Source organism: Cervus canadensis, chromosome 4 (genome assembly GCF_019320065.1).
Source record: "Cervus canadensis isolate Bull #8, Minnesota chromosome 4, ASM1932006v1, whole genome shotgun sequence".
Classification (NCBI taxonomy): domain Eukaryota; kingdom Metazoa; phylum Chordata; class Mammalia; order Artiodactyla; family Cervidae; genus Cervus; species Cervus canadensis.
In genome coordinates, this window is record NC_057389.1 from 47,090,132 (window position 1) to 47,233,015 (window position 142,884).

Genomic DNA, 142,884 nt, shown 5'->3' on the forward strand with positions numbered 1-142,884 from the left:
AACTGGTAGCTCTATTTTCAGTTTCCTGAGGAATCGCGGTACTGTTCTCCATGTGGCTCTTTGCATTCAAGGACACTGTAGGTGTCCCTTTTCCCCACATCCTGTTCAGCATGTATCCTTAGTAGATGTTTTAAAGATAATTGCTGTGACTGGTGGGAGGTGATACCTTGTTGCAATTTTGAGTCCCTTGTCTCTAATCATTAGCCATGTTAACCATCTTTTCCTGTGCTTTTTCTCTTTTAAATAATAGTGAAACTAATATTTACCTCTTGAAATTGGCCTCCAGAGAGTCGTCCTGATTTGAATTCTTTTTTGATTACCTCCCCCAGGATATTTCTTGAGAGCTGGGGCTGCAGGCCTTGTGAATATTCAGTGCCGAGTTGCCGTTACAGGCAGTGTCCACACCGAGGCAGCACTTAGGTTCGCAGCTGTGTCCCAGCACACCCCAAGGCAGCCGTCCGCAATTCTGTGGAGCTTCTCTGGATGACCCTTGGGGGCCTGACTCAGTGTTCCCACACCTTCCTGTGAGGCAGGGACTGTGCAGACATCCACATTTCTGGCTCTCTCTCCCAGAGGTTCTGAGTGGAAGGGACTGGGGGAGGCTGGGAATGTGCATTTTGTAAAGTTCCCCAGGGGCCTCTGAGGGAGCGGCTTCTGCCTCTCTGCTCCCCATCTCTGCCCCGCCCCGGCAAACTCGAGCTCAACCAAGCTGGGAGGACTAGGAAGTCATTCATTTCACCCAAAGTTTTCACTACTTGGGCAGTAGGAGGAATCAATTAGAATTCATTAATTAGAACCCATAGGAGCCACCTATCTAAACCAGGGTTCCTTGAGTGGGGCGCCTCAGTGTGCTGGAGAGGCTGTTAAAATGCAGATGCTCGGGCCACACACGCATCTGCCATAGAGGAATCCTTGGGGGCACAGCCAGGGCATCTGCATTTGAATCAAGCTCTCCAGAGTGGCCAACCTTCCATGCCTCTAAGTGATGAGAGAAACTGAGAATCCAAGCGTGAGAATGACTTGTCTTCAATCACATCACACGCTGATGGCAGAACTCTCTCTAGACAGAGGCTCCTCGCGGTACAGAACTCCAGCACTTCTCAACTGTCCAGCATGCCTGCAAGCTCTCTGTCATCTGATACACCCCACCTGGCTGTCCTGGGACAGGCCCCTACTGTCTAGAAAGGCTGTGGTTTATTGTCTGTGGGATTGGTCTTTGATTTGACAAAGTCACTGTGTGTACAGGGGTGGCCACACTGGCCATCGTGTGAACACCCTTCTCTCCACCATTCCTGTGGGCCTTGAAAAAAGGTCAGACAGACAGATGTGACCAAGGTGTACAAACAGAACCCCACTTTATTAGCAGTTAGTTCAAGATTGTACATTAATGGAGGAAGGTTCCCACGTTCAACACAACCCAAAACGGCTGGTTTGAGAGCCCTGATCAGCTGAGTGGGGAAGCACCCTCCTCCCCACCCACAAAGGAAGGAAACCTCTGACTGTTCCCCTAACCTGCCCCCCACCCTCTCAGTCAGCCCGCTCCTCTCTCCCCAGGAAATGACATGAATTTCATGCACAGATTACAAAAGGAGCCCTCTTGCTGATAATAAAAGCTAGCACAGTCATAGAAAACCCTCAACGCCCTCATTCTCCTCAAGGGCCACAGAGAGGCAGGGAGGGATGAACTTATTAGGATAAAACGCAGCCAGAGTCTTCCCTGGGCCCTCGACATTGACTGCACACGAGGCCCACGGCTCTCCCTGGTGGAAGCTGAAAAAGCCTCTGGCAGTCTGAGCTGGCGAAGGGAAGCCGTGGGGACAGGCAGCCTCAGCCAGGTAGGCAAGCCGGAAGCCCAGCACTGCCTCAAGGGCAGGGGGACCTCCATCCCCACCTCAACGAGAGCGGACTTCCTTCCTTCCTTCCTTCGATGTCTGAAAACCCACGCTGTAGCCCCATCTGCTTATTCTAGATGGGAAGTTAAGTCCTGGGAGGAAAACTGTCACCTAGCTCCTTAGTGCACACAGCTTGGACAAAACTTCACATCTCCTGCCTCGAGCCCAGTGCTTTCTCCTCAACCGTGGCCTGGGCAAGCTGCCCCCACCCCCTTCTTTGGTGCGTCCTTGTGGCTCTGCCCCCGTGCACACAGACCATGGGCCGCCAGGAAGTGAAAACCCAGAGATGCAAAACAGAGAGAGATACTATTTGGTGCCCTGTGGTCCAGTCCCAGGATCAGGAGAGCACAGGACCTTCTGAGTCCAAGATGCCTCATTTCCAACAGGCCCAGCCTCCGCGCGTGAGGCCTCTTCCTTCTAGACTCCCCCAGCCCAGTTGTGAAGCTGCCTCCCCCGCCCTCTCCAGGAGCTCTGGCCTGCCCCTCCGTTGATTTGGCACTTGGTACAGGTGACAGCGGAGGGACTGAAGTTTTTAAGTCAGCAACAAGAGGTAACACTCCCCATAGCCTAAATTGCCCTTGCCGATACAGGGGTTAGAGGAACTAGACACCGTGGAGAAACAGATCAGCTTGTGGGACGTCGAGGCTCAGAAGTAACGTCATTTAAAAAACCAAAGTGAGCAGAACGAAAACTTCACTGGCTTGAAAGAGACTTTAGAAAATACACTTCCAAGATGCAACCTGTGTACCTTAACTAGGCCCTGATTCTAAAACCAGGCATAAATTATTCGGGGGAACTTTAAATAGGGACTGATGTTGCTGGGAAATGACTGTTGTCTTGGGTGTGATGGCGGGCCAACTGAAGGAAAATGACCTACCTCTTAGGAGATGCAGGCTCAAGTATATGGGGTGGAGTCTTAATGATAAAACTAGTTCAGAAAAAATGTACAGACAAAAAGATAAAAACAATGTGGCAAGATGTTCACTGTAAGTCTGAACAGTGGGTAGTAGGAGTTGGTATAAAATATCTGGTACAACATTTACTTGCTCTTTCTAACATACCTGTGGGGACAGCTCCATGCTGGGACCAACTGGTCTCTGCAGGTCAGCCCAGCAGTTTCCTCCTGCTGGGAACAGACCACTGCTCCCTCGCTGGGCCCCAGAGGCACTGGCTGCTCCTACTGAGAGGTGCAGAAGAGACACATCCTTACACCTCAGACTCTTTCTCCAAGAGCAAGACTCCTGCCGTGGGTGGCTCTAGAACCCCGGGTGACACAGCGCACCTGCTCCCAGCCTGGGGCACAGGTGTGTGGAGGAGACGGCAGAAGTGGGGCAGAGTTTCTGCTCTTGTTTTCAGGCCAGAGGACGCCGCACCACTGACCCTGGTTTTCTCCCCCCTCAGGGGGATCTGTGTACTCAGTAGCCAAAGAGCCCCTAGGGGACTTCTCTCCCCTCCCCAGTACCTCCAGGTCCTGGCAGGGGGTCCTCGAGACAGATTCCTTTAGTGGGAAGGGAAAAAGTAGCAGTGACAAGACAGACTTACAACATGTGACAGGTCAAGTCCCCAGGATTTCCTCTGCTACCCCAGGGTCTCAAATCTGCCTGTTTCCTCCTCAGGCTGGAGGACAAGGGGAGCGGACCCACCTGCCCCTTGAGGACAGACCTCAGACGGTGGGAGCTGTGAGGTCCTCATCACAGAACATGAGCCCTGCACTAGAAGGGCGGGAAGGAAGGCTGGGCTCTGCGCTGCGGAAGCCGCTACCAGCTCTGGGAGTCTGGTTCCTGGTGCCAGTCCTCACGAGCATGCACGCAGGCATGCCGCCCAGTCCTCAGACACCCCGCTCCTAAGGCCCCATGAAAAGCATAATGGGAACACCTCTCTTGGGGGATGGTAGAACCACATGCAGCCGGCCCTGCAGAACATTCCACTTCTCCATTCCACAGAGACCCTGGGGACCAAGACCCAGGTTCCCAGGCTGGGGAAGGGCCTTCCGAGGTGGGGCGAGCATGACAGGGATGCAGATCTGGGACTGAGAAGGCACCTGGCTGGGAAGGAGTGGTTTGTCCCCGTATCCTGGAATGACCAAGGGCGTGACCGAGGGAGGGACAGCAACCTGGCAGAGTAGGGTCCCAAGGATGGGCTCAGAGGCAGTGTGGCACTGGAAGAAGAGCTCTGGGCATGGAAGCGGGAGCCTCAAGTTCGCTTCTTGGCCCTGCTCCCAGTCAATTCTGTGACGTCAGCCCAGGAGGCCACCTCCCCTTTCTGGAGCTGTGTCCACACCCGTTGAAGGACCCCGCAGCCCCAACATCCTAAAGTCTTCTGAACAAGACCAGGCTCTCTAGAAAGGATTTCCAAGGTGTCAGTTCAAAGCCGAACTGGCAGTGGGAGGGACTGGGGAAGAGGCACCCCAGCCTTAGTCACTTCACATTGTTAAGAGGGGGGGTAGGAGCAGGCCCCCACCAGAAACTAGTCCAGAGATCCCCTTGTCTGCAGAGGGGCCTGGAGACAGCTCGGGGGGGTCCTGGGGGCCCCCAAGCTCCCAGGGCAGCTCCCAACCTAGCACCATGTGAGGGGAAGGGGACAGGCCAGCATTTAGCCCCGGGGTCTCCTACCTCAGCCTGGCTGTTTCCTTTGATCAGAAGTCCCCTGGGATCACTGCACTTCATGAAGCCGGACTTCCTGGAGACAGTAGGTCTTCCCTCTGCATCTCACCACCCCTGTTCTCCTGGAGTAGCTGCAGGGCAGCCATGGCACTTGACCTCTCCAAGGGCACATTCATTCTGTGTCCTTGAGGCCCCCACACATGAAGATACATACCGCCCCCTCCATCCCATGCTCTAGCACTGAGATAGGACACCCTTTGGGACTGGGGCTTGCCACCATTCTGTACGACTGAATTAAAAACAAACCCAACCAAAAAAATATAATATATATATATATATATATATACACAGTTATATATATATATGTAACACAGTGCAACCCCAGCACCCAGGGTATAAACTCTGGCACCAAGAAAAAAAAATATTAAAATACTTTAGCTTCTTAGTACTTGGGAGGTTAAGGGGGGCTCTAGGTACCCTCGGCCCCAGGGAGCCGGCAGTCTCACCAACTCTGTCCAGCATCTGCCTGGGGCCAAGGCAGGGGCCTGGGGACAACAGATGTACACGGGAGCATGTATACGGCTGGCCCCACGACCGCCTCAGTCTCTTACCACAGGAAACACCACGCATGTCATATCCCCGGGGGAGAGAGGGGGCAGGGCTGAGGACTGGGTCTCTGGGTCCAAATGGCATGGCAGTGCCCCCAGGGCCCTGAAGGTGGCCTTGAGAACCGGGTGGGTACTGTATGAACCAGCGGTTCTTTCCCCAAAGCGGGAAGGTGAGATGCAAAGGTAATGAGCCGCAATGGGTGTGGAGGTCCAGCATTCTCTCAAGGTGGCCACCCTCACATCCCGCCTGTGGCTGCCTCTGGGTTTCCAGCTGACCCCTCTGAAGAGCCTGGCTTGAAACATCAGTGAAACGTCCAATTTCTCTCTCTGGTTTGCCAAAGGTCCCAGCTGGACCCTTGTCCTTGTTGTCAGGAGGACAGAGACGATGTGGCAGCTAACACTGAGTGGACACCCTATGGGGCAGGAGTGAAGGATGGAGCGCGCGGTGGGTAGAACACAGTGAGGGACAGAGAACAGAGTCTTGCGGACTCCCTCCTACCAGCATGTGGTCCTCCACCAACAGGAAGTGGCCTCCCCATAAAGACTGAGCAGAACGGACCTCAGGTGGCAAGGGAGGTCCGAGAGGCCACCGACCGCGTGCTGGATGCTCTGAGGCACGTGGGCACCTGCCTGGGCTCTCCTCCTGGCTGGCCCGGGTCGCGGCAGAGTATTGCTTGTGAGTGCTTGGCCGGCCGGGCCCCGCTCCCCACTCTGCAGGTCAGTCTGGCTCAGCGTGTGGCGGGACGTCCCTGCCGTCACATTCAGTCCGGCGGCGGGGCCGCGGCTACCTGGTGTTCTGCAGCTCCTCCCGGAGCCAGGTCGGCAGTGTCTGGCCCATCTTGTACAGCAGCTTGGAAAGCTCGACGTTGTGGTCCCGGTAATAGTCCTTCAGGAAGGCGCGGGACTGTAATGGGAAGGGAAGCTCAGACGTTAGTCATGTGCTGGTTTGAGTGACCCCCGCCCCCTCCTCTAGAAAACTAGCACCCCGCTGCCATCATCTCCCACTCCCATTATTTATTCACAATCTTCTTCAAAATGGTAACCTTCAAAAGAAAACATATAGGAGAAGCACCAAACTATAGTATACAAGGTGAAAACTCATGATTGGGAGAAAAGAGAGAGAATTAATCAAGAATATTTTGTTGAGGATTTTTGCATCCATGTTCATCAGTGATATTGGCTGATAATTTTCTTTTTTCTGTGGTGGTATCCTTATCTGGTTTTGGTATCAGGGTGGGTGACGGTGGCCTCACAGAATGAGTTTGGGAGTGTTCCTTCCTCTGCAATTTTTTGGAAGAGTTTAAGAAGGTTAAGTGTTAACTCTTCTCTAAATGTTTGATAGGATTTATCTGTAAAGCCCTCTGGCCCTGGACTTTGGTTTGTTGGGAGTTTTTTAATCACATTTTCAATGTCAATTTAAGTACTTGTGATTGGTGTGTTCATATTTTCTATTTCTTCCTGGTTGCGTCTTGGCAGGTTGTGCCTGGCAGATTGCTACCATTTCGTCTAGGTTGTCCATTTTGCATTCCTGTGGTGTCAGTTGTAGCTTTTTCTTTTTCCTTTCTAATTTTATTGATTTATACCCTTTCCCCTTTTTATCTTGATGAGTCTGGCTAATGGTTTATCAACTTTGTTTATATTTTCAAAGACCCAGCTTTTAGTTTCATTGATCTTTTCTGTTTTCTTCATCACTATTGTGTTTATTGCTGCTCTGATCTTTATCCTCAACAAAATACTAGCAATCCTAATCCAACAATACAGTAAAAGGATCATACACCATGATCAAGTGGGATTTATTTCAGGGATACAAGGATTTTTCAGTATCTTCAAGTCAATTAGTGTGATACACCCCATCAAAAAATTGAAGAATAAAAACCATATGATCATCTCAATTGATGCAGAGAAAGCTTTTGACAAAACTCAACACCAATTTATGATTAAAAACTGTCCAGAAAGTGGGCACAGAGAAAACCTACCTCAACATAACAAAGGCCATATATGACAAACCTACAGCTAACATCATTCTCAATGGTGAAAAGCTGAAAGCATTTCCTCTAAAATCAGGAACAAGACAAGGATGTCCACTCTCGCCACTTTTATTCAACATAGCTTTGGGAGTCCTAGCCATGGCAATCAGAGGGAAAAAAAAAAAAGAAATAAAGGGAATCCACATTGGAAAAGAAGTAAAACCATCACTGTTTGCAGATGACACACTATACAAAGAAAATCCTAAAGATGTTACCAGAAAACTACTAGAGCTCATCAATGAATTTAGTAAAGTTGCAGGACACAAAATTAATACACAGACATCTATTGCATTTCCATAAACTAACAACAAAATATCAGAAATAAACAATCCTATTTAACAATGCACTGAAAAGAATAAAATACCTAGATGTAAGGCCAGATACTATAAAACTCTTAAGAGGAAAACATGGGCAGAACATTCTTTGACATAAATCACAGCAAGATCTTGTTTGATCTACCTCCTAGAGTAAAGAAAATGAAAACAAAAATAAATAAATGGGACCATAAGCAAAACTAAAAAAGACAACCCTCAGAATGGGAGAAAATCTTTGCAAATGAAGGAACCAACAAGGGATTAACCTCCAAAATATACAGACAGCTCATATAGCTCAATATCAAAAAGCAAACAATCCAATCAAAACATAGGAGGAAGACATAAGCAAAGACTGCTTAAAGAGCACATTAAAAGATATTCCATATTACTAATTATTAGAGAAAAGCAAATCAAAACTACAGTGGGGTATCACCTCATGCCAGTCAGAATGGCCATCATCAAACAATCTACAATTAATACTGGAGCAGATGTGGAGAAAAGGAAACCCTCCTACACTGTAGATTGGAAGGTAAATTGGTGCAACCACTGTGGAAAACAGTATGGAAGTGCCTTAGAAAACTAAAAATAGACCTACCATGTGATCCAGGAATCCCAGTCCTAGGCATATACCGGAGGAAACCATAATGAGATGAAAAAAAAAAAAAAAAAAAAAACTGCACCCCAGGATTCATTGCAGCACTTCTGAACTTACTTACAAAACAGAAACAGACTCAGAGACTTTGAAAACAAGCTTATGGTTACCAGAGGGGGAGAAGAATAAACTGGGAGTTTGGGATTGATACATACACACTGCTATATTTAAAATAGATAACCAACAAGACCTACTGCATAGCACAGGGAATTATGCTTAATATTTTGTAATAACCTAAATGGGAAAAGAATTTGAAAAAGAATAGGTATATGCATATGTATAAATGAGTCACTTTACAATATACCTAAAACTAACACAACAGTGTTTATCAACTATACTCCGATATAAAATAAAAATTTAGAAAAAAAGGAAACAGAACACTCCTTAATACCATATATGAAAATAAACTCAAAACGATATAAAGACCTAAACGTCAGACATGATACCACAAAACCCCAAAAAGAGTAACATAGGCAAAACATTCTGGCATAAATGATAACAATGTTTTCTTAGGTCAGTCTCCCAAGGAAAAGAAATAAAAGCAAAAATAAAGAAGTGGAACCTAACTAAACTTAAAAAGCTTCTGCACAGCAAAGGAAACCACTGACAAAAGGAACAGAGAAAATATGTGCAAACAACACAACCAAGGAGTTAATTTCCAAAATATACAAACAGTTCATGCAACTCAGTATAAAAAAAAAAAAACAACTCAATTGAAAGAGCAGACCTAAACAGTTCTCTGAAGAGAACATACAGATGATCAACAGGCACATGAAGAAACATTCAACATGGCTAATTAGAGAAATGGAAATCAAAACTACAATGGGATCACTTCACAAGGATGAGAACGGCCAACGTCAAAGACCTACAAAAAATAAATGCTGGAGAGAATGTGGAGAAAAGGGGTTCCTCCTATACTGTTGGTGGCGATGTAAAAATTGGCACAACCACTGTGGAGAACAAAAGAGAGGTTCCTTTTTAAAAACTAGTCATTGCAGCATTATTTATAATAGCTAGGATATGGAAGCAACCTAGATGTCCATTGACAGTTGAATGGATAAAGAAGTTGTGGTACATATATATAATGGAATATTAGCCATAAAAAGGAATAGCATCTGAGTCAGTTCTAGTGAGGTGGATGAACCTAAAGTCTGTTATATAGAGTGCAGTCAGAGAAGAACAAATATTGTATTAACACATATATATGGAATCCAGAAGGATGGTACTGATTAACCTATTTGCAGGGCAGGAATAGAGAGACAGTCATAGAGATCAAACTTGTCACAGCTGGGGAAGAAGAAGGTGGGACAAATAGAGAGTAGCATTAAAACATATATATTACCACATGTAAAACAGATAGCTAGTGCGAAGTTGCTGAATAACACAGGACCCCAACGTGGTGCTCTGTGACAACCGAGAGGGATGGGATGTTGTGAGGAGTGGGAGGGAGGTTCAAGACGGAGGGGACATATGTATACCTATGACTGATTCGTGTTGGTATATGGCAGACACCGACACGATTCTATAAAGTGATTTTCCTCCAATTAAAAATAAAACCAGATCTACAATATGATCCAGCAATCCAACTCCTAGGCATACATCCAGAAAAAACTCATTGGGGCGCATGCATCTTTTCTCACACATGCATTGGAAAGATATGTGCACCCCAATGTTCATAGCAGTACTGTTTACAATAGCCAAGATGTGGAAGCAACCTGTGTGACTATCAACAGATGAATGGATAAAGAAGATGTGGTACAATACATACACTAGAAAATTAAAAAGAATGAACTATTGCCATTTGCAGCAATGTGGATGGACCTACAGAATATCATACTAAGTGAAGTCAGACAGAAAAAGACAAATACTGTATGATATCACTTTATATGTGGTATCTAAAAAGTAAATCTATTTACAAAACAAACAGACTCAAAAAACAAACTTACTTGTTACCAAAAGGAAAGGGAGTGGGGAGGGACAAATTAGGAGTATGGGTTAACAGATACACAATGCTATATATAAAATAGATAAGTAACAAGGATTTACTGCATAACATAGGGAACAATATTCAATATCTTGTAATAACCTATAAAGGAAGACAATCTGAAAAACATACATATATATAAACACTGAATCACTTTGCTATGTACCTGAAACTAATACAATATTGTAAATCAACTATACTTGGATTTTTAAAAAATGAGCAAGGGGTAATGAAAACACTGGGAAACATAACCACAGTCACAATGTGTGCCCTTTCCCATTTATCCTATAAAGGATGTCCTCTCCTACAAGAATGCCTCATCCTTCCATGCCATAGGTCCAAATGCTACCCCATCCTTCCAGGCCCAACCCGAGAGTCAGCCCCCACCTCGTCTGAGAAGCCTTTACCCGTCCAGCTTCACATGGCACATCCTTGTTCTGAAGTCCCATCACACATGTGCATACCTAACTACACAAAGCACTTCTTGCCTTGTATTCTACTTACTGGCACGTGTGACTCATTTCCCTCCTAGACTAGGAGCTCCCTGAAGGCAAAGAACATGTCTGATTCATTCTCAAAGCCCCATAGCATTCAGCCCTTGGGAAAGGAAATAAATCCTAGCCCACGTTTCCTCCTAAGAACACTATCCAAGAAATGTCAAGGCAATGCTTGAGCGCTGGGTGTCAGATAAAGAGAAGCTTCTCTCCAGTACGGAACCCCCATCATTTATTCCCCTGCCACAGGCAGCATGTCTGCTACTTACATCCAAGTCCATCTCTGGGTACTTCCGGCCCTTGCTTTTGCCTAGACACTTGGTTTTTCCTCCTTCGAGCAGCTGGCACCAGAATCCTTTCTTTGGATCAAACCTGTGGAGGTGGGGAAAGCCTTCATCCTTCCTTAGCCTGGAAATCCTCCTGAAACTCTCCAACTCAGGGGTGAGAACCCAGTAGGAGAAGAACGTTTAGTGGGGGTTCTTTTGCTTTTTAATAAATTCAATCTTTATCAAGAAATGCTCTATCTACAATTGTGTTTAAGCATGTGTATCACTGGAAAGTTGCTGTTGTTTAGTAAACTCCAGAGCTGACAAAGCAAGACTGCCTTCAGAATCTGAAGACATGCTGGGCCTTCCAGGGTATTTTGGGGAGAGAAGGTGCTGTTACCGGGAGGGGAGGCATAATGACGTCAGAATTCAGTCCCAGATCAGCAACTATCTGGAGATTCTTGGGCATAAGGACAGCAGGAGAACAGAGCTTCCTTCTGGCAGTAGAGCGAGATGGGGGTTTCTGAATGGGTCACAGGGTAGGCATGGTGATGCTGAGGGCAGCTGTCATTTACTGAGATTAGTACATGCTGGGCGCACTGAGCCAAGAGCTCTACAAGATAGTGACCCTCGGGAGGTAGGAATTATTATTACCTGTACCCCCAACCTACAGAGGAGGAAAGTGAGGCTTGAAGGAACTAAGACACAAGTTCAAGGTCCCAAAGTTAAAGAAGTAATGGGTCTGGAATCCTCACCCAGGCATCTCTGCTGCCACAGCCATGCCCTTCGCTGCTGCTCCTCTCTACCCTCAGAGCAAAGGACTGACTTCCCTTTTTTACCTTCATCCTCCAAAGTAGGGAGATGGGGATATTCTTGCTGCAGGGCTTTCCGAAGAAGGTAGCTGGGGAAGGAGACTTTCTTTCTCCTCCTGAGACTCCCTCATCCAGCTGTGTGTCACCTGTCTGTGATTCACCATCGAAGACAGCCTCTCCTCAGCCCTGAGTCCCTCAACACAGGCTGGCACTTATTCATCTTGGGAGGGCATTCTCAGTGTCCTTGCATTGGGTTTTAAGTGATGAGAATTAACTGTTGACAATATTTATAGTATCTTTTTCCTTAAATTATATTTAGGTCATAAACTAATGCTAAGAAACCCTTGTGGGTATTAGAGTTGCTCATTACTGGTCTAACTTGAACACTCTGAAAATGTTCAGTCCAGATTGAAAAGAACACCCTAGGGGAAGGACTACCAGAAGAGAACAGAGTCATCACCTCCCTTTTTCTTGAGTCAATACCTTTGTTTATATGACTCAAGTCATATTAACTTTTCTGCTAAACTGCCATCAGGGCCACACATACTTTCTCATACTTGCTGACTCTAATCTGTGTCTCTCTCCCAATCATTCCAGCCTCTGGCTTTTGGGCCCATGTGCCTGTTTAGGACATCCCCCTGCTGAAAGGCCAAGATAACACTCACGCCAACATTTTGTGGTAGTCAATGGTGTTTGTCACCCCAAGGAACTTTTGCACTGTGTCCATCACTTTGGCAGGTTCTGTTCGCAGCAGTTTGCCATCCAAGACCAGAATCTGGAAAAAAAAAAAGAAAAAGGAGAATGTGATCTGAACCTGTTTTCACTCCAGTGGCCAACAGGCCCCCAGTCTTCTGGGTCAGCAGCCATGGTTATGGGTTGGGGACCCTACGCTCTATAGAGTGCTTCCTCCTTCTCCTTGGACAGGAAGCGTCTCTGTGCCTTAGCCCTGGGCAGTCTTGCTCCCTGCCTTCTGCCAGCTTTTTCCGACTGATGCCGTCCTCTCCCAGCATTTATTTTTTTTTTTTCTCTCCCAGCATTTAATCCATCACCAAGACCCTGCCTTTCCCTCCTGCCCCTATGACACCTCCCTCTCTGCCTCTCTCCACGTTTCTGGACTACATGTCACTCTCCTGCCTAAACCCACCAAGGGTTTCCTTAAAATGCCTCAGCAACCTGGCCCTGTTTACCTCTCCAACTGGGCTCTCCCTCCCTCCCAGGGCCTATTCCAGGGCTTTCCGGGTCCCCTTAGGGTTACAGAGCCTGCTGTGATGAGACAAGGGCTTGGGATAAGCAAGACTGAAACCTCTGAAGATCCCAAAGACCTAAGTGTCCAACGACCGCATTTCTGGCCCTGTCACTGGTGAAAGACCTTGAGGCCTTCGGTTAACTGCCCCAAGTCAGTGCTATGGCTGCCCTTCCGAGGGTCAGGGACAGGCCTACCTGGTTGGCGTGAAAGGCGCTGAGCCAGCGCTCGATGTGGGTGGCGTACCAGCCGGGGACCAGGCAGCGGTTCTGGAGGGTGCGCAGTTTCAAGGATGCGTCGGGCCCAGCCGTGATAACCTCATGGAAAGTGTACTTCAGGGCTACCGGGTCATCGTGGGCTCGCTGGTGCTGCAGACGGGCAGGGAGAGAGGGTCAGTGTGCCACGTGGAGGCACCAAAGGGAGAGGCTTTTGTGGGACAGTAAGTAGGAGGTGGCCAGAAGACGCCGAGCTGGAACCAGGAGCCCTGGGCTCAAGATCTGGCTCTACCTGTCATTACCCTTTGACCTCAGGGAAGTCACAGCCCCCTGGAGCCCTAGTTTCCCCATCTTTGCAAGATGGGAGTCATACTAAGTCAGAGCTTCCAAATGCTGGTCACTTCACACCATCTCTGTGGTCTCTGCCATGTCTAGCTGTACATGCCGAATCAACAGAATTTTCTTTATTTGGACTCCTTATTCACATAAAGGTATTTCAAAATAAAACTCAATACTGCCTTCACAGATAGAAAACTAGAATCAGTTGTCATATATAAAGGTAATAAAGATAATCATTCATAAATACAATAAAATAAAGCTATGTGTTCACACACCAGGCAGATACAAATGTCTGCTCTAAGCCCTGATGCAGTCAGGCGGGCGGAGGCCCTGTGATAGGATTGGCGCCCTTGTAAGGAGAGACACCACAGAGGTTGTTTGCCAAGAGGACACAGCGAGACGGTGGCTGTCTAAAAGCCAGGAAGGGAGCTCTCACCAGGAACCAGATCGACTGGTACCTCAATCTTGGACTTAGACTTCTAGGCTTCAGGACTGTGAGAAAAAACATGCTATTGTTTAAGCCACCCAATCTATAATACTTGCTGTGGCAGCCCAAGCAGACTAAGACAGAAGGACTGGGAAAGAACTGTAAAGGGGAAACGCCAGGTTTGAAGCACCTGAAATAATGCCCCGGGCAGTCGGCATCTGCAGAGTGCCAAAGTCCAGAGATCGCGAGCCTATTCACCAGGGGTGACCCTCACAAACCCCCACACCCTCACTGAGCATCACACACAGCCTGGGCCAGGGGTGGGGGGACAGCCCCCATCCTCCTGATCTCCCCTCTGAAGCAGGCCACCATCCTTCCCCTCCTTCCAGAACCTCCCTGGACCCTCCTGGAAGGAATCAGCCCCCCTTCTTCTTATCCCGCCTCAGCCACAGACAGAAGAAAGAACAGGGGCTTGGACCTGGAGGAGCTGGGTTCAAAACGCCAGCACATGAACTTGAGCTCGTCACCCGGCCTGATGAACCTTGGTCTTCTTGTCTGTGAGCGGAGACACAAAGCTCTCCGCCCTCTAGAGGAGGAGGTGCATCAGGACAGAACCCGGGCACCTCCACCCAGGGCTGCTTTCCCTCTGCCTCCCTCTCCTTCCTCTTTCCGCCCCCCATTAATACAGATGGTCAGTCTCTGCTCACTGCCGGGGCACAGCATGGGGGGCAGCAGGGCACGAAGAGAAATGGCTTCCATTCTCCCAGAGAAAAGGAGAATGTCGGGGTATAGACAGAAAGTCGTGAGAAGAGTAGGCCTACACTCCAGATAGGGAGGGTAACCAGGCTTGGAGGGAGAGGAGGCGGAGAGGTCTGTGAGGGGGATCTGCACCTGGCCTCCTACCAGCCCATGGCCACAATGAGGCCCCAGAGAGGAAGCTCAGAGGGTGGCCAGGCCTGCAGCAGGACCAGCTCTAGAGCAGGAAGCCTCCCACCCTGGCATAAGTATAATTCCAGCAAGATTGGCAGGTAGGAGAGGAAACCCCCCCCCCCCCCAAAGACCTGAGCCTAAGCTTTCCTATAAGCCCAGTGGAAAGGTGCTCAGAAAAAATTCAGTCAGGTCATTGAGATTAAAGAAAATTCTAGTTCTTACACAGTCAAGGAGCAACTAGAAGTTGCGATCTCCTGCACGAATCACAGTCTAGGTAACTTCCTTACCTGATCAGGCATTTGCATCCTCCACTAGGAAGGGCAGGCCCTGTGTTCTGTCCTTCTCTGAATTCCCACCCCCACTCCGAGCCCAGTGAGGAGGCCACAGTTAGCATGAGCCCAGATCACTATTCACCAAATCCTGACTTCAGCAAGTAAAACCAGCCTCTACCTCTACTTGGAAAATCAGAGTCAGAGGCAGGTCCCCAGATAAAGCTGGGAGGGCAAGCAGGTAACCTGGCTGGGACTCAGCATGAATTTCTGCCTGGCTCCTCCTCTGGGCTGGAAGCATAGTGGAAGGAACCCTGTTCTTACCCACCAGTGCACTGCAGGAGCCTAGCTGAGGGAGAGGACAAAGACGATGCAAGATAAATGTTTGCTGATATTTATTAGTGGCTGAGTGGTAGACACAGCCTGTGCCACTACCCAGGGCCCCACCCCAGCTCACCTGGTACCAAGAGTAGGCTCGGTCCGCTGGGTTGATGAGGATGGTCAGGACCTTGGCCTTGGGTAACAGGGCAGCTGCCCGCCGGGGAGCCACTTCCGAATCAAAGTAGTTGGCGCTTTTCTCAAAGTAGAAGTCGGAGGTGGTGTTGGAGGGGATAGGGAAGAACTCCATGTACCTGCAGGAAGCCCACAGAGGGGGCGCTCACAGGCAAGATTCAGGAGAAGGGCCTGAGGAACGCAGTCGGGAGGGCCCGGGCCGGGTTCACTAGGGGGTGGAACGTGAGAAAGCAAGCAGGCACACTGCTCTCAGTCTAACAAGGACTTACTTCTGCCGGGATCCGAGACAGAGGGAGTCTGCCAAGTGGCCACTCTAATGAATTTGTTCCTTTTTTGGGGAGACCCTGGGATCAGGAGGATCTTTTCCTCTTAAGTGGGATGCTCCCACAGTGAAACTGACAGGGCCCTAACCCTTACTGCCACAAGGGGGCGAGCGGGGACGCTTCTGACCGGGAAACCCAGCACTGAGGGGAAGGACGCCCTCTGCTGCCTCCAGGCTGCAGGGTTTCCTTCCTGACCTGATGGTACTTTCTAAGCTGTTACTGTAGACCAGCAGACAAGGAGGGGAGGCGATTGACTGCCTGCCATCTGTTCCCCCACACTCCGCCCGCCTCCTATGGGTGAACCTGACAGCTTCCCAGATGAACCTCCCACATCCCGCTCAGAGTGACTGTCCACACCAGTCCTCTGAGATCTCCTCTAGGTTGAGGGCTCCCCAGAAAACCAAATAAACACTCCAGACCCTCCCAGGGGCACCTACTCATGGAAGATGGAGCTACAGCTTCGGAAGTTTCTGGGAACCAAAGCCCACAGAGCCCATCATAGTTAAGGGCATAGGAGCCCTACTCTATCCTGTGAGGCGAGGTTTCTCCTGGGTGGTCCCAGGGACCCATTTATCAGAATTCAGTTACCTGGGGGCCTGGGGGATTTCTGTACCCCTACAAACAAAATATTTGGAGTGGAGCTGAGAAATTGCTAGTTCTCTCACATGTCCAAAATTTCTTTACAAAATAGCACCTTTATGTTCACAATTCATTGTTTGTTATACCTAAATGGAGAAAGCTCTGAGAAAGAAGCTTTTTTGCTAAGTTTGTAGCAAAGCCATCTGGCAGCAAACCTTGACTTAGAATCTTACTTGGCATATACTTTGCTACAGATATACACATACTTTGCTACAGATATATTAATAAACTTGCTAATGGGTGCTGCCCCAGACTTTGGTGAAGGTGCTGTTAAATATATTATGTCTCTCTAAATCCATAAAGAGGTGACTTCCAATCATGTATCTGGTTACAATGGATTTTAGATAAGAGACTGTGGCAGTATCGGAGAGAGTAAACGAAAGCTAGATTGCCTGACAGATGATTGAAAGAAAGAAAGAGGCTGATGGAATACACAGAGAAACACCAAAAAACAAACAGAATAACACCCATGAGGTCTCTACTCAGGTAAACCACAGACATAAAAATAATAAAAAAGAGCAACGCGTGTATAAGGTTAGAAAAGATGAGAGAGAGGCAAACAAGAAACAGTGTGAAACCATCCCCACTAGCACCCACACCCTGAGGGAGCCTCTGGTGACAGCTTCTGGTAGGAATCTGCAATTCCAGCCACATTCCCAGGAGATTCCCTGAAGACTTAACGAGCCACCTCTGAAGGGCTCACAAGATCGCCTCCTGCTACACGGTCAGCCACACACAGTGGAAAGGGCCAGCTTTCTGGTCCGAACACCTGGATTTTAACCCCTGCTCTGTCCTCAGCTTTCAGGGCCTCAGGCGTGTCCCTCTTCTCTTCTTGGACTCATGAAGGCAAGGAAGGGGATGGACTCTGACTTCTGGTATTCCCTGAGTCCAGGCAATAATATAAAAGGGCAAAGGGCTTCCTCATCAGTGTCCCATCTATGTGCAGGCTCCAACATCATGACTCAAGGGTCACTGCACTTTGTCCCTGTTTACAGGAACTGGCTGCGTGTGAGCAAGCGCCAGCTGCTTCCTGCTGTGGCCTCAGCAGACCTCCTCCTTGGCAGCCTCCATGGCGGCCGTCCTGTCCCACTGCTGACAGAAAGACCCACTCACCAGTCAATGCCTTTGTGATAGTTGTGGCCGTTAAAAAACTGGATCTCCTCAAAGGTCTCGGAGCTGGGGTAGTTGCTGCTGAGGTCGGGGTGCATGCCCAGGAACAGATAGAGGGCCGTGGTGCCTGCAGGGAAGGAAGGCAGGTGAGACCTGGGCCCAGGCCCCCAGCGAAAAGATAGAGTCTGAAATCCTGAGTTCTGGTCCTGGATCTCCGTTACTCACTGGGAGACACTGGAAAAGTCCCTTCTCTTCTCTGGGTTTAGTTTCCTCATCTCTACCATGAGGGAAACATACGAAACTCAGGACAGGCAAATACAGAGTTTGCAGATGGGCACCCCAACTCTTGAATCCACTGCAGACATCACTAGCCTATCACAACATTCTTCATCACAAAGACTTGACCTCAGAATCCTTCTCAGCACTGTACCCCGGCATTCACATCCACTTGATTACTGTCCCCTCAAAACCCCGAAGAAGACGGTTTCTGCTGGCCCCTTCAGGCCCTGGGCCTCGGGTCCTCTCTGGCACTTGGGAGGAACTCAAGGACAAGGGAGTTCCAGACTCGCCAGTCTGCTGGTGTGAAATTCTTGAAGGGCTAAGACATCTGGCCCAGATGCCTCCTGTTTGAATGCCCTTCCTTCACTCACACTCCCTCCCCATTCGACAGTACAGGGCTGACCCCCTCCCTTCAGAGAGTCCATTCCTTTCCTACACGGATCTACAGTTAACATGCTCTAATGAGAGCTTTCAGAAGAGAAGAGACTACAGGGTTCGGTGGTTCAGAGTATATATTTCGGGGGCACAGAGACCAGAGTCCCAGACCTGGATATGCCATCTCCTAACTAATGTGTTAGAGAAAGTGACAAGTTCTGCGAGCCTTGAGCGTTTTGTCTGTAACATGGGAATAGCCATCCATACCATACAGTGGGTGTGTCACCACTGCAGACATGACTGACTTGTCAGTCCTCTTTGCCCTGATCAAGTTTTGCCAGGCACTGGCTCAGTCTTGCACAGCATCTGATCTAGGCTTCTCTGCTTGGACTCAGAAACCCCCAAGAGGACACCAAGAGAGCTCCCTGAGGCTGTGGTTCACAATAGGAGAATTCAATGCCCAACCTCTACCCTTCCCACCTCCACACTGATGGGCAACTCATGGTCACCCCAGCTTCAGTCCCACGTCCTGGGAAAGAGGGTGTAGATTACTGGGGAGTGGAACCAGGGCACGACGGTCTCCAGAATTCTGTGGCTGGGACAGCAGGGGAAGCTGTCAAGACAGTCAGGGAAGCCGGTCAAGAGTGGAGAGACCTGCCTGTTTTCTGGGGGCCAATGATGAGGAGCTTTGGGAAGCGGTCACACGTCTTCTCCTTGGACCAGATGTCCTTATGGCGTTTGTCTTCGCAGGGATCCTAAAATGACAGTGGAAGAGATGTCAGGGCGGGGCAGAAGAACGGACTCAGTGAACGGATTCCAGACTCCCACTGCACATGGATGTGTGGCTCTGACAGCCCTGAGTGACAAGTGTAACTACACGTGTCCTTGTCACATCCCCACCTCAGGACACTGAGCTACTGGGAGGCAGCATCCATTTCTGGTCAGTCTCCTGCTCCCAGACAAAGCCTTAAAAAATGCTCACCCCAGCACTTGGCGCATAACAGGAGCTCACAGGCTCCTATTGTTGACTTTAAAAGTTCAGCAAGAGGTCAGAAAACTTTATGAAGTATAGTAAATCTTTTGAAATGTTTATTACATATTTTAGGCTTGGGTACTATCCGGTCTGTCACAACCACTCAACTCTGCTATTGGAGCTTGAAAGTAGTCACAGACAGTATGTACAAGAATGAGTATGGCCATGTGCCAATAAAAATGTACAAAAATAGACCACAGGCCATACTGACTTAAAAGCTAGGTTGTGGACTCCTGGTCTGAACTGTGAGCCCATCAATTCAAGCTTCTGCTCCTAGTTTTTGACAGTCCCCACTGGTGCAAACAGCCAATGTGGAAATGATGCTCAGTTGCAGAAGTGTCTGGTGGTGAAATTAAAGTCTGATGCAGTAAAGAACAATATTGCACAGGAACCTGGAACATTAGGTACATGAATCAAGGTAAATTGCACATGGTCAAGTAGGAGATGGCAAGAGTGAACATCAACATCTTAGTCAGTGAACTAAAATGATAGGAATGGGTGAATTTAATTCAGATGACTATTATAACTACTACTGTGGGCAAGAATCCCTTAGAAGAAATGGAGTAGCCTCATAGCCAAAGAAAGAGTCCAAAATGCAGTACTTGGGTGCAATCTCAAAAACAACAGAAAGATCTTGGTTCATTTCCAAGGCAAACCATTCAGCATCACAGCAATCCAAGTCTATGCCCCAACCACTAATGCTGAAGAAGATGAACTTGAACAGTTCTATTAAGACCTATAAGATCTTTTAGAACACCAAAAAAAAGATGTCCTTTTCATCACTGGGAAGTGGAATGCAAAAGTAGGAAGTCAAGAGACACCTTAAGTAACAGGCAAGTTTGGCCTTGGAGTACAAAATGAAGCAGGGCAAAGGCTAACAGTTTTGCCAAGACAACACACTGATCATAGCCAACACTCTCTTCCAACAACACAAGAGACAACTCTACACATGGACATCACCAGAAAGTCAATATCAAATTCAGATTGATTATATTCTTTGCAGCCAAAAATGGAGATGCTCTATACAGGCAGCAAAAACAAGACCAGGAGCCGACTGTGGCTCAGATCATGAACTCCTTATTGCCAAATTCAGATTTAAGTTGAAGAGGTAGGGAAAAGCACTAGGCAATTCAGATATAACCTAGATCAAATCCCTTATGATTATACAGTGGAAATGACAAATAGATTCAAGAGATTAGATCTGACAGAGTGCCTGACGAACTATGGATAGAGGTTCATAACACTGCACAGGAGACAGTGATCAAAACCATCCCCAAGAAAAAGAAATGCAAAAAGGCAAAATGGTTGTCTGAGGATGCCTTATAAATAGCTGAGAAAAGAAGAGAAGGGAAAGGAGAAAAGGAAAGATACACCCACCTGAATGCAGAGTTTCAAAGAATAGCAAGGAGAGATAAGAAAGCCTTAAGTGAACAATGCAAAGAAATAGAGGAAAGCAATAGAATGGGAAAGACTAGAGATCTCTTCAAGAAAATTAGAGATACTAAGGGAACCATTTAATGCAAAGATGGTCACAATAAAAGACAGAAATGGTATGGATCTAATAGAAGCAGAAGAGATTAAGGAGAGGTGGCAAGAATACACAGAACTGTACAAATAAGGTCTTAATGACCCAATAACCACAATGGTGTGATCACTCAGGTAGAGCCAGACATCCTGGAGTGTGAAGTCAAGTGGGCCTCAGGAAGCATTACTATGAACAAAGCTAGTAGAGGTCATGGAATTCCAGCTGAGCTATTTCAAATCCTAAAAGATGATGCTGTTAAAATCCTGCACTCAAAATGCCAGCAAATTTGGAAAACTCAGCAGGGGCCACAGGACTGGAAAAGGTTGGTTTCCATTCCAATCTCAAAGAAGTGCAATGCCAAAGAATGTTCTAACTCCCGCAAAATTGCATTCATTGCACATGCTAGCAATGCAATGCTCAAAATCCTTCAAGCTAGGCTTCAACAGTACATGAATCGAGAACTTCCAGATGTACAAGCTGGATTTAGAAAAAGGAGAGGAACCAGAGATCATATTACCAACATTTGTTGATCATAGAAAAAGAAAAGGAAAACCCAGAAAAACATCTACTACTGCTTTATTGACTACACTAAAGCCTTTGACTGTGTGGATCACAACAAACTGTGGAAATACCAGACCACCTAACCTGCCTCCTGAGAAATCTGTATGCAGGTCAAGAAGCAACAGTTAGAACTGGACATGAAACAATGGACTGGTTCAAAATTGGGAAAGGAGTACGTCAAGGCTGTATATTGTCACCCTGCTTATTTAACTTACACGCAGAGTATATCACACAAAATGCTGGGCTGGATGAAGCACAAGCTGGAATCAAGATTGCTGGGATATGCAGATGACACCACCTTAATGGCAGAAAGCAAAGAGGCACTAAAAAGCCTCTTGATGAAGGCAAAAGAGGAGAGTGAAAAAGCTGATTTAAAACTCAACATTCAAAAAATTATGATCAAGGCATCCAGTCCCATCACTTCATGGCAAATAGATAGGGAAAAAATGGAAATAATAACAGACTTTATTTTCTTGAGCTCTAAAATCACTTTGGATGGTGACCGCAGCCATGAAATTAAAAGACACTTGCTCCTTGGGAGAAAGTCATGACAAACCTAACAGTGTATTAAATGACAGAGACATCACTTTGCCAACAAAGGTACATACAGTCAAAGCTAAGGTTTATTCAGTAGTCATGAATGAATGTGACAGCTGGATCATAAAGAAGGCTGAGGGCCCAAGAATTGATGCTTTCGAACTGTGGTGCTGGAAAAGACTCTTGAGAGTCCTTTGGACTGCAAGAAGATCAAACCAGTCAATCCTAAAGGAAATCACCCTGAATATTCATTGGAATGACTGATGCTGAAGTTCAAATACTTTGGCCACCTGATGCGAAGAGCAGATTCATTGGAAAAGACCCTGATGCTGGGAAAGATTGAGGGCAGGAGGAGAAGCGGGTGACAGAGGATGAGATTATTGGAAGGCATCATCCATTGATTCAATGGACATGAGTTTGAGCAAACTCCAGGAGACAGCAAAGGACAGGGAAGCCTGGCGTGCCACAGTCCATGAGGTTGCAAAGAGTGGGACACGACTGAGCAACTGAACAATTAGGGCAGACTTCCCCAAGAACTGTCACTTAAGCTCTCTGACTGGTCCCCTTTCCCGGGCTCAGAGCCTGCTGGAGTGAGAAGGGACATAACAGACAGTCCAGGCAGGCCAGCAGCTGCTTTCCACACTCATTTACACCATGTTCATTGCAGTTCTATGCTGCTGTTTTTCACAGGCTGTGTGTGAGTGTGCATTCACATAGGTTCTGCATGGGAGGTTTCATGTGCACAAGAACAAGTGACAGCGCCCACACTGGTGAGCAAGTGTACACCTGAGTTTACACTTGAGAGAGTATGAGGGCTTGAGGACTGAGTCCCTGAATCTGTGCCTGCAGCACAGACCTGTGGGTGGTGGGCCTTCCTTCCCTGCAATGAGGTACCCAGGCCGCCCGCCCCACTCACCTGCCAGAGCGGGTCCTTCTCCTCGGAGAAGATCTGGAAGTACTTCTGGGCCAGCTGCACCGGGGGCAGCGTCTGCAGCCGGAGGTTGGTCCAGGAGTGCAGGAAGCGCGCCAGGTGCTTGAAGGTGTACAGGCCCAGGCGGTCATTCCCGTAGTTGGACAAGTGTGTCATGAAGATGCTGATCTGCTCCAGGGAGGGAAGATGGGAGGCAGGGGCTGTCAGCCTCGGAGCCTCCTTCACTACCTTCACCCCCACTTCTGACCCGCTGGCCTTGCTTAAGCTTATAGTGCTGCTCGATGACCAGTCCACGGTTCACCAGGGCCATTGGTAAACTCGCCACGTGACCGTGGACTAGGTGCACCCGGTGAATCCAGTCTGACTGACACCAAAGACAGCAGCCCCGAAAGGGAAGCTGACCTCCTGTGCAGACACATGGGTGCTCTTTTGTACTCTTTTGGCAGGAAGGTGAGGGGGTACATGAAACGTAAGGAATACACAGTTACCCCCCAAAGCTGATAACACCACCACTTGATATCTATCTAATATTATCAAAGCACAGATGATTATTTCCATTTTACAGATAAAGAGAGGCCCAGGAAAAGAGATGAAATGCACTCTACATCTATAGCGAGTGCCTTTTAAATTATATATATCAGTACATATATATAAATGTATACAGATATATAATGATATATCGTTTAACATATTCAGTTTATTATGTATGTTAATATGCAATATTCATATATTTATACATACACAAGGACTGGAAATAATAACATGGACAAAAATGCCAACTCTATTGTACAGAAGTGCAAGATGATAAAAGGAAACAAAGACTGCTCAGATTCTCTACCAAGGTCACACAGCAAGTGGGGACAGGGCCAGAGCTGGAATGAGGGTTTTCTAACTCCCAGCTGCACACCTGCTCCTACCCTCCCCCGGGGATGGCGGTCCAGCAGCCCCTCCTCACTGCCAGCCACGGGCTGTGGAGCACTCACAGGGTTCAGGAGCACGGTGAGGAAGAGCTCGCCCCCATTGATGATCTTGTCCAGCTCACTGGAGCCACCCGGGTACTCGTTGTAGAAGATGGTGTGTGTGAAGAGGCCACAGGTCTGCCGCGGGAGGACCTGGGGATGGGGCGGGAGAGGAGCTATGGCTTCTCCAGGTCCGGATGGCGGCAGGCAGGGTGTCTCCTCAGAGAGGCAGCCTCCTGTGTGACCACACGGCCCCCACCCTTGGGGGTCTTCCCCACCAAAGAAGGTCTGCAGCCTGTGACAGTCCCCCAAGTGAGCCCGCCCCGGCCTTGCCAGTTTACACATGTAAATTCTTTTCATACTTCTCTGTACAAAATGAGCAGACTCCAAGGTATTAGGGACTGGCAAGGGGGAATCTTTCTGGCAGTCCGGCCTGTGTGCCCGCAAGGGCCCTGTCCCTCTCTAGAGCAGCGCTCCCAGGCACGCTCTGTGACTCCTCTCCTGGCTTTAGCACTTGCCTCATGGCATTCTCGGCTGTGCACTGGTTTAGCTGTTTCTTATGTGATCCAGGAGAGTAGAGAACTCACCCTCTCTGTCACCACCTCATCCCCAGAGTCAGTAGGAATGCCTGAAAGGAGGAGGTCAGTGGACAGATGGATGGAGGTGTGACTCTGGCCTTCCCACAGCTGCCCATCTGGACTGATGAGAACTGTCCAGCCACTCCAGGGGCTGAGGTCAAAAACAGAGTAATCTTCTTCTCTTTCACATGCTATATCCAACTCATCAGCAGTTCCTGTATGCTCTAACTACTAAATGAGCCCAGAATCTGATCACATTCTAGCACTGCACCCGGGGCCAAGCCACTGTACCTCAACTGGAAGACTGGAGCAGCCTCCACTGGCTCCCCACTTTATCCTCTAGGAGCCAGAATGATGGAAATCCTTTTAATATATGAGTCAGGTCATCAGAGCACTCCATTCAAAACCCTCCCAACACAGACTAAAAGCTAAAGTCCATCCAGGGGTGTTATGTTGCCCTGCATGACCTGGTCCACCAATCACCCTTCTGACTTCATCTCCTGCCATGTCCCAACTTGTCCCTTCCAGCCATAGTTGCCTGTTAGTTGGTCCCCAAAGCCACCTGGCACAAGCCTGCCTCAGGGCCTTTGCACTTGTTTTCTCTGCCATGCATGCTCTGCCTCGTGTAGCAGCAGGGCTCCATCCCCAGAAAGCTCTCCCTAACCATCTTGTTTAAGCTTCTTCTCTTCCTGCATGCATGCTAAGTCGCTTCAGTCATGTCCGACTCGGCAATTCTTATGGACCATAGCCTGCCAGGCTCCTCTGTCCATGGGATTATCCAGACAAGAATACTGGACTGGCTTGCCAGGCCCTCCTCCAGGGATCTTTCTGACCCAGGGATCAAAGCTGTGCCTCTTATGTCTCCCTGCACTGGCAGGTAGGTTCTTTACCCCTAGCGTCACCTGGGAAGCCCTCTCCTCTTCTGAGCACACCCTATCTCCATCCCCTCTTTGATTTTTCTCCACAGCACTTATACCATCTGACCATTATGTACTTTACACAGTTATGAATGCACTGTCTCCTGTCACTAGAATGTCAGGTCTACAAAGGTGGGGACTTCTGTTGACTTTGTGCATTTCAGTATTCCCAGTGTATAAAAAAGGGACAGACACATTTTACGTAAGCCAACAAATGGATGAGACAGAGGCCTGTCCCAGGGCCTCACTAGAGGCCTCTTAAAAAATGTTCATCCACCTGATCCTGTCACAAAAGCATAAGAGTCTCTCACTAAAGAGGCAGGCAGGCATCCTCCCTCCCTGGGATAGGAAGCCTCAGGTGACAGAGGGGACAGCAGAAACCCCTAACCAGGTCCCCAAAGTCCTGCCTCTCAGGCTCCTGGCCGCACTCACCATGATGCCGTTGTGGATGAAACCGCGACGGTAGCGGGCTGGCTTCAGGTGGGGGTACTCCTCCGTGCTGGTCACGCGGATGCTCCACACCTGCTTCCAAGCCTCGTAGAGCTGCACATGCACGGGGTACACGCCCGAGTGGTGGGGTGCCACCGCATACCCCATGTCTGTGGGAATGCCGTGCTCCTGGGGAGAGGAGGCCCAGGGCAGGGTGAGCACAGGGCTCCTGCTCCTCTGGGCCTTACTTCCCCTTTGCAGGGCAGGGGAGAGAAATCAGAGACCAGGACGGCAGGGCAACAGGTCCGAGACCTCGAGGTGCAGATGGAGAAGCTGAGGCTCGGGGCCCAGAGTCTCGGAGGAAAGCACCAGCCAAGCTGGGACTCCCGCTCTCAGCCCAGCATTCACTTCCTTCTGCACCAGGAGTGAGGAGCAAGGATGGGCACCACTCTGCCTTCGTGGTCTCTATGACTGGCTGGTGGCTCGGGAGGCATCGGCACCAGGCCTCATTCTCTCCTTGCTGGGCACCTCTTCCAGCTGTCCAGGGCTCCTAGTCTAGCCTCAAGACAAGAGCTTGGGCTCCGGAAGCCAACAGTCCTGGGTTTAAGTCCTGGTTAGACCTCTTATAAGCTGGGGTGGCTTCCCTGAGCTTCCGTTTCTTGGCTAAAATGATGCTATTGAGATACCGGGTTCTTCGGTATCAGTGAGGCTTCAGTGAGACAGTGGCTATAAAGATGTTAATAAAAAGCTGTCACATGGAACTGCAAAAGCAGCGGGAGGCCAGCAGTTCTGACCCCCAGTCCAGCCCCGAGCCCACCCGACTCTGCCCTGCAGGGAATCTTACTCACGACAGCGAACTTCTTGTTCAGGGCCATCTGCTCAGCCAGCACGGACTGGTTGTGGAAAAGGTGGGGCTGCATGTGGCTCCACATGTGGGGGAACCACCAGAACTCCTTCACGTATGACAGCAGCAGGTCGTCCCCCGCATCCTCAGCATCGGTACCTACAGCCCAAAGCACAGGCAGCTCAGCCCAACCCAACTGCCTGGAGGCCCGGGGATGGGCGTGGAAGGCCACTGCCCACCCAAAGTCGCTCAGAGCAATTCTATGAGCTACAGGGCAGCAGAGACAGAGCCCCAGTCCAGGCCCTGGGACCATGTGGCCTTGACTCAGTGGATGACTCCGACCAAGTTCTCCCCATATTTGGGCCCTCAAGGCCTATCTGTGCAATATGCAGTTCAGATACAATGATCCCAAGGGTTTCCTCTAGCTCTGACTTGCTTGCTGTGATTTTATTCCTGTTTTTCTATTGGGTTACTTGTCTTTTACTTATTATAGATGTTCTCTGTATATATACAGGATGTTTAAGCTGTCTTGTGTACATCACCACAACTACCTCTGAGATGCTAAGGGTCTTGTGCGTGTGCTCAATCATGTCTGACTCTTTGCAACCCAATGGACTGCAGCCTGCCAGGTTCCTCTCTCCATGGAATTTTCCAGGCAACAATACTACAGCAGGTTGCCATTTCCTACTCCAGGAGATGGAACCTGCATCTCTTGTGTCTCCTGCATCAGCAGGCAGATTCTGTACCATTAGTGCCAGCTGGGAAGTCCTGTTAAGGGTTAAGAATATAAAATTACTAACAAACCACCCAGTGTTGCTCTTATTTGGCTTTGGAGCTAAGCCACAGACTTTCCTCCAGAGCTGCAGACTAGCAGGGTTTGCCTAGAATTTAAGAGAGGCTGTCCTCACCGTGGCCCAAGCAGAAGGCAGCTCAAGTGAATACTCACTACAGATGACCACTCAGGAGCTGTTCCCTCCTGCCCAGTCTGAAGGGTAGCATGTGAGGAACAAGGGAAAGTCACCAAGAGGAGGGCAAGTATGAACCAGACAGCCCTCAGCCTTCAACCTCAACCCTTAAGACACGAAAATAAACTCATTCCAGGCAGAGAACAGGATAAAAACCCACAAGAACAACTAAATGAAGTGGAGATAGGCAACCAACCTGTAGAAGAACTTAAAGATACTAAAGTGTGAGTTGCTCAACCTTGTCTGACTCTTTGCAATGCCACGGACTGTAGCCTGTCAGGCTCCTCTGTCCATGGAATTCTCCAGGCAAGAATACTGGAGTGGGTTGTCATTTCCTTCTCCAGGGGATCTTCCCAACCCAGGGATCAAACCCAAGTCTCTCTCATTGTAGGCAGATACTTTACTGTCTGAGCCACCAAGGAATAAGAATTTAGAGGAACGATAGAAAGCATGATTCAAAATATCAGAAAAAGAATGGAGGCATAGATCATTAAAATACAAAAGATGTTTAACAAAGAGCTAGAAGATTTAAAGAACAAACAGATGAAAACAATACAATAACTGGAATGAAAAATACACTAGAAGAAATCAATAGCAGAATAACTGAGTCAGAAGAAGTCAGTGGAAAGACAGAATGATAGAAATCACAGCCATGGAACAGAATAAAGAAAAAACTAAAAGAAATGAGGACAGTCTCAGAAACTTCTGGTATAATATTAAATATACCAACATTCCCTTTTAGGGTCCCGAAGGAAGAGAGAGAGAAAGGGACTGAGAATATATGAACAGACTATAGCTGAGAAGTCTCCTAACATGAGAAACTAATAAACCAAGTTCAGAAAGCACATTAGAATCCCATAAGACATAAACCTAAGGAGGACCATAAACCCCTCCAACACATATTAATAAAACAGACAAAAATTAAAAGAAAAACAAAAAAATATTAAAAACAAAAAGCAACAAATAACATACAAGGAGACTCCCATAGAGTTATCAGCTGATTTTTCAGCAGAAACGCTGGAGGCCAGAAGGGATGGCACAATATACTTAAAGTGATAAAAGGGAGACACCTACAGCCAAGAATACTCTATCCAGCAAGGCTTTCATTCAGATTCAATGGAGAAATCAAAAGCTTTACAGACAAGCATAAGCTAAGAGAATTCAGTACCACCAAATCAGCCTTACAACAAATCTTAAAGGAACTTCTTTAGGCAGAAAATAAGGGGCCACAACAAGAATCGGGAAAATTACAAAATGGGAAAGCTCACTATTAGGCAAACAAAGTAAAAGTAGGAAATTATTCATATACAAATCTAATATCAAACCAGCAATCGAGAAAAGAGGAGAGTACAAATAAAGAATATTGGAAATTAAGAGACCAGCAACTTAAAACAATCTTGTGTATATGTAGACTACTATATCAAAACCTCAGGGAAGCCACACACATACACACAAAATCTACAAAAGATACAGACACAAAAAAGGAAAAGTAATCCAAATACAACAGTAAAGATAAACATCAAATCACAAGAGAAAAGAACAAAAGAGGAAAGGAAAAAAAAAACTTTAGAAATACATCCAACTAACAACTAACAAAATGGCATTAACAGCATACATATTGATAATTACCTTAAATGTAAAAGGATTAAATGCTCAAACCAAAAGACATAAATTGGCTGAATGGCTACAAAAATAAGACCCATATATACATATGCTGTTTACAACACTCTTTTAGGAAGGGTCTCAGGAAGCATTACTACAAACAAAGCTAGTGGAGGTGATGGAATTCCAGATGAACTATTTAAAATCCTAAAAGATGATGCTGTTAAAGTGCTGCATTCAATATACCAACAAATTTGGGAAATTCAGCAGAGGTCCCAGGACTGGAAAAGGTCAGTTTTCATTCCAATCTCAAAGAAGGGCAATGCCAAAGTATGTTCAAACTACCACACAATTATACTCATTTCACATGCTAAAAGGTAATGCTCAAAATCCTTCAAGCTGGGCTTCAACAGTAATGTGAACCAAGAAATTCCAGATGTACAAGCTGGATTTAGAAAAGGCAGAGAAACCAGAGACCACATTTCCAATATCCATTATAGAAAAAGAAAGGGAATTCCAGAAAAACATCTACTTCTGCTTCACTGACTACAGTAAACCCTTTGTGTGGATCACAACAAATAGTGGGAAATTCTAAAAGAGACAGAAATGCCAGACCACCTTACCTGCCTCCTGAGAAACCTATATGCAGGTCATGAAGCAACAGTGAGAACTGGACATGGAACAACAGACTGGTTCAAAATTGAGAAAGGAGTACATCAAGGCTGTATATTGTCACCCTCTTTATTTAACTTATATGCGGAGCACATCATGTGAAATGCCGGGCTGGATGAAGCACAAGTTGGAATCAACACTGCCAGGAGAAATATCAATAACCTCAGATATGCAGATGACACCACCCTAATGGCAGAAAGCAAGGAGGAACGAAATAAAGAGTCTCTTGATGAAGGTGAGAGAGGAATGTGAAAAACTGGCTTAAAACTCAACACCAAAAGAAACGAAGAATATGGCATCCAGTCCCATCACTTCATGGCAAACATATGGGGGAAAAAATGGAAACAACGGCAGATTTTATTTTCGTGGGCTCCAAAATCACTGTGGACGTTGACTGCAGCCATGAATTAAAAGATGCCTGCTCCTTGGAAAAAAGGCTATGATACCTAGACACTGTATTAAAAAGCACAGATGTCACTTTGCCGACAAAGGTACATGTGGTCAAAGCTATGGTTTTTCCAGCAGTCATGTACAGATGTGAGACTTAGACCATAAAGAAGGCTGGGGGCCAAAGAATTGATGCTTTCAAACTATGGTACTGGAGAAGACTCTTCAAAGTCCCTTGGACAGCAAGGAGATCAAACAAGTCAACCCTAAAGGAAATCAACCTTCATTATTCCCTGGAAGGACTGATGCGGATGCTCGAGTACTTTGGCCATCTGATGTGAACAGCCGACTCACTGGAAAATACCCTGATGCTGGGAAAGACTGAGGGCAGGAAGAGAAGGGGGCAACAGAAGATGAGATGGTTGGATGGCATACTGACTCAATGGACATGAGTTTGAGCAATCTCTCTCTCTCCAGGAGACAGTGAAGTACAGGGAAGCCTGGTATGCCGCAGTCTAATGGGTCGCAAAGGATTGGACATGACTGAACAACAGCAAGGTCAGAATGGCCATCATCAAAACATCTACAAAAAAAAAAAAAAAATCTACAAAAAATAAAGGCTAGAAAGGGTGCAGAGAAAAGGGAATGCTCCTACACTATTGGTGTGAATATAAATGGTTACAACCATGACGAAGAAGAATACCGAGGTTCCTTAAAAAACTATATACAGAATTATTAATACCACATGACCCAGCAATAACATTCCAGGGCAGATATCCAGAGAAAACCATTATTCAAAAAGATATATGCACCCCAGGGTTCACAGAAGCACTATTTACAATAGCCAAGACATGGAAGCAACTTATCTATCAACAGACCAATGCGTAAAGAAGAAGTGGTACATATATACAATGGAGTATTACCCAGCAATAAAAATGAGTGAAATAATATCATTTGCAGCAGCATGAATAAACTGAGAGATTCTTAGTGATATAAGTCAAACAGAGATGACAAGTACCATATGATATCACTTATAGGCAAAATCTAAGAAGTTGGTACAAATGAACTTATTTACAAACAGAATTAGAGTCACAGATATAGAAAACAAACCTATCGTGGAAAACACTTAGAGAGATGGGAATACCAGACCAACTTACCTGCCTCCTGAGAAGCCTGTATGCAGATGAAGAGGCAACAGTTAGAACTGAACATGGAACAACAGACTGGTTCAAAATTGACAAAGGAGTAAAACAAGGCTGAATATCATCTCTCTGGTTATTTAACTTATATGCACAGTATACCATGTGAAATGCCAGGCTGGATGAAGCACAAGCTGGAATCAAGATTGCCAGGAATTATACCAATAACCTCAAATATATAGATGACATGACCCTAATGGCAGAAAGCGAAGAGGAACTAAAGGACCTCTTGATGAAGGTGAAAGTGGAGGATGAAAAAGCTGCCTTAAAACTCAACACTCAAAAAAACAAAACTCCACACTCGGCTTCTGGTTCAAGATGGCAGAATAGAAGGACATGCGCTCATATCCTCCTGGGACAGCACCAAAATTACAACTAGCTGTTCAACAACCATCGACAGGAGGATGCTGGAACCCATCAAAAAAGAAAAAAACAACCCATGTCCAGAGACAAAGAAGCTGCAAGGAGACAGGAGCAGGCGCACAATCAGAACAAAGTCAAATCCTATACCCTCTGGGTGGGTGACCCACAGACTGGAGGACAATAACAAAGAAATTCTCACACTATTGTGAAGGTTCTGAACCTCAGGTCGGGCTTCCCAGCCTGGGGATCTGTCTAAGGGACTGGGAATCCCCAGGGAATTTGACCTTGCGGGCCAGCAGGACTTGATTATTGGAATTCCAGAGGACTGGGGGAAACAGAAACTCCAGTCTTGGAGGGCACAAACAAAATTCTCCACACACCAAGATCCAGGGGAGAGGAGCAGTGACCCTACGGGAGACTGAAGCAAAACTACCTGCTAGTGTTGGAGGGCCTCCTCTGGTGGCACGGGTCAGCAGAGGCTCATCACAGGGACAGGGGCACTGGAGGGTCCCCCTTGGTGTAAACCCTCCTGGAGTTCACCATTAACCCTACCAGAGAGTCCACAGACCCCAGGGCCGGTCGCCTCAGGCCAAACAATTATCAAGGAGGGAGTGCAAGACCACCCATTAGCAGATAATTGGATTAAAGTTTTACTGAGCAAGGCCCTACCCACAGAGCAAGACCCAGGTTTTCCCATCCCCAGTCCCTCCCCCATCAAGAAGCTTCAATTCAGTTCAGTTGCTCAGTTGTGTCCGACTCTTTGCGACCCCATGGACTGCAGCACACCAGGCTTCCCTGTCCATCACCAGCTCCCAGAGCTTGCTCAAACTCATGTCCATGGAGTCGGTGATGCCATCCAACCATCTCATCCTCTGTCATCCCCTTCTCCTACCTTCAATCTTTCCCAGCATCAGGGTCATTTCCAATGAGTCAGTTCTTCGCATCAGGTGGCCAAAGTATTGGAGTTTCAGCTTCAGCATCAGTCCTTCCAATGAATATTCAGGACTGATTTCCTTTAGGATTGACTGGTTTGATGATGATCTTGCTGTCCAAGGGACTCTCAAGAGTTTTCTCTAACACCACAGTTCAAAACCATTAATTCTTTGGCTCTCAGCTTTATGGTCCAACTCACATCCATTCATGACTACTGGAAAAATCATAGCTTTGAACAGACGAACCTCTGCTGGCAAAGTAATGTCTCTGCCTTTGAACATGCTGTCTAGGTTGGTCATAGCTTTTCTTCCAAGGAGCAAGTGTCTTTTAATTTCATGGCTGAAGTCACCATCTGCAGTGATTTGGGAGCCCCCAAAAATAAAGTCTCTCACTGTTTTCATTGTTTTCCCATCTATCTGCCAAGAAGTGATGGCACCAGATGCCATGATCTTAGTTTTCTGAATGTTGAGTTTTAAGCCAGCTTTTTCACTCTCCTCTTTCACTTTCATCAAGAGGCTCTTTAGTTCTTTGCTTTCTGCCATAAGGGTGGTGTCATCTGCATATGTGAGGTTACTGATATTTCAACAAGCTTACACAAGCTTACTTTTAGCCTCAGTTATCAGAGGGCAGACAGAAGAAGCAAGAAGAAGCACAGTCTCACAGGAGCTAAAACAAAAACCAAACTACAGAAAGTTAATCACAATGAAAAAGCAGCAAGTTATGTCTCAGATGAAGGGACAAGAAAAAATCCAAGAAAAAAAAACTAAATGAAGTGGAGAGAGGCAACCTTCCAGAAAAAGAATTCAGAAAAATGATAGTGAAGATGATCCAGGATCTCAGGAAAAGAATGGAGGTAAAGATTGAGAAGATGCAAGAAATGTTTACCAAAGACCTAGAAGAACTAAAGAATAAACAGAGATGAATGATACACTGGAAGGAATCAATAGCAGAATAACTGAGGCAGAAGAACAGATAAATGACCTGGAGGACAGAATGGTGGAAATCACTACCATAGAACAGATTATAGAAAAAAAGGAATGAAAAGAAATGAAGAGAACCTAAGAGACCTCTGGGACAACATTAAATGCACCAACATTTGCATTATAGGGGTCCCAGAAGGAGACGAGAGAGAGGACCTGAGGAAATATTTGTAGAGATAATAACTGAAAACTTCCTGGACGTGGGAAAGGAAATATTCAATAAAGTCCAGATAGCACAGAGAATCCCAGGAAGGATAAACCCAAGGAGGAACACAGTGAGACACACAGGAAACAAACTGAAAAAATTAAAGACAAAGATACAATATTAAAAGCAATAAGGGAAAATGACAAATAACATATAAGGGAACTCCATCACACTATCAGCTGATTTCTCAACAGAAACCTACAAGCCAGAAGGGAATGAGATGATATATTTAAAGTGATGAAAGGGAAGAACCTATAATGAAAAATACTCTACCCAGCAAGACTCTCCTTCAGACTTGATGGAGAAATCAAAGCTTTCCAGACAAGCAAAAGTTAAAAGAATTCAGCACCACCAAATCAGCTTTACAACAAATGCTAAAAGAACTTCTCCAGGGAGGAAACCTAAGAGAAGAAAAAGGCTTAGAGAAAGTAAAGCCAAAACAATTACGAAAAGGGTAATAGAATCATACATATTGATAATTACCTTAAATGTAAATGGATTAAATGCACCAACCAAAAGACAGACTGGCTGGGTGAATGAAAATGTGAGCATATATGCCTTTCCACTTGCCACATCACTCTGCTTGACCCCTGCCCCCCAAATTCTATGCAATTTTTTATATTGTTAAGTTAATCATGTTCCCATTATGGCTTGCAATTCTAATTATCTTGTAAATAAAATGTAAATAGAAAACAACCAGAGTTTAAAGATTAGTACACTTAATAGTGTTCAAATAATATTGTCCAGAACAACATATAGATTAAATTCAATCCCTATTAAATCTCAATTTATTTTCTAGTTTTTATATAACTTAAATCATTAAAAATTTTTTATTTTGTGGAGTATACCTTAACAATGTTGTGATAATTTCAGGTGGACAGCAAAGGGACTCAGCCAGACATATACATATCCATTCTCCCCTAAACTCTCCTATCCAGGCTGCCACATAACACTGAGCAAAGTCCCATGTGCTATACAGTAGGTCCTTGTTGGTTATTCATTTTCATTATAGCTAGGTGTACATGTCCATCCCAAACTCCTTAACTATCCCTTCCCCCTACCTGTCCCCCTGGCAAAGATAATACCTTCACTAAATTAGTGAGTCTGTTTCTGTTTTGTAAGTTCACTTGTATCATTTCCTTTAGATTCCACATATGCAGTATGTCATATGACATTTCTCCTTCTCTGACTTACCTCACTCAGTATGACATCTCCAGGTCCATCGATATTGCTGCAAATGGCATTATTCCATTTTTTAGTGGCTAACATTCCATTGTATAATGCAACACATATTCTTTATCCATTCCTCTGTCAAAGGACACTTAGGTGACCCCCAAGCCTTAACTATTGGAAACAGTGCTGCAGTGAATATTGGGGTGAATGTAACCTTTCAGATCATATTCTTCTCCAGACATATGCCTAGGAGTGGGATTGAAGGGTCATATGATAGTTATATTTTTAGTTTTTCAAGGAACCTCCATACTGTTCTCCAAAGTTCAGAATTACTTTATATTTTTATTTTAGAAATGGGGAAAGAATCCTAATTCCAAGGAATGCTGAAGAGCCAAAATAATCTTGCAAAACAGTGGTAACACATTCTTAGCATAGACTTACAGACCATGCGACAGACATGAGAACCCACAAACAAACCCTCACTTCTGTTTTCACTTGATTTCTGACAGAAGTGCTAAATCTGGTCACTGGGCAAAGAACAGATCCAACAAATGGCACTGCAAAACCCCGACCTCATGTGCATAACCTCGAGGGTGTACCTCATACCATACACAGAAGGTAATGCAAGATGAATCACAGCCTAAATTTTGGAGCTAACCTATAGTTATTGTAGAAAAAAACATATGCGAACATCTCCATGACCTTGGCTTTGTTCAGAGTTCATTAAATATGATACCAAAGGCACAGAAAACAATGAAAAATAGATACAGTGGCTTTCAAAAAAATAAACCTTCATGCATCACAGGACATTCTTAAAAGAGTGAAAAGACAACCAAAAGAATGGCAGAAAATGTTTGCAAACCCATAGACTGATTATGGGATTAATATCCAGAATATGTAAAAGATGTCAACAACACAATTTATTATTTTTTTCCATTTATTTTTATTAGTTGGAGGCTACTTACTTTACAATATTGTAGTGGTTTCACAATTTAAAACTGAGCAGAAACCTAAAAAAAACATCTATCTAGAAAAGACATACAAATGGCCCAGAGCACATAAAAGATGCAGACTGATGGAAATCAAAACTATAATGAGATACAACCTCACAAGGATCAGAATGGCCATCATCAAAAAAATCTACAAACAATAAATGCTGGAGAGGATGCAGAGAAAAGAGAACTTTCCTACACTACAGGTGGGAATGTAAATGGGTACAACCGTGATGAAGAAGAATACAGAAGTTCTTTAAAAAACTACGTATAGAACTACGTATGATATGATCCCGCAATCCCACTCCAGGGCATATATCCGGAAAAAAAAAAAATATTCTAAAAGACAGATGCACCGCAGGGTTCACTGTAGCACTGTTTACAATAGCCCAAACATGGAAGCCACCTAAATGTTCACTGACAGAGGAATGATAAAGAAGATGTGGTACATGTACAATTAAATATTACTCAGCCATTAAAAAGAATGAAATAATGCCATTTGCAGCAACATAGATGGAAATAGAGGCTGTCATACAGTAAGTAACACACCGAAGGAGAAATATCACATCTGTTGTATGTGGAATCTAAAAAGAAATGATACAAATGAACTTATTTACAAGACAGAAACAGAATCACAGACTTGAGAATGAACTTGTAACTCCTGGGGGGAAGGATGGAGGGTATAATTAGTTTGGGATAGGCAAGTACACACTGCTATATTTTAAATGGATAACCAACAAGGACCTACAATGTAGCACACGGAACTCTGCTCAATGTTAAATGGAAGCCTGGATGGGAGGGGAGTTTGGGGAGAATGCATACATTTATATGTGTGGCTGAGTCCCTTTGCTAGCCATCTGAAACTATCACATCGCTATTCAGCTACACTCCAATACAAAATGGAAAGGTAAAAAAAAAAAAAAAAACCACCATCATCAAAAAATCTACAAACAATAAATGCTGGAGAGGGTGAGGAGAAAAGGGAACTCTCCTACACTACTGGTGGGAAGGTAAATGGGTATAACCACGATGGAGAAGAATATTCAGGCTCCTTAAAAATCTGTACACAGAACTACCACATGAGCCAGAAATCCCACTCCAAGGCATATACCCAGAGAAAACCATTATTCAAAAAGATATATGGACACCAGGGTTCACTGCAACATTGTTTACAATAGTCAAGACACAAAGCAACTTAAGTATAACTGACAGACAAACGGGTAAAGAAGAAGCGGTACATATATACAATGGAGTATTAGTTATAAAAATGAATGAAATACTACCATTCACAGCAACATGGATGGACCAGGAGATTCTCATACTCAGTGATATAAGTCAGACAAAAAATGATAAATATCATATATCATCGCTTATTTGCAAAATCTAAAAAGTTGGTATAAATGAACTTTACAAAATAGATAAGAGTCACAGATACAGAAAATAAACCTATAGTTCCCAGAGGGGAAAGTGAGGGGTGCCCAGAAGGCATAAGTTAGGAGACTGGGATCAACATATACACACTACTATATCTATATATCTATATTATATCTATATAACAGATAAACAATAAGGCCCTACTATATAGCACAGGGAACTCTATTCAGTATTTTGCATTAGCCCCTATGTGAAAAGAATCTAAAACAGAGTGCATACAGGTATAGATCTAACTGATCCACTCTGCTGAATGCCAGAAACTGATACATTGTACACCAACTAAACTCCAATAAAAATTTAAACATAATACAACATATTTCAGAATTCAATCAAGGAAGTGAAAAGCTTCTACCTTGACAGCTCTAAAACATTGCTTGAGGAGGACCTAAATAACTGGATAGCAACCCATGTTTCAATATTAGAATGCTTACTCTTGCTCAAATAACAATACTAGTCAGCCCAATATACAGATTCATTTCATTCCTATTCAATCAGATTTTTTTTCCCCCTGAACTGGGGGGAAAATTCCTAATATTTATATGGAATTCCAAGGGATGCTCAAGAGCCAAATTTACCTTGCAAAAGTGTGTTACTGCATTTGAATGGACATACAAACCACAGCGTAGACTTGGAACACAGAAAGAAACCCTCAGCCTAAGCTAAGAACTACAGTGGAAAACAGACACACATCTCCATGACAATGGCCTGGGTTATGGGTCCTAAAATGTGACACCAAAGGCGTAGAAAACAATGAAAATTAGATACACTGGTCCTAAAAAAAAAAAAAAAAAGATACACTGGTCCTCAAAAAAGTTAAAAACTTCCATGTGCCACAGGATTTTCTCATGAGAGTGAAAGGACAACTAGAGATTGGCAGAAATATTTACAAATCAGAGGCCTGCTACGGGTTTAAGATGCCAACAATGCAATTTAAAAGTGGTCCAAAAATCTGAACAAACATTTCTCTTAAAAAGACATACAAATGACCAACGGCAAATGAAAAGATGCTCACCACCACCAATTATTAGGGAAACGTAAATTAGAACTACAATGAGATATCTTGTCACACAGGTCAGAATGACCATCATCATAAAGTCAACAGTGTCTGAGGTGATCTCTAAAAATGGAGCACAAGACACTTGACCCAGAAAACCTCACAAATCATGCAGATCAAGAGGTTCAAATCTTCGTGTTCACTTTAAGAACACTTGAGAAACCACCCAGGTCATTAAGTGTATGCATATCTGAAAAGCCACCAAGTAGCTGAAGGATGTCACCGTAAAGAAGCAATGTGTGCTATTCCATCAGGTGTGCACAGACCAAACAGTGGGGCTGGACGCAGGCTCAGTGGTCCGAAAAGAGTGCTGAATTTTACTGCACATGCTCAGAAATGCAGACAGTGCTGAACTTAAGGGCTGAGATGTAGGTTCTCTGGTCATTGAGCACATTCAGGTGAACAAAGCCCCCAGGAGGCAGTACAGGACTTACAGACTCATGGTCAGATCGACCCACATGTGAGATGATGCTAACTGGAGAAAAACACTGTTCCTAAACCAGATGAGGAGGTTGTGCAGAAGAAAAAAGATATCCCAGAAGAAAATGAAGAAATAAAAATTGATGGTTCAGGAATAAACACAGCAAAAAATAAATGCATACAAAAGTTAAAAAAAAAATCTATGAATAAATGTTGGAGAGGGTAATGAGAAAAGAGAACTCTCCTACACTAATGCTGGGAATGCAGGTGGGTATAACCACATGATGGAGAAGAAAATACAGGTTCCTTAAAAAACAATATACAGAACTATTAATACCATAAGATCCAGCAATCCTGTTCCAGGGAGTATATCCAGAGAAAACTATTATTCAAAAAGATACATGCACCCCAGGGTTCATGGCAGCACTGTTTACAATAGCAAAGACATGAAGGCCACATAGATACCTATCGGCAGACAAATGGGTAAAGAAAAAGTGGTACAATGGAGTATTACTAGCCATAAAAATGAACAAAATAATGTTATTTGCAGAAACATGGATGGACATAGAGAGTCTCACAGCCAGTGATGTAAGTCAGACAGAAAAGGACGAATAGCATATGCTATCACTTAGATCCAAAATCTAAAATGTTGCCACAAATGCAATTATCAATAACACAGATACAGAAAACAAACCTATGGTTACCAGAAGGGAAAATGAGGGGTGGTCAGGAGGGATAAATTAGGAAACTGGGATCAACATACACACATTACTCTATATAAAATAGGTAACTAGTAACGACCTACTATACAGCACAAGGAACTCTTTTCAGGACCCTGCATTAACCCCTATGTGAAAAGAATCTAAAAGACAGTGGATATACGAATAATTTAACTGATTCAATTTGCTGTATGCCTGAAGCTAACACAACATTGAATACCAACTATACTCCCCCCAAAATTTAAATATAATATAAAATATTTCAGAATTCAGTCAAGGAGGTGAAACGCTTCTACCCTGAAAACTCTGAAACACTGCTTAAAGAAGACCCAAATAATTGGAAAACAACCCATGTTTAAATATATTAGAATGCCTGAAAGTGAAAGTGAAGTCGCTCAGTTGTGTCCAACCCTGTGACCCCATGGACTGTAGCCTACCAGGCTTCGCTGTCCATGGGATTTTCTAGGCGAAAGTACTGAAATGGGTTGCCATTTCCTTCTCCAGGGGATCTGCCCAGCCCAGGGATCAAACCCAGGTCTCCCCCATTGTAGGAAGACACTTTACTGTCTGAGCCACCAGGGAACAGTATTAGAATGCCTGCTGCTGCTAAGTCGCTTCAGTCGTGTCTGACTCTGTACGACCCCATAGACGGCAGCCCACCAGGCTCCCCCGTCCCTGGGATTCTCCAGGCAAGAATACTGGAGTGGGTTGCCATTTCCTTCTCCAATGCATGAAAGTGAAAAATGAAAGTGAAGTCGCTCAGTCGTGTCCGACTCTTAGCAACCCCATGGACTGCAGCCTACCAGGCTCCTCCGTCCACGGGATTTTCCAGGCAAGAGTACTGGAGTGGGGTGCCATTGCCTTCTCCGATTAGAATGCCTAGTAATGTTCAAATAATAATACTATTCAGTAAAAATAGAGATTCATTTCATTCCTATTCAATCTGATTTTTTTTTTCTCAATTGGGAAAAACATCATAATATTCACATGGAATTCCAAGGGACACCGAAGAGCCAAATAGTATTCCAGATGTGTATTATTGCAGTAGCATAGACATACAGACCATGGAATAGACTTGAGAACCAAGAAACAAACCCTCACTTCTTTTTTTTTTTTTTTTTTTTTAATTTTTTTTCCTCACTTCTAATTTCACTTGATTTCTGATAGAAGTGCTAAGACTGGTCACTGGGCCAAGAACAGATCCAACAATTGGCACTGCAAAACTCAGACCTCATGTGCAAAACCTTTACAGTGGATATTCCATCATACCATACACAAAATTTAATGCACAATGAATCAAGGCCTAAAATTTTGGAACTAAGCTACAGAATTATAGAAGAAAAAAAGGCTGCACATCTCCCTGACCTTTGATTTGGTGTCAGAACCTTCAATCTGACACCTAAGGCACAGAAAACAATGAAAATCAGACACTGGCCTTCAAAAAAACAAAACATGAGAAACTTCCATGCATCACAGGACACTCTCACAGAGTGAAAAGGCAACCTAGAGGGGGGAAAAATGTTGGCACACCGTAGGCTGATGGGCTTAATGTTTAGAATATATAAAAGATGCCAGCAACAGAATGCAAAATTGGACCCAAAACCTAAACAGACATGTCTCAATGAAGACATACAAATGGCCAACAGAACATGAGAAGACGTTCAACATCACTAATTATTAAACAAATGGAAATTAAAACTACAGTGAGATGCCACTGCACATGGGTGAGAATGGCCATTATCAAAAACTCTACAAACAATAAATGCTAGAGAGGGTGTGGAGAAAACGGAGCCCCCTACACTGCTGGACGGAGTGTAAATAGGTATACCCATTACAGAGAACACTACTGAGGTTCCTTATAAAACTATATACAAACTACCCTATGATCAAGCAATCCTGCTCCAAGGCATACATCTAGAAGAAACTAGCATTCCAAAGGATACCTGCACCTCAGGGTCCACTGCACCACTGTTTACAACACCCAGGACCTGGAAGCCACCTAAACGTCCATCAACAGAGAAATGGAGAAAGAAAAAGTGCAACACCTATTCAGGGAATAATACTTAGCCATTAAAAAGAATGAAATAATGCAATTTGCAGCCTCATCAATGGACATAGAGATTTTCATATTGAGTAAAGAAAATCAGACAGAGATGGAAGAAATATCACATGATATCCCCTGTATGGGGAATTTAAAAAGAAAGGATACAAGCTAACTTATCTATAAAACAAAACAGACTCACAGACTTAAGAATGACTTATGGTTGCCAGGGGTGAAGGGCAGGGAGAAGGGTTTGTAGGGAGTCTGGGATACATGTGAACACACTGCTATATTTAAAATGGATAAGCAGCAAGTCCTACTGTATAGCATATGGAACTGTGCTCAATGCTATATGGCAGCCTGGATGGGAAAGAGTTTAGAGGATAATGGGTATGTGTACATCACAATTGTTATGTATTGTTTTTGGATTAATCCCTTGATCATTACATGGTGTCCTTCCTTGTTTCTTATAAGGCTTTTTTTAAAAGTTGTAAATATATAAGCACTCAAAATAGGAGCTCCCTAATATATAAGGTAAATGCTAGTAGTCATAAAAGCAGAAACAGTGACACACAATAGTGGGGGACTTTAAACCCCACTTTCATCAATGGACTAATCATCCAGACAAAAAAAATCAACAAGGAAACATGGGCCCTAAAAAGAAACATTAGACCAAATAGACTTAGTTGATACTTATAGAAAATAGAAAACACCTTCTTCTATAGTACACATGGAATATTCTCCAGGACAGATCACACCATAGGCCAAAATCAAGCTTTGGTAAATTTAAGAAAACTGAAATCACATTAAGCTTTATTTTTTTAAAAGCATCTTTTCTAACCACAAAACTATGACATTAGAAATCAATTACTGGGGAAAAAATGTAAAACACATAAATATGTGAAGACTATACGTTACTAAACAACCAATAGATCAATGAAAGAATCAAAGAGGTAATCAAAAAATAACTAGAGACAAGTGACAAATAAAAAAATAGCAAACCTATGGGACTCAGCAAATACAATCTCACCTCATGAAACAATAAAAATCTCAAACAAACAATCTAACTTTACATCTAAAGCAACTAGTGAAAGAAGAACTAACAAAACCCAAAGTTAGTAGAAGAAAAGAAATCATAAAGATCACGGCAGAAATCAGTGAAATAGACAAAGAAAACAATAGAAAAGATCAATGAACCGAAAACCTAGTTCTTTGAAAAGATAAAAAAAAACGATAAACCTCTAGCCAAACTTATCAGGAAAAAGTGGCAAAGGGTACAAATCAATAAAATTAGATACGAAGAAGTTACAATGAACATCAGAGAAATGCAAAGGATCATAAGATGACCACACACACACACACAAAAACTGTATGCCAAAAAAACAGACAACCCAGAAGAAATGGACAAATTCTTAGAAAGACACAACCTTCCAAGACTGAACCAGGAAGAAACAGAAAATATGAACAGACCAATCACAAGTGCTGAAATTGAAACAGTTATTTTAAACTCCCAAAAACAAAAGTCCGTGACCAGGGGGCTACACAGGCAAATTCTATCAAACATTTAGAGAAGAGTTAATGCCTATCCTTCTGAAACTCTTCCCAAAAATTGCAGAGGAAGAAATACTCCCAAGCTCATTCTATGAGGCCATCATCACCCTGACACAAAAAGCAAAGATACCACACACACACAAAAAAATTACATGCTAATATCACTGATGAACACAGACACAAAACACTCAACAATATACCAGCAAACTGAATCCAACAATACATTAAAAGGACCACACACCACGATCAAGTGGGATTTATCTCAAGGATGCAAGGATTCTTCAATATCCACAAATCAATGTGACACACCACATTAACAAACTGAAGAACAAAAACCATATGATCATCTCAATAGATGCAGAAAAAGCTTCGGACAAAATGCAACACCCATTTATGATAAAAAAAAAAAAAAAAACACCCCAGGAAGTGGGCATAAAGGGAACTTACCTCAACGTAATAACAGCTATATATGACAAACTCACAGCTAACATCATTCTCAATCATGAGAAGCTGAAACCATTCCCTACAAATCAGGAACAAGGCAAGGATGTCCTCTGCCACCAGTTTTATTCAACATAGTTTTGGAAGTCCTAGCCACGCAGAGAAGAAAAAGAAATGAAAGGAATCTAAATTGGAAAAGAAGAAGTAAAACTGCCACTGTATGCAGATGACATGATACTATACACAGAAAATCCTAAGATGGTACTAGTAAACTACTAGAGCTCATCGATGAATTTGGTAAAGTTGCAGGGTACAAAGTTAATACAAAGAAATCACTTGCTTTCCTACACATGAACAATAAAGGTCAGAAAGAGAAATTAAGAAAATAATCCTATTTATCATCACATCAAAAAGAATAAAATACCTAGGAATAAACCTACATAAGGAGACAAAAGATCTGTACTATGAAAACTATAAGAAGATAATGAAAAGGAATAAAAGATGACACAAATGGAGGGATACACCATGTTTTTGGATTTGAAGAATCAATACTGTCAAAATAACTATACTACCCAAGACAATCTACAGATTCAATGCAATCCCTATCAAATTACCAATAGCATTTTTCATGGAATTAGAACCAAAATTTTAAATTTGTACGGAGTCACAAAAGACTGAATAGCCAAAGCAATCCTAAGAAAGGAAAATGCAGGTGGAGGGATCAGGCTCCCTGACTTCAGAGTATATTACAAAGCCACAGTCATCAAGACAGTATGCTACTGGTGCAAAAACAGAAATATAGATCAATAGAACAGGACAGAAAGCCCAGAAATAGAGCCATGCACCTAAGCTCAATTAACTTATGACAAAGGAGGCAAGACTACACATTGGAGAAAAGACAGTCTCTTCAATAAACGGTGCTGGGGAAAATGGACAGCCACAGGCAAAAGAATGAAATTATTCTCTAGCACCAGACACAAAAATAAACTAAAAATGGATCAAAAACTAAATATAAGGCTGGACATTATAAAACTTTTGGAGGAAAACAGGCAGAACACTCTGACATAAATCACAGCAAGATTTTTTTGAATTAACCTCCCAGAGTAATGAAAATAAAAACAAACAAATGGGACTCAAACTCCAAAGTTTCTGCCCAGCAAAGGAAACCATAAACAGAAAGACAATCCACAGAATGGGAGAAAATATTTGCAAACAAAGTGACTGACAAGGGATTAACCTCCAAAATATACAACAAAACTGTTCATGAAGCTCTAGGTTGAAAAAACAAAAAACCCAATCAAAAAATAGGCAGAAGATCAGACATTTCTGCAAAGGAAAGACATACAGATGGCCAAAAAGCACATGAAAAGATACTCAACATCACTAAATATCAGAGAAATGCAAAGCAAAATACAGTGACGTATCACTTCACACCAGTCAGAACGGCCAACATCAAAAAATATGCAAACAATACACGGGGAGCTCTGCATGGCGCTCTGTGATGATTTAGAGGAGTAGAACAGGTTGGGGGTGGGGGAGGCTTAAGAGGGAGGGGATATATATATATATATAATTATGACTGATTTGTGTTGATGTAAGGCAGAGATCCCCACAACACTGTAAAGCAATTATCCTCCAATTTAAAAAATTGAAAAAATATGCAAACAATAAATGCCGAAGAGGGTGTGGAGAAAAGGGAATCCGCCTACACTGTTGGTAGGAATGTAAACTGGTATAGCCACTATGGAGAATGTTATGGAGGTTTCCTAAAAAACTAAAATAGAGCTACCATATGATCCAGCAATCCCAGTTCTGGGCATATATTCAGAGAAAAACCATAATTTGAAAAGATATGTGCACCATAATGTTCACTGCAGCATTATTTACAACAACCAAGACAAGGGAACCACTTAAATGTCCATCAACAGAGGCATGGATAAAGAAGAGGTACATATAGAAGCTCAAATGGTGAAGAATCTGCCTGCAATGCAGGAAATCCAAGTTCAATTCCTGGGTCAGGAAGATCCTCTGGAGAAGGGAATGGCAATCCATTCTAGTATTCTTACCTGGAGAATCCCATGGACAGAGGAGCCTGGCGGGCACAGTCCATGGGATTACAAAGAGTCGGATACAACTGAGCAACTGACAGTACCTACTACTCACCCATTAAAAAGAATGAAATAATGCCATTTGCAGCCACATGGATACTACAGATTATCATACTGAATAAGCCAAAGTAAATACCACATCACTCATAAGCGGAATCTGATTTCTAAAAAATGATACAAATGAACTTAGTCACAAAACAGAAACAGAGTTACAGATATGGAAAGCAAACTTATGGTTACCAAAGGGGAAACATGGAAGGGGAGGGATAATCAGCAGGATGGGTTAACATATACACAATGACCATAAATAAGATAGATAACCAACAAGGACCTGCTGCATAGCACAGGGAACTCTACTCGATATTCTGGGATAATCTATATGAGGAAAGGACCTAAAGAAGAATGAATACGTGAATATGTATAACTGAATCACTTTTCTGTACACCTGACTAACACAGCATTGTAAATCAACTATACACCAATAAAATTTTAAAAAGAAAGAAAGAAAATAAACTCATCACAGTGCTCATCTCTGCGGTGGGTACAATTATAGTGCCTTTTCACTTTCTCTGCTATATATTTCTGTAATGTTCTTAAAATTCAACCAATTCCTTTGTAAGGCAGAAGTAGTAAAAGAATATTAAAGGTGGGGTGAGACAGACAAGAGGAAGAAGATGCCCACCCCAGGACAGCAGAGCCGGAGACGAACCGGGGGATATCGTCGCGTCACTGCTGCCCCCAGATGCCCTCTGCCTGGGGCTGTGACTGCCCTGCCGGCTGTCTGGTTTGGGAAGAGGCCACAGGAGTCAGGTCAAATGTGACCCGAAGTGGGCCCATCCACCCTCCTGTTGTCCCCATGGCATTGCACGCCCAGGGTCTGGATGTTGAGGCCCGTGGAAGTTGTGAATAGGGGCAGAGCCAGGCCCACTTACCTGTGTGGAAGAATTTCCCTGAGTAGCCCAGGTTGAAAGTGAAGTTTGGGATGTGTGTCCGTAGTTCGTTCTGTGTATCAAACAGGGCCTAGGATAGGCAGAGTGGGGACAGTGGGTCAGAGGAAGCCACGAGCTCCCTGCTCCTCCCATGAGGGCCCACAACAAGGGTCCAGCTCCTACGGACATGCTACAAAGGCTGCAGGGCGCAGGGAAAAATAAGAATAGGGATGCTTGCACAAAAATTGTTAAAAAATGCCAGGAAGGCAACAGCAGAGGACCACCTTGTGCGGGCGTCTTCGAAGCATGGGGCCTTGTGTGCCTGTGCAGGCCCCATACCCGTGAAGCCAGCCTGTGCCGCCACCTCCACCAGGCCTCCAGCAAGACAAGGCCTAGGCCCTAGTACTACTGTGTCCTTGAGAAAGTTCAGCAACTTCTCCAGGCCTGTTTCCCTAGGTGTGAAATGGGGATAATAACAGCTCTCTCATGGGACTCTAAATGAGATACTACTTGCAAAAGAGCCTGGCATTTTGGTAAATGATGGAAAATGGTGGCATTGTCATGTCTGCAGACACTGCCACTGTGAGCCTCACGTCTTCATCTGTCAAATGAGGGGGATTTCACCTCACTGGTGACTACAAGGCTGGTATCAAAGGACCACAACTTTTCCAAAGATGTACTGTGTGTCCAGCAATGTGGTGTTTCCATGCACGGCACACCCAGTGCTTTGCATGTCAGTGAAGGGATGCTGACCCTTGTGAAACAAACATACAGTTGTCCTCCAGAGTGGGGACTCAAAAAATCCCTACCAGGCATAATGTGAAAGGCTGCTAGGAAACCTGCAAGAAGAGCCTGCTATCAGAACACTTTGCAAACAGAAAGTCCTGGCTCTCCTGGGGCCATGCACCACTTCATGGACATCCATGCCCTAGCTGTGTTGCCTTGGGCCAGTCATTTCACCTCTCTGAATCTTAGTGTCTGCCTCTGTAAAATGGGATTTAAAACAATACCCATCTCACAAAGCTGCTGTGAGGATCAGTGAGGCCACACACAGAACGGGTTGAGCACAGAGGCTGGCGCTTGTCAAGCCTTGAATAAAAGCTGCTGTTGGTATTACTTAAGTTGCACTGGACAGCCCGTACTGTACAAGTTAATAAGCCAACATTCATGTTTCTGAAAGAAAAGATCAGTTGTCACCAGTGCTTGGGACTGAAGAAAAAAATTTTTAAAAACTCTGTCCGTTCTGACTCAAAAAAGGATGCTTAAGGCACATAGGACCCGGCTGCTGGAGGGCTCGGCAGTCTGCACTGAGCTGCGTGCATGGGAAGAGGGCATCTCTGCTGGTATTCTACAGAAACACCTCCAAGCTGCTAGCATTTCTCTCACTCTAAAAATGGGGAAAATAAGAACCAAGAGGAAAAAAAAAAAAAAAAAGAACCAAGAGGCCAAGTCTGGGGTTCATGGCAGACACAGTGAGCCTGGCAGCCTGATTGCCTCCTGGGTCCAACCCTGAACCTCTCAAGGACTCATCCTGGACAGGCAGCAAAGACCTAAGTTACAGAAGAGAGAGCAAGGCTGGGCCGCCAGAAGAAAGACCTAGGTAGAAAACAGAGTTATCTACTTTGCTGGAGGTGGGTCGTGGCATCACATGAAGCCTCAGCTGGAAGGCTCAAGAGGAGTTGTCGCAAAACTTTTTTCCAACAGAGGAGCCCTTGAGGAAGTGAAATCTCAGAAGTAAACATGTGAAAAAGCAACACTGCCCTGTCCTAAAAGTGGGGCAGAGGGCTCAGAGCCTGGCATCTGCACACGCCTCTCATCCCCGCCCCAGCCACCCAGGCCCCTCCCACCCACCCCATCTTGTCATTTCACTGCTGAGGCTCAGACAAGGGAAGGCGTATGCTCAGGTCACCCACTTAGGGGCAGATTGGGACTTGAACCCAGGTCTTGACTCCCCAGGCACTGCCTGCTCCCCAACAGCTTCTGCTCTGCTCTTCTCCTCTGGAGGTGTGAGGAGGAGCAGAGAGTTCACTCCGTACCAAGGAAAGGTCAACACATCCCCCTGCCCCTCACCCAGGGGACCCCACCCCCTATGGACCTTTCAGGACCTACAGCCAATCCCAACACAGCACCCACGGGAGGAAAGCATTCCTGTAAAGTCTCTTTCACTCCTCCTCCTAACATCAAAAAAAAAAGTCTTGGTTTGGTGCTAATACATTTCTAACTCTCACTAATCTCACATAAGAGAGGACAGGCGGTCAGTAGGCAGCAGTACTTCACTAGAATTTAATCCCCTGTTTTGTTTTCACTGGATCTATTGTTATGGTTGCCCTCTATTTATGGCATGTGATACTGATTCCCCATTTATACAAGTGATGTTCCCTTTGCATATAACCCTGAGTAAAACAGTGAGTAGACAGAAGCTGTCTTTTAGAAAATGCTTAATGGTCTTAATTTGTAGGTATCTCTTTAACAGTGAAACGTGTAAAATTTCATGGCTTGCAAAATGCTTTTACATACAGTTAGTTAAGTCAGGTAAACATTTTCTTAATTAAACACACACTTTCCACCATCTATACAGAGCTCAGTTAAAGTATGCCTTGTCTATGATTTAAGCTATAATTCTTGTTTTATGAGTTTTGGAGGAGCTTTGATACTGACATACATGTTTTTTGAGAGTTAAAAATCATGTCTGGATTAAGAGGTAGGTAAACAACTCTGCACAGCTCCCATCTCTCAGTAGTTATGTTCCTGAGCCCCACAGATCCCAACGTAAAATTCCTCTGTATTCAATACTTCAATTAATTTTAAATGGCAACCTGCTGCGAAGGAAATAGAACCAAGTGGCCAAGGGAGGGGCACGGACAGCATAAGGGAGGTACAGAGAGCAAAGTCACAGTGGGGATAGCAGAGTTTGACGGTGGTGAGGCCTCCCCTGCTCCCCCGGCACCCCCAGCCATACCTTCACATCCTCCACCTTCATGCGTGTGCCCTCCTTGCCCACGAAGATATCGTCAATGTCCACCAGGATGTAGCGGTCCAGAGGCAATGAGAGGCGCTTGCCCGTGAGGAAGGCCACGGCATCAACGAAGACGAGTTTGTGCAGCCAGAAGTTGAGGTTGTTGCCAAAGAGGACACGCTGGATGCCGTCGTGGAGGCCCAGGTCCTGGACCACCGTGGCGTGCAGCGCGGCGTGCAGCCCGGCATCCGCGCCCAGGTGCGGGATGGACTCAGACGAGCGCGTCTTGGCCAGCAGCACTGGCTCATAAGTGGAGTGGTTCGACTGGAATACGGTCCAGTCCTCGCCAGGCAGCACGCCCTTCTCCACCTCGCTGGGCCGGGTCACGTAGAGCAGCGGGGACTTGGGGTTGATGCTGCAGTCCTTCAGGCCCAGGTTCGAGTGCAGGAACAGGGGGAAACCTTTGAGCTGCGCGCTCAGCAGGCTGTTCTCATTGGCCTGCAGCAGGGAGGGGAGGGGGGAGAAGGCATCAGATCCAGAGCCCCCCGGGACCATGGAATCTCAGGTGTGATACTGAGATGGGCAGAGAACAGTAATGTCAGCAGCGCCCACTCTCATTCCCGGAGGCCTCATCACACTCCTGAGCCTGTGTGAACGTAGCACGCCCCACTCTGCCCATCTCAGTACTACACCAGCTAACACACAGGACGGCTTCCCAAAGCCAGAAACCGGGCTCGTGTACTTCAATGTGAAGCGGCCCCGTAATCCTCCCAGCAGCCCCACGATGGAGGCATCTCCGTTATACAGACAAGGAGACCAGGCCCGGAAAGGCTAGGTAACCTGTCCAAAATCGCACACGGGAAAGCGCATGGATTCTGCCACCAGTCTGCCTGACCTTGAGCAAGTTATGTAACCTCCCCACGACTCAGTTTCCTCTGCTATAAAACATGGCCAAGAATGGCAGCAAGTCCCTCACGGCTGGTGTTGGAGGGTGAGCACTAAGCCTGGCAAAGTGATCAGAACAGGGCCGGCGGCATCACCATCGCTCCTTCAGTCCTCACATCAGCCTCTGTCACCCCACTTCACGGCCAAGGACACCGAGGCTCTGAGTGCGGTGCCATCCTGGGTCACACAGTGGTCAAGACGAGCCACACCGCACAGCCAGATGGCTGACCCCAGAGTCCACCTGCCTGACCACCAGACTCCCTGCCTGAGCTTTCCAACTTTTGCCACACTGTCTCTTCTTCAGGAGAAAGCCTGGGCGAATGCCCATGGAGAAGAGATCAGAGAGCAGGAGACTGCTGCAGGTGCAGGAGCAGACACCCCAGGGTGCTCCCAAGCCCTAGACACCCCCAGCGCTGCCAAGGCCACGCCCACAGGAGTCCAGCTCCCTTGCCTCTCTCCCCTCCCAGGGTCCGCCACTGCCAGCTCCCTGGGGACCTTCAGACAGTACCCACAGCACCCCCCTTCCTCTTCCCTAGACTCACAGCCCCTGACCCTTGTCCTTCACCCTCCCAGTCACCTTCCTCTGGTTGTAGTACAATCTTTCTTTGTCCCTGTGCCAGCTCCTTTGAATCTTCTTGGCCTGACAAACTCCTGCTCATCCTTCAAAACCCAATGCATCTGCCCTCTTCTGCCCCTGGGACCACATTATAGCCTCGGCGGCAGCACTTCTCACCTCAGCAGAGGCACTATCTGTTCAGAGTCTCCCTGCTAGTCTGTGCCCTCTCAAGGGCAGGGACGATGTCATTTCCACCCTGGATCCCTGGTGCCAGCACAGGCTTCACACCCAGTGGGAGAAAAGGCATACTTGATGAGTAAGTGAATTTTTAAAAAGAAGGAACAGACAGATCCCAAATACCTGGCACATGACAGCTGTTCATTACATGTTTCATTTGTTTATCCCACAATTATTCACTATTCCAGGCACTGTGTTAAGTAACAGGCATGTGGTGAGAAAAACAGACACTGCTCCTGCCCTTATGAACTATAAAGGCAAGCAGAGAAGAGAGAAATCAAAATAGCAGGAATGTACATAAAACTTTAATGTGGCACAACTACACAGAAGAGGTTCAGAGCTCTAGAAGAGTAGGTAACTGAGCATAGTCAGCTAGCTCAAGAGAGGCTTCTCTAGGAAACGGACTTCTGAACTAAGATTTAAAGAATGAGTAAGTGTCAACTAGGGCAGAGGTGGGAGCCAAGTTCAAAGAACAGCAAGTGCAAAGGTCCTGAGATTGGAGAAAGCACGGCACAGTCAAGGAACACGGAAAGGCCAGCAGAGTGATCAAGAGGGAGAAGAGGCAGAAAGGTCAGCTGGGGCCAGACCTGCAGGACCCTGGAGGCTGGAAGTGGCACTGGGAAGCCAACAGAGACTCCATCAAAGGGATCTGAACAGAGGGATGACAGGTTCCAATTTGCATTTTAAAAAGGTCCATCTGGCCACTGTGTGAAGAATGACTGGGGTGGGACAAAGCAAGAGTGGACAAAGGGCGCCAAATGAGGCTGGAGAGGGAGGCAGGGTGGCGCACTGGGCCGCCCTGGAGAGCTGGCCATGTGAGCGCTGTGCAAGGACACTTGCTGAGGGCTGAGCCTTGTGCCCAGGGCACCTTTTAGTAATAACCTCCATGCAAAGTGCTTTTCTGTAATTCCCGTGAAGGCTCTGGAGGGCCCTGGCCTCACAAACTGAGGTAAGGGGCCTGTGTTCCACTCTCCACACACCAGGAATACCTGCCAACTCCCCACCCTTGTGTTGAGAGTCCCAAATTGAGAGGCCCCTCCCCCAGCCCCAGGGTCCCCAGGACTATTAAGCCAGCACCAGGGACAAAGGCAGTGGGGGCCAGCGACATCTCAGGCCCTGTCCATCACCTGCTGTGGCTGGGGAGGCCACAGTGGACCATAGGCACTGGGGGATCCCATTTCAAAGCCCCGATCCTGGACTGACTGCCAGGAGCTGGCAGCTCAGGCAGCTGGCCAGCTGGGACACGGCGAGGAAGGGAGAAAGCCAAGTCACTGACTGTCCACCCCAGCCCGCAGTGAAAGCAACTGTCTGGGAAGGGAATGGAAAGTAAGCATAAGCATGGCAGAGACTGACCTCCCAATGTGGGCCTCTCCCTAAGGGAGGGGAATCCCTCCTGTTCTTCAGCACTGGGGACCCACACAGGAGACACCACGTCTTCCAGTGGGGTCATCAGGCAGAGGAAGGAAGAGCCCTGACCCGGGAGTGAGGAGGCCTAGTACAGACTGAGAGTAACTGGTTGCATGACCTTGGGAACCTCAGGGTGCTACTTCCCAAGGCGCTACTTCCCAGGGCCTCAGGTCTTACAGCCATTGGTTAGTTTACTCCTACAAGTGGGTTAGAAGAGCTGAGCAGGGTGGCTGAATCTTGGCTCAGACTTGCAAACTGTGTCAGTCTAGACAGCCATGTTGCTTTTGCAGCCTCAATTCCTCACCTGAAAACAAAGTACTCACTTCACAGGACCTATGAGAATTATATATGATAAGGCACTAGAGCATTCAGGTATGACCTAAATCAAAGCCCTTCTGATTATTCAGTGGAGCTGATGAATAGATTCAAGGGATTAGATCTGGTAGACAGAATGCCTGAAGAACTATGGACAGAGGTTTGCAACACTGTATAGGAGGTGGTGACCAAAACCATTCCTAAGAAAAAGAAATGCAAGAAGGCGAAGTGGTTGTCTGAGGAGGCCTTGCAAATAGCTGAGAAAAGAAGAGAAGAGAAAGGCAAAGAAGAAAGGGAAAGATATACTCAACTGCATGCAAAGTTCCAGAGAATAGCAAAGAGAGACAAGAAAGCCTTCGTAAGTGAACAATGCAAAGAAATAGAGGAAAACAACAAAAAGACTAGAGAGCTCAAGAAAATTGGAGATACCAAGGGAACATTTCATGCAAAGATGGGCACAATAAACGACAAAAACTGCAAGGACCTAACAGAAGCAGAAGAGATTAAGAAGAGGTGGCAAGCATACACAGAGGAACTGTACAAAAAGGGTCTTAATGACCCAAATAACCACGATAGTATGATCACTTACCTAGAGCCAGATATCCTGGACTGTGAAGTCAGGTGGGTCTTAGGAAATCTCGCTATGAACAAAGCTAGTGGAGGTGACGGAATTCCAGCTGAGCTATCTCAAATCCTAAAAGATGATACTGTTAAAGTGCTGCACTCAATATGCCAGCAAATTTGGAAAACTCAACAGTGGCCACAAGACTGGAAAAGGTCAGTTTTCATTCCAATCCCAAAGAAGGGCAATGCCAAAGAATGTTCAAATTACCACACAACTGCACATTTCACATGCTAGCAAGATTATGCTCAAAATTCTTCAAGCTAGACTTCAGCAGTGTGTGAACCAAGAATTTTCAGGTGTTCAAGCTGGATCCAAAAAAGACAGAGGAACCAGAGATCAAATTGCCAACATCCGTTGGATCTTAGAAAAAGCAAGGGAATAAAAAAAAAATCGACTTCTGTTTTATTGACTATGCTAAAGCCTTTGACTGTGTGGATCACAACAAACTGTGGAAAATTCTTAAAAAGCTGGGAATACCAGACCACCTTTCCTGCCTCCTGAGAAACCTGTAGGCAGGACAAGAATCAAGAGAAACGAACATGGAACAATGGACTGGCTCAAAACTGGGAAAGGAGTACGTCAAGATTGTATACTGTCACCCTGCTTATTTCACTTGTATGCAGAGTACATCCTGTGAAAAGCCAGCCTAGATGACTCAAAAGCTGGAATCAAGATTGCCAGGAGAAATATCAACAACCTCAGATATGCAAATGATACCAGTTTAACGGCAGAAAGCGAAGAGGAAGTAAAGAGCCTCTTGATGAAGGTGAACGAGGAAAGTTAAACAGCTGGCTTAAAACTCAGCATTCAAAAAACGAAGATCATGGCATCCATCCCATCTTCATGGTAAATAGATAGGGAAAAAGTGGAAACGGTGACAGACTTTATTTTCTTGGGCTCCAAAATCACTGGGGATGGGGACAGCAGCCACAAAATTAAAAGATGCTTGCTCCTTGTTATAAGGCTATGATAAACCTAGACATGGTATTCAAATGCACAGACATTACTCTGCCAACAAAGGTCCTTCTAGTCAAAGCTATGGTTTTTCCAGTAGTCATGTATGGATGTGAGTGTTGGATCATAAAGAAAGCTGAGCACCGAAGAATTCATGCTTTTAAACTGTGGTGCTGGAGAAGACTCTTGAGAGTCCCTTGGACAGCAAGAAAATCAAACCAGTCAATGTTAAAGGTAATCAACCCTGAATATTCACTGGAAGGACTGACGCTTAGATTGAAGCTCCAACACTTTGGCCACCTGATGGGAAGAGCTGACTCTTTGGAAAAGACTCTGATGCTGGGAAAGATTGAGGGCAGGAGGAGAAGGGGGTGACAGAGGATGAGATGATTGAATGGCGTCACCGATTCAATGGACAGGAGTTTGAGCAATCTCTGCGAGATGGTGAATGACAGGGAAGCCTGGCATGCTGCGTGCTACAGTCCTTAGAGTCACAAAGAGTTGAACATGACTGAGCAACTGAACAACAAGGCCTGCAAGGCAATGAGCTGAGGGTGTGGCACAGAGTAAGTGTGCAAACAGGGCTTCCCAGGTGGCACTAGTGGTAAAGACTCCAGTTGCCAATGCAGGAGACAAAAGAGACGGGGGTTTGGTCCCTGGGTCTGGAAGGTCCGGGTTGAGCACATCCTGGCAGAGGCCTGACAAGGGCCACTAATGCTTTCTGTGCACACTTGTGTGTGTGTTAAGTTACCTCAATTGTGTCTGACTCTTTGCGACCCCATGGACTGTAGCCCGCCAGGCTCCTCTGTCCATGGGGATTCTCCAGGTAAGAATACTGGAGTGGGTTGCCACGTGCTCCTCCTGGAGTCCCAACCCCCGACCTGCAGCACATGTTTCTTGCAGAAGAGCAGAAACATGCAGCCTGACCACCAGATGGCTCCTGTTAGAATGGAAAGTCACTGGCCCCTGATGAAAACCAAGGAGGGGTCTTGTCTTACACAGTAGGGTGGAAAGAGCACGGAGACCTGGCATGACCACCAAGGAGGACCCACAGGAGACGCAGCACACCCCTGCCCCTCCCTGGGCCAGTGTTCACCTTCTGTATAGCAAGGAACCAGGGACTGAGGGCATCTGTTGTACCCACTGCACCCAATGACCAGAGTCCACTGACTGGTCCCCAGAAACCAGGGGAACTCTGTGTACTGGGTGTGGCCTCTGGTGCAAATCCTACTAAATACGTGGTTTTCAATGCTCCTGGACTCATCCCAGTGTTGGGAATAAGTCTCTGGAACCAGACCACCTAGGTTCAAATCCTACACCTATGCTCATTAGAGGTGTGAGTGTAGGCACATTGCTTTGCTCCTCCTTGCCTCAGTTTCCTTCTCTCTCAAATCAAGATGACCCCCACCTGGTTTGGAGGATGGTTTATGAGTGTCAAATGTGTTAGTTCACATAAAGCGCATAGGATGTGTGTGGCTGTGCATGAGCACTCAATAACTGTCAGCCACTGGGACATTTCTCAGGCCTGGGGCTCTGAATCAAGCATAATGAAGTCCACGGCAGGAAAGGGAACAGAGTCCAGGAGCAAAGGGAAAGCAGAAAATGAAGCTGTCTGACGCGATGCCATTGCCCAGCCAGAAACCAGGCCAGCATTTCCCAGATGCTGAGATGTGAAATAAAGGGTTTTGTCATCAAGCCAGCTGGGGAACAAAGATCACCAGGTTGCTCCACTGCAGGACTTCTAAGAGCCTTCAATTTCTTGGTCCACAAAACCTTTTCTAGTGGCAGAGCATCCTGCTCCATTAGTGCATGAAAGAACACGCTGTGAGACATCCTCATCTAGACCACAGTCCCCCCAGTACGGAGCACAGCGCCAGGGCGTGGCTGGGCCATCAACACCTGGGGACGAACAAGTAGCCATCGGTGCACACGGGCTACTTCTGACCCATCTCCTGCTCCTCTCTCCACTCACGCCACACAAGGGCTGACCTTGGGACCTGTGTGTTTACTGTCTCCTCTGCTTGGAAGGCCCTTTGCACAGAGCCATGGGCTCCTCTCATGCCCTTCCATTCAGTTAATCAAAGACAATGTCTCTGGCCATTCTATCAAAACCAGCACCACTGCCCACACCCATCATCCACATGCCCTTTCCTGCTTCTTTTTTTTGTACTTATCACCACCTGCCACATGGTATGTTTATTTGCTCACTGTCTAGTCACCCACCCCACCCACTGCCCGGAAATGTCAGCAGCACAACCGCAGGGACTTTGCACAGTTCGTCACCACTGTGTCCCCAGTGCCCACCAAGGGACATAAACATGGTAGGCACTCCGTAAATATTTGCTGAATGCAGGAACAAACACCCCTGAGTACCCAGCTACAGTTCCAGTCACCCACTGTGCAGGTCAGAGTTCTCCGGCCAGAGCCTCTGGGTCCCCTATCCAGCTGTCCCCAACCTCCTCCCCAAGGACAGCTTCTCCATAACAATTTCAGCAAGGACCGTGGTCCCAGTGGTTGCTCCGGGTGCCCCACCAAGCCCAGAGCAGCTCACCTGTCCTCTGGGATTTCTTTCCCCTCCTTCTTCCAATGCTAAGTGGCTCTGGTTCAGGGGTGCATGAACTCCATCTACCCCTCCACAGCCAAGAGGAAAGGGTGCAGGACTCAGAGCCCCAACCATCTAAGTCTGGGCTCAGAGCCTGGCTCTCCTACTTACAGGCTGCACAGCCTCCTGTAACCTAACTTGACCTTCCTGAACCTTGGTTTGCCCATCTACAAAATAGGGACATACCCCCAACCTTGGGAGAACTGCCGTGACAGGTTCTGAATGACCCAGCAGAACACATGCTCTCCTCCCTTGCGCCCATCCCTAGGGCTGCCCTTGAGAACAGGCCTGCAGTGTGCAAGGCCTGTGCATGGCAGGCAATGCCCCTGTTGTGTGCTTCTAATAAAGCTAATACTTAAAAGGCACCTACTAGGCATAAGGCACCATGTGCCCCAAGCGCCTTACCTACACTCACCCGCTCACCCTTCACGACCAACAAGCTGGGAGGAGGTGCTGTCATTACACCCATTGTACAGGTGGGAAAGTCAGGAACTCAGCCACGAGTGTGGGATGAGAACCGAGCTCGGCTGGAGCTCCTCACTGCTCAGACCTGCTCCCCGCATACCTTAAAGAAGCCGATGATGCCCACGCCATAGGCCACGCAGTACTTGTCCAGCAGCTCCCGGTTCCAGGCATCCAGGTTGACGTACTTGAGGATGTTCTCATAGATGATGAGGGCGAAGCGGCCACGGCCCTTGTCGGTGAGTGTCGGCATGTCGCCCTTGCCCGGTGCAATCTCCGTGCGGTACTTGAAGCGGCTGGACTCCAGGATGGCCACCACCTCCTGGCCCAGCTGCGAGTAGAGGCTCTCCACGAACACCAGCACCAGTGGGTCCGTGCGGGAAGGGGTGGCCGCCTGGATAGGCTTGAGCGGCAGCAGGCGACTGGGGGCCACGGGAGGAGGGTCCCCACAGTCAGGCTCAGGGGCATCCGCCGAGGGCTCCAGGCCCCGCTTCCAGCCATAAAGGTAGTAGGCTGAGACAAAAACGCTGAACAGGCAGAAGGCGAACAGCAGGAAAAGGACAGCCTGCGGGGACACGTGCCGACACAACCTACGGAGGCGCGCCAGGGCGGGCATCCTGGCCCCCGAGACCTTGGCCAGCAGGGCCCTGGCCTGCCCGGGCCACCCCAAGGCCCCACGCAGGAGGAGATACCCGAGTTGTCCACCGGCCGAGAGAGTCACAGAGACTCAGCAAGTGTGGCCCGCAGCGGGCAGGGGAGAGGAGGATCCGGGCCCTGGCCCTTCCTCCCAGCCAGGGGCGCAGTCCACGGCTGGTTGCGCTCCTTCCTTCCTCTGCACCCCGTTATGTCACCATGGCAAACCCCCACGTGGTCCTGTGCACAGCAGAAGTGCCCCAGGGCGTCAGGGCCTCCTGGGGGGGCTGGGCAGCGGGCAGAAGGATGCTGGGCAGGCCTGGGGGGGCCGCATGCCACTCGCTCAGTGGGGCCCCCAGGGCCAAGGCTGTGGAGAGAGAAGGAGAGTCAGAAGGTGGAAAGCCAGAGTGTGGGCTCTGGGGCTCTACCGACTGTGGACCCACAGGACCTGATCTAGGCGGGCCCGAGTTCAACTACTGCCACTCGTCCTGGGTGCATGCTTTGGGGCAAGCTTCTTCATCTCTCTGAGCCTCACTTTCTCCATGTGTTAACAACAGTACCTGCCTCACTGGAGGCTGAGAGGTTTCATCCCATAATGTATACATCATACTGAGCAGTTACCTGCGTATGGTATCTACAGTGATAGATACTGTTTATCATGATTACCAGAGTCCAAGACTGCTCTGGTAAGACCAAGAAGACTCCAGAAGCAAAGTGGGACAATAAACATTCGCAAGGCCTGGCAGCTAGAGGTGGAATTCTAAATCACGACCCAACACCGCGTTCCCCCACTCCCTTACCCGCGTGCTTCCCACCCATTTCTCTCTCGGAATGTGCCCAGCAGCGCCATCTGACAGATTAAAGCCTAAGGCTCAGACTAGGATTCAGACCTAGGCTGTGAGGCATCAGCGGCTTGGCTGTGCTAGAAGGCCCTCTCAATCATCGGTGATCTCGCGTGTGACATCACCAGGCCTACTGCATCAGGTTGGGGCCGAGGGATAACTGATGAAACCTATTGGAGGAGCATGGCGTAAGCCACACGTAAGAAATGGCAGCTGTCGCTATCTGCCCCAAACACAACAGGCATCTCTCATCCTCAGGGCACAAGCCCACAGCAGCACACACCAGCCCAGCACAGCAGGCGACCAAACCCCCCTGCCTTGAGGATCCCAAGCTCGCCCAACATCCCCACCCAAACAGCACCCTGACCACGGCCCTCTACGTGGTTTCCCTTAAACGTGAGTGGAGGCAGCTGCTGAAAGCTGGCAGGAGAGCTCCCCTGCAGGATGGGAAATGGGGACAAGGACAGGAGGTGTGAGGGACTGGGCTGGTGCAGCCAGGAGGGGAATGTGAGTTTCAGACCCAGAGGCGGGGATGAAGATCCTCAAAATCGCTCCCAGCCCCCAGACTATACGGTCTGCTCAGCGTGGGTACAGTCTACCAGAGACCTACAGCTGTACTTCTAGGAACTCATCCTAGAGGTAGTAATTGCAGAAGTGTGCAAAGATTTCCCACAAGAAAACGAATCCCCGTGCTGTATAATAGCATAGAGTGTTGTTTATAATAGCAAATGCCCAACAATAGGGGACTGTCTTTAGCAATTATAATGCAAGCATGTGATGGAATCCCAGGCAGCCATTTACAATATGTTGAAGAAGGACATTTACTGACACAAAAATATAATTACCATATATATTATTAAAGTAGAAAACATTTTTATAAGACCATACGGTCTTACTTTTGTGAAAAATTTTATGCATAAGCCAGAAACTGGTACTAAATCCAAAAATCCAAACAAAAAACAGTAACAATTATCTCTGACTTTTCTTTTCCTTTGTTTCCTAGATTTCCTATAATAATCATTTGTTACTTTGTGAATATATGAAAGCAAATATTTTAAAGGATGTGCTCAGAAGCAAAGAGGCACGGGCATGAAATGAGGGCGTGTCTTGGACATTGGGTCCGCTCTCAGTCCTGCCTTAATGTGCTGTGTGGCCTCAGGCATGCTCTGCCCCGTTCTGGGCTTCTTGTCGGTCAGCAAGGGGCCTGGGCCAGATGATGTCTGGGGACTTTTCCACCTCTGATGTTCTACACTTCAGGCTCTTACACGATGTACTAGCACCACAGGGAACCCAAGGCAGCCAAGAAAACAGGCACCTAGGATGCAGGGAGAGTGACAGTGGGAGGAGGGAGGGTATCTGAGAGAACTGAGGGGCACTTAATCCCCCTGGAGGAGGAAGGGGGAAGATCAAGGAAGGCTTCCTGAAGGAAGTGGTACCTGAACTGGCCGGAAAGCCAAGCAAGGGTTGACCCAGGGTAGGAAGACAGAGGGACACATACACAGCTATCCCTCTAAAGATAAGGGAGCAGGCAGAGCTTTCCAGGGAGTCCCTGCAATTCCAGCTGGGAGCAGGGCAAGACAGGACTGGCTTCCTGGGTGGGGCCAAAAGAGCTGGGTTGACTGGTCCAGCTTATTTCCAGGGTGCACCCAAGTCCCGTTCCCCTTCGATAAGGGCAGCCCTCTGCCCTACAGCCACAGCGAGCCCCAACCCTTGGCCCAGGGCCAGGACAGGAGCACAGTGGGTGGGGAGGCACCTGCCTACTCAGGCCATCTAACCCCACCTCCCCTGCTGGCCTAGGTGATCTGGTCACTGGCCTTCAGCCTGCTGCATTAACAGCCTTTCAACATGTGTGCTAATGACTCACCAGCAGTCTCAGGCGTCTTGGGGTCACCGACCCTTGTGGGAATCAGACATTTTCCCATTAAAAAAAAAAATGCACGTGCTCGCTTCGGCAGCACATATACTGAAATTGGAACGATACAGAGAAGATTAGCATGGCCCCTGCGCAAGGATGACACGCAGGTTCGTGAAGCGTTCCATATTTTAAAAAAAAAGAAAAAAAAAAAAAAATGCACGTACGCTGTGAAATGTTGTAACAATTTCAGAGTCCAAACCCAATGCCTCCAACTCCCTAAAGCCCTAGGTCAATAGAGCCTAAGAGTTACATGGGCAGACTAGAGCTAGGCAGCTTCGTTCAAACCCAAGCCCTACCACCCAGTAATTGCATACTCTTGGGCAAGTTCTTCAAGTGCCCACAGTTTCCTAATCTGTAAAACCAGAAAACTTGACATACTTCCCAAAGTTGTGAAAATTAAATGAGTGGATACACAGGAAGTGTCATGCCTGGCACACAACCCTGAGGAAGGGCCAGCTGCTGTTCTCATGTACTCCTATTTAACGTACTCATAACGTGGGCAACACCTGAGCCCACAAAGCACTGTCAAGCTCCGGGCACTCTCTAAGTCTCTAACAGCCCTTGGAATCCCACATCCCCACTTTCAGAAGCCGTGCCTTGCTGGGGAACCGGATAGATGAGCAGAGGCCATATAGAAGCCAGAAGGCTAGAGAGAAGGCCATGCAAAGCTCAAGCCCAAGAGAGGGTAAAGGAAGAAAGAGTGACCAACTAGCCCTCGGCCCCAGAGAAAGCTGCGTATCCTGGCAAATCGCTGACCACCATCGAGCTGGCCACAGAGCCCTCCAGTACAGCCCTCACCGTAACCCCTCAAGGGTCTGGCACCAGCCATTCAAGGCCCTCCATACCTGCCTGGATTCCCGCACCCCTGTGGTTCAAGGGATGCCAAACAAAGGTTTCAAACCTCCGTGGAGCCACCCAGGCCTCAAGGACACCTAGGGGCTGAAGCCTCAACACTTCCCTCCCGCCCTGGGCCTGCCTGGGCCTTGCCGACATCACCAGCCATTTTCCTAAACTCCAGCCTCGCCCAACCAGTCACCAGTCTTGGTCATGCATCTAAGCCTTTGTTAATGAAGTTCCCATTGCTTGGAATGTCTTCCCCTACCCCTTGGGACACTTACTCATCCTTCAAGACCCCAGTTCCAATAGCATCATGTCTCTGAAGTCATCTCCACCCACCAACCCCTTTCCTGCCCCCACGTCCCATTCCTCCTCGGGTTCCTGCCCCATCCCTACTCTATAGCATAGAAGCTAAGAACCAGGACCCTCCAGCCAAAACAGGATGCAAAATTCTTTGACAGCATTTTTCTTTGAGACTAGCTATCAGCATCTTAAAATCAGGAGATTTCATATAAAAGTCAGAACTTCCAACTTCTTGGAGAAGGAAATGGCAACCCACTCCACTACTCTTGCCTGGAGAATCCCTTGGACAGAGGAGCCTGATGGGCTACAGTCCATGGGGTCGCAGAGTCGGACACGACTGAGCTATTGACACACACACACAATTGAGGAGATACTTGATGGCGAGAGGGTACACTTCATCTACTCTCCCATTTCCTGCAGGAAGCAGGATGGGGCAGGCAGCAGCTGGGAGGCAGGATGACTCGCCACCCACCCCCCCACCATCCCTTCTGGAAGTCTTGGGGCCTCAGTGCCTGCAACAGCTGGTCTCAGGCAAATAGAAGACTAAGTTGTTTACTAACAAAAAAAAAAAAAAAGAACTTCCAACTTCTTGAAAAAGAGCACATTTGAGGGAACTTCCTGGCAGTTCAGTGATTAAGACTCTGCACAGTTTCAATCCCTGGTTGATACAGTGTGGTTCGGCAAAAAAAAAAGTCCATTAAAAATAAACAACACGTTTTAGTGACACTAGGCCTGTGGAAATGGCAACCCACTCCAGTACTCTTGCCTGGGAAATCCCATGGACAGAGGAGCCTGACGGGCTACAGTCCATGGGGTCGCAAAGAGTTGGACACAACTGAATGGCTGAATACAGCACGGGGCATGCACACCCACTGGCTACCTTTGTAGCTTATACTTCAAGCTCCAGCTTCAGGTGGGTGAACACAGTCCCATAGCTGACCTCCCTCCATCATTTAGCTCTCTGATGGCCCAACAGGTAAAGAATCTACCTACAATGCAGGAGTCACAGGAGATGCAAGCTCAATCCCTGGGTCAGGAAGATCCCCTACAGAAGCAAATGGTAATCCACTCTAGTATTCTTGCCTGAAAATTCCATGGACAGAGAAGCCTGGTGGGCTACAGCCCATTGGGTCACAAAGAGAGCTCCTCTGGTGGCTCAGTGGTAAAGAATCCACCTGCCAGTGGAGGAGACACAGGTTCGATCCCTGATCTGGGAATATCCCACAGTCAGGGCAACTAAGCCTGTGGGCCACAACTGTTGAGCCTGTGCTCTAGAGCCAGGGAGCCACAACAATTGAGCCGACATGCCTCAATTACTGAAGCCTGCAAGCCCTAAAGCCCATACTCCACAACAAGATAAGCCACTACAATGAGAAGCCCTCATACCACAACTAGAGAGTAGCCCCTGATAACCACAACTAGAGAAAAATACACATAGCAACGAAGATCCAGCACAGCCAAAAATAAAATAATAAATAAAAAGTAAAAAGCAACAAAGGGTTGCAAAGAGTGGAACACAACTGAGCAATTAAGCACTTAAGTGCATGCACACACACACCAACCCCTGAGCACACCCGAGCATGGAGTCCAGGCGGAGCAGACTTGGAGTGTTTCTACACATGGCTCTGTACCCTGGAGCCTGCAGATGGGGGCAGGACCAGAACTTATGACCTGTGCCTGGCACTGTGCTAAGCACTTTTACATACTTTATCTCAGTTAATCCTTACAACTAATACTGTCATTCACCATTTACAGCTGCAGAAAATAAGGCTCAGAGATGTTAAGTCACTTAAACCATACAGCTAGTCAGTGGCAGAGATGAAATCTGAACCCAAACCCCATGAAATGGTAATGGCTCCAGAGCCTACAGGAGAATCTTGGCAGGGATTGGGGAGAGCATGAGGGGGCCTCAACTACCAAGCTCTCAACCAAGCCTCCACTGTGCTCTTTCAGCCCTAGGCCCAGCTTTCCCTGCCAAGGTGCTGGGGATAATGAATGAGATGCTCTGGTTGTCATGGAGATGCCATGGAAACGCTGCACTTTCGGGAAATACCACGGTAACTGTGGCCACTGCTCTGTTGAAAGTCACTCATGACCCCAACCCCCACTCCAAAATGCTCAGGTGCCCCCAGAATCCTCTCTAGGACCCAAAGAGAAAAAGAGGCAGCGGCTATAACGAACTTCTCAGAAACCATGCTGTCTAGAGAGGAGGACTGGGGAGGAGGTCGAGCTCCGCCCTGGATGGACAGGTGGGCTCTGGAGTGAGACCAAGCGCACCCAGCTCCCATGCACTTGCTGCCTACCATGTGCAACAGGCCTCCGGTAAAGAGCTGTATGCATCATGCTGTGTCATCCCAAACATCTGAGGGGCAGTGATACAGAAGCTGCTAGCATCCTTGTTAAAGGTCTTTGTGCAAATCTCTCCACCTCTCTGAGTCTCAGTTTCCCCAGCATAAAATAGGGTTTATACTACTCATCTATCTTGCAGGGCTATTGCCAAGCCTAAGAGAGATGATCTGTGTAAAACTGTTCAGTGCCTGGCACAGGGTGATACAGGCTAACAAGATGATTATTCACTTAATGGATTTGGAAACTGAGACTCAAGAAGGAGCTGGCCAAAGACCACATATCAAATTGATAGTGGATCCAGAAACAGGAAGAGAGGTCAGGTTTGGGCGCACACTGGAAGTCGGGAACAAGCAGATGATCCATACCTGTTTCCTCATTCTGTTCCTACCGAGCCCTGCCAGGTACCAGGCAGGGCACTGGGCACGGAAGGTGCAGGCCTTCGGGCTCCAAGGTCCTAGGTCTCTGGCATGCTGCTGCTGCGGGCTGAATGGAGGCCGGTACCCAGAGTCCCGCAAGCTCGCCCAGCCCAGACTTTACTTCCTGCCTGGGTCACTCCTGGCCATGCCCCCTACTTTCTTCACACTCACAGGCACCTGAATGGACAAGCAAACTTACATGGTGCTGAGATGTTCAAATGGGTCAATATAGGCCTCCGGGCCACAAGCACAAGGATGGGGTGGGGAGTTGAGAAGAAGTGTGGGGAGAGCCCCACAAACAGGCTCAGAAGTATGTGGATGGGCACTCAGCCTCAGGGAGGAGGAGCAGCGGCCGGCTGGGCACTGGGAGCCCTACATGCAATCCCAGGGCCGTTCCCCACAGCTGACTCGGCCCCTCCCAGCCTGTCACACCCCCAGCACAGTCACACCACACCCACTACCCAGCCACACCCCACAGCCACCCTGCTCCACCAGCTACCCAGCCCCAGTCTGCCCCACCCACCACATGTACAGCAAAGAAAATCCTTCACATTTGCTTCCCAGCTGTGCGGGAGTTTCTCTGGCACAATCACACCCTTGGGAGGCCGAGACCAGAAGCAAATCCCTTTCCTCTGCTGGAATCTGCCGCACGCCCCAGCCCCCACAGCCCCACAGCACCGCCTGGCTGGGGGCCAAAGGGCTGCCTATCAGTCACCCTGGAGTCCACGGCTGCCACCAAGGAACGGTCGGCAGTCTGGCTGAAGGGTCTCAGGATTGCAGAGTGTATGGTCCACCGTGTGGTGAGCACACAGGGACACCGAGGCCCAGAGAGATGAAAGGACCATCTAGGGTTGCACTACCAGGTCTGCCCCACCCCCACCTGCCTTGGCTCATTTTCTTATCCACAAAAAAAGCCTACACATCCTCCCTCCAAGGCCAGCCTCAGCTGAGTTGACTCCACCAGCTCTGAATTTCAGAAGTCCTGCCCTGTACCCCACCACGCAGGGCCAGATTGATGTGCCAGAGATGTCAGCTGCAATCGAGACTAGCACACTGGGCCCCAACTTCACCAAAAGCTTTCCAAGGCAGAAGTGATCACCCACCCATGGTAGGTACTTAAGAGTGAAGTGCCCCTGCCAATGACCTTTCCCTTTTTCAATCTGCTACAAGGAATTGCCAAGCTAAATGTATTAAAGCATGAACTCCCATATATCAGACATGATATGCCTGTACTACATGCTATTATTTACCCTTAACCACACCACCATGAACAACATTCCCTTCATTTAACAGATGAGGAAACCGAGGCCCAGAGCGGGTCTGGGGCTTGCTAACAAGTGGTAACTGGGACTCTCCCCAGCCCACCCATCCTTCAGCAGCACACGCCCTCCAAGTCCGAGGACAGCTGACACAGGCCAGCGCCTGCACACCCCATCCTCTGTTCCCTTCAAATGCTGCACTTTCTGTTTTTGTTTTCAAGCATCTTACGTGTGTTTTAACATCAAAAGCAGCCTCTCACGATCCTGCCTGCAAGCAGACCCACAAATCACACATCAATCAACAAGCAAACAAACCATAAAGCACTGGCTCACTCCCCAGCTCCCAACCTGGGATCTGTTCTGGGTTCCCCGGAGGGGAATGCCCAACAAAAATCTCAAGAACCGAGACCCCCTACTTGTTAAGAATTTGTCTTTCTTCCAGCAAGGCCTGAGTTGAGAGTGTACCTTTGCACCAGCTCTGAAAAAAGGGTTTACTGAGCAAACAAACAAGACAGTGGGGGTGGAAAAGTGGGGAATGAGAGGGGTCAGGACCAGATACCCTTTGGCCCCACTGAAGCTCTCAGGCAAACCAAGGTGGGCAGGACCCTCATAGAGCAAGCTCTTCATTAGCCCACAGAGCTCCTCAAAATAGGGCTCTCTCCACCCAACGCCCAAATCCATCTATGCAGTCAAATCCATTCCCAGCTATTTCTTTTAGGCTTGGATCACTGGCACTTGGCGGGGGGCGGGGGGGGGAACAGTAAGATATTTCTTTGCAAATATCCTAACCTCCCTCGCTGATGGCAGCCGGCACTGACTGAACTCCTGGTACCTTGCCAGCCAGACGCTGGCTTCCCCTGATTCATCACACCCAATCCTCACACCCTGAGAAGTGGTGTCACTGATACGTGCACTTCACAGAGGGGAAATCTATGCTCGGAGAGATGAAGCAACTGACTCAAGGTCACACAGCTGGGCAAGGGCAGAGCTAGGACTACCCCAAGCCAGCCCACTTGGAGCCCCAGCCTCTTTGCAGCTGCCCCGCACTCTACACCATTCCTAAACTAGGTCTGCAGCCCAGAACCTACCCAGGAACAGGCTCCCTGCAGGTAACCATCCCCAGCTGCCTCAATGCAGGCTGATCGGCATCCCTAGCAACAGGAAAGCCTTCCTTCATGGACAGATGAGGCACCACAGGCCCCCAGAGAGGCAGGACCTCAGCCTGAGGTTCCTGACCATCCCCTGCCCCATCCCAGACAGGCAGAGACCCCACAACATGAGACGGGAGGCTGCCTCCATGCAAAGGCCTCATGTTGAGGAAGGGGAGAGCTGGGTGGTGAGGGTCAGAAGCAGGAGATCTGAGTTAACAAGGCCAACTCAAAGGACCATGGGGACCAGCATGCCTCACAGGTCTGCTACACACCAGACACTATGGCAAGCACTGCCCAACCATGATCTCAGTTATTCGTCATTTTCTTTCAAGGAAGTACACACAAGTTTACCATTATTCATTCCTATCTACCAGTCCTGCACGGGAGCTGGGAAACACTGGCCAACCCCAGCCCCTGCCCCGCCCCTTGCCCATCCCAGGTTGCCATATGACCGCTGGACAGATCCTGAGAAACATGTGTACTCGAGATGGGGTGGGGGCCTCCAACTCCTGGAGGCGAAAGCAAACTCCACATGGGCCTGGAGTACCATCAGCATCCCAGTGTGTCCAATGGCTCCCTCTGGGCAATACCTTCCCTTCTTTGAGTCTGTTCCTCAACTGGACAACAAGGGGTATGGATTAGATCAGAAGTTTGTGACCTCTGGGTATTACAGCACCCTTTGAGAATCTCATGAAGGCTGTCAGCAGACTCTCCCTAGACGGATGCCACATTCCATACAAACTCACGGAGACTGTGAATGACCCCCTCCCCAAAAGTCAAGTTAAGAACATGGAGGGACTTCCCTGGTGGTCCAGTGGCTAAGACTCCGTGCTCCCAATGCTGGGGGCCCGGGTTCGAACCCTGGTCAGGGAACTAGATCCCACATGCCCCAACTAAGATCTGGCAGAGCCAGAACAAAGAATGAACACAGAAAGTCTGCAGCAGCCTTTTTGACTTTGACGAGCCATATCCTCACCATCTAGACAGGACTGACGCCATGAAGGTATAACATCGGAGCACCCTGAGACCTCACCAGCCCAGCTCCCCTGTGGCCTATGGTACATCTTTAACTCCCAGACCTGCTGGCCTCAGGTGGATTTGTGGACTTGCTGAGCTGTCAGGAGAAGCTCAGAGAGAAGCTGAGCCCTTCCTTTCCACCCCTCAGCCACAGTCTCCTTCTCCTCAGTCAGGAGTCTGCCAGGTAGGCCCTGGGCTATCTCCCTGGGGCAGTCCTGGTGGTGGAGATCCTTGAGGTACCTGCTTCTGGTCCTGCATGCAGACAGGTCCCCCAGGGCCAGGCTTGGGGGCCACTCCTGCACCCCTGGCCCCATCCTGCGTGAGTATGAACATGAACACACTGTGGGCACACACTCGTCAGACAGACCTGGGAGGACTAGATAAGAGGGAGGGAACACGGGGCCGTGGTCAGATGGGGCAGGGAGGCCGGGGAGAAAAATGACAGGACCCACCAGAGCTCCAGGCAGTAGCCGCTCAGCTCCGCTCTGCTCCATGTCGCCGTGTCCTCGTAACGGCTCCCTGCTCCTCACTTAACACAGCCGCGCCTAATCCCAGAGCCAGGACAAATGGCACTACTGTCAGCCCAGTCCCCTCCCTGGGAGGGAGGGAGGGGGTGGCCTGGGGGCACCCCGCGCCACCAACCACATTCCCGGAAGCCTCCAGGCCTCCCCCATACCGCGTCCCTTGCCAGAGGCCACCAATCCCTACCCACCTGAACCTCAGGAAGAGGATGTCTCGTCCGACTCTGTCCCATGCCCGGGGACCCCACAGCGGGCAGGGACCCCTCGCCCTCACCCCCGCCCTGAGAGAGGCAGCTTCCACGGAAGAGGAGAAAGCAGGTCCCTGACCCTATGCCGATGGCCCTCGTGTTCCTCTCAAGGGTGGCAGCCCAGAGTGGATGAGCCTTTGCTGTCAGCAAGGATAACTGGGCTCTGACTGCAGCTCTGCTTGACTTCCCGTGTGACCAAAGCAGGGCCCGTCCCCCAAACCAGATCTCAGTTTCCCCACTTGTCCTGAGACGAAGAGGAAGCAGGACTGATAGCCCCTACAGGGCCAGCAGGTGGTCAAAGTGCCTCGTTTTGGCCCCCACCCCAGCTGCCAGGCCCTTGTCACTTCCCCCACCAACTCCAAAAGAGGAGAAAGAAGGGTAACTGCCAGAGCACGGAGGTTCTAGAGCGGAAAAGGGCCTTAAGAAAGCCCAGAGAGGAGAGGCAATTGGGCCATGGTCACATAGGCAGCTGGACAAGGACCAGGCTAGCCTGGGTTTGCTCTTCAGCAGCAAAGATTTAAGAGTGTCCACCTGCAGACGTATCTGCCTTTTTTAGAGGATGCCAAGGAGAGAACAAGACAAACTGCTCAGTAGCAGAATTTCAGGCCCCAAGAGTAGCAGTTGGGCAGGGGGGCATTGATGGCATGTTTGAATGTACAGGGTCGGGGGATGGACACTGCTGACTGTCCAAGGCCACTCAGATCACACCACGAGGGTGGCCCAGGCTCCTGCCAGCCTGCAGTGATCCCAGAAACTCCTGCAGGGATCAGCAGCCTTGGCCACCTCGTGACAAGTCACCAGTGGCCCAGCGGTGGTGATGGGGAGACTGGTCTGAAGGCACGAAAGTCTGGGGGATGCTGAGAAGGCTCCAGGCCCCATGGCCAGAGTGGAGGGAAGCCAGGAGCTCTGGGGTCAACAAGGAGCAAAGGAAAGCCTGAGGCACTTGGAGCCCCAGAAGCCCCCTAATCTCCTGGAGGCCTGGTGGGTACCAGCCAGCCTGCTGATACCAGGAGGCTTCATCAGGGCCTGCATGAAAGCGCCCTCGTCCCTCCAGACTCGCTGGGGCTTGTCACCACGACAGGAGCCTGCTGCCAACATACCTCCCTCCAGGGTGAGGGCTCGGGTGCTCACACGGAGGCGCCGCTGGCAGGGGAAGGGACAGCAGGTGGGGGGAGGGGGCCTTGCTCTCTCTGGATCACAGCCAGCTAGAGAGCAGAGACAGAGTAAACAGCACCCGGCAGGTGACTACTTATCCAAGGCCCCTTTTAAAGAGGCCAGGGGGCCTGGGTGAGGCTCTACAAGGCACCCTGCAAGTGTCCGCACACCCCTACGGCTCGGGGACCGATTCCTGGGGTCGGGAGACTGATTCTTCTAATCCTCCACTGAGCCAGGATGAGGCATCCAGGCAGCAGGCACAAACACGAAGCAGACTCCCGCTCTCGGGGGCTGGCGGGCACCTGCCCGGCACCAGGAGTCTCACTGCGGCACCTGAGTGCTCCTCTCAGTCTGCCTCTATGTGCCTCCCAGCCTCCCACTAACCTGCCAGTGAGCCCAGCCAAGCGCTCCCTCCTTGCTGTGTTCACCAGTAAAATGGAACGGTGCCAGATGACTCCAAGGGCCAACCTAACTCCAAGCTGGGCAATTCTGCAGGGAGTGTAACCGACCTCCACGCTCAGCCCCAGAAATGGGCACAGTGGTATTCCCGCCATCCAGAAGCCCTTTAGGCACCATGCTCCGGGCAGAAAACATGGTGTAACGCCTCTATGTAACCGTGTGCTCTGCCCTTTCCTAAATGCTTGGCCTCTGCTTCATCAAGCCCTCATTTCACAAATGTGGAAAATGAGGCTCATGGGAGTAAAGCAAGCTTCCAGTTGGGAAGTGCTGAGCTGAGATTCGAACCAGGGCCTGGCTATAATCCTACATTCCACGAGATTCGCCACAGATAACCCAGAACTCACTACGGCTCGGAAGATGCCACCGGGTCTTTGCACCTCCCACGTTTTTGAGGGTGCAATGCTGAGGCTAATGCAAAAGGCGGGCTGCCAGAGGCAGCGGGAGCAGAGGCAGGCATGGGAAGCCTGTGTGGGTGCGGAGCATCTGCAGACTGACCAGCCTCCGGCCCGGCCAGCTGTCCACTGCTGTGGCCACAAAGTCCTCGTCACCACCAGCACACCACCGCCACCACTGTGCCATTTTTAAACCATCACACAGATGCAAAGCTTTTTCACAGATGCTGCTTTGGCATCACATGACAAGCTTCTAAAATCATGGCAGGGATTTCTTCCTTCTTTCTGCTATGAGGAAAGTGGGGTTCCTGGAGGAAGAGTGACTTCCCAAGAAGTACACAGTGAGGCAACGTTTGGTAGTGAACTTGGAGCCCACACCCTCTGCCTCAGGTCTGGAGCTTTGTCTACTCCTCCATGCCCTTGACTTTTCAGTTCAACCAGCACTGATGGGCCTATGTAACAAAGACCTTTTTTTTTTTTGACCATGCTGCATGGCTTCTGAGATCTCAGTTTCCTGATGAGGGACTGAACTTGGGCCACGGCAGTGAAAGCACTAACTCCTAACCACTAGACCAAGGAGCTCCCACTAATAACTGTTTCTGAGAGCTGTGCAGGTATTCAGTTCAGTTCAGTCACTCAGTCGTGTCCGACTATCCGTGACCCCGTGGACTGCAGCACACCAGGCCTCCCTGTCCATCACCAATTCCTGGAGTTTACTCAAACTCATGTCCATTGAGTCGGTGTTACACCCTCACTTCATGTTATTATCTCATTTAACCATCAAGACAGCTTCACAAACTAAGTACTGCCACTGTTCTCATTTCACAGACAGAGACACTGCGGTTCAGAAACATGGAGAATCTTCCTCAGTTCACCATTTTAGAAAGGGGCAGAGAGGAGATTAAACCGGAGGTCAGTCCAGTTCTGAGGCCTGCACTTGGAATCTCTGTGCTCACTCTGGGACCAGAGCGGAAAAGAGAGCAGACACACTCAAACAGCATGTGTGCCCGCAGGTTATGGTGAGATTAGGATAACAGGAAGTCAGACAAAGCTCTCGGAGAGCCCAGAAGATGCAGGCTGTTACAAATGTCCAGGCAGGAGGCCAGAAGTCTGAGCAAGGGACATGGGAACAGAGGGAGGTGACAGATGGGAGGCAAGCGGCCTTGTGAGACCTTGGTCAAGTGCCTTGCTTTCTCTGGATCTCAATTTACCCAGCTGTTAAGAAAAGTCCCTGGAATATCTCCAGAGCCCTCTCCACCTCGAAAAACTCTTGGACCCTGGGAAAACAAGCAATGCCTGGTGACAGCCTGGCTGCCAGCCACGGGGGCATCTGAAATGTCCTTGGCTGTCCTGGCACGATTCAAGTGCTGGGTAGCAGGCTTGCGAGAGCACAGGGCTCGGTCGGCATGCCTGGGCACCACTGAAGTGTGGGTCCTAAGGGCGACACATCCCGCCCATTGTCAACCCCTCCATGGCTCCACTGGAGCAAGCACCCAGGCTGGACCCGGACCAGGAACCAAGGTCACACCCAAGTGCCCAGTGGAATGTCACTCCAGGCTTGCCCTGCCCTGATCCTGTCCAGGCAACCTGAGGACACTCAACGTCGCCCACCCCTCAAAGCCCCACACTCACATTCCCTAAGGTCAGCCACTGGGATGTAGAGACAAGGGGTTCTGTAGGAGATCTTAGGGAAAATGACCATCTCCATTCCCACGGGACGTGTGTAAGGCAGAAGCTGCTCACAAGTCAAGTGAAGACCACCAGTTAAAGGAAGGGCGGGAAAGTCCACCGGGATGGCCCTCAGTTCTCACTCCTGCAGGTGGACGGGGTTCAGCCAAACCCACAGCTGCCTCCTCAGACCACATGTGTCCCAGTCTCCTACTCTACAGCCTGCCACGGCTCCCGCCACCTACAGGGCAAAACCCCTTAACCTGACCCACTGAACAGTCACTGCTACCAACAACCTCTGTTCACTGGGTGTGGTGTGTGCCAAAGCCTTGGCTATGTGCATTTTCTCGTTTAACCCTCACAGAAACTCTCTGATGCAGGATGCAGGTACCGTAGTTAGCCCATTTTCACAGATGAGAAAACGGAGGCTCAGAGAGGTTATGCCAGTGGCTCAGAGTCTCACAGCCAGGTGGCAGAACAAGGACTCGCATCCACACTGGACTCTAGGCCATGTTCTTACCCTCCGTGCATTTGGCCCCTTCAAGGGCCCCCTGCCACCCTCAGAGCCCTGGGCCCAGCTTAACACTTCCATATGCCGGAGGGGGAACCAAGGCACAGAGAGAAACCTCTGTTGGTAACCGAGCCAGGGAAAGGCCTGAGGCCTGCCCCCACGCCACCCACCCCAGGAAGAACCCCCACCCAAGGAAGCACACCAGGCAGAAAGGCCAGGACCACCGCCAAGACAATGAGTCCTCAGAATCTGCCTGTTTCCTCTGTCCAGAAGGAAGGGGGAGAAAGGAGCAGGTTTACAAAGAAAGAAAAAGAACATGAGAGGCCCAGGAAATGCTGTTCTTACAGACAGGTTCTCAAGAGTCTGGGAGTCCTCCAGGGCACCCCCACACCCCTCCAACAACAGGAACGCCCAGGACCAACCTCTACCCATGTGTCTCCCCTCGCCTAGATACGCCCCTAACTAGGACATCTGATCTGAAATCTCCATTTCTCTCCCTAAACCTGCCATCCTGCAGCCTTCCCTGTCTCCATAAATGTCCTTCCAGTCCCTGAGACCAGAAACCTTGCTGCTGACACTTTCTTCCTCCCACATCCCACATCTGATCCATCAGCACATCGTCCTGAGAAACCCATTCGGAGTCCGACCCCTTGCCACGCCGAGCTGTACTGCCACCTGCGTGACCGCCACACCTCCCTCCCTCCCTCCCGGCCCTGCGGCGTCCTGCTTCCACCCTCCTGACTTCTCCCCGCCGGCAAACAAGAGTCAGCCCTCAGCCTCAGCCCCTCAGCAGCTCCCCCTTAACTCAGACTAAACAGCAAAGTCCTCCAGACAGCCCAAGAGGCCCTAAGCGGTCCTCCCCACCCCTGCTCTGGCCGCCTCTCCTCCTAGGACCGCTCTTATTCTACTCCTCCCCACACCAGTCTTCTGCTCCTCAAGCACATCCCAAACACTCTTGCCGCGAAGCCTTGTGCTGCCATGCCCTCCACCTGGAATGCTCTTTCCCACACACCCTGTGGCTCCCTAGCTCCCTCCTGGAATCTCTCTCATCCCCTCACCAGGGATTTTCCATGACCCCCACCCCTAACACAGCAGAGCCACTCACTCAACACAGCTTTGTTTTTGCGGCAGGCACTCTGGCCACCTGACAAATAGCCACTGTTCATCAGTTTGTTGACTCTCTCTCACCACTAGAATGTCACCCCCCAGTCCAAAATAGGGACCCGGTCTGTTTTGTTCACTGCTGAGTCCCAGTGCCCAGAAAAGTGCCCAGAACAAAGTAGATGCTCAATAAAAATGTGCTGGCAGAAGGACTATGGCTGCCCTCATCTGAGCATCTGTTGGTTTCTTCAGCCCCCAGGAGACCAGGATAGCCTGGAGGCTGAAGTGAGACTCTACCTATACCAGCTGGAGTCTTCTTGACAGTTGTCACATGAACAGCCCTGGTACAAGTAACTGCTTGGACCTGAGCAGGACTTACACTGATCCCTATCTGATGCCTGTGCCCACTCTTCTGGCTACTTCTGGGCCTGACAGCTGGGCCCACGGGGCAGCTCCCATCCCAGCAGGAATACGGACTGGGCTGCAGCTGGGCTCCCTCCACCAGCCCACCAGTGCTGCCGGGGTCTGGCATCTGACAAAGGCTGCCCCATGCCCTCAGCGAGGGGAGGCGGAGGAGGGAGGCCGAGTGCCACGCCTGCCCTTTTCCTGTTGTCAGCAGGAGGACTGTCAGAAGGAAGCTTTGTTCTCAGAATAAAGAGCAAGAAGCCCAGTGCCAGGCGGAAACGGGCACAGAGGCAGCTGGCCCATTGGAGACAGTTTAAGGAAAAATGAAAAAAAAAAAATGGGACGGAGGATGTTTGAGGGATAATTTGCACACCCAACCAGTTTCATGCCTCCAGGGTGGCTATGACGATGGTGGCTTCACTTTTCCAGGTCAAGCCTCGAGGTTGTCAGACAACCAGACGACTGTCCCAGCTGGGGGGCCTGGCACTGACCCTGAGGAGGGAGATGAGGATGGAGGAGTGGATCCTGGCTTGAGAGTCAGAAGACCTGGGTCCAAGCCTGGCTTTCCACATAATCACGTGAGACACGGGGGGCATCCCTCCCTCCGCATACCTCGACATACCCATCTATAAGTGACTTGTGCCAGCCTGTGCGTGAAGCCTCAGCCTGTCTGCCACCAGACCACCCAGCGAGGTGCCTCTGAGCCTGTGGCCAGGTCACTGGCAGCCCAGGACAGTCCTCCAACCTTCCTGGGCACAGGCCCTGCTCACTGGGACCCGGGCTTCTAGCCTGCCTCCTCCCCTGCCATGAGGGCCCTCCTCTCCTGAGCTGTCTGTCACCTGAGCAGTGTTAAATCTCTCTGGGCCTGGCCCAGACTCTGGCACCTGCCCAGAGCCCCCCGTCAGCCCCTCCCAGGATGGTGCTCCAGACACTTTGAGTCACAACCACCAGAGGAGCCCAGCGTGTCAGTGCACACAAGGTGAAAAAGATGCCCAGAGAGGGAAAGGGGCACAAGATGTCACATAGCACAAACGTACCCGGAGGTCCACCCTTCCAGCCCTGGGCTCCCTGAGCTAAGACAGGGTCTTCAAGGCATGTCTATAGACCCTCATGTCTAAATCCTCTAGGAGGGGGACACTATACTCTGGACTGAAGGAATCAAAGATGAGGGCGAGAAACCGGCATGCTTTTTTTCTTTAAAAAAAAAAAAAAAAAAGCTTCCCAGATTTTTCTTGTACCCAGAACAATTGTGACCTCTCAGCTAAGACCTCTTCCAAGAGGGGACATCTTAGCTGGAAGGTTAGGGTTTCCATTAAAAGAGTAAAATAAGCTTTTCACAGATAGATAGCTGAACAAAGAAGCTGGGGGTTAAAGCACATTCTCTAGGAGAAGAATAAAGCAGATAAAGGCCTGAAGGAGGGGAAACCCAGCCCAGCAAACACTTGAACTGATTCTCCCCCGCCATCTCCCATCTCCCCCAGGATACAGAGGTTTGCACTTGATGCCATCCAAAGGCTGCTGATCCCAGCCTCCCTCCACCCCAAAGCTCCTCCAAGCTCCCGAGGAGAGTGGAAGGTGGAGACAGCTGCAGGGGAAATGTTTCTCTCCTTGGTTCTACTGCAGCGTGGGGACGACTCTCTGAGTGACTGTTTATCCCCAGCTTAAGAAGCTGCCGGGGTCAGTGGCTAAGCAGTCACAGCTTATCTGGGAGGAGGATTCTCAGGCCGCGGGGCAGGCTGATCCAGAGGCTTCCATTAAATGGAATCTTCACAGCTGGTGAGGCGCAGCAATGCCCCGCCTTCGTTCATAAAGGAAACACTTATTATGCTCCTGCTGTGTATGCAGTCCTGAGCTTGAGCACCCCCCACCACCCTCAAAGAGCCCACAAAGTTAACAGACATGGCACTATACCACAGCACAGGAGAGAGAGCCAGCCGTGCCTACAGGACAGGGTCGAAAACTCAGATGCCTAGGAGGCTAGAGAGACTGTGCAAGCGTGCCAAGTGGCTCGGGAGGGCTGGGGCAAAGTGGAGCTTACGTGCTTCATCTCCAGTAGTGGCCACTGGAGAACTAGGCTCAAAGTTTTACAATCTTCTCATTTTTGAAGTAAAGCCAGAAGTTGAGATCTTACGTAAAATCTCCTGTTGGCAACTAGCTCAATATTTGATGTGGGCCAAGTAAAATCTGCCCCTGGGGTGGATGTGGCCTGCCAGTCTGTGGCCTTTGTTTTCTTAAAGAGAACAGAACGCAAAGCTCAGAAGAGGCGGCTCCCTGTAGCCGAGATACCAGGGAAGGCTTCCTGGGAGAGGAGGCCTGGCGCTGGGCTGCAGGGACTGGTAGGTCACTCCTGGGGAGGGAGTCATGGCAGGGTGGGGGGAGGTGGCGTACCAATTCAAGCCATAAGGACCATGGGTCAAGGGCACCAGCCCGCAGCCTATAGCCTGCCCATCCCCCTCAAAAGGAATCCTGGTCTCCATCCCCAAAGCAGGCACAGAGGCGTCAGCTCTGTTTGTCCCCCGGTGGCCAGGGGAGGGGCCACTTGCCCAGGAAACCTCCTAACTAAACCAGTCGGTGGCAGAATAGCACAGGTTCGATTTCATCCCTGGAGCTTGAGGAACAGGTCAGCTAATGCAACAGCCCCACAGGGGGAAGGGAGAGGAAGAGACAATGGAGGACAAAATGAGGTTGAGAATCCTGTCCTGCCTGGCCAGGCCCCACTGGTTACATAATCCTGCCTCAAGGCACCAGTGAGGGCCTGGGCTGGGGAGACCAAGGATGTAGAAGGTTCCCCCGCCTTCCCTTGCCCACTGCTGCATTTCAACCCTGCCCTGCAGCTCCTGAAAAGCCCAACAGAGCTCTGGGTGGAGACTAAGACCCCAAGATAAGGCACTTAACAGGATCACACAGCAAATTAGCAGCAAAGCTGAAACTGATAATAACAGCAATATTTAACCAAGTGGTTACTTTGTGCCAGGCAGAGCGCAAATCCTTTACACACATTATCTTTATCTTATTTAAAAAGTCTACAACACCTGTAGATAACTACTCTCATTTTTCCCACTTCACAGATGGGGGAATTGAAGCACAGACATACTAACTTACCCAAGGTGATGCCGGAGCTGGCTCAGAGGAGGAGCCAGTTTTCAGAACCCAACAGTGGCCTCCAAGACCACACAATGAACCACGAAACTACACTGCCATCACGCTACTTTCTGCTAGAACCACACTGCCTTTCAGCTTCCTTCTCTCAAGCACGCCGGGCACGCATGCAGCCCCCTGCCCTCCTGTCAGCACTTTGGGGGCCACTGAGTCCTCTGACAACCTGATGAAACCTACAGATTCTCTCTGCAGAAAAAGAATCCACAGAAATGCCTACAAAACACTGCAGGAGATTTGAGGGGCTCACACAGCCCTGCACTGGGGAGCAAAGCGGATCCAAAGCATGGAATACTCCAAAGTTGGGGGGAAGTGGAGGAAGGGGATTCCCCGAGGCTCTCTGGCCCCTTCATCTCTGAACTTGGAGCCCATATGGACAGCCACGTTAGTCCACAGGCGTGGGCACGCATCACGGCCCAGAGCCTAGTCATCCCTTCAGGGCTGGGAGAACAGAATGAATCACGATATACAATAGCCCCCGCCTCTGCACCCACTGGGAGTGACTCACAGCTCCCAGCTGCTAGGCAGACGGTGCACAGCTGGGCCCCAGCATCTGGACGGGGGTGGCATCGCCAAGCTTACCACCATGCTTCCCCACCCTGCGAGTTACCATTCAATGGGTCACCTGTCTACAGGTTAGACCTGGCCTTGCCCAGACTCTAGCAGTTCTGTTTCCAAGAGAGGACCCTCCACAGTCTCCACTGCGCTCCAGGCCAGCTGGCGCCATGGGAGCAAGAGGTGGCGACAACTGCCCCTTAACAAGGTACCGCAAGACCCAGGCTCCCATTCCAAGTCTCCTGCTGCCTCACCGTGCAGCCTCAGGCAGCACCCCCACCTGTCAGAGCCTCAGTTTCACCAACTATAAAGTGGGAAGACGACCGTATCAAGTCCTACCCAGCGCCACAGCCCCAAGTCTATAAACAGCAGCACCTGACAAACTTCACAGAGCCTTGGGATCCTGCTTTCAGGAAGTTACATAAACATCCTTCGGAGAAACAAAAGTCAAACCTAAAGACTTTTTTTTTTTTTTTCCTGTAAGGATATCAAGAAGCCCTTTTTATAGTCTGACTTCCCCCATTCTACTTCCATTGTTTCAGATATCCTCTCAGGACCTAAAAAATACATTTGGTTTCCGTCTGGGGTCTGGGCTTCTTGGTGTTCTTCCCCTTGGATGCCGCCCCACCCTCCTTGGCAGCTTTCTCCTCCGGACACACCCTTCTCTACCCCCAGCACTGGTCTGGGCCACCCCGAGGGCTATGGCTACCCAGCCTGCCAAAGGACGGGTGGGGGGCAGGGACAGTTTTCAGGAAACAAAGCCTCCCCTGGTCAGAACAGAGAGTGCTGCAGGTCTGGTCCCAATGTGACATGGTGGGTGGCCCTGTGTGGGTCCCTGCTCCCCACTGAGAGATGAAGGGCTTCCTCTACTGTATCAGGGATGCTCCTGCACTGCACCCAAAGACACGGAGGCAGATGAAAACAGCAGGGTGCACACTGGGCTCTCTGATCACGACTCCCCAAACCCTCCTGCTAGAACCAGAGGAGACCCGGGTTTTTCTGATTTTATTTCTTGCTCTAGCTGTGGGACCTGGAACTCAGCTCAGCGCCTCTTTGAGCCTCAAATGGCCCATCCATGACACAGGGAGAATGACAGTGTCTATAGTGGAGGCCATGATTTGGAGGCTTGAGCCCTAACCACCCCCACACAATCCTATCACCCCGCCTCAGTAAAGCCTGACTTACTCATTTGATAGAATGCAGCTCTATAAAGCCTGCTACACATACACCCCAAAACAACCCTCCATAGCCTCTCTTCCAAGGAGATCATGCTTCTAAGGCTCCCACAGTAAAATTCCTAGATTTCTACCACCTATGGCTGTGTGCCCTCAGTATCTTCATTTGTAAAATGGGGCCAATAATGATGCCAACCTTATAAGATTACTCTGGGGATTACTCCAGAGAAGGTTATATGGATATGCCTAGCAAGCATTGACAAGCTCTCCACAAATGTGAGTGGCAATTATACGATCACCATCATTAAAATGACTGAGATGCTTTAAAACCATTGGACTGGTATCAGCTAAGGCCCCGTGGCCCTGTTGGACCACATCTGGTCACTGTGACCACACGTGCATGCATGTGCCCCCGACCCCAGCACACACCCTTCTCTGCAGCAGGAGCCACTCTCTGCCCCCAGTGCTAGAATACAGCCAGCTTGTTCCTGGCACCCATCCTTGCCACCCACAGAGTCTGCCACCTGCAAGTCCCCCAACTTCCCAAGTGGCCCCAGCACTGTCTCCTGTAAGCACGTTGGGGTTCTCCTGAACCCCACCACTGTGGCACAAGACTGTTTCCAGGCAGAGGAAGCTGTTTCAAGATGGAGAGTCTCTGAAGTCAGGCTAGAGAGAAACTGGGCTTTCCTCTGGGTCCCCCGCATTTGCTGGTGTCTGAATATGTTCAGAGCCCAGAGTAGCATCAATTTTTTTTATTACCCAACCAAGTACTTTGGGAAGTTAAGCATGCATCGGAATCACCTGAGAAACTTACATTGTTGGATTCCCCACCCTCCCTAACTCATCAGTTTCAGATTCAGTAAGTCTGGGGTGGGGCTGGATAATTTGCATTTCTAATAAGTTCCCAGGTAATGTTGATGCCAGCGGTCCAGAAACCAACTTTGAGAACCACTGACTTAACATGCAGGTGAATAAGGGAGAGCTGTGAACAGGTGATGCTAACAGTCCTGTAAACACACATGCAGGAGCTGCCCGGCGTAAGGGCAGGAGGAAGGGGACCTGGGCACACGGTGCAACCAGAGAGAAGGCCCTGTGAGGACGACTTTAATTTCTCCTCGCCTGGCCTCTGCCTGGGCAGGCAGCATAAACCAGAGGTGGCTGCATAATAACCACAGCAAATCTCCACCGACCGCCACCCTAGACCTGCCCTGACAGGCCCATCCTTGGCCGGCCCGCAGGTGAGGAGAATCCATGCTACGCCTCACGGAACCAGACCTCTCAGGTCTCCACCACTTCTCAGCGAGGAGCAGGAATCTGCTCCATACCTCCAGACACCCATCCAGACACATCCCCTTCCATCTTGGCCAGCTCAGACTGCTTCCATATTTCCAGCACCTCATACAAGTCAACTTCGTCTGACCGGAGCAGTTCCCTCAGAAACCACCAGACACCAATGACAGACCTGCCAAGTCTGAACCTCGCCAGGACAAGCCATCCACCTCTCTGGGCCTTAGTCACCATATCTGCTAAAGGAGGGTGATAACAGTGCCCACCGCCTTCTGTTGCTGGGAGAATGAAAATGGGGTCCTTAGTCATTAACTACATCATCAGCTACAACAATAACCATAACTATCACGGACTGGGCTTGCAGTTAAGCATCTTCCTTGTGTTTTCTTTCTAAATGCCGTGAGATGAGGACAGTTATCCCCTCTGTACAGATGAGAACCTACAACAGCTCGCCCAGGGTCCCACCAAGCAGGAACTGACCCAGCAGAGATGTGAACCCAGCTTATCCTGCTCCAGAGCCTGGTTCCCAGCCTCTTCTCAATGCGTGTCCCCATCAGCCCACCCTGAGATCCGGCCCAGGTCAACTCTCCCTGCCACCATCCTCTCCCCCTGCCTGGAGCACAGGGAGGCTGGGCAGGAGGGCTACAGAGGCTGCGGCCTCCACAGTTGCCCACAGTCTAGGGTATGGGCCCCTGGTCTTGAGGGCAGTCACGAGGCCTGCCAGCTAGGCCAATCTATCTGGCACAAGTTTTAGATACCACTCAACAGGGCCACCAAGGAGGAGGCTGGGACTACAGAACATGAGCATCTTAACCATGGAAGAAGAGAAGAACGGGTTTCCCTGGTGGCTCAGTGATAAAGAATCCACCTGCCAATGCAGGAGACACAGGTTCGATCCCCTGAGAAGATCCCAAATGTCACAGAGCAACTAAAGCCCATGCTCCACAACTACTGAGCCCGGTAACTGCAATCACGGAGTCCCCGAGATGCAACCACAGAGGCCCTCCTGCCTGTGCGCCACGATGAGAGAAGCCGTCGCAATGAGAAGCCCACAAACCACAGCCAGAGAGTAGCCCCCACTCTCTGTAACTGGAGAAAAGCCTGTGCAGCACTGAAGACCCAGGATAGTCAAAAATAAATAAATAAAATTAGTTAAAAAAAGGAAATTCAGATGTAACCAAGAGAATGACACCCTGCCAGGCTTCCAGGATGAGACGGGCAGCTGCCATGCCTCTCTCTCCAGTCACAGTTTCCTCAACCACACAAGCCTCAAGTCATTAGACAGAAAGCTTAGAAATCCCAAGAGTCTTCCCTTCATCTCGAGAGACAGAGATCACCTCCTAAACAATTGTGATAACCATTGTTATCTCTGAACAGCTCCCACTTACTGGGCTCTGACACTGGGTCAGGCACAGATCTGCTCCATCTCCCTGCAAAATAGGACTACTACTATCCTCATTCTGCAGTTGAGGAAAACCATGCCCAGAGAGATTTAGGTAATGTGATCTAGATCCCAAGCTAACGATGACAGAGTTGGGACGTGAACCTGGGACTTCTGACTCCACTGTGCAAAGCTGCCCAAATCCAGTGGGGCAGAAACAGGCTGTCTGCAGCCACCGCCTCCAGAGCATGGCGCCTGGAGGAGATGAGACATGTCCTTAAGGGGCCAGAATTCAAAACCCGGTGTATGGAGGTCCCTGTAGAGGCCCAGATAACAGACTGTGCATGGAAAGCAGGGAGCAGGCAGTACTAGCTCTGTGGATTTAGAAAGAGGTCATGCTGGAGCTGGGTACTGGCTGGGGAGGGACTCTGGGGTGGGTGGGCGAAAGTGACTGGGGTGCAGCGTCCTCTCTGTGAGCAGAGATGTGGAGAGAGGAAGGGACTGGGCACACACAGGGAGGGAAAGGGGACAGTTTCTTTGTGAGGGTCAAGGGGGACTGGAAGATAGGGCACTGTGGTCACATAGCAAGCCACCCACCTCCATGCCTGGCCCTCAAATAAGTGTTCATTTGCAGTGCACAATTAAAATTAGACTAATCCAATCTGTATCAACAAATAAAACAAGCAGGAATAAAAAGGTCCAGGAGGCAACTGGACACAAACTTTTCTTCACCGAGATAAGAGCGTTAGGCTGTGTGTGTGTGTACGCTCAGTCATGTCAGACTCTTTTGTGACCCCATGGACTGCAGCCCACCAGGCTCCTCTGTCCATGGGATTCTCCAGGCAAGAATACTGGAGTGAGTTGCCATGCCCTCCTCCAGGGGATCTTCCCGACCCAGGGACCGAACCCAAATCTCTGCATCTCCTGCACTGCAAGCAGATTCTTTACCACTGAGCCATTGAGGACCTCTGTAATTCCTTTGGTGACAGACTGGCTTTAGCCCCAACGCCACACAGTCCAAGACACCCCCATCCACCCCTTCTTCCAAGCTCTCAACCTCCAAGCTGAAGCTGACAGAGCTTTGTAACAGCCCCACAGGCAGAAGAAAGTACGTTGGCTGGTGAGCCCTGAGACTGGGAGACTCTAACCTCTAATGAGGCGAGGGAGGCAGATACCCCTGGCCCCCCACACACACATATCCCACCCCATCCACTCCTCACTTTCAAACCAGCCCCTGACTGAGTCAGCCTGATTCATGATTCAGCCTTATTTCCTCATATTTGAGGAAAGACAGACTGAACCCATTTCACAGGCTGAGAAAGGAAGGCAGAAGGTTCCAGGCCTATGTGAAACCACAGGCCCTGGCAATTCGGGCTTTGGTGGCTGATCTAGAAATTCTGAGGGGTCTCTGAAAGGGCAGCTGGGCTGAGGGTTTCTGTGGGGCACGGGCTCTCCCAGGCAGAGCGCCGCAGAGGAACTTCTGGAAACGCACAGGAAGGGGCAGTTCTGAAAAGCGATGAGAAAAATGAAGTGGAAATGGGTCAAGCACACCCTAAACGCTGAGATTCTCGGGTGAAAAGGGAACTGAGAGAAGTCACCCAGGCCTGACCGTGCTGGCACATGCTTTCTGCACCCTCTCCAGGTCCTCTGCGTGCTGTCAGCAATGGGACCTTGCTGCCTTCCCAGGCAGTTTATGCCCGTTAGCTTCACTGTCACCCTTGGGGCTGTCTCTGCCCTTGAGAGCCACACAGGACAAGATTATGCCCTCTGCCCAGAGACAGCCCTGTAGGGAAGTGAAAGCAGTGACACGGCCACTTATGGGTCCTTCCCCAAACCTGAGGCCACCTGTGATGACCCCATCCTCAAGGCACCTACAAAGTCCTGTAGCCTCCCCCTCCTTCCCTCTCAGTCCGTCCTGTGGCCTGAGTCAGACTTCGGTCAACTTTCTGCTGGACCACAATTAGCATCATCTCTGAGCTGGTCTCAACCCTGCCAGTCTTGCCACCATCTCCAGCCAAATGACCCCCAAGAGAAGCAGCACAAGAGGGCAGAAACAGTTCACGCCTGGGCTCAAACACAGGTCTGTAAGTGACTCAACCCCTCTGAGCCTCCATTTCCTCATCTGAAGATGGGGTGGGGTTGGGGGTGAGCAGCAAGCAGCTACTTTGCAGGGGTATTGTGAGATTTCAATGGAGCGTCTGTAAGGAGCCTGGCACAAGACACAGTAACAGGCACCAACTCAATGAGCTGCTTACAAACCTCTGTCCTCTCCACCAGCCACAGAATAAAATCCAAACTCCTGAGCAGGATACTGCAAGCTCCCCATGACCTGATCTTGCCTCCCACTGCCCCCCTTCCCACTGCCTGCACCCTCACAAGCACTTCCTCCCCCAGGAAGCCCTGTCGACATTAATAACCAGAAGAGCTTTTCCCCTCCACTGACCTTCCAAAGCCCATCTATCACTGATCACATCCTGCCTCTTCGCCATCACTTGATCCTTGCCTTCCCTCCCCCATCAGATTAGCAGACTCTCCAGTCAGAAAGCAGCAGCACCTCACCCCATTTCATTTCCCAGTCACCCCCGTCCACAGACATTTTCCATACATATTTAACAAATTACCCGAACGTTCCATTTCAGATAAAGAATGTCCAAGTTCTCCAAACAGTCCAGATATTTCAAGCTATATCCTAAACCAAATTCCAAACAAGCAGAAGTCTGCCCAGTCTCCAGGGACTTACAGGCCTGTTTTTGACCTCAAAGTTTGGAAGACGGGTCACGCAGGTCCAAAGCCCAGGGCAGAGAAAGCTCTAAGCTGCGAAAACCAGAGTCCATTCCTAAGTGTCTCACATGCAGGGTTTCTCAGTTGGCCCCTAGGTCAACCCCCAGCTTATGATTTCATACCTTTAACACATCCTCAATTTGTGATTGTAAAACTGTCTTTGCATACCCCTGTGTCCAGAGAGTCACTATCCATCTTTTCATTCTTGCTGCTTCTCTTCCCTTCACCTGTTGATTCTTGCTTTTCATGACGTCAAGGAGAGTCTGACCACATGCCAAGGGTCATTACCATCCCTTAGGACTCTTTTCAATCCCCCACATTTCTGAGTGCCCTTAAAGTCTAGCTAAGTAGTCGAGTTTCCCCTCTTGTTCCTACAAACTGGCAATGAACTGTCAGTCCAAGAGGACCCCCTACTCTCAGGGTCCAGGAAAAGCCTATGGACACTGCAAATCCCAGACTCAGTGCTGAAACAGCCCCTGGAGCAGTTCGAACAGTTAACGCACAAACTTTCCTCTCCCCAAAACTTTATTATCTACGCCCACTCTATTGTTTTAATACGTCATTTACTAACCAGCAATTTGTTTTCTATTTTTAAATAAATTACTCAAGGTCCCTACTCAGAGCCTGATCCATAGTCATGGACTGGTACCACCACCAGAAGACTGGGCTAGCACAGAGCACTTATGTGAGTGGACATCTAGGCCACCCCACATTCATTTCTGGGCTATTTACTGAGGGCCGACAGTGTCCCCTAGGCTCAGAAACCCATGCATTTTCCATGAGGATTCTGCAATTGAGACACAGGCTCAAAGTCCACCCTTCATGACTATCCTCAAGGACGCTTGGGGTTGGGGCACCAAAGCAGCCCATTACTTTTGCAATGAGGACCCTGCCAATAAGTCACACTGAAGGACACCTGGAATATAAGTCCCTTGGCCATAGATCTCTCATCATCCCAAGGGCTCCGCTCCTGGCCCTATCTCTACACCCTGCTGATGTGAAAGTGACCTGGTCCGAATGGAGTTGGAAAGTTCTTCAGTTCCCTGGGTGCTGGGAAGAGACAGCCGCCAGCTGTCCCCAGCCAGAGCCAGGCAGAGCACCTCCCTGCACCACCCGCTCGACGAGCGAGTTGCTTCCATGGTCCCAGCCAGCAGCAGAACTTGGACCATTATCCAGCACCAGGCCCAGGCTCCAGCTGCCCACAATAATAAGAACCAAGGCACAAGATCTCAACCCACACGAGACTGGGCAGAAGGAGCAACACCTGTGGGTAAGGGAAAGGCCAAGGATGTCCTGACAATTTCAAAGGGAAATGAGATGGGTCACAGTAGGATCTTATAGAGCCCTGTAGTTGAGACTCAGGCTGGGGGAGGGGAGTCAAATCCAAGCTCCACCACTTCTCACCTGTGTAACCTTCCCGATTTCTGTGCCTCAGTTTGCACCTCTGTAAAATGTTGCTGATAGTCACATGGTAGAATTAAATGAGATGAAGTACATAAGGCAATTAGCCCAGGCCCTGGCTTATAGTACACATAGGACAAATACTTGTTGAATATAAGCATGCTCCTTAAAGGTTCTCATTTCATTCTTATTCTGGCCCATTCTTACACTTTGCCCATTTTACAGGTAAGAAAATTGAGGCTAAGGGAAGGTAAGGAACCAGCCCAAGGTTACAGAGCTGGGAAGTGACAGGCCCCCAGGTCAATCTGAACCTCAAACCATGGAAAATAATGCCCAGGCCATTCCAAATGCTCTGGGCGGGTGGGTACAGCACCGGGGTGTGATGGTGGGGCTCTGTATCCCCTGGGCTTGGCATGGCTCCTCGCTGACCCACTGGGGCCTGAGTCTGGGAAAGAGCCAGGAGGCCAGTTCCCAATTTCCCAGTTTGTCCCAAAGCCCTCGCGTCCACGTACGCCCCCTTCTTACCTCGTCCCAGGTTGTTAAAGGGCAGCGTTCAAAGCGGGGGGTGTCCTTGCTCCCGAGAACCTGAGGGAGGAGGGGAGTTAAGAGACCAGGCGGATCACAACCCAGGGAAAACCGGTCCGGCTGCCTTACCCTTCCCTGCCTTACCCTTCCCGAAGCGGGGACCCGGCCTCTAACCCCCTCCCTCGCCAGACAAAAGTTTCCCCTGTTCGGGAGTGGGGAGGGGGAGGGGGCATTCCTCGTGAGTGACATTATCCGTGACCTACAGCTGCCGCGCTGCCCTCGCCCGCACCCCGGCCTGCCCCCGGCCCCCGCGCGGTCCCCCACCCCTTTGTCCTCCCACCCCCGCGCGCGGGGCCCCGCGGACGCTGCGAGCCCGGCCGGCGCCCGCCCGCACCAAACTTGAGCCGGCAGCCACTCGGGCCCCGCGCGGCCTGCACGCCCGGCTCGACTCGGGCCCCGCCGGCTCGGCGACAGGGGACTGGCCGGCCCCGGCCCTCCCAGCCTCTTACCTGCCTCAGCTAGGGCGCCACCCGGGGGAGGGGGCGCTCCCGGCGAGCCGCCGGACGCCTGGGTCCCCCGGGCCGAGCGCGCGCCGCGGGGCACTGGCCCGGGCCAGGGTTAACCCCTTCGCGGCCGCCTCCCGCCGCCCCCACCCCACGCCGCCGCCGCCGCCCCGCCTTCCGCAGGCTCTCCACCCCCAGGCCCTCCTGCGGTGCCCAGCCCCCAGTCCCGGCCCCCGGCACTGCGCTGGAGCACCGCTCAGCCTCCCCCCTCATCCCGCGGTGGGAGGTGGGGGGGGGTCTCCCTGGAGACTGGAAGTTGGGGCACGCCACCTCGCCCCCGCGCGGGCCCGCGGAACACCGAGGTGAACCCGCGCGCCAAGGGACCCCCCCCACCCCCCCGCCTGCCTCCCCTTACACCCTCTGGCCCCGGCGCCTACCTCCCCGAATCTCGGCGGTGGAGGCGGGTTTCGATCCCGTGATGGAGCGTGGGTGCCGGCCAGAGATCGGCGCCGGAGGCCCGAGCGGCCGGCGGGCGTGCGGCGAGCACCCCGGGGCGGGGGCCGGGGCGGGACTGGGCGCTGCTATCGGGGCTGGATTTCTCGGCTTCCACCCGGATTCTCCCTCGGCTCTCCCGGCCGATTCGGTGCTGCTCGGCGACCACGTGACGCGGGCTGCCTTTGACCCCAGTCTCGGAGCGGGTAGGGGGCGGGGGCGGGAGGGGGTGTCAGATGCGGGACCCACGAGGGCCCGAGGCGGCTGCCGGGAGTCCCGGAGGCGGTGACCTCGACGAAATAAAGCCCGAGTGAAGCCAACAAGTTATTCGGGGTCAAGGAGGGAACAGCACTGGGGGGTCGGAGAGGCTGCAGAGAGCGAGGGAGACAAAGACCCGCGCCCGCCGTGCTTCCAAGGGCCCTGGGAGCGGCCCGGCGGGCCCGAGGGCGCCTCGTGGCTCTGCCGCCACTAGGCTTGTGACAGCCCTCCAGGGCCTCCTCTGGGAGGAGGGCTCCGCAACAACCAGGTCTCTGCTGGAGTGACCCCTCCTGCCTGCGCAGTTCTTCCCTGCACCCTCTACCCTTTTGCCCTTAATCTCGAAAACCCCTTTATTCCCTTTATCGTGATTATCTTGTTCATTTACTGGTTTCATTGTTTACTAGAATGGCATCTTCCCCCAACAAGTTGTTCCCAGCTGAATTCCCAGAGCCTGGCACGTAACAGGCAGATGAAGAGATGGATGACATTGTGCAAGTCTCTTCTCCCACTGAGCCTCAGTTTCCCACCTCCAGTGTTATTTCAAGGATCTCAAGGACCCTGCAAATTAGGCAGGATTACAGTGGTCATGCTCATTAAACAGATGAGAACCACGAGGCCCAGAAAGACAAAATGATTTCTGGGAGTCTCTTAAGTGGCTGAGAGCCGGAGCCTGCACACAGATGTGTTTGTTCCAGGTGGGGCTTTTTGCCATCCATGAGCCTGTCCGTAAGATGAAGGGCTGGGTCATTAGTTGATTGGTTGATTAGGAGCCATAAGGGGCTTGTTTAATGATGTAGATCACCAGGCCCCTACCCTACCCTACAGGTCTGACTCATGGGCCTGGAGTGAGACTAGAGCAAATTTGGAAAGCAATAGATCGGTGGTTTCCTAAGGGCCTTCAGAGGCTCAAGATTACCTCACTGTAGGAGCAAAGCTTAAGAAAAAAAAATATGGAACTATCACATGATCCAGCCATTCCACTACTGGGCATATACCCTGAGAAAACCATACCTGACAAAAACACATGCACCCCATTATTCGTTGCAACACTTTTTACAGTAGCTAGGACATTGGAAAAGACCCTGATGCTGGGAGGGATTGGGGGCAGGAGGAGAAGGGGATGACAGAGGATGAGATGGCTGGATGGCATCACCGACTGGATGGACATGAGTTTGAGTAAACTCTGGGAGTTGGTGATGGACAGGGAGGCCTGGCGTGCTGCAATTCATGGGGTCGCAAAGAGTTGGACACAACTGAGCGACTGAACTGAACCGAACTGAGGGCATGGAAGCAGCCTAGATGTCCACTGACAGATGAATGGATACAGAAGCTGTGGTACATACACACAATGGAATGTTACTCAGCTTTAAAAAAGAATGCATTTAAAAAAATTAAAAAAATAAAAAAGAATGCATTTGAGTCAGTACTAATGAGGTGGATGAACCTAGAGTATTTTACAGAGTGAAGTAAGTCAGAGAAAGACAAATACTGTATATTAACACGTGTATGAAATCTAGAAAGACGGTACTGATGAACCTATTTGCAGGGCAGAAATGGAAACACAAATATAGAGAATAGACTTGTGGACATGGTATGGGAGGGACAGGGTGGGAAGAAGTGAGAGAGAAGCATGGAAACATATACATTACCATATGTAAAACAGACAGTGAGAATTTGCTCTGTGGCACAAGCAGCTCAACCCAGTGCTCTGTGACAACTTAGAGAGGTGGGATGGGGTAGAAGATGGGAAGGAGGTTCAGGAGGGAGGGGGCAAATGTATATAACTGTGGCTGATTCATGTTGATGTGTGGCAGAAACCAGCACAAAACTATAAAGTGAATATCTTGCAATAAAACAAAAAATATAAGTGAAAAAAAAAAAAGAGCAACCAAAGCAAAGCCAGAAGTAGAAAAGTCAAGCCAGACACTTAAGAGTAAGACAGACTCACCCCAATTTCCCTAAAGAGTAACCTCCCTGTGCTGGTGGGCCGGGGGCGGGGGGCGGGGGGGGGAGGTGGTTGAGAGGGAGGAGGGATTTCAGCCAGCCCACTCATGTCTCAGAGAGGGAAAGACTCAAAGGCCTGATCAAGGTATGCTGCTAGGGGATGGGACCAGGCTCAAGACCAGTCATGTCCATGTGACAGCTTTAGATGGAGCACAGTCAGTAGGACTTAGCCTAGGGTTGGTGACCACAGGCCCAAACTGCAGGCCTTATTCAAAAACAGGCTTGTGACTTCTAGGGCATACTCCAGCCATGCCATCAGTTTAGCCAGGGAAATCAGCATCCACCAACAAATTCTCTTTTATAATCCATGTTCCTGCAGTCAAAGTCCCTGAATACTGTCTGGGTCTTGGGCAGGTAAACAAGCTCCAGAATCTTACACTCAAATCTGCTTTAGAAGACCATTTTCATCCACATGAGGTCCTGCAGGCATCTTCCCTGTGTCAGGCCCTGTGTTCTTGGTAACAGATACAGGGTTGAAAGGACACAGATCTGCACTCTCAAGAAGTGTCCGGGTGTGTTTGGAGATGATCTGCATGTCTCTCTCTGTGTCCAGAGGCTTCCTGAGTTGAGGGCCCAAGGCCCTCCAGCTCACTGTCACCCAGAAAGCCTGCAAAAAGGCCCTACCCAGGGAATCGGCCTCCCTGGGTCTAGGGTCTGGGTGGAACTGAGAACTCGCATTTCTAACCCATACCCTGGGAGGTTCTGAGGGACACTGTTAAGATGCCCTGCTCCTCCATCCCCTCAGACCTAGGGCAAGTGCTGTGGCCCACAGTAAGAGGGGAGCAGAACAAGGGACTCTGAGGGGGAAGCAGCCTCTGAGCAGGATCCAGAGAAACCGGAAGGAATCGGTTTTAGGAGACGGACATTCCCGGTATAAGGAACAACCTGTTACAGGCCACATGGAAAGCATTCAGGAAAAGCTGAGTGTTGCATGGACAGGGGTAGGGGGAAGGGGAAGGAAACAGGAAGGAAGGAATGAGCAAGAAAGCTGGAGAGGTGGATCGGGAGCGGTTTATGGGTGACCTGCTATGAGGGGTCCAATGGAAGGGATGTTATCCTGAGGGCCAGCTGGAGTGAGAAGGCTGTAAGCAGGTGACGGAGGTGATGAGAGACACGCTACGGGAGGCCAGTCAGGTCACACAGCTATCCTCCTGCCCGAGCTGAGCGAGGGCCACATCTCATCAATGGAGCCGGGGGGTTGGGGGCAGGGAGGCTGTGAGCCAGGGTAACTCCCCATCCCTGACAGTTCTTCCAACTCTTCTCAAGTCCTCAGAGTTACTGTTCACCAAGTTGGGCCCAAGGCTAGTGTCACCCAGAAAGCCTGCAAAAAGGCCACGCCCAGACCCCACCCAGGGAACTGGCCTCCCTGGGTCTAGGGTCTAGGTGGAGCTGAGGACTCCCATTTCTGACCCTGCCCTGGGGGGTTCTGAGGAGGACTGTCGAGATGCCCTGCTCCTCCATCCCCTCAGGACACACCCACATCTCCTGGAGCTTTGGGGACCTTCTTTGTTCTGATAACCGCCACTGCCCACACCCTCTCCTCAGTCCAACTGTCCCCCTCACTGACCACTCGACATGCTCCTCGGTTGTCCCAAGGTCCCCTTTATCCAACGCCATAAATCAAAGGGTGAACTTCCAAACCTGCATCTGCTCAAACCTGCTTCTCCTCCTCCTCCATGGACATGTCCAGTCCAGAAGTCTGACACAAGCCCCTTCTCCCCGCATCCCATCCATGAGCCAGTTCCACTGGCTCTGCCTCCGGTTGCTTTTCTCTAACCCAATCCTATGCCGTCCTCTTCATCACGACCACACTCGTCCAAGTCACCATCTTGTCTGCCTTGGCCCATGTCAACAGCTCCCTTGCCCCCACTCTGCCTCCTCTAATGTAACCTCACCATGTTCATTCTACTTAAAGCCATCAATGACTTCCCATTGCTCTCACAATAAATTCCCCAACTTGTCTAGCCTTATCTCTTGTCCTAAATGATATGCCTGGCCTTCCCCTTTACCTAATTCCCTGTTGAGTGTGTAGACTAACTGGGTTTGAATTCTGGCTCTACAAGCTGTGTGACCGTGGGCCAGTTTTTCAAACTTTCTGTGTTCATCTCTAAAATGAGATAATGGTAGTCTGCACTTCATAGGGCCATTGTGAGCATTAAATGAGTTAAACATGTAAAGAAGCCCTGAGAATGGTGCCTGTCACATGAAGTTGTTGTTGTTTAGTCCCTAAGTTGTGTCCGACTTCTTTTGCAACCCCATGGACTGTAACCCGCCAGGATCCTCTGTCCAGGGGATTTCTCAGGCAAGAATACTGGAGTGGGTTGCCATTCCTTTCTCCAGGGGGTCTTCCTGACCCTGGGATCAAACCTATGTCTCCTGCATTGGCAGGTGGATTCTTTATTACTGAAGCACCAGGGAAGCCCCTGTCACATAATAAGTTCTATTAAACCAGTCCATCCTAAAGGAAATCAGTCCTGGGTGTTCATTGGAAGGACTGATGTTGAAGCTGAAACTCCAATATTTTGGCCACCTGATGCGAAGAGCTGACTCATTTGAAAAGACCCTGATGTGGGGAAAGATTGAGGGCAGGAGGAGAAGGGGACGACAGAGGATGATGGTTGGATGGCATCACTGACTCAATGGACATGAGTTTGGGTAAATTCTGGGGGTTGGTGATGGACAGGGAGGCCTGGCGTGCTGCGATTCATGGGGTCGCAAAGAGTCGGACACGACTGAGCTACTGAACTGAACTGAACTGAAAATGTTAGCTAAGTGGTTAGTTTTTGTTTGGGGCGCATCAGATTAAATCTCACTTCCTTCTGAGGCTCCCCCTGTGCCCCTAACCGAGACCACTTCCAGGTCTACGTGTCACAGTCCCTCCTCACCACCCTTGTCGTTACTTGTGGGCTGGCTCTCTCTAGAGTGCAAGCTGTGCTGGCGCAGGCCCACGTTGGTCTCAGACCCAGCTGAGCCCTGGACCCCCACCCAGTGCTAGGCACAGTGCAGGCCGGCAACCAGCACATATTTGCTAACTAAGCAAAATAAAAGTCAACAGAGTCATCACAAAACAAGAACAATGTCTGCCTGCAAAATGCCCATTCACAGCATTTTGTACATTTTTTTCATTTGACATTGATTAGTACCTCTCCTAGAGTTTTCCTCACATCATCCTGGTTGGGGAGGGGAAGTAGAGGGACACAGAGATGAACAAGACAGATGTGGCCCCCGTGTCCTCAAGGAATGTACATTCCACTGCAGAGACAAACATGTAAATGCATCACAAGATAGGATGCATTGTAACTGTGTTGTAGTGGCCTGTAACAATTCTATTTCCCAGGAGATCTTTGAAACATGAAAGCGAAAAGTAACTAAAAATAGACACTGTTGCCTACCTTACCTCCACCCCCAGTTTCTAACAAGGTTTTCTGTAGAACAGGAAGGGTAGGTCCTGTCACAGGGCACTAAGGTCACCCCATCTTTCTCTGCCTGGAGACCTCCTATTCAGACATCGAGACCCCATTTAAGCAGCACCACCTACAGGAAGTCTTCCTGCTCCTGCCAGGGCTCTCTGTATGGGACTTAGTCACAGCTCTAGTGATTTTCTGGGACGATGATGCGATTTGTCATGGAGAATCCAAATTTCATGTCATTTGCTTCTCTAAAAAAGTAAAAGGTAATTCAATGAATGTGTAACTACGTGTGATTTCATGTTGGACTTCAGTGGAGGCAGAAAATAGCCTCTGTCTGACCATGTGACCTGATTTGTGGTTTGGAGAACATGGTCACCGTAATTACAGCATTGACCACATGCTGTAAGAGTTTCCTGTCTTTCTCTCTCTCTCTCTCCTACACAGACACACACTTCTTCAAGTACAGGGACTATTTGCTTTCTGTTAAACAAATGAAGGAAAAAATCTGTGAAATGGGCGGGTTATCAGATGGAAAATGGATATAAACTGTCCTGGAATGCAACAAAAGATGGTCAGATGTGGGAGACAGGAGCAATTAACAGCACTTAATCATTTACTCTGGTGCATGCTACCTGCTTTCCATTTGTTATTGAGCAGCCCAGAAAGCTGTAGCTCAAAGAGGTCAAACAACTGCCCCATGGTCTCCCAGACAGGAGTGGCAGAGGAGTTTTCAAATCCAGGTCCACCCAACCCAAAGGCTACATTCTTACCATTTACCCCACCCCTCAGTGCCCAGGGGCAATGAGTCCCCAAACTGCAGGACCACCTGGGTTCCGTGGCCTACTTCCTCACTTCCACGGGGTTCTCCCAACCCTTCCCTGTTGCACCCCCACTTTCATCTACGCTGCTGCTGATGAAGAGCACCTGTAGCTGGTTTCCAAAGCAGTCCTGACCCTGGGGCCAGGCTTCCTGTTTCAGGCAGAGCCCACCCAAGGATGTGTGTCCCGCCTTCCTCAGCCCTTTCCTTCATTCCCAGGAGCTGCCTGGGCCAAGCACAATCTTTTGCAGGTGCAGCACTTTCCCCGTGTTTTCTAAAGCCTTTTCCCATTCTGTAAACCAGTTTCTGGTGACTCCACAGTAGTCCTGAGAGTTTTTCACAGTGGAGGACTTTTCACCCTATTTTAAAGATGAGAAAATGGAGGTTTGGCCAACCTGTGGGAGATCCCCTCGACTGTTCAAAGAGCTGAGCTGCAGCTGAACGGGATTTCAGGCCACGGGCCTTCCAAGTCCTTAGAGGGTTCAACTTGACCAAGAGAACAGGGATGGAGGGTGAAAGATCTTCAGAATCTTCACACAGAGAAGATAATGGCTTCTGCAAACAAATGTAAATCGGTTAATTTCCCTTTTTTTACTGTGTCCATTGTGATGCACCAATTACAACCTGGCAAAAGAAAAACACTCACAAGCACTTGTGGTCTCTAAACTGCAATAAATTGGTAAATAAATTGGTAACTGCAATAGGCTCAAAGTCCTCTGAGGGTGAGGCAGGGCCCAGTTCCAGCCTGCCAATCTGGGGGCAGAAGCCAAGGATCACAAGCAATCGGTTCTTTTGCCAACCTCTCCAGAGGGGCTCTGCACTGGTCTTTCCTTCACCCCCAGGCCATTTCTCATCCACTCCTCCACTATCTGGCTTCCACATTCTTCAGTTCTCTTCATTTGATACCCAGGTGCTAAATACATTTTTTTAATTGAAGTAAAGTTGATTTATAATATTGTGTTAGTTTCAGATGTACAGAAAGTAATTGTTATATATATTTCCTCAGATTATATTCCATTGTAGGTTATTGAATATGATTCCCTGAGCTGTAAATTGTTATTGCTACATATATTTTTCAATTTTTTTCAAAATTCTCCAAGCCAGACTTCAACAATACGTGAACTGAGAATTTCCAGATGTTCAAACTGGATTTAGAAAAGGCAGAGGAACCAGAGATCAAATTGTCAACATCTGTTGGATCATAGAAAAAGCAAGAGAGTTCCAGGAAAACTTCTGCTTCATTGACTACGCCAAAGCCTCTGACGTGTGTGGATCACAACAAACTGTGGAAAATTCTTCAAGAGTTGGGAATACCAGAGCACCTTACCTGCCTCCTGAGCAACCTGTATACAGGTCAAGAAGCAACAGTTAACAACAGACTGGTTCCAAAGTGGGAAAGGAGTATGTCAAGGCTGTATATTGTCACCCTGCTTATTTAACTTATATGCAGAGCACATCATGTGAAATGCTGGGCTGGATGAAGCACAAGCTGGAATCAAGATTGTCGGGAGAAATATCAATAACCTCAGATATGTAGATGACACCACTCTTATGGCAGAAAGAGAGGAAGAACTAAAGAGTCTCTTGATGAAAGTAAAAGAGGAGAGTGAAAAAGCTGGCTTAAAACTCAACATTCAAAAAACGAAGATCATGGCATCCGGTCCCATTACTTCATGGCAAACAGATGGGGAAAGAATGGAAACGGTGATAGATTTTATATTTTGGGGCTCTAAAATCATTGCAGATAGTGACTGCAGCCATGAAATTAAAAGACATTTGCTCCTTGGAAGAAAAGTTATGCCAAACCTAGACAGCATATTAAAAAGCAGAGACATAACTTTGCCAACAAAGGTCTGTCTAGTCAAAGCTATGGTTTTTCCAGTAGTCATGTATGGATGTGAGAGTTGTACCATAAAGAAGGCTGAGCACCAAAGAATTGATGCTTTTGAACTGTGGTGTTGGAGAAGACTCTTGAGAGTCCCTTGGACAGCAAGGAGATCAAACCAGTCAACCCTAAAGGAAATCAGTCCTGAATATTCATTGGAAGGACAGATGCTGAAGCTGAAGCTTAAATACTTTGGCCACCTGATGAGAAGAGCTGACTCCTTAGAAAAGACCAGGATGTTGGGAAAGACTGAAGGCAGGAGGAGAAGGGGATGATAAGAGGATGAGATGATTGGATGGCATCACTGACTCAATGGACATGAGTTTGAGCAAGCTCCAGGAGATGGTGAAGGACAGGGAAGCCTGGCATGCTGCAGTTCATGGGGTCGCAAAGAGTCGGACACCACTGAGCAACCGAACAACAACATGTATTTTATGTATAGTAGTGTATATCCGTTAATCCTATACTCCTAATTTATTCCTCCCCCACCTTACTTTTCAGTAACCATAAATTTGTTCTCTATATCTGTGAGTCTGTTTCTGTTTTTTTATTTAGATTTATTTGTATTATTTTTTTAGATTTCACATATAAATGACATCATGTGGCATTTGTCTTTCTCTTTCTGACTTCACTTCGTAGGACAATCTTTAGGTCCATCCATGTTGCTGCAAATAGCATTATTTCATTCTTTTTTTATGGCTGAGTAATAGTCAACAGTTCATATATACCACATTTTCTTTATCCAGGCATCTGCTGATGGACACATGCTGCTTTCATATCTTGGCTATTGTAAATAGTGCTGCTATGAGCACTGGTATGCATGTATCTTTTTTAGTTTACAGTTTTCATTTTTTTCCAGATGTACACCTAGGAGTGAGATCACTGGATCATATGGAAACTTTATTTTTAGTTTTTTAAGGAACATCTATACTGTTTTCCATGTTGTGTGTTTATTAGTTGCTCTGTTGTATCTGATTGTTTTTGACTCTATGGACTGTAGCCCACCAGGCTCCTCTGTCCCTGGAGCTCTCCACACAAGAATACTGGAGTGGGTAGCCATTTCCTTCTCCAGGAGATCTTCCTGACCCAGGGATCAAACAAGATCTCCCTCACTGAGAGAAGATTCTTTACCATCTGAGCCACCTGAGGTTTCCCATAGTGGTTTCACCAACTTACATTCCCAACAACAGTGTAGGAAGGTTCCCTTTTCTCCACACCCTCTCCAGAATTTATTAGTCATAGACTTTTTGATGACGGCCATTCTGACCAGTGTGAGGTGATACCTCATTGTGGTTTTGATTTCCATTTCTCTAAAAATTAGTGACACTGAGCATCTTTTCATGTGCCTATTGGTCATGTGTATATTATCTTTGGAGAAAGAAATGTCTATTTAGGTCTTTTGTCCATCTTTTAATCGGATTGTTTGTTTTTTGATATTGAGCTATATGAGCTTAAACATAAATACTCTTAATATGACTCAATAAAAAGATTACATTCATCAAAGGGGAGGGGACATTTCTCCTCAAGATTCCCACCAATTATTCTTTTTTTTTTTTTTTTCCCCCACCAATTATTCTTATCAGTTCATTCTCACCACTCCCATGAGGTGGGCACCACAACTCCCAGTTAAAGAAACTGTGTCTCAGGGTCCTGGGGGCTCCACCAAATGAAGCAGGGAGGACAGGCCAAGTCACTTGGTTGGGAGGTTGCCTCCAGTTCTCCTGGGTTCTCAACCCCCACCACACGCACACACACACACACACACACACACACACCCCTACCCACCCCCCCACCCCCATTTGTTTGCATCTCCTCCTGGGCCATCTTGTCGCCTTAGTTTATGATTCCTGAACTAATGCAATCTGCCTGCTTACAGAAAAGGAGAAACTGAGGCCCAGAGAGGAACTGGGGCCTGCCTCCATCACCAGCAATGCAGCCAAGCCAGGACACCCAGAGGAGGCGCCTGCCTGTAACTCTTCCACTTGCCCGGCTGTGTGTGCATCAGAAGCTGAGCAGGAGGTGGCACCCAGGGTCAAGTCTAGACACCGTTCCTGGGTCCTGGACTTGTGCCAGCATATAAGGAAGGGAGGGAAGGGCAGTGTTGACCCCAGTGGGAAGTTGGCTCTAAAACTGCCATGGTGACCAGACTCTTGTCTGGGGCTATCTGTTCCAACAGGCATGGGAATTCTTATCATTCCAAGGCCCCATCTTCACACAGACCTGTCTGGACTGAGTCTGTCCTGAGACAGAGCTGGGGTTGGGTGAGGGAAGCAGGAGGGAAGTAACGGGGATTATCCCCCACCTTATTTACACACAACAGGGTCACACTCATTCACTTATCAGCTGCACACACCACTCACCCCACCAATCTGCATTCCCCACAACCTCCCCTCCGTCCAATGCTTAAGAGCTTTGAAGCCAGACTATCCTGTGTGGAAATCCAAGGTCAGTCATCACTTACTGTCACTTAACGTGGCTTCAACTGTTTATTTGTAGAATGGGAATAACAGTACTTACGTCATAGGGTTATTGATAAGAATAAATGAAATATTAGGAAACCACTTAGTACCATGCCTGGCATAGCTGCTATAGCTGCTACTGTTATTTTACCAACACACTCCTACAGCTGACTGGCATTCCCCCTTTCTCTATTGTACACACACACCTCCCCAGAGGCCCTCAGCCGGCTGACCCATGCTCATAGCCCTACTGCCCTCTGACCCTTCTACTCCAGGCAACCTGGGACCCTCAAGGCCTGGGTCCCAGCCATGTGTGCCCAGCATTCTTCCTGCCAAGGAGAATGCCCTCATCTCCACCTCTTCGCAACTCTCACACCCCCTCCTTTCCTTCAAGTCCTAGCTCCAATCCCACTTCCTCCAGGACGCCTTCCCTGACTGACCTCTGATCTTCCTTCTCGGAACTACTCAGGTGCTGAGTGAGTCACTTATTAGTACCGCCTTGGAATTCCTGAGTCTGTTAGTAAGAAAGCCTCTTCCTTCTTCCTCCCCACCATCTCTTAAAATCGGAAAAAGCATTTTCCAGGCAGATTTGAGGCACACTGAATCAACTCCCCAATTCCTGTGTCACCCCCACATCCCAGCACCCGCTGTCACCCATCATACATCTTCTGGAGCTGGGAACAGGGCAGGGCCTGGAGACTGCTCAGGGCAGGCAGTTACCCAGAAAGACGGATAGGATAGTCTATCGGCTTGGAGAGGCGGGAAGACCCTCACCCAGTCATTGGGGTCCCAGGTTCTGCTAAGAGATAGGGGCATCAAGAGCTGAGACTCCCTGAAGCTCACCTGTAGGGGAACAGGGGTCAAGGTAGACCCTGCAGCCTGCAGGACAGCAGCCTGAGGGGGGTGGTCAAAACTCAAATTCTACACCTTTCATGGGGAAGAAAGATGCACACCTGTTCTGGGAGGCCCTGGAAGAGGCTCTGGAAACCAACCATGAGGGTGGAAGAAGCTGTGGGAAGTAGATCCCACCCAACACCCAGAAACTCTAGCCATTCTAAAAGCCCAGCAGCCATGGCGGCAGTTGAGTTCTCCACTGGAGGAGGGAATGGGTAGGCAAAGGTGGGTCAGTGCTGGTCAGGGTGGGCTAGAGGATCCCTGCGCTGGGAGAAGGACCAGGATTCTTCTCAGATTCTCCCAGACTCTGGGAGTTAATATATATCTAAGGCTCAAAGTCAGCTAGTGATGTAAAGATCTGGAAACCTGGTTCTGAAATTCCATCTCTTTAAAATTCTGAAATGAAACACATGAAACTTAAAATGTTCTAGCAGTCATGTTTTAAAAGCAAAAAAAAAAAAAAAAAAAAAAAAAATTCATCTTAGTAATACATTGTATTTTACCCAATATACCAATATATCCAAAATATTATCATTTTGACATGTAATTAATATGTTATTAATGAGATGTTTAAAAGTCTTTCTTTTGTTACCAAGCCTTCAAAATCTGCTATGTATTTTAAATGTACAGCTCATCTCAATTCAGACTAGTTACATTTCAAGGACTCAATAACCACACGTGGCCAGTGGCTACAGTGTTGGGACAGCACAGTTTAGAAACCTACAATCTATGACTCACTTTTCTAAAATTCTGAGATGCTGTGCCTCTGAGATTCTAGAATTCTCCAGTATATTCAGGTTCCGTAACGCTTCAACTGTGATTCCACCAGATTAGCGTGTTGCCCCAAGTCTGCGTGTGGGTAAGGCTTCTCCCCACATGTCTTCTGTGTGGAAGAAATCCAGGCCCCTGCAGAGCCCCTGGGTGGGGGAAGAGAGAAGCGAGGATCCCTCTCCTCGGCCACCCCCACCATCTGGCCCAGCCGGAGGAAGCGGGGATGGGCGGGCCTGTGTGCCCAGGGCCGCTGGCCTCTCCACATGGCGCTGCCTCTCCCACCATCCCTCCGGCTTGTCACCTCTCCATCCGCGCGCACAAGCCTGGCAGTGAGTCTTCTGCCTCTGAGTCCTCCTGGGGAGGGGGCGTGCCCCTGCCTCCCCATCCTTGGTTTCCGTCCACTCTGGAGAGCATTTGGGAGGCTGCTGCAAGCAGATGGGGTTGGGGATTGCGGTTCAGATCCCAGATGGAAGGCCCTGAGGGTGGAACTGGTCTCCATCTGTTCGAGGCTAGGGCCTGGAGGTCTGAGGATGGCAGAAGTCGGAGACCCACCCACTGCACCTCAGAAGGCTCTGTGAGGTCCTGTGATGTATGCTTGAACCATGCAGATGGGGAAACTGAGGCCCACCAGGCATAAGGTAAGTGTGGTGATCTGCCAGAAGGTGGCCTCCTGCTTAGCCACAGGCCTCCTCTTCCTGCCCTCCCTGCCCCACCTCTGCCAGTGGGAAAGTCAAGGTGCAAACCCAGCATGGCAGGGTGTCAGTGAGGCTGCTGGAAGGTCCACGGGGGGGGTTGCAGGAAAGTGGGTGACCCCTTGGCTTGGGGATGCTTGTGTCAGGCCCAGGCATTCCTGGTTCCAGCCAGGCTCTTCCCAGGCTCCTCCTGCCCCAGGTTCTACAGGGGATCTGGGGAATGGGGGCTTGGGCACAGGCAGAGTGTGGGTGAGACAGAAGCTGGACCTGGCGGGGGAGGGTCTCTGTCAACAGCCATCAGCTTCTGCATCAGCTAGTATCCAGTTCTGTCCTCTGTTTCAAAGTCCTTTTGTAGCCACAGTCTCTTTATCCTCACAAAAGCCCAAGAGGAAAGGTGGGCGGGAGAATTTGCCATCAGCCTGTCAACTCCCAGCACAAAGGCCATGCAGAGGGCCTGGTGCGGCAGCTTTGTTACTGTTTTACTTTTCACAGGTGGGGAAACTGAGGCCCAGAGAGGGGCCGGGACCTGTTTCAGGCTACACAGCCAGAGGGGAGTCACTGGCTCAGCACCCATTCAGGGAGCACCCCCACCACGACCTGGCCCCTGGTCCTGCTCCACTCCCAGGCACTCAGATGCTCTGCAACTAAGGAGATCAGGAGTTACCCACAGCCACATTTTCCAGGCTGGGCTGCTTCCAGGCTGGGTTTCCCCTCTGGGGAAAGCCCCAAGGTTGTTCTGCTTGGTCAGGAGAACCAAGGAGGAAATGACAAAAATCCTGCTGGAGAGGGCTGCAGAAAACAGCCCAACCTTTGGCCTCCAGGGAGTGGGGGTGGCCTCTGGCTCTGCCAAAGTGGGGGTGCAGATGCGGCGGGCAAAGGGTGCTGCAGGGAGGCAGCCCTGGAACCTTGATTTGGAAAGGCATTGGCTTTGGACTGAGGTGGGCCAGGGTTGGGTTCCATTACTGCTAGTTAGTTTGTAGCTGTGTGGTCTTGTGTCCGTGACTTCCCCTGGGCTCCCTGCTCTGTGAACTGGCTGACACCCAGCTCCAGAACAGTGGGCGTCTGAGCATACATAAACTAAGCCCACAGTTAGTTCTCGCTCAAATGCCCCATCCAAGAACTGATCTGTTTTGGGGTCCCCCATCACTTTGCTGCCACAAAAATGCTCCATAAATGCTTCTTGAATAAACGAATGAATGACTGTTGCCAGCCAAGAATAGAGCAAAATATAGGGGAAGGCTGGACTTCCCTGTTGATTCAGTGGTTAAGAATCCACCTGTCAATGCAGGGGACACAGGTTTGATCCCTGGTCGGGGGAGATTCCACATGCCTCGAGGAAACTAAGTCCATGAGCCACAACTCTAGTGGCCGTGAAGGCCACGCGCTCTAGAGTTTGTGCACCTACAGCCTGTGCTCCAAGAGAAGCCACTGCAACAAAGAGTAGCCCCCACTCACAACTAGAGAACTAGAGAAAGCCCGTGCACAACAAGAAGACCTAGCACATCCAAAAAATAAAAAACAAAATGGGGAAGGCGCCAAACTAGTCCATCTAGAGATCTGATAGATTCTGTCGTGGCTCACGGCATGACCTCATTTTTTTAAAGCCCATAATAATAACTAGCCTTTCCAAAGCACTCACTATGTGTCAGGCTTTGTTAAGAACCTTAGGGCGCTTAGTTCTCCCAGTGACACTCCGAGAAGGCGTGACCATTACCCCCATGTTCCCAATGAGGAATCTGAGGCACAGAGAGGCTCAGTGACCCTGTGGTCACACTGCTGGTTCACGCCCACGGGGTCTTCACTCGTGGGTGGCCGAGGACCATGTAGCTCTCCCTTCCTGTCTCCTCTGGCCAGGACTCCTATCAGGAGGGGCTCCCCTTCCCAGGCTGGTGTTGGGTGCTGCTCAGGGCTTCCCATGGGTTCTGGAGGCTCCCAAAAACCAGCCTTCGGTGATGAGCGTGGGAGATGAACTCGGGGCTCTACCCACTCCAAGACTGTCGCCTGGGCCCTTAGTCAGAGACTGATTCTCACAGCTTTCTGGCTACTTCCTGCCCAGAGGGAGGCAGGAAGCCAGACCGCCTGGGACTGGGGCTCCAGCTCCTGTGTTTGTCTTTAGTTCACCCCCCACCCCCCACCCCCACCCCCTCACGCCAACGCCGCCCCAGCTGTGGACCTTCCTCCTCCTTGCCCAACTTCAGACCCTGACCTTGAGGGTCACTCCCGGGCAGACATTCTAGCGTGAGGACAACCACCCTCGGGGCCGGGAATCCAGGGACTGGGTTCCATGCACTGCCAAGAACTGGGTGAGGTGTGGGGAGGGGGGACACTTTTCTCCCCGAGGAGGGGGCGTATTTGGAGAAAATCTGCCCCGAGATGGGGGAGGTGGGGGTTGGGAATGTGCCAACAAGTCACATGGGCACGTCTGTTCTCAAACAAGCTCCGCAGTGAATGTGTGGGATCGTCCTGACCACCCTGCTGAGAGACGAGTTAGCTTGTTATCACCCCAATTTTAACACAAGAGGAAGCTGAGGACCAGGAGGATTCAGAGATTTGTTCATGATTATGCAGACATTTGGGGGCAGAAGCAAATCTTTACTCAAGTCTCCGGAGACTGTATGGGTATAAAAACTATTATTATTATTACAAATATTTACCAAGCTCTGACTCTGCCAAAAGCTTCCCTTTCATTACCGCATTGAATCGTCTCAGAAATTCTAAGTAGCGATCCCCACTTTACAGAAGAGGAAACTGAGGACTGGAGAAGCAAATCACCTGCCGAAATCTAGTTATCTGCATCCACGCATCCACTTGTGAAGATGTGAAGGTGGTTTGAACTCAAATCTTTCTGGCTCCAAAGTCTCAGGTCTCACAGGGAAGACAGGGCCGCCTCCAGCTGGGGTAGAGGAGTCACCTTATTTCCCAAAACGGGGCCTGGAAGAAGCCTGGCCACACCAACCCTGTTTACAGTGCTGCTTTGGGCTTGGTGCACATAGCCCCCGGAGCCTCTCTGGCAACGGCCCTGAGAAAGTAGGCGTTGCAGGATTCAGGGGCACATCAGGGCCATGTCTGTGTGTGAGTAGTGTTCCTGGCCAGGCCTATGTGGCCTGGTAACAGCTTCACAGGTAAGCTCACACAGGTGTGCACCCAAATTCCTCCATTCATTCATTCATTCACCAAACACCAGCCCACCAGCCTTCATATTTCTATACACATTTACTTTTTTTTTTAGACAGTCACTTCTTTTGCTGACCTCCCCAAGCAGGGACAGCTACATAACTGATGAGGCCCAGGACAAAATGCAAATGCAGAAGAACCCCTTGCTTAAAAATGAAGAATCCCAATGGGACTTCCCTGGTGGTCCAGCGGTTAGGAATCTGCCTTCCAATGCAAAGGACCCAGGCTTGATCCCTTGTCAAGGACCTAAGGTCCCACACGCTGCAGGGCATTAAGTCCCCATGCCACAACTACTGAGACTCTGAGCACTCTGGAGCCCGTGAGCCACAGTGAAAGATTCCGCCTGCCGCAGTTAAGACCCGATGAAGCCAAATAAGTAAATAAAATTAAGAATTCCAACACAGGGACAGCAGGACATTCAGTGAGGCGCAGGGCCCAGGGGAGTGCACAGGGGCCCGCCTGTGGGCCCACTCGGCCTCGCTCTCTGGACCCCGCCTCACCTCATCCTCATCCTCCTTTCACATTCTCGCAAGGTCCACGATCTTCACCTCAGGCTTTTGCGAAGGCTGTTCTCCCTGCCCTGAACACTTTTCTCAATGATTCTCTCGTGAGGTCTTTCTCATTGTTCAGCTTTCAGCTGGAATGCCACCTCCTCAGGGGGGATGCCTCCCTCATACCCCAGCCTCATGGGGCCCCCCACCCTTAGCTCTCCATCATAGCTGCTGCTTATCCCTTCCTAGCAGGCATCCATCTGCGCCCTCAAGTGTAATTTGTCAACTTACTGTTTACTACCCAGCCTCCCCGGGAGATCCCCAGGGCAGCGCCGTGTCGTCCTGTCCAGCACGGAGTTTTAAGGGCCCAGTCCAGCGCTTGGGCCATAGCAGACGTTCAACAACTATTTGGAAAACCATGAGTGAATAAGTGGATGGACACAGACACCCTTCTACCCCATCTCCCCGCTACGTTGCCTCTCACTCTGCCTCTGCACCCCAGAGGAGCACAGGGGTGCTCCCTGAATGCCCTGGTGCTCCGGATATCCCAACACAGAGAGCTGAGAGACAGAGACGGGCAGGCAGATCCTGAGGCCTTGAGATGGAAACAGACAGAAGAGGCAAGGCCCGGAGGGATGGAGGAGAGGGGAAGAGGAGGAAAAGTGGAAAGAGAAAGGAATTGGAGCCACAGGAAGGATAGAGGAGGCACACAAAGAGGGGAGAACGAGTTGGTTGGGCTTGCTGATAATCCCGTTTCTCCTCTTTATTTGTGAAACTAATAATTACTATTAATACCTGGCCCCTCCCTGGCCCTTTCATCCAGGCTGGTGGGGAAATTTCAAAGATGAAAGTCCGGGGAAAGGGGGATGGTGCTCTCAGAGGCAGGTCCCAGGGCTGCACAAGCACTAATTAAACTTGGCAGCCCCTTCCAGGTGGGAGCACTCCCAGGGCCTGGCCCACCTCCCCTCCTCCGCGGGAGGCTCACTAACTGCAGCAGGGGGGTGGGGCGGTCAGCAGAGACAGTCGTCGGGGAGGTGCCAGAAAGAGGAACCTCACACCAGGTGGCACTGAAACCCAGGAGTCTGGCCCCCAGCTGAAATTACAGCCCCATCCCAGAGGCCGCCCTCCCCCCCGAGCCCGGACCAGGGTCTGTGTACCCGGGGCCATCTGCCAGATGGTGGTGGGGGAAGCGCTACTGAGAAGGAAGGTCTCACCAGACAAAGAGGCAGAGTCAGCAAGTCCGGCTCCTCCACGCGGCCCCAGGGCCACCTGAGTCCTGGCCTTTCACATCCTCAGGGGCCATTTCGTTGCACGGCCCTCACAGAGGCCGCCCCTCTCCACCAGTCATCAATACATCCAGCAGGCTCCCCGTCACACCTGCAGCCATGGGGCTCTCCTCACAGTCTCCCATTATTGAGCTGCCTAGACTTTGGGCTGAGTGAGCTCATCCAGTCCCTTGACATTAAGTTCAATCTAGGGACTTCCCTGGTGGTCCAGTGTTTAAGATTTCATGCTCCCAAAGCAGGGGCTGCTGCTGCTAAGTTGCTTCAGTTGTGTCCGACTCTGCGCGACCCCATAGACGGCAGCCCACCAGGCTCCGCTGTCCCTGGGATTCTCCAGGCAAGAACACTGGAGTGGGTTGCCATTTCCTTCTCCAATGCATGAAAATGAAAAGTGAAAACGAAGTCGCTCAGTCATGTCCGACTCTTAGTGACCCCATGGACTGCAGCCTACCAGGCGCCTCCATCCATGGGATTTTCCAGGCAAGAGTACTGGAGTGGGGTGCCATTGCCACCCAGGTTCAATTCCTGGTCAGGGAACTAGATTCCCACATGCTGCAACTAAGAGTTTGTACCCTGTAACAAAGATAGATATCCCAAGCACTGCAACTAAGACTTGGTGCAGCCAAATAAATAAATAAATATTTAAAAAATAATAAGTAGTTAGTACAATCTACAGACTCCTGACTGATTCACTGAGTCAGACCCTGATGCTGGGAAAGACTGAAGGCAGGAGGAAGAGAAGGGGGCGACAGGATGAGATGGTTGGATGGCATCACTGACTCAAGGGACATGACTTTGTGCAAACTCCTGGAGATAGTAAAGGACAGGGAAGCCTGGCGTACTGCAGTCCATGGGATCACAAAGAGTCGGACGCTATTTAGCAACTGAACAATGAACAACAGAGGCTCGGGAAATTATTTCAGTGGCCTCGACCTTTCCAACAAGCCCCAACTGCCTACCCCTTCTTTCTACCAGGATTTGACATGGGTGGCTTCAAAAATAACAGAGCCTGACCTTGTTTCCCATCCTCCACCCAGCTCACGCCGTCCGCAGGCTTTCCCACCTTGGGAAATGGCCCCATTATCCACCTGTTGCTCATGGTTGGAACCTGGAATCATCCTCACCCCTGCATGCAATCCATCTGAAAACCCTGCTGATTCTACTTCCAAACTACCTCTCAAACCTAGGCACTGTCCCCCACCTTCGCAGCTGCCAGCGTGCTCCAAGCCACCATCGTCTCTCACCTGTGTGGTCATCTTCACCCGAATCTCTAAACAAAACCAGAGTGGACTTTGAAACGCAAATCACAAGGGTCAAGCCCTGCTTAAAGCTCCTCTCCTTCTTAGGGTATGTAGATGATAATACACACCCCTCACCAGGGTCCGTCAGACACCCTCTACCCCCACCCTCCAACTCCACCCCAGGGGTGACCTCACCTCCCTCCCCTCTCCCCACCAGCCCCCCATCTCCGTGCAGTCCCTCAGCACTTCCCTGCCTTGGCAGCTTTTGCATGAGCCATTGCCTCTGCCTGAACACTGTTTATCCTGCCCACCTCCCGGCTGCACCTTCTCACCCTGAGTCCTGTCGCTGCCTTTCTAAGACTGAGCCCCCTTACCGCCCCCGCCCCACCAACCTTCTTGGGTCTGCTTGTCAGCTGGCTAACTTGGATGATGTCTGGCTGTCTCCCTGACAGCCTTCATGTCTGTTACCAGTGGCTTTATCGCTCACCAATGCCTAGCACAATGCCTGGAACATAGCAGTAGGTGCTCAACAAATATGCTAAATGGATAAACGCCCAGGATCCGTATCCTGGTACCACCAACCCATTGGGCTCTGTTCTTCCATTCAGAGTGACAAAGAGCAAGTTCTTCACGAGTGGGTCCTGCCATGTGACCCGGATCTGTCCTAGATCGCCTGGTGGCAATCTCTATTTACTCCACTTTGAACCAGCTGAGTGACCTTGGGCACAGCCCCAACCTTCTGCTGTCTCAGCGTCCCACTTTGGAAAACTAATAGTCTGAGCTCCTGGGGTGTGACGAGGCCCTAAGGGAGAATGTACACCAAAGCCGAATCACAGCCATGTCCCAAGTAGATGTCCTAACAAAAGTGAAGATTTACACACATGCTGACTTACGTTTACACTCCGCAACCAACCTCGGGGCTTGGAAATTACAAAGCTTACCGCCGCGCCCCTGCTCACTCCAGCGTACCAGCCCTGCCAAAGCCTGTCTGTCCCCCAGAGGCCTGGTGATCAGGCGCCATCTAGTGGACACCCAGGGGAGAAACAGCATTCCAGCCCTCTGCAGCCCTCAGGGTGGGTGGGGCAGCTCCCTGGGAACCCACCCTAACCATCCTCACCCAGCAGAAATAGCTGGGCCTAGGATTGGAGGTGGCTCAGAGGTTAAAGCGTCTGCCTACAATGAGGGAGAACTGGGTTCGATCCCTGGGTCAGGATCCCCTGGAGAAGGAACTGGCAACCCACTCCAGTATTCTTGCCTGGAGAATCTCATGGACGGAGAAGCCTGGTGGGCTACAGTCCATGGGGTCACAAAGAGTCGGACATGACTGAGCGACTTCACTTTCACTTTCACTTTTCTAGGAGTGGAGGTGGAGAAGGAAATAGCAACCCACTCCAGTATTCTTGCCTGGAGAATCTCATGGACGGAGAAGCCTGGTGGGCTACAGTCCATGGGGTCACAAAGAGTCGGACATGACTGAGTGACTTCACTTTCACTTTTCTAGGAGTGGAGGTGGAGAAGGAAATAGCAACCCACTCCAGTATTCTTGCCTGGAGAATCCCAGGGACAGAGGAGCCTGGTGGGCTGCCGTCTATGGGGTCGCACAGAGTCGGACACGACTGAAGTGACTTAGCAGCAGCAGCAGCAGCAGCAGTGGAGGAGCTGCTCATTGCCCATCAAGGCCCTCAGCCTCTCCCCAACAGCACAGAGGCCTAACACTGAACCCCTGAGGGCCCACCTCCCCAGACTTCAAGCTTCCCACAGCCTGGAGCTCTCCCCACCCTCTTCTCTCTGTCTTGGCTGACCCTTGCCCCTACTCTGCACCCCCACTCTAGGCACCTGCCTAGAGGTCCCTAACCAAGCCAGAGCTGCCCCCTGGGGACCCATAGGCCCCCTCACCGCCTGTTGCTAAACCTGATCCACACACTGTTGTTTCTGGCCCGTATTCATCCTTTGTTGTTACTGTTCAGTGGCTCAGTCGTGTCCGACTCTTTGTGACCCCATGGACTGCAGCACACCAGGCTTCCCTGTCCATCACCAACTCCTGGAGCCTACTCAAACTTATGTCCACTGAGTTAGTGATGCCATCCAACCATCTTGTCCTCTGTCGTCCCCTTCTCTTCCTGCCTTCAATCTTTCCCAGCATCATGGTCTTTTCAAATGAGTCAGTTCTTCGCATCAGGTGGTCAAAGTATTGGAGCTTCAGCTTCAGCATCAGTCCTTCCAATGAATATTCAGGATTGATTTCCTTTAGGATTGACTGGTTTGATCTCCTTGCTGTCCAAAGGACTCTCAAGAGTCTTCACCAACACCATAGCTCAAAAGCATCAGTCCTTCGGTGCTCAGCCTTCTTTATGGTCCAACTCTTACATCCATATTCCTCCTTAGACAAAGACTTTTTTTTAGCTTTTTGTTTTGTACAATTTTTTTTCTGCTCTGCGGTAATCTTAATTCTCTGACTAGGGATCGAACCAGTGCCCCCTGCAGTGGAATCACAGAGTCCTAACCAATGGACCACCTGGGAAGTCCTAGACAAAGACAATGACAGCAGACCCTGTAACTCTCCCCTCTGTATGCTAAGTACTGAGAGAGTTCAGACTGCCGGTGAGTTCTGTAAAAATCCAAAGCAGGTGGTCACAACCGATGGATGATGGAAACTGAGGGTTTCCAGGAAGGATTCAGGCTGCTGCTTCAGGCTGGGCCCCATCTTCGAGCCCCAGCTCCCACTGAGCTGCAGTTACTCTCTGACATCTGGCGATGTTTCTCTGGTGAGCTAACTCTCCCTCTCTGGGCCATAGCTTCCTCTCTCCACTCTCCCCCTTGCTCCCTCCTGAAGAACTTCCCTGCAAAGAATAAAGCCCACGGGCAAATTAAAATATGCTCTATTGCTCAGAAAGGGAAGTATGGGGGGCCTTCCAGGTTGTGCTTCAAGGTGCAGGAATGGGTTTGGATTTCTCAAGGTCAACTCCCTGTTCTTCCTGCATCCACTCAACAAATACCTTTAAAAAAATAAAAAGCCTGGATCCAAGATTAAAAGTATTGGGGCTCTGGAGTCAGACTGTCTGGGCTCCAATCCCAGCATTACTGTTGATAGCTGTTGGCTGCTAACTCATTTTCTTAGCTGTAAAATGAGGGGATAAAAATTTCTACTTCATAGAGTTGAGAGGATTCGATGAGAATATACATGCAAGTCACTGAGCATGGGGTCTGACTGTAGTATGTGTTTGATGGGAGGGCTTGGTGCTACCGTTATTCATGGAACAACTGCGGCGCTGGGTCGCTGATCTCACGCGACCTCTCTCCTCCCCCGGGCACCCAGGGCCTCCCTCGGCCCCAGCACTCTGGTCCCCACGGGCCCTAGGCAGCCCCTGCCCAGCCCTCGTCGACAGAACACCTGCAGTGGAACACCTCCTCTACCCAGTCCTTTCTCTGAAAGCTCTCATCTTGCCCCAGGATGCCTGCTCTCCTCTGAGGACACTGTGCTCCCCTGCAGGCCTCCGAGTGGCTTTCTCTTCCACAGCCTGGGGGCAGGAGAGAAAAGGGAAGAGGGGAGGGAGAAACCACAGGCTGTTCTCCCTGCTCTTCACTGTCCCTTTCAGGCTGTTCTCTGTTGCTCCTCCCTAAAGGATGCCTGTCTCGTTTGAATCCTGTCTCGCACTGCAGCACCCAGACGCATACATCTACCAGCCTCTGGGCCACAGCCTCTCATCCCTGAGGGCTTGCCCCTGGCCGCGGTATCACTCTCAACCAGTTTGTTCCTGTTGTAGCTTCTGGTTATTCCAATATTCACAGGGACACTGCTGCCGTCACCCTGGCCTCTGGTCCCTTGACCTGTCCCTAAGGATTTGTCCCCCCGCCCCAATGTCAACCACTCACCTCCAAGGTCTGAAACTCTGCCCCAAACCATTATCTCAATCTCAAGCCCCCCACAGCCCCATCCTTGACCTCCATCTCAAAGTATCAGCTGGTACCTGGACTTCAGCCCTCCCTTGCCCCAGTGGGCTCTCGAATCCGTCATTCCCACCGTCTTTCTGCTGTCCCTCGCCCCTGATGCTCTCTCTACCCCAGTTACCCCAGCTTTAGCACCTGCTCAGTGGCAATCACGGTTCTTATACATTCACCTTCCAATCCCCTGTTCCTCTCTCAAGTTGTCTTCTCTTGGCAAAACTGCAACCCCAGTTAAATCCAACCCTCTGCTGACCCTATGCCTACATCCACGCAGCTGAACATGGCTGAGAAAACGTCGAGCAGACCCTCAGCACTGCCCGGAATCACCCTCTCTTCCCCTTAGCTCTTGGTGAAGTTTCAAACCTTCTCTCACCTCCAAACTTCAATATTCACCCACCCCCAGCCTCACAGCTCGTCTCGCCCCACTTCCCTGACTAGAAGGTTCTCAGGCTCCACTCCCACGTGCTCACCCTGCAGCCCCTCCCTTCTCCCCATTTGCACAGATCTGCTATCCACGCTCCTCTCTAAAGCTGCCACCTCCATCTGTGCACAAGAGTCGGTCACCTCTTCCTACTCAAGGACACAGTTCCATCAGCTTCTTCCACTCTCTACTAGACCATTCCCACTGGCACACAAATATCTGTTACTGATATTTTTCTGTTTTATTAAAGTAGGAAGAAGAAAAAGAACCTCTTGATCCTGCTTGTTCATTCTGCCCTTCAGCACACCTTCGTAGTAAAACTTAAGCATCGTCTGTACCTCTGTCTCTTTCTTTCTTCAACTGACTCCGTTCAAGCTTTTGCACTCCCCTCCCCTGCCCCTGCCACACACACACCCTGACCTCTCGCCAAGGTCCCCAGTGGCCTCCAAGCTGTTGCATCAGTGGTCATTCTTGGTCCACGTCTCCCTTGACCTCTCTTCACACGGACACAGCCACCCGCCCCCTCCTCCTGGCCTCCCTTTCCTCTCCCGGCTTCCTGGGCATCCCCTGGCTTGGTTTTCCTCCCTTCTCACTGCTTCCTGCGGCTTTTTTCCTTGGCTATCTCTTTCCCTCAGCCCCATGCTTTGAAGCTCAGTCCCTGGATCTCTTCTCTATCTACACTCAGCTCCTGAGTGGTCACAAATGGTCTCATAATTTTAAATATCATCAAAATGCAGAAGACTCCCAAATGTACACCTCCAGCTGAAAGTCTTGCCTCAATTCCAGACTCGTCTACCCCCAAAACTTTCTTGACATCTCCACTTAAGATATATAACAAACACCTCAAACTCAGGTCTAAGACTTAACACCTAATCTTCCTCCCAAAATTTACCCCACCCTCAGCCTCCCCAGGACTTCCCAGGTGGCGCAGTGGTAAAGAATCCACCTTATCAATGCAGGAGATGCAAGAGACGTGGATTTGATCCCTGGGTCAGGAAGATCCACTGGAGAAGGAAATAGCAACCTGCTCCGGTATTCTTGCCTGGAAAATCCCATGGACGGAGGAGTCTGGTGGGCTACACTCTACGGGGTCGCAAAGAGTTGGACACGACTGAGCCACAGAGCATGTATGCATGCAGCCCCCCTACCCCAGCTGATGGTGACTCTGTCCTTCCAGCTCCTCCAGCCTTAAATGCTGGAGGCAGGTCTGCCAGCCCTTTCTCTCCCGGCCCGGGTTTCATCTACCAGGGAATCCTGTTGGATCTCCTTCCAAAATATAACCAAATTTTGAGCACTTCCTTCTACCTCAACTAATGGCACCTTGGTCTCACCAACCAGTCATCTTTCACCTCTTAACCGTGACCCCTGCTTCCACCATAGTCCCGCACACCACCCCCACTAAGAGACTAGCCTCCACAGAGCATCCGTGCAGATCCTATTAAAACATGAGTCACATTCCATCACTTCTCTGCCCAAAATTCTCCAAAGCTTTTACTCAGAGCAAAAGCCAAAATCCTTACAATGACCTAAAGGCCATATAATCTGCCCCTGCCACACATTCTCTTTTCTTTTTCTAAAATTTTTTTTTTTGGTTGTGCTGGGTCTTTGTAGCTGTGCAAGGGCTTTCTCTAGCTGTGGTGAGTGGGGGGTTACTCTTCGTTGAGGTGTGGGGGCTTCTCATTTCAGTGACTTCTCTTGTTGCAAAAGCACGGGTTCTAGGCGTGAGGGCCTCAGGAGTTGCAGCGTGCGGACGTGGCAGTTGTGGCGCAAGGGCTTTGTCACCCCGTGGCGTGTGAAATCTTCCCGGACCAGGGGACCCATGTCCCCCCCATCGCCAGGCAGATTCTTACCCACTGGACCACCTGGGATGCCCCGCCATCTTTTTTTCTCATCGTTACATTGTTACATCTCCACATCCACTCACTCACTCTAAATCCAGCCACACTGGCCTCCTTGCTCCTCCTTGAATATGTCAGTGGTGCTTCCCTCTGGGCCTTTGTACAGGCTGTTTCCCTCTGCCAGTAATGATCTTCCTTAGTTTACTGATGGTAAAGGGGAGGCTTGCCCCCTGTCCTCCTTCATGCCTCTGCTCAAATCTCTCAAAGAGGCTACTCTGCCCTCTCTCTCTTTTTTTTTTTTAATATTTTTTAAATTAATTTACTTATTCGGCTGTGCCAGGTCTTAGTCACAGCATGTGGGATCTAGTTCCCTGACCAGGGGTTGAACCCAGGCCCCCTGTGTTGGGAGCATGGAGTACTTAGCCACTGGGCCACCTGGGAAGTCAGTGCCTCGCTATCTAATTCTGCACCTGCCCCACCCCTTTCCTCAGACACCTCGACACGCTTTACCTTGCTGGACTTCTCTTCTCATAGTGCTGGTTATCTTCTAACACAACAGAAAATTAACTGAGACACTGCACCCGCCTTTCCTGCCAGAAGGTGAACTCCGGGATGGTACGGACCCTTATCTGTAGATACTGATGCATCCCAAGTATCTAGAACAGGACCAGATACAGACTAGGTGATCAGTATTTACTGAATGCATGAATCACCTGTGGGAGGTGCGGGCAGACATAGTCCCTGTGCTCACAGCATGGACGGCGTGTGGGGTGGGGTGGGGTGGGGAAAACAGACAAGGCAGAAGGGAGGTAAGAGCCCGCACACAGTGGCTCCGGCCGTTCCTCCAGCCTGACCTCCCATCCCTCCGCTCTCACACACAACAGCCCAGCTGTTTTTAATGCCTTCAACTCTTCAAATGCCTTCCCACCCCAGGACCTTTTCGTATACTGTGGTCCACGCTCAGGCCATTCTTCCTGCCTTCGTTTAGGTAATTCCTACACTGTTCTCAAGTCTTACCTCAGAGCCATTATTACTGTGTCTCAGAGCTTGGTACTCAGTCCCCTATGAAAATACAAGTCTCAGTATACATTTCTTTTTTAAAAGAATACTGTTGTTATCCCACTCCACAGATGAGAAAGCTGAAGCCCAGAGAGGTTACAGTTTTTGCCCAAGGACCCACAACCAATAACTCTTTGTTGAAGTAATAAACATTGATTAGAAAATGACAGTGGAATCTGAAAACAGTGACTTTGAAGGCTTCTGGCACTCTCCTATGGAAAAATTTGTCCTGAGGTGACTGTGGGCTGCCTCCAGCCACAAGATCAAGCCATGCTCCCTTCACCACGCCTTCCCTCACTGAGGTTCAGAGATCTGTTTGTTCAGTACAACTTTATTTATTTATTTGGCTGCATCGTGTCTTAGTTGCAGCATGCGGGATCTTTCGTTGCAGGACACGAACTTTCTAGTTGTGGCACAAAAGCTCAGTAGTCGTGTTGCACGAGTTTAGTTGATCCCAGGCATGTGGGATCTTAGTTGCCTGACCAGTGATCAAATCCATGTCCCCTGCATTGTGAGGCAAATTCTTAGCCACTGGACCACCAGGGATATCCTTAACACAACTCTTATCCAAAGCAGAAACTTACTCTGTAATGCTCCTCTCTGCTAACATACCTCCTCCACTGGGGAACTCAATACTACAGAACAAAAAAGTTGTTTCTTTCAAAAGATATAAACAGACAATTCACAAAAGAGATACAAATGTGCAAAACAATCCATAAAGACATGTCTGACCTTATTAATTACAGAAGAAATACAATACAGTAAGGAGGTATATTTAGATTCTCAGTTTAACAGAAGTGAAAATTGATATCAACTCTCTGGAGGACAGTTTAGCTATAAATATCAAAACTTGCTGGCATTTACCCCGAAGAAAGAGTATCACAAGTGTGTTTGTGACACTTCTGTTTATATTTCAAAATTCTGGAAATAAATGTCCTCCAATATAGAACTGGTTAGATAAACAGTGGGACAGCTATAGAGAGGAACATCATATAGTAGTAAAAAAAAAAATAATACAATACAGGGATTCCTGAAAGGGAAAGTCACTCAGTTGTATCTGACTCTTTGTGACCCCATTGACTATATGGTCCATGGAATTCTCCAGGCCAGACTACTGGAGTGGGTAGCCTTTCCCTTCTCCAGGGGATCTTCCCAACCCAGGTATCAAACCCAGGTCTCCCTCACTGCAGGTGGATTCTTTACTAACAGAGTTTCAGGGAACCTCTACAGGGATTCCTGGTTGCTTGCAAAGAAGAGGATTGGGTTTCTGAGGACAGAAGTGAGAGGAGTAGGGTTTTTTTTTTTTTTTTTTAAGCAAAGGGAGAAGAGTTTAATATTCAGATTAGGTATAAAGTTGTAGCAGCGTGAATGCAGGGAAACCACAGGCCCCTGGGATGTTAACAGCAGGTAATGTCACCTCCCTAGAATGGAGGGAGTATTTCTAGACCTGAAGACAGAGAAGGGGCATCCCACAGAGACCCAAGTCATGAGACTCAGCCAGCATGCAAACAGAGACCAGGGAAATAAGTCTGCCCTCTGCTTCTCCCTTCCAGTCTTTTCCGAGTTCTAACCAGAACCAGAGGGCAGGGACATAGTCTGAGGTTTTCAGGACAGGTCAGGCCCCAGGACCCTAGGACAGGGTGGAGAGGGTGGTGCCAGGGGAAGAGTGCTGGTATGTTTAATTTTTTAATTTGTGTGAATGCACTTAATATTCAAAATAATAAATGAAATATTAAATATCTGTGAAAAAATGTTGTAGATCTCTATTAGTTGTTATGGGAGAATGTTCACAATGTTGAGTGAGAAAAAGAAGTCACCACATGGCATACAGAACACAATTTCATTTACATAAGACTGTATATTATAGGTACAGATACAAGTAAACAAAATTATTTCTGGAATGATGCTCCAATTTGATAATAGTGGTATCTCGAGAAGAAAGAATTTAGAGATGATTTTTACTTTTTGCTATATACTTTTCTGTAGCGTGAGGATTTATAATGAGCATGCTTTTTTAATACCATCAGGGAAAAATGTTGTAAAGTTATTTTCTTTTAAAAAAGAAGTGCCGCCATACACACTGCTGCTGCTAAGTCGCTTCAGTCGTGTCTGACTCTGTGCGACCCCATAGACGGCAGCCCACCAGGCTCCCCGCCCCGGGATTCTCCAGGCAAGAACACTGGAGTGGGTTGCCATTTCCTTCTCCAATGCATGCAAGTGAAAAGTGAAAGTGAAGTCGCTCAGTCGTGTCCGACTCTTGGCGACCCCATGGAATGCAGCCTACCAGGCTCCTCCGTCCATGGGATTTTCCAGGCAAGAGTACTGGAGTGGGGTGCCACTGTTTTCTCCGTCCATACACATGACTATATATAAAGTAGATAACTAATAAGGACCTACTGTCACTCTGCAATGGCCTATATGGGAAAAGAATCTAAAAACGAGTGGATACATGTATTTGTGTAACAGATGCAGTTTGCTGTCCGCCTGAAACCAACACAGCACTGGAAACCAATTATACCCCAATTTAAAAAATGTGCCTCTTCTGTGCGCTTTGGATTGGCCAAAAAATTTCTTCAGGTTTTTCCACAACATCTTACAAGAAAACCCAAACTGAAGTTTTGGCCAACCCGCGTGCGGAGATAGTGTTTGTAAAGAACACACACCAAGGTGTTAACAGTGGTGGGTTAGACTGCTGTCCCTTTTTCCTTTTTGTTCTCCACTCTGCATATTTCTATTCTATGGGTTTTCTTTAACTAGTTACTTTTCATAAAGGGGAAAGAGGGCATTAGATTTTTAAAAAGAAGTTCTTCCCTGGGCTTTCCTCCAGAGGCTGAGACTATGGCTGCCAGTACCGGGGATGAGGGTTTGACCCCGATGCAGGAAGATTCCCCGTGCAGCAGAGCCCCTCGCGGGCACCCCGCAACCACTGCAGGCCGGGCACCCGAGAGCCCGCGCTCCTCGGGAAGGGAAGCCACCGCGACGAGAAGCCCGCACACCAAACCGCAGAGTAGCCCCCGCTCACCGCAACTAGAGAAAGCCCATGGGCTGCAAGGAAAACCCAACACAGCCAAAAACAAGTAAATAAGTTTTAAAGAAGCTCTTCCTGAAATCAAGCCCAAGCTGTGCAATGGCATCAATTACAGTACACAAAGAGCTACACGCTGTTACATAATTGCTCATTTTGTTACAAAATTATATATATATATATATCTCACTATGTAGGCTTTATATGTATATGTATGTATTGATATATTAATATACACACACCTCTGCATACACACACACACAGAGCACAACACATGGCCTACTTTTTGTCCCTTCTTCACATCTCCATCTATACATTCCAATCCTTCAAGGTCCTTCAAAGTTGTTAATAGAGGGATATATGGAAGTAGTTATTAAACACAGACTTTGAAGTCAGAATTCCAAATTGCCCACAAATGTGTAATTTCAGTGAAAATCGCTTTCTTTAAATTTAAGGCAGGACACTATAAGCTCTTAGAGGAAAATATAGGCAGAACACTGGCTTAAGTCACAGCAATACTTTTTGGATCTGTCTCCTAGAATAATGAAAACAAAAATTTAAAAATGGCACCTCCTTAAATTCAAAGTCTTCTGCACACCAAAGGAAACCATTCACAAAACGAAAAGACAGCTGACACAATGGGAGAAAACACTTGCAAATGAAGTAACCAACAAGGAATCATGACAAAAAACACACAACCCAATCAAAAAACGGGCAGAAGCTCTAAACTGACATTTCCCCAAAGAAGACGTATAGATGGCCAAAAAGCACAGAAAAAGATGTTCAACATCACTAATTACCAGAGAAATGCAAATCAAAATTATAATGATGTATCACTTCACACTGGTCAGAATGGCCATCATCAAAGTCTACAAACAATAAATGCTGGAGAGGGTGTGGAGAAAAGGGAACCATCCTACACTGCTGGGTAATGTAAATTGGTATAGCCACTATGGAGAACAGTATGGAGGTTCCTTAAAACACTAAAACCAGAGCTATCATATGACCCAGCAGTTCCACTCCTATGCATATATCTGGAGACAGCTAGAATTCAAAAGGATGCACGCAGCTCAATGTTGACTGCAGCACTATTTACAATAGCCAAGACATGGAAGCCTCTTAAATATCTATTGACAGGGGAATGAATAAAGAAATGGTAGGGCTTCCCTCGTGGCTCAGTGGTAAAGAATCCGCCTGCCAATGCAGGAGACACTGGTTCGGTCCCTGATTCGGGAAGAGCCCACGTGCCACAGCTATTTCGCCTGTGCTCCAGAGCCCAGGAGCTGCATCTACTGAAGCTCATGCACCCTAGAGCCTATGCTCCCCAGCAAGAGAAGCCACCACAAGGAGAAACCCGAGCACGGAAGCTAGAAAGCAGCCCCCGCTCAACACAACCAGAGAAAAGCCTGCACAGCCACAAAGACCCAGCACAGCCAAAAATACATAAATAAAAATTATTTTAAAATGATAATCTTTAAAAAAGCGGTAAATACACACAGTGGAGTATTACTCAACCATGAAAAAGACTGAAATAATGCCATCTGCATGGATTGCGTGGGTGACCTGAAAATCATCATACTACGTGAACTGCGAATTTTCAGATGTTCAAGCTGGTTTTAGAAAAGGCAGAGGAACCAGAGATCAAATTGCCAACATCCGCTGGATCACTGAAAAAGCAAGAGAGTTCCAGAAAAACATCTATTTCTGCTTTCTTGACTATGCCAAAGCCTTTGACTATGTGGGTCAAAAAAAACTGTGGAAAATTCTTCAAGAGATGGGAATACTAGACCACCTGACCTGCCTCTTGAGAAACCTGTATGCAGGTCAAGAAGCAACAGCTAGAAATGGACATGGAACAACAGACTGCTTCCAAATAGGCAAAGGAGTACGTCAAGGCTGTATATTGTCACCCTGCTTATTTAACTTATATGCAGAGTACATCATGAGAAACACTGGGCTGGAGGAAGCACAAGCTGGAATCAAGATTGCCGGGAGAAATATCAATAACCTCACATATGCAGATGACACCACCCTTATGGCAGAAAGTGAAGAAGAACTAAAGAGCCTCTTGATGGAAGTGAAAGAGGAGAGTGAAAAAGTTGGCTTAAAGCTCAACATTCAGAAAACTAAGATCGTGGCATCCAGTCCTATCACTTCATGGCAAATAGATGGGGAAACAGTGGAAACAATGGCTGACTTTATTTTTCTGGCCTCCAAAATCACTGCAGATGGTGACTGCAGCCATGAAATTGAAAGATGCTTACTCCTTAAAAGAAAAGTTATGACCAACCTAGATAGCATATTAAAAAGCAGAGACATTACTTTGTCAACAAAGGTCCGTCTAGTCAAGGCTATGGTTTTTCCAGTAGTCATGTTTAGATGTGAGATTTGGACTATAAAGAAAGCTGAGCACCGAAGAATTGATGCTTTTGAACTGTGGTGTTGGAGAGGACTCTTGAGAGTCCCTTGAACTGCAAGGAGATCCAACCAGTCCATCCTAAAGGAGATCAGTCCTGAGTGTTGATTCGAAGGACTGATGTTGAAGCTGAAACTCCAATACTTTGGCCACCTGATGAGAAGAGCTGACTCATTTGAAAAGACCCTGATGCTGGGCAAGATTGAGGGCAGGAGGAGAAGGGGACGACAGAGGATGAGATGGTTGGATGGCATCACTGACTTGATGGACATGGGTTTGGGTGGACTCTGGGAGTTGGTGATGGACAGGGAGGCCTGGCGTGCTGTGGTTTATGGGGTCGCAAAGAATCGGACATGACTGAGCGACTGAACTGAAGTAAATCAAAGACAAATATCACATGATATTATTCATATGTGGAATCTAATTTTTTAAGGTGCTATGACTCCTTTTATTTAAAAACATTTATTTATTTGGCTGTGTCAGGTCTTAGTAGCAGCATGCGGGCTCTTCACTGGGTCACGAGCCACATGTGGGATCACAGTTCCCGCACAAGGGATGGAACTTGAGTCCCCTGCATTGAAAAGCAGATTCTTAACCACTGAACCACCAGGGGAAGTCCCTAATTTTTTTAAAAAAATGATACAAATGAACTTATTTACAAAACAGAAACAGACTTACTGATATCAAAAACAAACTTATAGGGACTTCCTGGTGGCGCAGTGGATAGGAATCCACCTGCCAAAGCAGGGGATGCGGGTTCTATCCCTGATCCAGGAAGACTCCACATTCCTTGGGGCCACCAAGCCAGTGCACCTCAACTCCGGAGCCCTGTGCTCCTCAAGAAGAGCAGTCACTGCAGTGAGAAGCCCACACTCTGCAAGGAACTGTGGCCCCCACTTTCAGAAACTAGAGAAAGCCCTCACAAAACAACAAAGACCCAGCGCGGCCAAAAATTAAGTAATAAATAAATAAAATTATTTTTTAGAAAAACAAACTTATGGTTACCAAAGGGAAAATGTTGTGATGGGGGGGCAGGGTGCGGGGAAGCAGTGGATGAAGGTACACACACTATATATAGAAGGAGGACATGGCAACCCATTCAAGCATTCTTGAGGGGAAAATCCCATGGACAGAGAAGCCTGGTGAGCCTTGGACAGTGGGGTTGCAAAAGAGTTGGACACGACTGAACTGACAGAGCACGCAGGTACTACTATATATAAGATAAATAAAAAACAAACAACAAGGACCTACTGAATAGCAAAGGGAACTCTACTAAGTATTCTGATAACCTATGTGAGGAAAAGACTTAGGAAAAGAATGAATATACATATAACTGAATGCCTTTGCTGGACACCTGGAACTAACACAATACTGTAAGTAAACTATATCCCCAAAAAGCCAAAAATCTATACTCCAGTAAAATGTTTCTTAAAAATCTTTCTTTAAAAGAGAAGTCAAACAGTATCTACTTAATAGTATCTATCTGTTAATGCGGTGAGGATTAAATGAAGCAAGGCATATGAATATACGCTGGTATACAATGACAAATATTGAATAATTTATTCTTATTTTGCCAAGTACTCAGTAGTTGGAAGAGCTTCCCTGGTGGCTCAGATGGTAAAGAATCTGCCTGCAATGCAGGAGACAGGGGATCGATACCTGGATCAGGAAGATCCCCTAGAGAAGGGAATGTCAGGCAACCCAACTCCAGCATTCCTGCCTGGAGGATTCCATGGACAGAGAAACCTGGAGGAGTACAGTCGAAGGGATTGCAGAATCAGTGACGAGACAACTGTTGTTGTCATTTGCCTCCGCACCACCAGGGGCGCTGCCGCCCTCAGGCTAAGCAGGCTCCGGGGTCAGGGTGGTGGAAGTTCCTCTAGCCGCGGTCACCGCCATCTTAGAACACAGGCCTTCCACACCCACCGGGTTTGGCTGCTCCCTGTAGTCTTAGAAGCAGACCGCTCGTCAAGATACCCAGGCCCTTACCTCCTTAGGCACTCCCTTCAGTAAGCCGTGTTCTCGAGGGCGTTTGAATCTCCTGGGAAATGCTAAAATCGGCGTCTTCCGGGAGCTGTCCTCGCCCCGTGACCTCAGACGTGCACTTCCGGGACAAGAGCGTGACCCGTCGCCCCGCCCTCTTCCACCCTCTCTTTCCGGTGGCGGAGTCTGGAGAAGACGCGCAGGTAGGATCCCTGGGCAAGGAAAATCGGCTGGCATCCTGCGGCACGGGAGCTCATCGGGGCCGAGGGCTTGGGGCTGAGGTCTTTCTGCGGAAAACAAACCTAGTGCCGGGCGCGAGCAGCACGGCGGGCTGACCCAGACTCTGTTTCGCGCCCTGTCTCGGGAGGCGGCGGTCTTGGTTTAGGAAAAAGCCTGTTAAGTGTGGGTGAGTTCGGATCAAGTCTCGAAGGCGTAGGCCCGGCGCCACGACCACAACTACCTTAACCAGCAACACACCGTCGTTGGGAAGGATCGGGTAATAAGTTGGTCTGTGTGAGCGCCCACCTTAACCGGTTTTTTTCCCGGGCAGCCTCAGGCCGGGCCTCTGATCTCTTAAGTTTTCGAATCTGGAAAGTAGGAATAATCGTCTCATGAATCCCTTGGGGATGTAGTGAGGATTTAAGAAGGGAATGCAGAAGAAACGGCCTTTCGTTAGGTGCTTCCAAAATCCGAGTGACTACTAAGTCGGGCACATTGCAGTTTCTGTGCAGGTCTCTCAGAGCCAGACATTGAGGGTAGGGATTGCACATCGGTGTTTGCTGAACACCTATCACGTGCCTGTTTCCCCTGAAGCCAGAGATGAGGTGCACTCTAGTTTTGCCAGGGTGGGTTGGGAGTCACCTGGGAACCCTGATTTCTGCTCCTGGCCGCCCGGAGCGGGAGAGCCGGAGCTTTTCAGTGTCCTGCTCACCTTTCTCAGGGAGGAAATTATTCCCAGAGTTGTAAACATTTGGGGTTTTTGTCGTTAACGTTGGAATTTTTTTTCTTCTCGTTAAGAAATGGCACCTCGCAAGGGGAAGGAAAAGAAGGAAGAACAGGTCATCAGCCTTGGCCCTCAGGTGGCTGAAGGAGAAAATGTATTTGGTGTGTGCCACATCTTTGCATCCTTCAACGACACTTTTGTGCACGTCACCGATCTTTCTGGCAAGTGAGTTACCTGCGTGGAGAGGCGCAGGACCCAGTTAGCAAGGGCTGGGGTTAGAAATGACCGGGGAGCTGAGTAGCACTTTAAGAGGATCTCTGGAAATAATTTTTATTAAAGATGTTCGGATAAGGATATGTGCTTGGTTGCTTAGTGCACAGATACTGTAATCTAGGTGCTGGAGTTCCAAGAGAAGGAGGTACATTTTTTTGCCTTTACAGCCTGGGGGCCTCTTATGTAAAATGAGGAGGAATTACTCCTACTACTGGATTAATAAAATTAAAGGTAAGAGTAAAGTGTTGATGCATTGTTAATCTGGGATCTGTGAACAGCATCACTGCAGAGCCTAGGGAAGTCTTGTGGGATCAGGATCCTTGTTCAGATTGACCTTCATCCTCTGCCCTTCCTGGGCAGAAGTGCCCTTTATCTTTAGGATGTGATATGCACTCTGAATCCTTGATGGGTAAGAAAGAAAGGATCCTGTGCTTTTGTTCCCAGGGAAACCATCTGCCGTGTAACTGGTGGGATGAAGGTGAAGGCTGACCGAGATGAGTCCTCTCCATATGCTGCCATGTTGGCTGCCCAGGATGTAGCCCAGAGATGCAAGGAGCTGGGCATCACTGCACTCCACATCAAACTCCGGGCCACAGGAGGAAATAGGTAAGGCTGGGAGGATAGTGAGGTCACTGAGCTTGGGCAAGGCATCATGGGTACCTATGTAATTAATATGGGCATACCTCAGAGATGCTGTGGGTTTGGTTCCAGACCACTGCAGTAAAAACAGTATCTCAGTAAAAATGAGCAACAGTGTTTTCTCAGTGTGTATAAAAGTTACCTTTACACTGTGTCTATTGTGTGTGCAGTAGCATCCTGTCTTAAAAAAAATGCAGCATACCTTAACTTAAAAATACTTTATTGCTTTTTAAAAAAAAAGTAACCATCTGACAGTGAAGGGACTTTTTTAAAAAGGCATGATTTGTGAAGCACAGTTAAATGAGGTGTGCCTGTAATTGGTTTCTGCATGCACCCCTGCCCCAACGTACTGTGTTAATTGAGCATACATAGCATGTGAAGTGCTATATTCTAAGTACTAGAAGAGAGTGATGGGGGAAAGCAGGTATTGTCTCCATCCTCTGTGGCTCTTAGGCTGGCAGGGTCAGGCTTTAAACAATTTAGAGCAGGGGAGTGTATGGTTGGTTTTTGCAGCAAATATTGGGAAGCAGAAATGTGTCAGGGCTGGGTTGATAATAAAGTTTAAATGAAGATCTAATGTTGTGATATTAGAAATTGGTCCAGTGAAGGAAGGACAGAGGAGAGTGTTACAGCCAGGGACAACTGGAAGGAAAGGGTCTTGGAGTAGAAGTGAGCTTGGCACATCGCTGGGCATGAAAACTTGTTAATAGTAATGATTTAAGGTTGAGGGTGGTTTGTTTGTTAAAGATGGCTGCTGTGTTGGGCAGAGACCAGATAGGAAGTTGTTAAGTGATCCATTGTTCTTGGGAGGGTGGGAAAGGACAGATCACCAAAAAGACTTAGAATCACAGCATGTGACAAAAGGGGGTACTTCATGTTGATGTTTAAAAGAGGGCATTTAAACAGGCTGCAGGCAGAGCAGAGTACAAACTATGGCCCATGGTGCAGGGGAGGTATGCAACAGATAATGACTTGGCCAAAGGCTTTTCTTAATTTCCATATTTGTTTTTTAGGACCAAGACTCCTGGACCAGGGGCCCAGTCAGCGCTCAGAGCCCTTGCCCGCTCAGGGATGAAGATTGGGCGGATTGGTGAGTACCCCTTTTTGGCTGATGCTTGGTTTTCTTTCAAGTGTGACCCCAGAAAACATGCGGTCTGTATAGTGGATACAGGCCCTGGTCTGCTAACTTTTGGCAGTTAGACTTGTTAATGGGGTGTGCAAGAGGTACTGAGTGACATAAACTCTCTACCTGAACACTCAAGTCACCTTGACCTGAATGTCCCGCACTGGAACAGCACCGTCTCGTTTCTGCATTTCTGTGCCTGACGGTGGCCGGTGGAACTAATGGGAGATGAATTGTCCTTTCTAGTGTTTTCAAGAAACTTGTATTCAATATTTTGGAGGGCTGACTACTGCACATTAGAGCGGGCCAGTCATTGTGACAAAAATACATGGAGGGGGCAGTGGCTCCCATGGCTAAGAGTCGCAGCGGTTCTCTGTACTTGCATAGCGTTTATACCCTCGTGTCTGTGATCTGACCATTGGTAGCTCTTAGGAAGGAGCTGGTAGCCCTTCCCTGCTGCTTCTGTGGCAGCGTGTACTGATCCCTTGACCTGATGGTCCATCTCTCTCGAGATTTTTTTCAAAACATTTGCAGTCGTCATTTACCTATTAAAAAAGAGCTATTCTTCAGTTTGAGAGGATTTTTCCACTAGAGTCAGTGGGCTAGGTATCAGAAACCTGGACTTGTCACCTGCCTCTGATATCCTATTCAAGTTGCCTACTCTGAGCCTCAGTTTCCCCTTCACGGATGTTGAATTCAAACTACATGAGAAGTTTTGAGGAGGCAGCTCGTGGGGCAGCTCCACACCCATCAGCTACATACGGAGGACTGACTTGGGAAGCAATAGGATCCACTGCTGACCTGTTTGACCATTGGCCTCGGGCGGCCTGCGCCCCTTCCCATCCAGCTCCAGACAGTGATGTTTTCTCTTCCTCCCCACAGAGGATGTCACCCCCATTCCCTCCGACAGCACCCGCAGGAAGGGGGGTCGCCGTGGTCGCCGTCTGTGAACAAGACTCTTCAAATTATTGCTTTCTGTTAATAAATTGCTTTGATGTAAGCTGTTTTTGACTCCAGTCGTCTCTCCTTTATGTAGGGGCCACTGCTCAGGGGTACTTGATTCCTTCTGTCTGTATTTAACCAGGGTATGGGGCTTTCTTGAGGTCATGGGTGCATTGATAAGCCAGCAGCCATTTAATAGGTACATTGCTTCAGAGAATGTCTATAACCTGTCAAAGAGGAACTCGAGGTGTTGATCCAGTCCCTGCCCTGGGACAGGGTGAGCCTGTGTTCTGTGAACTGGTTTCCTGAGAGGAGGAGCCGAAGGAGAGGTGAGATTCTGGTGCTATGGTTGGGTCTTCTCGACACTGCTGGTTGTGGCATTAGTTGTCTCAGTCATCTAAAGAGACCAAGGCCTTGGAGACCTTGTTTTGAAAGTGGAGATGTTGATTCCAAAAATGGACCAATTCTTAAACAGCGGGAGTGGAGTGGAAACTGTTGAGCCCAGTGTAGCCTGAGCAGAAGAGCCTTCCAGACAGCCATATATAAACACGTGTGGGTGGGTACTCACCCCCCACACCTTCTGTGCAAAAAAGGGAGTGCACTGTCTTGTATCTTACTTTTTCTCACTTGGCAGATCTAGGAGGTTGTTCCACATCAGTACATAAAGTACATAAAGATTCTGTCACCCACAAATACACATCAAGCCCTATTTTCATCAGTGATAAAGTTTCTGCTTTCCGGAAGCCTGCATCCAACTCCAAGGACCCAGTGGCACCAGATGGTACTGAGTGTTCTGCAGAGGATTAGCCGGGGCCCTGGGATGCTGACTTCTCCAAGGGAAGACAGTGACATAATGCTTTCAGGGTTCATCCCAGCAGACGTGTTTCAGTACTTCATTCCTTTTTATTGCTGTTTAGCATCCATTTCCCAGCTATACATCTATTCACAACTCCCATCCCACCCGGAAGAGCCCTGGAGAGGTGAGTCTTGCCATGGCTCCTACCAACTTGCCATGTGTGATGGATTAGCCATAAATTAGTCTGTTTCATCATCTTTAAATGAGTAATTACAACACAAAGCATAAAATGAGTCCATGCTGGTAACAGATGATTTTAAGATGAAGGCATAAATCTTACAAAAACTAAAAATAGTTGCTCCCCCTTCCAGTAAGTGAACTTACCTGTGGGCTAGACTTAGTGACTCACTTTCCAAAGAATAGAACATGGAAGATGTTAACTTTGGAGAGATGAATTATTAAGGTTGAACTGGCTGATTGCTAAACACTTGGATAAATCATGTTTCTAGTACTCAGACTTGACAAGATGATGAATACTTCAACTGAATTTTCAATTTCTGAAAACCCATAATCTAGTTAGAGGGCATTCTACAACGTGTCAACATTTAAATTCAAAAGTTAAACAAGGGCTCAAGACCAGAGGAGCTGAAGGAGACGGAATAACAAGGCATTGGATCCTGAACCTGAAAGGGCATTAGTGTAAAAACTAATACAATATTAACCTGGGGACTTCCCTTGTAGTTAAGAATCAGCCTTCTGAGGCAGGGGAGGCAGGTTTGATCCTGGTTCAGAGAACTAAGATCCTGCATGCTGCAGAGCAACAAACCCCATGTGCTCTAGAGCCCATGCTCTGCAACAGGAACGCCAAACACCTTGCAATGAAGAGCCTGCACACCACAGTGAAGGCCAGTGCAGCCAAAAAAAATCTGAATCTGGAGTCCAATTAGTAGTAATGTACCTGTGCTCCCTAGTTCTGACAAGTGAATTGTTACAAATGTAAGATACTAGCGTTTGAGGAAACCAAATGAGTGATATACAGAAATGTCATATCTTGCAACTTTTTGGTAAATTTAAAAGCATTCCCAAATAAACATTGCAGGGGTGGGGGAAATGAGGGTGTGTTTTTTTTGGTTTTTTTTGTTTTTTTTTTTTTAATTTTTTTATTAGTTGGAGGCTAATTACTTCACAACATTTCAGTGGGTTTTGTCATACATTGATATGAATCAGCCATAGATTTACACTTATTCCCCATCCCGATCCCCCCTCCCATCTCCCTCTCCACCCGATTCCTCTGGGTCTTCCCAGTGCACCAGGCCCGAGCACTTGTCTCATGCATCCCACCTGGGCTGGTGATCTGTTTCACCATAGATAGTATACATGCTGTTCTTTTGAAACATCCCACCCTCACCTTCTCCCACAGAGTTCAAAAGTCTGTTCTGTATTTCTATGTCTCTTTTTCTTCTGTATTTCTATGTCTCTTTTTCTGTTTTGCATATAGGGTTATCGTTACCATCTTTCTAAATTCCATATATATGTGTTAGTATGCTGTAATGTTCTTTATCTTTCTGGCTTACTTCACTCTGAGTGAGGGTGTTTTTCTACTGTCATTCTGGTTTCGAAGGCAGGACATGGTACACAGACCTTCAAGAGGCAGGTATTCCAGGGTGGAAATCGCAGTTCCCCAGATTTGGACTCAACCTTGGGGCACTTCCCTGGTGGCTCAGATGGTAAAGCGTCTGCCTACAATGTGGGAGACCCGGGTTCAATCCATGGGTCAGGAAGATCTGGAGAAGGAAATGGCAACCCACTTCAGTATTCTTGCCTGGAAAATCCCATGGACGGAGAAGCCTGGTAGGCTACAGTCCATGGGGTCACAAAGAGTCGGACACGACTGAGCGACTTCACTTGGGCAAATTACTTAACCTCTCAGCCATTTAGTGAAAATTCCTGTGATAATGGCAGCCTCATAGTGCATCACAAGAAAGATTAAAGCGTTTAATCTGGCACTGAAGAAACTGCTCCTATTCTTAATGCCTGTTCAGTTCTGCCAAGCATCATGAATGACAGCTGGCTGGAATCCTGGTGGGAAGATGCTGGCGCTCACTGAAGTGTTCTTTTTATTTCCTGTGATGGGACTTTGCAGATTGTCCTGCTGTTTCCTGGTAACCAGGGATTTTTGAAAGCAGTTCATTTCTAGGTTTTGTCTGCAAGTTTCAAAGAGCTAGTTGGTGCAGTCCAGGTTGGAATGTAAGTGGCCTATTGGCCACTGAGGTGGGCAGGGCGGGACTTGGCCTGTTGCCCTCCTGAGACTGCAGACCATGGAAGCCCAGCCACTGGCTGCAAGTGCAGCCTTAGTCAGGGCCATAGAGATGGTCCCTACTTCTCATTCCTTTCTCTTACCTGAGCTCGTACAACAACCTTCTCCTAACAGGTCTTCCTGTCTTCCCTCTGTTCTTTGTTTAGTCATAAGTCAAGCAGAGACATTACTTTGTCAACGAAGGTCCGTCTAGTCAAGGCTATTGTTTTTCCAGTAGTCATGTATGGATGTGAGAGTTGGACTATAAAGAAAGCTGAGCACCGAAGAATTGATGCTTTTGAACTGTGGTGTTGGAGAAGACTCTTGAGAGTCCCTTGAACTGCAAGGAGATCCAACCAGTCCATCCTAAAGGAGATCAGTCCTGGGTGTTCATTGGAAGGACTGATGTTGAGGTTGAAACTCCAATACTTTGGCCACCTGATGCAAAGAACTGACTCATTTGAAAAGACCCTGATGCTGGGCAAGATTGAGGGCAGGAGGAGAAGGGGACGACAGAGGATGAGATGGTTGGATGGCATCACCGACTCAATGGACATGAGTTTGGGTAAACTCTGGGAGTTGGTGAGGGACAGGGAGGCCTGGCGTGCTGTGGTTCATGGGGTCGCAAAGAGTTGGACACGACTGAGCAACTGAGCTGAAGTGAAGTCATGACCAACTCTTTGCGACTCCATAGACCAGGGCCTGCCAGGCTCCTCTGTCCATGGGATTTCCCAGGCAGGAATACTGGAGTGGGCTGCCATTTCTTTCTCCAGGGGCTCTTCTCGACCCAGGGATCAAACCCGCATCTCCTGCATTGGCAGACGGATTCCTTACCACTGAGCCACCAGGGAAGCCCTATCTTCCCTCTGGCCCATGCCTATGCCTAGGCCACACTACAGCTGTGTGATCTAAAATTAATTGGATCCTGTCACACATACCCCTGCTATTTTATCCATGCCTCACTCTTACCTTCAGTCTAGAATCCAGTCTCCATGAATCTCCAGTATTTTGTCTAACTCTGCCATATCCTTCACCCTCTCTGCCCAAAGCAAACCTAGTTCCTTTCACTTTGCCAATTCTCCGTGCCTTCAGTCTGACTCCTTCAGTATCTCCTCTCCCCACCTTGGCCTCACTACCTACCCCTCACCTGTTGGAATCAGTTTTTCATCACTCTCTCAAAGTTATCTTCTGGGATGTCCCTCAAGGTGCTTCTCCACTCAGTTCCCCCAACACTCCCCTCGTAGTACCACTAGTTTCCCTCTATCCTAATAACATCTTTCCCTGCTAATCTGCTAGCTCTGAGAGGGCAGAGAGTGTCTTGTACAGTGTCTGCCAGCCCAGCTCCCAGTCTGCAAAAGTAGCATCTCTTTAAAGACTTGTTTGATGAATCATTGAAAGAATTGCCTTCACCTTCTGTAGTTTAGTCAGTTGAAGGACTTTTTCTAATAGATTCTAGATACATTGAAACAAACATGCATTCTTGGGTTCTAAGAAAGTGAAGGAAATTCCCAGGAGCATTAACGAAATGGGAAAGAAAATGACACCAAGATAAAATGCTTTAGGGAGCTGAGAGCTATAGGAAAGAAAGCCGGGGTAACCCTCAGGGCAAATACTGGAGTTAGTGCCAGGAGGTTAAGTAAGCTTAATCACCTAAGGGCTCTGCTCTCAGCCCCAACCACAGCCTGGAGGTGAGGGAACTGAACATGACTTTCATATTAACCCAGAAACCCTCAGACTTCAGAGCTAATGTGGTCACAGGTGGGAGTGTCTCTGGGCTCTTTGTAGAAGGGCAAGTCTCTGGAGAAAGTGAAAGTGTTAGTCACTGTCGTGTCTGACTCTTGTGGCGCCACCAGCCAGTCTCCTCTCTCATTGGGATTCTCCAGGCAAGATACTGGAGTGGGTTGCCATTCCCTTCTCCAGGGCAGCTTCCCGACTCAGGGATCGAACCCAGGTCTCCCACATGGCAGGCACATTCTCTACTGTCTGAGCCACCAGGGAAGCCACTTAAATTGAGGTCTTGACAGTTGTTTTTTCTTCCAGTTAACTCCATTGACCTGGGTGATGGTTCATGGCTCCCTTTTGCCCAGGAGAATACTATCAAGGCAATTCTCAGTCTCTTAATGTAAGATCTGGGAAACCTTTCACAAAACATGGCCTCAGGGGGAGCACTGCTGACCTTAAGTGGTCCAAAGAGAAGATGTATAAGGGACTTCAAATAAGTTAAGTTCTGTCTTGTTGCATGTAGTCCTAAGGTGGTAGAACTTGGCCAGTGGGTGGGTAGGAGTTGTAGAGAGATTTAAGCATCAGATAAAGGAGCATTTTCTAAAAGAGAGCCGCTAAGAAGAAATAAAACTGCTTCCTAATCATTGGAGGCATACAAGCATAAGCCAGGTCCCCAAAGGCTAGCTAATCAGAATCAGTGTGGCAGAGACAGTTGTTTCCTAGTGTTCCTTCATCTTCTGTTATGAATAATAGCAGCCTCAGTGTTTAGCTGGATGCATGGTTGATCAGAATAGAGATTACTTTTCCTAACTATAGTCACCAGGCTGTATGTTACAGCCCCAGGACTTATAAGAAAATGTCTTAAATAATGTCTAGATCTTTGCCGGAACTTGTCACCTTATCAAACAGTCCTTCCTTGATCATCACAGATAAATTAATGTTTCTTCCCCCGCCCCACCTCTGGCCTCATTCTCAAGCTTTTTACCTGCCACATTCATAGCATTAACCCTAGTGTGGAGTCTGTGCCTCTTGAGTCGCGTGGTTCTTAACCTCGAGTGTGCATCACATTCAGTAGATCTGGGCTGGAGGCCTGAGGATGTGTGTTTCTAACAAGTCCCCAACAGTGCTGATGCCAGTGGTCTGGAGACCACACTTGGAGAACCACTGGACTTGTCTGTTTAGGTCACTGCTGTATTCCAGCACCAGGAGTAGTACATTAAGTTGTGGTGTTTTCTACGTGTTTGTTGACTCATTTTGCAGATATCGCGTTCAAACAGATTTAAGGCAATACCGTTATCCACATTTTACCTACAGAGAACCTGAGGGTCAGAGAAATTGAGTTGTCCAGGGGCACATAGCTGGAAAGGGTCAGAGCAGAGATTCAAACCTATGCTTGTCTGAAACCACAGAGTATGCCCTCCTCAATCACTGTGCCATCACACCCTTGGTAGGCTCCGGCTCAATACAGTCTGGTTGAGGAGCAGGAGGAGGAGGACCCTCCCTGTCCTTGCGTAAGATTGGAAGTAGAAGGCAGCAGAGGGCTGCTCCTGAAGGGTTCACAGCCATCATGTCCTGGTGGCCCCCAGGTGGCAGCATCATACGGACAGGATGGGGAGGTCTGGGTTCTGCCACCAATAACTTCTGTGGCCCTGGATGTATCCCATTTCTCATGGTCTTCAGTTTCCCCATCTTCACAGATAGAAGATTAGATCTCTATAATATCCAAAGAACCCTTGCAGCTCAAATACCACCTATAAGAGACAGGTGCAGCCACTGGAAGTCAAATGCCCCCAAACCAAATATCCTGTTTCTCTTCTCCCACACTGAGAAATACCCCCAAACCAGAATTCCATCACCAACAAACCCCCTCCACCGCTGCAAACCCCCACTATACTATCACTGTCCGGAAGAAATATGCAAGCCACAAAACTGAGCCACATAAGTTCAAATTTCCTAGTAGCTATATTAATAAATATAAAAAGTGACATTATTTATAATATATTTTACTTAACCCAGTATATCCAGTGATTATATCATTTCAATGTATAATCAATATGGAAAGTTATTAGCAAGATAGTTTATGTTTTCTTCCTGAACTACACCTTGAAATCCAGTATGTATTTTATACTTAATAGCACATGTCTCAATTCAGACTAGCCACGTTTCAAGGCTTCATCTGCCACATGTGGCTAGTGGCTGCCCTGGTAGACAGCATAGTCCTAGGATATTAATGACAAATATTTATTGAGGTATACACTATACTGTCTTATATACATTGCTCAGTCCTCATAACACCCTATGAAATAGGCAAGATTATTATCAGTCTAATTTTGTAGATAATGAAACAGGTTCCGGGAGGCTTTTTGGCCAAGATCACAGAGTAGGTAAACAGAAGAGTCTGGATTTGAACTTGGCTGTCTGGTGCCAGAGTGTGGCTCTTCATCTTGACATAATCCTGTCCTGGTAGGAGATGTTTAGGATATGCAGTCAATGGGACCCACTGACTGGGATACCAAATCCAGGGAATGTAAAAGCCCGGGAGCCAACAAGGCCTGTGAGGGCAATAGATGAGAGGCCTTGAAGCTACCCTTCTCCCACCCTGAGTTATGTGTTTGGCAACGTTGAGCTTGCCCAGCTAACAGCCAGTGACTCTGTCAAGAGGAAATCATGATCTTAGGAAGATCATGTCAGTGTAATGAATAACTGAGCTTGCCAAAAAAAAGAAATCTGGTGTCAGGAGCAAGTGAAAACTGAGAAATGCAGGACCATAGGAATGACCTGCAGGGAGCATGGGAGAGGGTAGACTTTCAAGGGACAGGGCTAGGCCCAAAGTGTGGAAGTTATAGGGAGCCAGTTGTAACTCTGCCTCAGGAAAAATAACAATAAGGACAATGTCAGTAGCTAAATTTATTAAGCACTCACTAAATGTAGCATCTTATTTAACCCTCATTATCATACTAGGAGGTAGGTACTACTGTTTTACCATTTTACACGTGAAGAAACTGAGGCACAGGATGCTTGTAGGAAGCAGAGTTGAGATTCAGCCAACTAGTGTTGACACTCTGCATTGCCACACTATCCTACTGCCTAGAATGGGCTGCTCATGGAGGTACTGAGCTCACTGTCTCTGGAGGCATTTCAGCAGACCACCAGAGATGTGAGGAAATGCTCAAGACAAGGATCATTCCTGAGTAGGACAGAGCTACTGAACTGATAGTGAAGCTTGTCTGGAGAGTAATGGAGGTTGTACAATTGCCCACAAAGATTGGGAAGGAATCCTGTCTTTCTAATCCATCGCCTTGGGAACAGGGGCTATAGGAGGCATGACCTTCACTAAGATTGGTCACAGCGAGTAAGGGGTCTGTGGGAAGCAGCATGGCAGAGTAGTTAAGAGAATGGGCTCTGTGGACCGCTTAAACCTGGGTTCAGATCTTGGGTTTCCCACTTGCTGTCGCTTAGATAGTATTTGTACATCCCATCTAATCTTCCTGAGACTCACAGGGCTATTGTGACAATAAAATGAGGAAACACACAGAATAGTTTATACTCAGAGATGAGACGAGCTCTGCCAAGGCAGGAAAGTCAGGAGCCAAGGCCTTGGTGTAATTCAGAAAGCTTCACTTTCCGCTCAAACCCAGTGGACTGGACTGATGGTGGCAGCATTTGCAAAATGAGCTGCCAGGCTGAGGAGGCAGGTCTGAGAGGAGAGCAGGAAAAGAGAGGCAGCAGGGAGTTGGTGCCTGGGAGGAGAAACGCTCCAGGACCACTCCTGCCTGGGGAGGAGGCTGGTGAGCCGAGTGACACTGCTGTGCGGGGTGGCCCTCTGGAAGCACCAGGGCCTCGCAGCGCGGGAGGCCAGCAGAACCCCTGCCCTGCAGCAGCATCGGTCCCTCCCCCCGCCCTCCTGAGGCGTTCCCTTCTGGACAGCAGGTTCAGACACCATGCCCTGCGTCCTCTTCCAGAGGCTACCCTCACCTCTCTGCTCCACCTCCCGTGCTGGTTTCACTTCTTCCCTCCCAGTCACCTCCCAACCCAATTCTCAGACCTGCTTTTGTCAAGATCTCCCATGACTTCCGTGTGGCCCCGTCCAGTGGGCCTTTCCCTCAGTGGTGTTGGACACAGCTGACACTCCTTCACTCCTCTGTTGGGATGTGTGATCACACCCTGTCTCTATTTTCCTTCTGCTCCCTGATCACTCCTCTGCACTGCTCAGAGCTGCTCCTCATCCGATCTCCACACAACAAGGGTCTCCAGAGCTCAGCCCCCATCCCCTGGTATAAAACTGTCTGCAAGCTGATCATTTACAAACATGTATACTCACTCTTCAAGTTTCAGTCTGGTACCGTCAATCATCGATGATGTCTCCACATGGGTGTCACACAGACTATAGACACAACAAAACTCTAGGGTCTTCCTATCCCAGAATAGTGTTCTCCCATCTCCTCCATCCCAGGCAACGCCACCATCCATTGTACAGCTCTAAACCCGGACACCATCTTTGACTTCACTCCCACAGCAAGTCCTGACATTTCTACTTTTCAAAACAGCTATCGAACCCATCTGCTTCTCCTTGTCTCCACACCGTCTCTCACTTAAACGATTTTACCCCTAACTGATCTCCAGACTCCCACTCCTGCCCCTGGGAAATCTGTATGCCATACATCATTAAAAAACATAAACCAAAAAAAAAAAACATAAACCAGCCCCAGCCCATCCCTGCTTGACACTCCCCACCAGCTTCCCATTTTCTTGGAATAATACCTAAGCTGCAGCCCAGCCTGTCCCTTCAACAGCATCCGAAACCACCCTCCCCCTCACTCACTAGGCTCAGACGCACTGCACTTCTTTCTGTTCCTCAAATGTGCCAAGGACTTCTTGTTTCTGGAAAAGACATCATCTCCGTCATCCAAGCCAAAAAGCTCAGCAACATCTTGGTCTCACCCCTCTATCCATATTCAGTTTGGTCTGAGTCCTGTGGATTTTCCTCCTGACATTTTTATTCTTTGTCACCTCTCCTGCAATGCTCCCAGCCATGGCCCCCAACAGGCCTGCCTCTCCAGCTTGACTTTTCACCGCAGCCTCCTGACTGATCTCCCTGCCTCCAGCCTCAGCTGTGACCTGACCCCTAATCCCAGCCTCAGCCACTGTAGCCCGGTCTCTGACTGAGACTGGGGCTCATCTGTCACCAGGTGTCTCCATATGCCCCTGTGTCCTGGTGACTGGCGCAGAAGTGGTGCTTGATACATATTTGCTGGATGAATGAATCCTAGGAGAGGGCTTGATCAGTCTTACTCAGCTGTACTACCTGAGATCACATGTCCAAGGGCCATACTATTAACCTACCTGCCAGACAGCAGCTGGGAGAAGAGATGGGGAGTCCCAGATCCTAAATTGGTTGTAGGACATCTGACATAGGGCAAATCAAATCCTCTACTCACCCAATTGTCCCTTCAGTATGATTGGAAGGAGCAGAGCAACTAGTCTCTTTCTCCCAGAAACACTGTGAAGTGAACTGAAGTTAAAGCCGCTCAGTCATGTCCGACTCTTTGCGACCCCAAGGACTACACAGTCCATGGAATTCTCCAGGCCAGAATACTGGGGTGGGGAGCCATTCCCTTCCCCAGGGGATCTTCCCAACCCAGGGATCTAACCCAGGTCTCCCACATTGCAGGTGGATTCAAGGCTGTTTGTTACAAAATGTTTCCTCACTCTCCTTCTCCTTGGGTCTTCACAGCAGTCCCATGAGGTAGTGGGGATCATCTACCCCTGTTGTACTAACTTTCAACACAGCCTGAACCACCCTTTTAAACCGCAATTTAGATAATGACACTTTTTGCTCAAAGCCTTCCCATGGTGCTTTTTGTTTGTCAGGCAGGATCTTAGTTCCTCAACCAGGGATCAAACCCACGCTCCCTTCAGTGGAAGCATAGTCTTAACCACCAGACCACCAGGTAAGTCCCAAAGCCTTCCCATAGCTCTTGATTTTACTCACAGTAAAAGCCAAGGTGTGACCATGGCCACAAGATCTGGCCCAAGACCTTGCTTACTTCCTGTCCTGTCACGCCCCGCCTCAGTGGCTCCACTCCAACCACTCTGGCCTCCTTGCTGCTCCTCAGCCAGGTGCATCCCCACGCTGGGATCTTTGTTTTGCCCGTTCCTTCTGTCCAGGGAATCCTGCCCTCAGACATGGCCTAGGTTAACCACCTCATCTTCAAGTCTGTGCCCAAACCTTGCTCTGTCAGTGAGGCCCAGCCCAACACCCTATAAAGTACTACCACTTGCCCCCATCCTGCAGTGTAGTAATACCTTTTGTTTCCCCATCTCTGCCATCACTCTTTAACAAACAAGTTTACTCGTTTGTTTCCAACTAGAATGCAAACTCCGTAAGGGCATAGATACTGTCTGCTTCATTCACTGACATAGCCCAAGGGCCTGGCTTGGAGTAGGTGGGCAATAAATAATTGTTGAATGTGTAAATGAGCAAGTAAGAGGAGTGAAGTAAGGGGCTTGCCCAGGCCAGGCGGGACAGGTTCAGGGCTGTAGTGTGGGCCTGCTCCTTCCCCATAGAGAGGACCTTTTCCGGCCTCTTGTTCATGGCCAAGATGTGCTAGGATCCAAGGGGCCCCCACACAGAAAGGATGGCCAAGCCATGTGGGGTGGTGGACGGGGCTGGGCATACACCGCCTACCACCTGGGGTGGCTCTTTCCTCTCCCAGGACTTGGGGACCAAGAAGGAACACAAGATGGTTAGAGGTCGGGGGGATTCCACCTCCTGGCTCACCCAAGTGAACTGGCAGGAACTCACACCTCTGGGGCCTGGAGTGCCCAGACCGAGGGAGAACAGACATCTCAACCTAGACCAGCTCAACAGGGACACCATAGGAGGAGACTCCCAGGATGATCTGGCGGTGGGGATAAGGGCCCCTCTGGCTCTGTTGTACAGCTCCAGATCTCTGGGCACAGTCCCAGATTCAGATTCAGCAGGTTTGCAGAGGGGCTTCTCTGGTGGTTCAGGGGTAAATAATCCACCTGCCAATGCAGGAGACATGGGGATATCCCACATGCTGTGAAGCAGCTAAGCTCATGTACCACAACTACTGATTTTGTGCTCAAGAGCCCGGGAGCTACAACTGTGAGCCCATGTGCTGCAACAAGAGAAGTTACCACAATGTACCACGTTACTCCCACTCGCTGCAATTAGAGAAAAGTCCACACAGCAATGAAGACCCACTGCAACCAAAAATAAATAAAATTATTTTTTAAAAGTTTGCAGAAAAAAATTTATCACTGAACTACCTAATGCTTATTGCACACTTAATCTCCACATCAGGCATATGTATATTAATTTGTTCAATTATCCCAACAAGCCAACGATTTAAGTTCTGTAAGTATGCCCATTTTACAGATAAGGAAACTGAGGCACAGAGGAGTTAAGTCATTTGCTCAAAATCACACATCCTGTAGTAGTGGACCTGGAATTTTTTTTTTTTGAATTAAAAAAAAAAATTTATTTATTTGGCTGAGACTAGTCTTACTTGCAGCCTGAGGGATCTTTAGCTGTGGCATGTGGGATTTAATTTCCTGACAGGGATCGAATTGGGGCCCCTGCATTGGAAGCAGAGTCCCAACCACTGAACCACCAAGGAAGTCCTTAGAATTTTTTTCTTATCAATACAAAACTTTTGATAATTTCTGAGAAATTTCAAGGAGGACTACAACATACATTTTTTGCTTATGCTGTGGAAGAGCCCACTGTCAGTGTAATAATGTGTCAAGGGAACAGTGGTGGAAATATAGTGTCTTCTGAGCAGCTAGCACAGTTTTTATATAGGAGGAGATTGGATTTGTACAAAATTGCCTTTAATTTTTCCCCAACCATTTATTATTCAAAATTTCAAACATACAGAGATGTTTATACATTGCACTTAGATTCACCTATTGTTAATTTTATCTATTATCTTTTTTCCTGAGCTATTTTGAAAATAACTTGTAAACCGCATTTCATGTCACCTCTAAGTACTTCATTCAGCCTTCAGCCTCTAAAAATATATTTTTCTAGCATACTAAAATTCCATTATTGCACCTAAGAAAAGCAATAATAATCCCCAAGTATCAGCTAAAATTCAGTCTATATTCAAATTTCCCCAACTTCACAAAAATATCTCTTACAGCTTTTTTCCCAACCAAAATCTTGTCAGAATGTACAAATTGCATTTGGTTATTATGTTTTTTTAATCTTTTAAAATACAGAATCCTCTCCACACCCACACACGCATCTTTTTTCATGACATTGACTCTTCCTTGGGCACCATTATTCTTTGGAGACTGTCTCTGAATTTGTCTCCTCATAGTTTTATTTCATTTGTTCTTCTGTGTCTGGTAAATTAGAATTTAGGTCTAATGGCAGATTCAGTTTAATTTTTTTTTTTTTAGCAAAGATAACTTCCCAGCTGATGCAGAGTATCTTACCTCTTTAGGAAACACAAAATGTCACACTGCTTTGCGATCAGTGATGCTAAAAGTCTGATCATGTGGTAGCAACCGCAGGACTGCACCATTGTAGGGTGGCTTTTCTTATAAACAACCAGCAAGGACTCTGGAGAGATACCATGGCAGGTGGATATCCTGTGTCCCCCAAGGCTTTGTCTCATGATTTTGGCATCCATTGGTGGTTGAGTTAACTATTACACTGGGGATTACAAACAGGTGACTTTCTAATTCTGTCTTCTCTTTTACATTAGTTAGCTTGTGTTCTTCTGTAAAGAGAAAAAAGAAAGAAAGAAAAGAAAAGGAAGATAAACTCCTTATCAACTGGGATTGAACTATATGGTTCCTTTTGAAAAAGCACGGTAAATTATTCTTATTGATGCTGGAATTGTCTCATATTTGGCTGGCAAGTGCTCCTTCAAGTTGGCTCCAGGGTCCTTCTGACAAACACCAGTGGTGCTTGAGCACTTCTTTGCTTTCTGGGGGAAAAAAAAGATGTCTCCAACTCACCTGTGTTTCCCTTCCTCAGCCCTGGGATCCACCATTTTGGCACTGGGATGTTATTCCAAGAAGTTGGCCTCAGAGCTGTTTTGTTTAGACCAGATCCAGCTCTGTGTGACCTTGGGCCTGTTCTTTTCTCCTTTCTGAGTCAGACTTTCTTCATATGAACAGTGGGGGAGCTGAATCCTGCCTTAACCCTGGGCCCCTCTCAGGGTGTGGCAGACACCAAGCCTTCCTGCTTCCTGTCATTCTGTCTCCATCTCCATCAAGAGGATCAGTAGGACAGGACTCCTTCACTGGGCAGTGAATGACACCTGAGACCTCTTACCCTACTAGAAGAAAAGAAGGGAACCATCATCCTGTCCACTCTTCTAGCTGGAATCATTTCAAGCCTCTTGTGGGCAAGGACAGGATGACCTTTGGGGTCATCCTAAACTCTGACCGAAAGCTGCTTCACAAGGAAAAGGCTTTCTTTTAGACTGCCATTTTATTATCACAGTCAGCTCAGAATCAGCTGACTTTGATGTTAAACTTCGTATCAAAGTTATAAATTCACAAATTTAAATAATCAAATCCTTCTAAAAGGCTGGCTGCGAAAAACAGAGGTTCCTTACCTTCCTTTTCCCACCACTTTAAAACGTTTTTAGCCGGTTCTTTTGGTATTAACCTCTATGTCTCTCAATAACTTCTGGTACTGTTACTTCCAGATTGTTTCAGTTTTAAACATGATCTGGGTGGCTTTTCATTGTGGACACAAAACCAAGATTTAGTCCTCTTTCCTTCTCTTCTAAGTCACTTTTCCTATCCTCTCATCCTCCCCAAATGCCTCTACTGTATGTTTAGTTAGATCTGTATTTAAAGTTTGCCATATATGACAGTAAATGCCATTTATAGCTGTGCTGTGTAGTATGGTGTGATGACTCTTCATTTCCTATATAACTTTTGTTTTCCCAAAAATTAATAATTGTCTTGATACAACTTAGCAACTAAACAACAACAACAACAACAAATAGTTGTCTTGTTTTTTTTTTTCATTTGCTTAATTTTCTGTGAAATTTATCATAATTCAACCTCATACTCTCTAAAAAATGATCTAAATCACCTCTCAGTATATTCAGCTCTATCAGCTGTCTATCAATTTTATCTTATTGAAGAAATGTCTTTTACAGTCTGTGGACCTGATCCAATACGAATCTATTGCTTTTCTCTTGGGATTTCTCTGTGCCATCGTTCTGGGGATCCCCATTCCCTTTCGTGAGTTGAATTTCAGCTTCCTATAGTCCAAGTCTTCCTTTATTTTTAGTGAAGACCTTCATTTTGGTAGAGCATACGTTCATGAAGCTTTCTGAGGAAGAAAAATTTTTGAGATAATGAATGTCTGAAAATATCTTTATGATACCTTCATACCTACTTAATAATTTGGCTCAGTAAATATTCTAGGATGGTAATAATTTTCTCATAGAATTTTGAAGGCGTTGCTCCATTATCTTCTGGTTTCCAGGGTTGCTCTTAAGAAGTCCAAAGTCATTCTGATTCCTGGTCCTTTGTATCTGTCTTGTTTCTTTCTATGAAATATTCTCTTTGTCTTTATTTTTCTATAACTTCACTTGATGTACCTTGGTGTGAAATTATCTTCATACTTTGGTATTCACTGCTGCTGCTAAGTCACTTCAGTTGTGTCCGACCCTGTGCAACCCCATAGACGGCAGCCCACCAGGCTCCCCGTCCCTGGGATTCTCCAGGCAAGAACACTGGAGTGGGTTGCCATTTCCTTCTCCAATGCATGAAAGTGAAAAGCGAAAGTGAAGTCGCTCAGTCGTGTCCGACTCCTAGCGACCCCATGGACTGCAGCCCACCAGGCTCCTCTGTCCATGGGACTTTTTAGGCAAGAGTACTGGAGTGGGGTGCCATTGCCTTCTCCGTTGGTATTCACTAGGTCCTTTCAATTTGGGAATTTATGTCTTTGAGTTCTGGACATTGTACTGAATTTTTTCACTGATTTTTTTTTCACCTTTGTTTTCTCTGTTCCCTATTTCTGGAACACTGATATTTGGCTATTGGGCATCCTGGGTTGGTCTTTAATTCTCTTACTTTTTCTCTCAATTTCTTTTTATCTTGGTGGTCTACTTTCTGGGAGATTAAAAAACTATCTTTTACCTACTGATTGTTTAACATCTACCCTTGTACTTTTAATCTTTAAGGTATTGTTGTTGTCATCATTGTTGTAACAGTATGTTTATCTTTATAGTATCCTATTCTTTTTTTTTTTTTTTTATACTTACAAACAATGTATATTTATGTATCCCACCAGGCTCCTCTGTCCATGGGACTTCCCAGGCAAGAATACTGGAGTGGGTTGCCATTCCCTTCTCCATATAGTATCCTATTCTTGTTTGATGGGTACAGTATCTCTTTTATCTCCCCAAAACTGTTAATATCTATTTGTTTCCTCCATGGTTCCTTTTTGAGATTTGGTTATTTGTTTTGTTCACTCTCTTTTGTGTTAGAGGTTTTCTTCAGATGTCCCAAGAGCCTTGATTGTCTAAAAAATCAAGTGGAAGCTGTGACCAATGTGAATGGCTTATTGGCTGAGGTCTTTGCTGTAGGGTTATTTGGCTGGGTTGTTTCATCATTGAACCCCAGTATCAGAATCTTTAGGTCATTCCTTGTGGGATGGTCATGCTCTCCAGAGAAGTGTTCTCTCATTTATTGCCCAGAGAAAGAAGGTCTGGCTTCTGGCATTCTGGAAACTGGGTCGGGGAGAAGGCTGGGACTCATCATCTTCAGAGCTGGGCCCAGGCCC

General features: G+C 48.4%; 2 protein-coding genes, 2 non-coding genes and 1 pseudogene across 9 annotated transcripts; 4 read left to right on the forward strand and 1 right to left on the reverse strand.

Moving 5' to 3' along the window:
- Positions 1-1,327: 1,327 nt before the first annotated feature.
- Positions 1,328-88,743, reverse strand: NDST1 (N-deacetylase and N-sulfotransferase 1). Of its 4 annotated transcripts, none has more exons than XM_043464955.1 (16): positions 88,239-88,743; positions 87,299-87,358; positions 57,959-58,855; positions 49,756-50,250; positions 46,800-46,887; positions 26,633-26,787; positions 25,788-25,973; positions 23,885-24,013; positions 22,887-23,069; positions 18,973-19,069; positions 17,664-17,787; positions 15,533-15,707; positions 13,093-13,263; positions 12,318-12,427; positions 10,844-10,946; positions 1,328-6,007 (listed from the first exon to the last, which is right to left on the reverse strand). In XM_043464955.1, the coding sequence occupies exons 3-16, from the start codon at positions 58,469-58,471 to the stop codon at positions 5,888-5,890; spliced, it is 2,649 nt and encodes an 882-aa protein (XP_043320890.1). In that variant the 5' UTR covers positions 58,472-58,855; positions 87,299-87,358; positions 88,239-88,743; the 3' UTR covers positions 1,328-5,887. The 4 variants fall into 4 exon arrangements, with proteins under 4 accessions (XP_043320890.1, XP_043320891.1, XP_043320894.1 ...); XM_043464956.1 differs by lacking the exon at positions 88,239-88,743 and adding an exon at positions 87,808-87,967; XM_043464959.1 differs by lacking the exons at positions 87,299-87,358; positions 88,239-88,743 and adding an exon at positions 76,949-76,967.
- Positions 38,698-39,165, forward strand: LOC122439699 (annotated as a pseudogene).
- On the forward strand, positions 61,270-61,376 carry LOC122441061. Its single transcript, XR_006269206.1, has one exon. It is a non-coding gene; the product is annotated as a U6 spliceosomal RNA (small nuclear RNA).
- On the forward strand, positions 68,361-68,433 carry TRNAG-CCC. The gene has a single exon. It is a non-coding gene; the product is annotated as a tRNA-Gly (tRNA).
- A 33,668-nt stretch (positions 88,744-122,411) lies between the features above and the next one.
- RPS14 (ribosomal protein S14) lies at positions 122,412-126,337 on the forward strand. 3 transcript variants are annotated; one of them, XM_043464960.1, is made up of 5 exons: positions 122,412-122,562; positions 123,377-123,527; positions 124,020-124,181; positions 125,228-125,304; positions 126,220-126,337. In XM_043464960.1, exons 2-5 carry the CDS (start codon positions 123,379-123,381, stop codon positions 126,285-126,287), a joined length of 456 nt encoding a protein of 151 aa, XP_043320895.1. In that variant the 5' UTR covers positions 122,412-122,562; positions 123,377-123,378; the 3' UTR covers positions 126,288-126,337. The 3 variants fall into 3 exon arrangements, with proteins under 3 accessions (XP_043320895.1, XP_043320897.1, XP_043320896.1); XM_043464962.1 differs by lacking the exon at positions 122,412-122,562 and adding an exon at positions 122,743-122,765; XM_043464961.1 differs by lacking the exon at positions 122,412-122,562 and adding an exon at positions 122,833-122,855.
- Positions 126,338-142,884: the final 16,547 nt, after the last annotated feature.

Coding starts and splice junctions, on each gene's coding strand:
- NDST1 (XM_043464955.1), bottom strand. CDS start 58,471: ATGCCCGCCCTGGCGCGCCTCCGTAGGTTGTGTCGGCACGTGTCCCCG. Junction 23,070..23,884: donor TCACCGTGCTCCTGAACCCT/GTGAGTGCTCCA, acceptor TCCCTGGAGCAG/ATCAGCATCTTCATGACACA. Junction 15,708..17,663: donor TATCACAAAGGCATTGACTG/GTGAGTGGGTCT, acceptor GGCTTCCTGCAG/GTACATGGAGTTCTTCCCTA.
- RPS14 (XM_043464960.1), top strand. CDS start 123,379: ATGGCACCTCGCAAGGGGAAGGAAAAGAAGGAAGAACAGGTCATCAGC. Junction 124,182..125,227: donor CGGGCCACAGGAGGAAATAG/GTAAGGCTGGGA, acceptor TTTGTTTTTTAG/GACCAAGACTCCTGGACCAG. Junction 125,305..126,219: donor GATGAAGATTGGGCGGATTG/GTGAGTACCCCT, acceptor TCCTCCCCACAG/AGGATGTCACCCCCATTCCC.